The 143,425-nt window shown below is 48.8% G+C and overlaps 1 protein-coding gene, 1 long non-coding RNA gene and 1 pseudogene across 2 annotated transcripts; all 3 read left to right on the top strand.

Annotated features, from left to right (window-relative positions):
• The first annotated feature begins 82,212 nt into the window (after positions 1–82,212).
• On the top strand, positions 82,213–96,976 carry LOC118662939. The gene is made up of 3 exons (XR_004969941.1): positions 82,213–82,520; positions 84,938–85,026; positions 93,488–96,976. It is a non-coding gene; the product is annotated as an uncharacterized LOC118662939 (long non-coding RNA).
• A 15,412-nt stretch (positions 96,977–112,388) lies between these two features.
• MAFB (MAF bZIP transcription factor B) lies at positions 112,389–115,703 on the top strand. The gene has a single exon (XM_036322041.1). It carries the CDS (start codon positions 112,784–112,786, stop codon positions 113,753–113,755), a length of 972 nt encoding a protein of 323 aa, XP_036177934.1. The 5' UTR covers positions 112,389–112,783; the 3' UTR covers positions 113,756–115,703.
• Positions 115,704–117,575: 1,872 nt separating this feature from the next.
• LOC118663224 lies at positions 117,576–119,294 on the top strand (annotated as a pseudogene).
• Positions 119,295–143,425: the final 24,131 nt, after the last annotated feature.

Genomic DNA, 143,425 nt, shown 5'->3' with positions numbered 1-143,425 from the left:
GAGAGAGAGAGAGAGAGAGAGAGAGAGAGAGAGAGAGAGAGAGATAGTAGGTGTTCTTGTCAAGAGTCCTTGTAGGGAGGGAAGGAGAATGCATCAAAGGAGCGCTCTCTGGACTCTTCCAGATCTCACCTCTTCCTGGCCTTTAGGAGCAGCGAGAGGCTGGGTCAAGTCAACAAGCATCTGCCCTGTTCTGTGCCAGGTGCTGTGCTAGACTCTGAAGGTAACATGCTGACTTGACCTTGGATCTTGGCTACCTCTGACTTGGTAGTGACTTTGAGGTCTTCCTGGGGTTTCAGTATCTTTATCTGTAACAGGGTTAATGTCCCCAGAGAGTCCTGAGATTCTGTGGTCCTCTGAGTGGGGAAACCTGGGTTTCTTAGCCTTGGCACTGTTGGTATTTTGGGCTGGATAGCTCTTTGTTGTGGACCGTCCAGTGTATTGTGGGAAATTTAACAGCATCATTGGTCTCCACTCACTAGATGCCAGAGAACCCTACCTCCCCTAATTTTGATAATCAAAAATGTCTCTAGACCTTGCCAAGTGTCTCCTAGGGGGCAACATTGTCCTGGCTGAGAATTTGTGGTCTGGAATGGTGATTGAAGCTCATATGTGCCTGGCCAGGGATTTCCCAGGCCTCTCTTAGTGAACAAACTTGGACTTGGTCTTAGGTCTTATAATGCTCATTCCGAGGTGTGGGGCCTAGGCCAGCACCACCCTGGCCTCATGAGGCAGTGGAATCTTGTCCTTTCAGCCTTTCCTTCAGGGGCTGAGGGCTCATGTATTCAATGATCAGGTAAGTCTGAACCTAATAGCTGGAAGCCCAGTCTGTGGGGTGAGAGAGGCCCAAGGGAGGGGTAGGCAAGAACGAGGCCTGTGTGTGGAGGGTCCCAAGGGATGTGGGTGGAAGTAACTGGGCCTTTGGTGACAGGGAGTGGTCACCTCATGGTGTGCCCTTGGCCAAGTTACTAAACTCTTTGTATCTCAGTTTTCTCACCTTCAAAGTGGGAAGATAATGGTAACCTGCCTCATAGGATTCATAGTCAGGATCCCGGAGGGACTTAAGTAGTGCACTCAAAAGGATTCCTCAGAAGGACACGCTGCAGGGGTTATTCACACGGTGTGGGCTGGATTAGGAATGGTGAGGCCACTGGGCTAGCCAGAGCAGAAGACAATTACCCGCCTCCCTCAGCACGCTGCAGGGCAGGTGAGGGAGAGCTGGAGGAGCCTTGGAACCCTCATCCTCCCCCGACTAAATCTGCAGCCTTAGAGGATGCAGCCCCGGCTAGAATCCCCATGTCCCTCTGAAATCTTACCCGTGCTGCCCATTGTCAGACCAGCCCGCAGCTGGAGGGCCAGGGAGTGGGCGATACTGCAGGAGAGGGCAGCCTCCTGAGGCGCTGAACATGTCGGAGAAGGCTAGAGATTGGATCAGGATGGTGGGTGAGTGTGGAGAGCCAGCCGGCAGCACATTCGTCAGGAACATGAACGTGTGGATATTTGTAAGACACTTAGAACAGTGCCCAGCACACAGTAAGTGTTTGCTCAGCGAAGCCCTGTGCTAGCCTCCCGGGGCACAGCACACATTAAATAAACCTCTGCTGCCCTCCTGGGCCCCAGGGCAGGGCTCCTTCTGGAAAGGTGCCAGGATCCTCCTTTTGGAGTTGGTAGGACTAGCCTGGACTGGCTGTGGTGTGCCCCCACCTCACCCCTTGGAAGATGTTAGCCCAGGCTGCCATCCCCCTCCCCAAACCCTCCCTGTCCTCCCCCCACCCCTGCTAGACACATCAGTGAAGCTTACCTGGGCCTTTCATCCCTTGCCTGACATGCCATCTGGCTTTGCCGTGCGTTCCTCAGCCTTGCTTGTCCCATGCCTCCCCTGGTTCCCTTTGGCTCTCACCCTACAAGTGGGCTAGAAGTTGGGAGGCCTTGAAGGCCCGGTCTGGGGGAGGCGGTGGCCTAGCCTCTGTCGTACCCTCAGAGTCCCCTTGGCACTGGAGTGTCATGATGCCAGGTGGGATTTTCCTTTGCTTGTGTAAGTGCCTTTGTGCAGCTCTGCACCTATTGGACAGTGAGCCCCAAAGGGGTGCCCATGGTGCCTGTGCTCCTAGCTGTATACTGGGGTGCCCCATTAGGGGCACCTCCTGGCTGGGGAGGTATCTGAGGACCCTTTAGGAGCAGCGAAAGGCTGGGTCAAGTTAACAGACATCTGCCCTGTGCTGTGCCAGGTGCTGTGCTAGACTCTGAAGGTAAAATGCTGACTTGACCTTGGATCTGACTTGACCTTAGTGGGTGTGGGGCATGGGGGTGCTGCAGAGGGAGAAACAGTCCGAGGGAGACAAGGAGGCAACATGCTGCCTTGCAGGTGAAAGATGGGCTCCCCTCAGTCCCAGGGCCCATTCTTCTGAGGGGATCTGGTGGTGCTGGGAGCTGGGCCAGAATTATTTTCCACTCAGCTCCAACAGAGGTGCTGTGGGTGAGCCTGGGTTTAGCTCCTGGGGCTGGCACAGGGTTCCTAGTCCTCTCCCTGGCCCACCCCTACCTCATCCATGGCTCAAGGGTGCCCTGGACACTCTCCCAGCTCCAGCTTGTCCTGACTCTCCACCCAGAGCTTCCAGATAAAATAAAGGATGCCCAGTTAAATCTTTCAGATAAACAATGCAGCATCCCAGATGTTACGCGGGGCACTTGTGCTGGACAATGACTCCTTATTTATCTGAAATTCAAATTTAACTGGGTATCTTGTTTTATTTTATTGTTTGTTTGCTAAATCTGGTAACCCTGCCCCTGCACTATCTCTGGCCTATGCCCCTCCCTCCACTGGCCCCCGGAGTAGGGGTTTCACTGTGTCTTCCCCTTCCTCCATGGTTCTCTAGCAGGTGAGGTCAGGATCTGAGCTGACCAGCTCTGAAATGGGGCCCACAGTGCAGGTGGGCTGAGTCCTGGCACCTGCTGACCTTTGTCTGGGTTAGGGGGTGACAGAAGTGTAGGGATACCGCATGCTGTGGAGCTGTGGCAGCATGCTGACCCCCACACTGCAGCCTGCTCTGGAGGTCTGACCATGCAGACTTTGACGTGCCTTATTTCATTCCACCCTCCCACAGCTCTGCGAGGCTGTGCCCATAGTATCTGAAAATTAGAAAACCAAGGCACAGAGAGAGTAAAGGCTGGCCCAAGGGCACGCAGCAGACACATGGTAAGGCTAGGCTTGAATTCAGGTGTGACCCCAGGGCTAAGCTCTCAGTTGCCAGACCGCACTGCTTCCCTTTGCAGGTCCTGGCCTTCTTGCTTCGGAGGGTGTCATCAGGCCTGGGGTCGCTGTGTGGAGGGGGCTGCAGCTCAGGAAGGAGGCTGGCTTGGGAACGTTTTCCACCCCCCGCCCTGTGCAGCTGTGTAATGAGCCCACATCTGTTACCACCACATGTTGCTCAGCGCTACGCAGATGTAAAGTCTCAATTTTTCTAATTAGCAGCAACACAAAGTCTATCTTAATTTTCTCCTCCCCTCCCTCTAATAAACGTGATATTAACAAGGTTACACATCTGAGTTTTGCTGGGTAAATTGAATCAGGTTGCAGATTTGATTAGTGGGTGTGGGGCATGGGGGTCTGGTCAGGCTGAAGGGCTGGGGGAAGAAAGGGCTGGGTCCCAGCGATGGGTGGGCCTCAGGATGGAGAGAAAGAAGGAGAAAGAAAACAGGGGGAGAAAGATGGAGGGAAAGAGACAAGTGGAGAGTGGGAAAAAGAGATAAAGACAGAGAAGCAAAGATGGATGGTAGGTAGAGAAAAAAATAGAGGAAGGGAAAGCGAGAGAGAGGTAATAGAGAAGGGAAAGGCAGAGAGTGGGAGAGCCACAAAGACACAGTGAGATGGGGGGGGGGGCGTGAAGACAGAGAGGGAGAGGGAGAGAAACACACACACACACACACACACACACACACACACACACACACACACACGGCATATGAGTGAGTGATAGACAAAGAAAGAGGAGTGGAGAGGCAGTCAATGGCTGCCCCTGCTCAGAACTTTCTGCAGAGGCACCTGGGCAGAGCCCCACCCACAGGGCTGGTGTGTGTGTGTGTATTGGATTGAGGAGGGACAGACACACAGAACCACCCCTACCCCTGCCCAGCCTGCCTTGCTACCACTGAGCTTGGGAGCTGCAGGCCCTAGTCCTGGTCCTGGCTGTGGGTGGCCGAGGATCAGTAAGCTCCCCCTCCCTGCATCTCACTTTCTCCATCTGTAAAAAGTGGTCCTTGCTCTGAAAGTCTAAGAGTCTCTGGAGCCCCCCCGCCCCCCCGCCCCCCAAACACACACACTCCACTGGGAAACCTTGGAGGGTAAATGGCAAAAGCTCTGCCACTTGCAAAAGCCTCATGACTCATGACTGCAGCTGAGATGATCCCTAGCACATCCCTTGCCGTGGGGCGCCCTGGACAGAATGGGGTGTGTTTGTGTCTGGAGTGGGACCCTCTTGCCTCCAGGGGACCTCTAAGCCCTCTGCACTGTGTGATGCTCATTCTGGCAACGGTGTCCCTCTGGGCACCCCCACACTTCCAGTGGTTTCCACTGGTAACCCCAAGTTTCTGGTCTTCCAGTCTGTTCACTGCTCCATCCTTCTTCACCATCCTCTCACATTTCTATACCCTGGATCACTAGGTTGTCTGAGCACCTCCACCTTCTGCTTCTGCAGTTCCCTCAGCCTGGAATGCCATTCCCGCCCCTCTCTGCCTTGTCTTCTGTCAAATCTTAATGCTGATGGACTGAGGAACTGGCTGCTTCCCGGGTGTGATCACACTCTTCTTGGTGTCAGATGTATATCTGTGTGTTTATGGGACTGTCTCACTCACTGTTTCTGCTGTTGTACCTGGTTGGCACCTCACGGGTGCTTTGTGTGTGTGTGAGGGAGTGTGATCAGTGCGTGCAGGAGGAGGGCCATGAGGCTGCAGTGGCAGTGTGGAGGGGCCGCATTCCTGCTGTGACAATTTCTCCGCAGATGACTCAGTCCCCAGGGCTTTGGGAGGTGCTGAGAGCTTCTGTCAAGGGGCAGTGGCTTTTCCCCCCTCGCTTAAATGAGATATGAATAATTGATTCATCTCCTGAATAATTAATCAGATATTCAATAAGGAAAGTAATTGTTTGGCACATCCCCCATGGATGGCCTGGATCAGCCGCTGCCCCACTCAGACTAGGAGGCTGGTGGGGGTTATGGGCCCATAAGGAACCCAGTGCCAGTGGGGGAGGTCACCTTGCCCAGCACTGGCAATCCTGTCTGGCTCACCATCCCCTGGAGGCCCTTGCCTGCCTCCCTGTGCCAGCCAAGATTTGGGCTTACTGTCCTCTTACCCCACTTGTCTCTTGTCTTGGCCTCTTCCCAGCCCCTCCCAGCTCTTCCTCTGATGCTGGCATCTCCTGGATACCACCCCTCCAAAGGATGCTCTGGCCCAGGTGTCAGCAGAGGCGACGGTGGGCAGGCTGCACTTCCCCATCGTGTCCCCTCCTTCCCCTTCTTACTAGTCCAAGCCTGGGTGGTGGTGTCCACTTCCTGAGTTGTGGGGCCAGGCTCCTCAGAGCAATTACCACGAGGAGGGCGCACCTGGATGATTAACCAAGTACAGCTGTGTGCCAAGCCCAGGAAAACCCTGACAAAGCCACCATTGTGGGCCTCCGTGGGCTTGCCCCTCTCCCAGAGAGCCCTCTCCTTCTGGGTTCCCTCTGTGACTCCCCACGGCCTTCCAGGGACCCTCACCTGCTTTCCATCTGGAGGACCCACCCCTCTCCCCAGGAGTGAGTTTCCCCGAGTCTGAGTTTCAGGGAACAGCTCCCCTGGGGGCTTCAGTCCAGAGTGACCGGCTTCGATGCTCCAGTTCTCACTGAACAATTTGGGGGTGTCTTGGGGCCCCAGTTCCGTCCTTGGCAGGGTGGACTTTCCTAGTGGAGTCCCCTTGTGATTCTCTCTATGAGTTGCAGGTACTTCTGTGCATTGGGCCAAACACATGTACATACCACACAAACACACACACCAAACAGACACAGGCAGATACACGTCATACACACCACATACACATCATACAAACATATGCACAAACACACACACCAGATACACACACCACATACACAAACATACCACTCATGCCTATGGCTTCTTCTATGGAATCAGTTCATCTCAAGTTTGGTGTTCTCTTTCTGCTGCCTTCTATTTTCCCAGCATCACTGTCTTTTCCAAAGAACCTGCCTTCTCATGATGGGCCTGAGGTAGGACATCTTCACTTTTGTCATCTTGCCTCCAGCGATGTTTCAGGCTTTCTTTGGTCTAGGACCCACTTGTCTGTCTTTCTGGTGGTCCAGGGTTTCCACAGAGCTCACCGCCAACAGTGTGTTTCAAATGGATCAGTTTTTACTGTCAGCCTCCTTCACTGGCCAGCTCTCTCAGTGGGAGTGTGAGAGGGTGGATGATGCTAGCCTGGTCCCCAGTGACACATTTTTGCTCTTGGGGGTCTTCCCTAACTCTTCTATTGCTCTGTTTCTGGGTCTCAGCCTTCTCTTGATTTCTTGGCTGCAGTCTCCATTTGAATTAATGACTGAACCAAGGTAAGCAACCTTCAGGGTACCCCCATTTAAGTACCATAAGTGTCCCCGCCTCAAATAAATGTCCCCAAACCTGCCACCATGGGACAGTCATGAACAAAGGATCTGCCTGGGCATATGCTTGGCGACAGTCCCGAGGGGACATTTTAGCTCTAATTCTGGATGCACCTGGCGCCTTCCATGGTGATGGCAGCCGGCACCGTGAACGGAGCAGTGGTTTTCTGAGGTGCTTGGTTCTTCTGCAGGAAAGGCATGGGGCAGGGGTCAGGCAGGTCTACGGCTGCGGAGGCCAGAGCCTACAGAAGACGCTCCTGTATCTCCTGGGCCTGCGAGAGTCCCCCTGCCGCTACACATGATTCCCTTGGTCTCCCCAGCTCTGTGTCTCTCTGTTCGATGCTGAAGGCTCTCTTTGGTACCAGAGGGACTTGCTCAGCCTCCCACAGAAACCACTTTAAAGTGTGGGGAGACGCCTGGGCACGACCCTCAACCTGCCCTTCTCCTAGTCGGTGACTCTCAGGCATGTTCCACATGGTTTCTGGAGGCCCCAGTGGGACGGTAGCACAGTAACCTGTGACATGCCAGGGGCAGGTTTTTCTCCCTCACTGTTGATTTTTTGGTTCCCCTCCCTGATAAATGGCCTCTTTCCAAGTCCTTGTCTAAGGCTGGGGCTCTGTTTAGGGCAGTGGTTCTCAACCTTCCTAATGCCGCGACCCTTTAATACAGTTCCTCATGTTGTGGTGACCCCCAACCATAAAATGATTTTTGTTGCTACTTCATAGCTGTAATTTTGCTACTGTTATGAATCGTAATGTAAATATCTGATATGCAGGATGTATTTAGGCGACCCTGTGAAAGGGTCGTTCGCCCTCCACAGGGGTCGCGACCCACAGGCTGGTTTAGGGGAACCCAACCTAAGACAGGCCCTGTCTGGGAGACAGAGGGGTCTAGAGCTTGCCCGCTCCTTGACCCGAGTCCAGAGCCAGAGACAATCGCAGTGCTCCAGAGAGAAGAACATGTTTGCACCCACGCTTTGTCCCCAGCAGGAGGACGAAGTTGCTCTGCTAGACCTCGAGCCTGCAAAGACTCTGGTCAGTGTAGCTGCAGCTCCGCCTGCATTCCCCGAGGGGGCTGTTCTCAGTCTTTTTCTCCTCTGAGTGTCAGCAGAAACACTTCTCGGTGCTCCAGGTTCCTCGGGTCTTTTGAAACCCTCCCAACCGTGTAGACCCCTGCTTAGCAGCCTGGTTACCCCCTCTGATTCCAGGTTGAATCCCCTGGAAGGGCTCAGTGTTCCCTCCTGTGGGTGACTGTGCCCCCCTTGATCATGGAGGTGCTGCCTGTTAGGCCTGCTGCACCTGCCTGTGAAGTTTGCAGGCTGCACAGCTGCAGAGGGTGCCGTTTACACAGATCGTGACATGAAGGGCATCCTGAGACGCGTGCGGTGGACAGCCTGAAGGACAGAGCACAGCGGTCCTGCTGTAGAGAGCAGCAGGCTGTCCTGCTGTGCTCTCCGGCATCTCTGTCTGCCCCGGCTCCTGTTTTGCCCCGGATACTGGTCGTTGACAGGGTACAACAGCAGCCTGCATCCTGACAGATGGGCTTGGTCAGAAGTCCTCCCACCACCTTGGCATGTAAAGCTTTGCTCTTAGTAAGGACAGGAGGGGGGAGGGTTGGAGGCAGCAGGGACCGCAGAGTGATCGGGAAGAGCATCCAGAAGGCATCCCCCAGCCAGTGATGGCGAACCTTTTGAGCTCGGCGTGTCAGCATTTTGAAAAACCCTAACTTAATGCTGGTGCCATGTCACATATAGAAATTTTTTGATATTTGCAACCATAGTAAAACAAAGACTTATATTTTTGATATTTATTTTATATATTTAAATGCCATTTAACAAAGAAAAATCAACCAAAAAAATGAGTTTGCGAGTCACCTCTGACACGCGTGTCATAGGTTCGCCATCACTGCCTTAGACCCCAAGCTCAGGGAAGGCTTCCTCTGGGCTTACCTTTCAGAGGCCCCTCACCTGCCTGAGTGCTGCCCCAGACCCATGGCCCCTTTTTTTGGGGTCTGGGCTCATTCCTGGATCGCTGACTGTCCTTGGATCTGAGGGTCTTTTTTAAAAATATATTTTTATTGATTTCAGAGAGGAAGGGAGAGGAAGATAGAGATAGAAACATCAGTGATGAGAGAGGATCATTGACCAGCTGCCTCCTGTACTCCCCCCACTGGGGACAAAGCCCACAACCCGGGCATGTGCCCTTGACCAGAATTGAACCCGGGACCCTTAGTCCACAGGCTGATGCTCTATCCACTGAGTTAAACCTGCCAGGGCGGATCCAAGGATCTTGGTGCAGACCTACTTCCTGGCCCTTTTCAGATTTGTCAATAATAGCCAGACCAGGAGGCCCTTGGAAAGATTGAGGGGAAACGTGGCTGCTGGAACCTTCCGGCAGTGAAGGATGCAGGGAAAGGAGGGTGGCAGCATTTAAACCAGAGGGAGGAACTGCCACCCAACCCACGCTCTGGGTTATTTATGCACGTTCAGAAATGGCTTCTGCATCCAGGCGCAATCCAATGATTTGTCAATGAGGCCTCCTCGCGCCCCCTGCCTCCACCCTGCCTCTGATAACATTTACAGTAAATCTATTGCACTGACCATTAAATCTGAGACCGCCTCCAGCGATCGCTTCAATGGGGTGCTGACAGGCCGAGAGTTAATAATGACGCAGACGCTAACCTGTTTATTGATTTGCTTTTTGTTCCCTTCATCCTCGCTCACTCCTTCTTTCTCTCGGAGGAGAAATCTTGGAATTAGTAATCAGGTGACAGCCTCGCCCCTCCTGTTCCCAACCATGTCATCCTGCTTAAATTCTCCGAGATAAATTACTCCTACCTCCCAGCTCCTGCCAGCCATCCCTCTCCAGTTACTCAGCGCAAGATGCCGCTGCCTCTGGAGCCAGCAGACAGGAAAAAAACATTAACACAGACATGAAAAGCTTTTAACTTTTACAAGAGGATCAAGCGAAGTTGTATATTTAGCCCCACCCCCAGCAGAGGCCACAGTCAGTCCATTAAGGTGGCTCGTCAGACTCAGGGTGAGGTGGGAGAGGATGGGTCCACGGGCTGGTCGGGCAGGGGCATGGCCATGGGCCCAGGATGTCTGCTGCCCTATCCTCTTCTGACAGCTGGAGAGTTAAGTCATTAGGTGCTGAGGAAAGGACCCAAATGGGAGTCTCTGTTTCTGGGTTAAAATTGAGATTTAAACTTTCATTTTAAGATTTGAAGTTGTGGTGTAGCATAAAGCTGACCTGTGTTATGGTCGTGGTGTTGTCAATATACACAAATAACATGAATCTTTTTATGGAAGCCTGAAAAAACAGCAAATGGAAGGCTTGTTTCACAAGTGGCAAAACTTAAAACTCACAGGGGAGATGAGTAAGTCTCATTTTCTCTCCAGCAGCCAATCATTTCAGGCTGAGAGTGGCCCCCAACTTCCCTCCTCTTCTGTTCTGTTCTCTTCTGTCCTCTCCTCTCCTCTCCTCTCCTCTCCTCTCCTCTCCTCTCCTCTCCTCTCCTCTCCTCTCCTCTCTTCCCCTCTTTTCCCTCTCCCTCCTCCCCCCTTCCCCTCTCTCCTTCCTCCTCCTCCTCCTTATTCATCTCTCTCCCCCTCCTTTCCTCCCTCCTTCTCCCTCTTTCCACACCTCTCCCAACTCTCTCAAACTGAGCCCTTGCTGGCTCTAGCCACTTCTCGCCCTCTCCTTTCTCTTCCTCGAGAAAGGATTTCAGAAGTAAAGAAATCATGTTTCTCAGCATTTTTCAATCCCACCCCCCTATGCCTTTTTTCAATGTACACAACAGGGTCTGGGACCCAGTTGGCACAGAGAGAGTTCTTTGCAAGCAGGGAAGGAGGAAAGGCAATGAATGCGCACGCACATGCACACACTCCTGCATTACTGCTCCAGGACAACTGTGGCCACAGTGGCTTCATGGAACAGACAACTCAAATTTGCCTTGGTGGAAGTAAAGAATTCTTTTGAGCAGCATTTGGGAGTGGCATGGGGAGGTTGGGATAGAGGCTCCAGGCTTGATCCACTGCATGGGCCATGCTTGAGGCAGCACCCTTAGCATGTTTGAGGAGGAGGATGTAGCCAACCGGGGCAGAGGGCTCCTGGGGGGTGTGGTCTAATCAGGAACTGGTGGGTGAGGACCAGAACATGGCCATGGCTGTGAATGCTGCTTTAGGCTGGGCTCGTCCCAAAGCTGCTCTTGAAAGGAGTGAAAGTGGTGAATGTGGGCAGTGGTCCCAGGAAGCACTGGCCAGCCATTGTGAGGGAGCCAGGGAAGGAAAGGAAGTCAGTACAGGATGCGGTAATGAGCAGGTTGTTGCTTTGGGCACTTTGGGGAGACCATATGGAACACACCTCTAAGTTTATTGTAGTGCCTATTTGACAGCGTCTGGCTCATAGTAGGTGCTCAAAAACATGCTCAACACTACCTCCTCACTGTCATTATCTTTATGCTTATCTCCTTTATGAGTTTAAGGGCTTGTGGAGGGCAGAGAGGGGCTGCTGGTCAATGTTTACCTTCAGAGCTGAGCACGGGGCTGTGGACAAATCAGGCATTCAGAGTAGATTTTGTCAAAGGAGTGAAGGAAGAACATCCAGGATTTTCCGGGGGACTGTGGGTTCTGGCTGTGCGTATAAAAAGGAGGACGTCTCAGCCCCAGGTGAGCTGAGGTCCTTTCTCAAGCTGTGGGGGAAGGACACAGGTGAGGACACAGGGGAAGGGTAGAGTATCTGAGTGCAGAGGGTCCAGGGCAGAGGTGACCCAGACACAACCTCTGCACTGTTCAGGGAGCCCGGCAGTAGGAACCAGAATCCCAGCCCCAGGTTGAGATGGAGTCCCAGGGCGGGAGGTCAGCTTTGGACAGATGATACCCAGTGGCACCTGTTTCATACCTGTCTCCCCGATTTCCTACCCCCTTTCATCCAGCCTCAGGGTCCTAACCAGGCTTGGGAGGGTCCAGGAGGGTTCGGGTCAGCTCTGACTGGAGCCTTGCATTTTTAATATTGGCACGAGAATTCCAAGTTTGGAGCCAGCACCTCCCTCCCCAAGGCAGCCATTCTCTTCCAACTTGCTCAGCCACCTCCTTCTCAGCAGCTGCTCAAACTCCCCAGGGGCTTCTTCAGGAGGAAAGGAAGGAGCCAGAGGAAAAGGCCCCCCCTCCCCTTCTTAAAGCTCAGGCGAGCCTGGAGGGGGCCCCTGTCACAGCCTTCCCTGTGGGGTCTAAACCTCGCTCAATTTCTGGAAGGGCCTTGGTTCTCTGGCAGTCTGGATGCCCAGGAAGGGGTCTGTCCTGGCTGGGAGCAGCTTTCCTGGGCAGGGCAGTGAGGCTCCCAGCAATGTGAGTGTTGGGGGAAGGAGGCGTCTGGCCACCCTGGAGGCTGGGGTATCATTTCACCAACTCCAGACGAGGTGGGTCCTTGGCCGCCGGACAGGGCATAATAGCTCCTGCTTTGCATGGTGATAAAGGCCGGGAGAAATTAAGCCGGTGCAGATCTGTGTCTCCTGTAGCAGCCGCAGTTGCTGAATCTGCTGTTTCTGAGAAAGTGAAATTTCAGTCCCTCCACTCGCCTTTCAGGCTGGCGGAGCGGTCAGGGCACGTGGACAGGTGCCCGCCAACCTCCCAGGCTTCTTAGGAGAAAGTGGACTTCCCTGTGGGGGCAAACCTGCATTTCCACTGATATGGCCAATCTAGTGACGTGGTCTAGACACATCTGGACCTGGTGTCAGGGAAGCTGCAGACAACCTCCCATGTGCCCAGCCTCTGGCTTGGCGGCATTGGGTGCAAAGGGCCAGAGTGGGCATTCTTCATGCCCTGTCCTGATGGAAAATGATGCCACCACCCCCTCCCTGCCCTCCCACTTTGATTCTAAAGAGAAGATCAGATTTGCATGGGGAAGAGTCAAGATGCAGAGAAAATGGGCTGGAGGCCTGAAGAGAAGGGGGCAGGGGAGGAAAGAGTCCACTCAGGTGATACATTGAAGAGGCTTTTGATGAAGTTCAAAGACTTAGGTGTTGATAGGAAACCTTGGGGCCCTACCAGAGTCTGCTGCGTGCCTCCTAAACCCATGTCCTTGACCTCACAGCTTTCCCTGCGGTCAGGCGGGCCGGTCTGATTCCGGCTGATGGAATATGGACAGCAGGGCTGTGCCACCTGGAAACATCCTGTGAGGTTTTCCTCTCTCTCCATCTGCTGGCTGGGGAATATACACCAACATAATAATAGTGATTGTTCCTGAAGGTGATGTAATGGGGCATCAGCACCCACAATATTATATATATCTTATTCCCATTTGATAGCAGAGGCAACTGAAGCTCCGAGAGGTTGTACAACTTGTCCAAAGTCATGTTTACATTTCTTTTTTTACAATGAGCATATGTTACTTTTGAAATCAGAAATGAAATAAAGTCAAAAAGATGAAAAGAAATAGCATGCTTGAATTTGCCTAGTATAGTGCCTGGCACATAGTAGGTCTCAATAATTTTGTTTCTCGGACGCAGACTCTTCTTTTCTCCAGGGAGGGAGAGGATGAGGAGAACCTCCCTCTGAGCACAGAAAGCCACAGCCAGACAGAGGGAGGAAGACGTTCGAGTGCTGGTACATAGAGTGTACTTTCAGTAAATAGTAGCTGTTATAATTTTATGTAATAATTTTTGTGCCTCCCATCTTACTCCCTTCCCCACACTCCCAATCCTGAACTCCTCATGGGCTTGGCCATGTTTTGTCTTTGTCTCCTATATCCCAGCAGCCAGCACAGGGACTCTTACTAAACAGGTGCTCAGTTTTAAATTTTTTGTTCATTTCTTTAATCTCTTTTATGGTGCAAATGTTTGTGTCCCCTTACACATTCATATGTTGAAATCTTAACTCCCCAAATGATGGCATTAGGAGGTGCTTAAGTCATGAGAGAACAGTCCTCATGAATGGGATTAGTACCTTAAAGCAGAGGCTCCAGAGAGCTCCCTCACCCCTTCCACCGTGTGAGAACACAGAGAAAAGGTGCAGCCTATGAACCTGGAAGAGGGCAGCTCGCCCACACTGCCACCTTGACCTTGGACCTCCAGCATCCAGAACTATGGGAAAGATAGAAACTGCAGTTGTTTTTAAATGACCCCATCTGTGATATTTTGTTATGGGAGCCCAAATGGACTAAGACATCCTCTGCTTTGTTACAGAAGTGGTGTGGAGGAGGAGGTAAATAGAATGATGAGAGAGAAGGCTGGTAGAAACAGGAGAACCAGGCTGATTTTTTAGAGGCTTAAAAGAGCCATATATCTGGGCGGGGAGAGAAAGCACTGCCTACCTGGAAGGAGCAGAGAAGTATGAATGGGCAGGGAGGCAAGGGTAGAGGTGGCCACAGAGAGGGGCAATGGTGTGAACCCTTCTGCACTCCTCCTAGCTTGTAGGAAGGGAGGGTGCCTGGGGGCTGGCTCCCTGCCATTTGGAATGGAAGCCTGGACAGCGTTAAAGACAACACCCTCTGGGGTCCAGTTTTTCTCTGGCCTTTGTCCAGGGAGGTGACAACTGCTGGGTTTGCTCCATCCCTTACTAGGGTGACCAACTTGTCCTGATTTGTCTGAGACTTCCTCAGTTCTAGCACTGAGTGTCCCCCTCCCAGGACTCTGCATGCCAGGCCGACTGGCACGGCTGGTCACCCTGTGTGCAGCTGTGTGTGGGATTAGAAGTAGAGAAGACACCAAATTCTACCAAGAGTCCAGAAAGACAGGTCACAGATTTCGTGAATCTTAGCAGAAAACCAGAGTAACAGATGACAGAGGCTCTATGGCATTGTCTCCTGTTGTACGGAGCCTTATGCTTTTCAGAACATCCTCCCACGTTTACTTCACTCGATCCTAACAGGTTTTTAATTATAAAAATATTATATGTAAGTAAGTATTTATGAAAACGTGTAAATGTTACGTCTACTTATTGAGTATTGGGTAATATACATATGTATGCTTAATTACGTAGAGATTGATACTTAAGTTTCTTTTCCCACCACCATGCCAACAAGACTGCCACAAAAACGGCATATAAGTGTTTATAATGGTAAGGAAAATTGGTTTTAACTTAGAAGCCAACCATGATTGATAGGTAGAAGCTGCCTATAATCCTATGTAGAGATGGTGGCTCTATAATGTGAGAGCCATAGTTGATTAGAAATGTCTTCCATGGGTATCAGTAGGTTTACTACATACTTGGTATTCCTGGTCTAATGACAGGGCACACTTAAATTTTCATCACTGTCTCTCACCTCTTTAACCAGCTTCTTTCCACAGTGTACTGTGTCTTCTGGCCAGATCTTATGATTTTTTTTAATTTTTTTCAATTACATTTGACATTTAATATTATTTTCATTTCAGGTGTCAAGATTCTTTATCTCATTCGGAAGTGTGGGTTTCTATTTTCCGTGAAGGACTTTATCCCAAAGTTACAATTCTCTCTGCTTTCCGTTTTCCTATAAATGAGCACCCTACACCTTCATCTTCTTTATGGGAGTCACAGCTTCTTAACTCATCTTCTCTGTACGAGCTTGGCTGGCTGGCTGGCAGCAGCAGACTGTTGCTGTGATATGTTCAGAAACTTTGAGATCTCTTTAGTGTGGCCGTGCTTCCTTCTTACCCTGTTCTAACAGGGCTCTTTCTCCCAATAAAACTTTTAAAGTGACTGGTTCATCTGAACATAACAAATGTTCATTAGCCATTCAGTTTGTGCTCTTTGCATTTAATCTCTACTTTGTCCATTTTTTTTTTCTTGTTTTCTGTAGCTTTAAAATATCCTTCTAGAGATTTTTGCTCTGGTCATGATCTGACTGAATTTATCCTCTTGTCTTAAATAATTAAACATTCAAGTAAATGAAGTTTTCCAACTTTGGAGGGTGCAGTACAGCATCCCTTAGAGAAGGGAAGCAAATGAGGTGAGCCTTAGATTCCTCCAGCTCACTTCCTGGAGAGCTCCCAGCTGGTGGGGAGAGACAAAATCAAACTGCGCCAGTGGGCTTGCTGAGTTGAGAAGACAGATGGCAGAGAGTTCAGGGAGGCCATGTTTGCTAGAATTTTCAGGGAAAAATACCAGAGAAGGGAGAGCTAGAGAGAGAGAGAGAAACAGAGAGAGAGAGAGAGACAGAGAGAGAGAGAGAGAGAGAGATTGTGCACTTGATTGTAGAAGGAGCCCCTTGAATCTTTGATTGAGTAATAATCTATAATAATAAAAGCGTAATATGCTAATTAGACTGGATGTCCTTCCGGACGACCTTCTGGACGAAGCTGCGGTGGTGGGGGCTGAGGCAGAGTGCATCAGGCCTCTAGTCAGCAAATAAGCATGAAGAAACTACCTGTGGCTGGGGAAGAAACCCTGGAAGCAAGTACAGTAGTATTAAATCCTTATAGCGTATACAAGGTTGGGAATAGAAAGAATTCCTATGATACAGGGTATTGAGTAGACCTTTCAAAAAGGTTTTTATCTCATTTGAGTTGTTCACCTTGATCTGGCATATGAAATAATGTTTCTTAAAACAAGGACTAAAATTGTTGTAAAGACTTACTATGTATCAGCATGGATGGGCAGGGGGGCTGAGAAGTTTATGTATATTTATCTAATTTAATGCCATCTCCTGTGCTTTCACATGAGGGTTTCAATTTTGAGTTTTTTTTTTTTTTAAATAAAATATGTAAGCATTTTCTAAACAACTTCTATTCAGAGGAGCTGTCCTTTTACCCGTCTACATTCATGGGCTATGGGATTAGAGGATTTCCCCTTAAACATGACCCATGTTTGCTTTCTTATCCTTGAAACACTAAATAAAAAATTATGGTTTAGTAGATAAACCATTTGAGCACTTACTATGTTTTAGGTCCTGTGCTAAGTACTTTATGTGTAATACCTTGTTGAATTTTCATTACCGATGAGGAAACTGAGGCTGAGACAGATGAATGATTTGCCATGGTCATCCGATAGAAATGGCAAATTACCCCAAAAGTCTCCCTTGGCCCAGGAATGTACTCGCATGGCCTTTTTCTTTATCCTTACCTTCTCCAATGCTCCCATGCTATTCACAACACAAGTCTTCCCAGATCTATTAATGCCACTCCCCTCCCCCATGGTGTCCTGCAAACACACACACCACACATTTGATTTACAGCATTTGACAATTTTCATGGTGTAAATACTCTCACTCTGGTTGATTTTAAGTTACCAGTATGATGCCTAAAGTGGAGTTGGAAAGAGAAACACATATTGGCTCTCTCTGTGGTCCTAGCTGGCAGCGGCTCACCACCGTTTTGCCCACTTGAAATGCTTCTGTTCATTTTGTAGGATCAGTGCCTTTGTCATTTGCTCTGGGAAACCTTCCCAAATCCCTCCTGGTTGGCTCAGAACAGGCTTTAATCAGCACTTACCACTGAGCCCTCCAGTGATGTTTCTCTGCCTCCTCCTCTGGCCGGGCAGCTCTGAGCGCAGCACCTAGCACAGCGTGTACACCAGCCAGTGTTTACGGAATGCGTATGTGAACCTGGGGTTTGAGTCTACATCTTTGTTCTGACCTGCCTCCTGGGGCTCAGCTCATTAACTCAAAGCTGTTAACAGTTTTGCTCCAGCTTTTACCTTATTTGCTAGTTGGATATTGAGCAGATGGAGGTAGTTTCACTTGTTTTTCCCTTAGGAGCTACTATCTTCCTTCCTTTTGTTCAATGTAACATAGGATACATACACATGAATATATATTATATGCAAGCCATAAAACACAAGGATATACGCACACCTACCTTAAAAACTAGATCTAAAGATCTTTTTTTTTCATCTTGTTTTCTCTCTAACACCCAAAACAGAAGCAGGTTTACCCAAATGTGATCAAATTCTTTTGCCCTATACCTTTTTTTCTGTACCCTTTTTAGGTCTTAAAAGCCCATACAGCTGAATACCACCGTTTTTAGCATTTGAGTTCAATTGTTAGCAAAGCATGATTAGAAAGGGGTACATTCTCTATTTTATAGATGGCAATGGCTATTTGGGCTTACTCTGGAATCGGGCCAGCTCTGTCTTGGTGGTTCAAGACGCTCAAGTTGGACAGGGATTCCAGCCAACAAGTGACTTTCCTCCTTGCGTTCTTACACATCAGGCTGAGTGTGTTGGAGGCTTCCAGCCACTTCTCTTTTCTTGGGATGGAGTGAATTGTCTCAACTAAAGTCAGAAGACCAGGAGAGCAACTGGAGATTAGTGTCTTAGGAGGAAGGACTGTGTTTAGGACTTTTGTGCTGATCCAGTTTGAATGGGGGCCAGCGGAATATGGAGCTTACATCATGTCCTATTGTTCCAAATTCAGCAACTTCTCTCCACCGAACATGGCCAAGCCAGCATCACCTCTTGCCTTGATGATTGCAGTGGTAGGCTAATGCGCCACTCACCTCACGGAAGCCAGTGATCGCTTTCAAGAGTAAATCAGATCTTGTCACTCTGTTGCTCAAATCCCTCCCAAGGCTCCCTGTGGCCTTCAGCACAAAATCTAAACTCCTTACTTTGACAAGGCCTTGCATGACGGAGCCTCTGCTTCTCTCTCCAGCCTCATCCCAAGTCCCTTTTTCCTTCTTGCCTCCACGGTTACGTTGTAGTTCCAGACACGCCAAGCTCTTTACTGCCTTGAAAATGTCACACGTCTTTTCTGTGTACCTGGGATTCGGTGTGCTTAGGATTCCTTCCCCACCCCCCACCCTGGTTTCCATATCTGGCTCCTTCTCATCCTGCAGGGTGTTATCGTTTCTAAAACTTCAACTAAATGGTCCATCCCTTCCTACCATCACAACGCTGTGTTCATCCTCACCACATCTTTCTCATTTTGTAATTTCATATATATTTGTCTGTCTCTCTTATATTAGCTGCCCTGAGGGCAGAGACTGGGTTTGCTTCCACTGCTCCTTGCACCTCGAAGTACCTTAATACGTGTTTGTCAATAGAATGATGTGTTTATCTGAAAGGCCAATCTGGTGATGAGCAAACATATACATTGGGGAAGGAAAGTTATTCATTCATTCACACACTTAAAATGTATTGTCTGTTAATCATGTTAGGATCTAAGCTGTGTGTTCAGGGCCACAGAGGAAAATTCGAGATTGTGTTTCTATTCTGAAGAGGCTTATAGCAACAACAACAACAACAACAACAACAACAACAGACTCATAGCAATACAATAAGGGCTTAATGGAAGAATGTAAAAGGTGCAGGGGGAGCATTGGAGAAAGAACGCTTAAATCGATTAGGGGAGCCAACAAAGTCTTCACATGGTTCACTTTTAAGTTAGGTTTTGAAGGATGAATAGGAGTTTGCTGTTTGGGCAGGTTGAGAGAAGCTGTTCTGTGTAGATTGGTGAGAAAACATGGAGTGTCTCGGGGAAATGAAAGTAGTGTAGAACTTCTGGGGTTTAACCTGTAAGGGAAGTGATAGGAGATGAAGCTCAAGAGAGAAGCAGGAGTGGCTCATGAAGGGCTTTGTGTGTTGTTACTGGTGAATTGAAGGGTAGTGAACTGGGGGATGAATATATCTGTTAGAAAGACCACTTTGGCAGCTTTATTGAGTGGGTAATTTGAAGGGGCTAAGGGAAAAGGGGGAGATTGAAGGTTAGGAGACCACTGAAAAGGCTTTCGTAAGCCAAGTTGCTTTCCTGCCTAAAGCAGACATTACTAATAGAATACTCTACTCTTTGCTACTGAGCCTAGATCCTACCTCAGAATCTTTCTCAACAAGCCCTCAGCCCAGTAGGACTTGGTTCACTAGATGTACCCTGTATGCTCTTCTTGGACTAGATCATTCTGAGGACTCTTTCTAGTTCTGGTAGTATGAATTTAAAAAATACGTTATCCAGGAGTCTTTTCATTTTGACATGGGATAATGCCTTAATTCAGAAACGTGTAGCTCTAATGGTAAAGTTCCTGGCACTTCAAGCCGTGAGAGGAGGTGCTTTGAAGGGTCTTGCCAGCTCCTTGTCAGATGCACACTCTTTATGGTGTTGATTTTCTTCATGCAGAGCATTGTTCCTTTATCCCACGTATATGCAGGAGGGCCAGCTCTGCACTTCCTTAAGGAAACTGGCTTCGGGGAGACTGATAAGGAGGCAGTTTCTGCAGGGGAGGAAGCATGGGTCTGAGAGGCAGCCTGGCGTGGCTTCGAATCCCTGACTCCAGGAAGGAAGCTGACATTTCCTGAACACCAGCTTGGTACGGATGGGGAAACTGAGGCTCAGAGAAATTAATTAGCAACTTCCTGGCTGTGAGGGTTTGAAGAAGTTATTTAACCTTTCTAATTTTCCACTCGTTCGTTTGTAAAGCCTACCTCCTGGCGTGGGTCCAAGGATTAAAGGCGACAGGAATTGCGAAAGCACCTGGTAGCTGGTAGATGCCCCCTCGAATCAGCTCTTCCCTCCCTTCCTTTGGCAGAAAGTCTGGCAGCGCTTTCAGCAAAGAGAGCCTCATTTTAATGTCCACAGGGAGAAACACATCTTTGCTTGGGGCTTTGAAATCCCTGGTGCCTACAACTTAATAGACTTGCAGTTGGTTAATTTTCTCTTGACATTGATCAGCCTTGGGTCTCCTCTGGTCCCCGCTGGCCTGGCCCTGAGGGGCGAGCGGAGAGCTGCCTGGCCTGGGCCTCCCTAACCAGAAATTCAATAACTTTTTCATATAAATTGTCCGTAAGAGAAAACTTCTTGTTTTCGGCAGTTGTCGCTGTTTCAGCACTTTTCTGTACAAGATGAAAAACTTTTGCATTGAGCAAAATACAGATTTATGGTCAATAAAGTGAAGTTTAACAGTTTATAGGGGCCATACTTTCTTTTTTAAAAACTGATATTAAAAGCCATTTTTCCTAGTCTTTGTAAAAATGACTCTTCTATCAATCAGGACCCCAGTGTGTTTAAATGATGGGAGAATTAGGAAAAACTCTCTCATCAGAGGGCCTCCAAACACATGCCCGTCATCCTCTCCTGTCCCAGAGCGTTGGAGAGAATAGGGGTTATTTCTGAAAACCCAAGGTGGTCAGGCTGCAAGTCAGAAGTTTCTTGGAGGCAGACGTGAGTTGAGCCTCAGATGGGGCTTGACGAGTGGGTGAGTAGAGGCTGTTTCTTTGTATCCCAGATCTGGCTAGTACTATTTATGTATCCCACAAATGTTCACTGAGCACCTACTGTGTGTGAGAGCCTGAGCTGGGCTCTGGGATGACAAAGATAAATCACCTCAGCTTCCTGCCCTGAATGTGCCCACTGTTGAGGAATTGAGTCAAATAGACAGGTGGCAACCTTGGAGTCATGAATGGGTGTTACTGAGGAAGAACAGAGCACCCAGACTGAGGGCAATCTATGAAGACTTCCTGGAGGAGGTGATGCCTAAATTCAGTCCTGAAGACAAGTGGGGGAGGCAATGACCAGGGAGAGAAGAAGGGGAAGTAGGATGGGGTAAGAGCAAGTCTCCCATCCAGGATCATCTTCCTTCAGGGTGGACCGGGAAAGCAGGGGCGTGTCACAGCTGCTCCTGAGTCTCCCATCAATTTTCAGCTCCCTGCTCAGTGCTCTTCCTGGCTGCTCCCAGCACCACCATGGCTCCCTGCTCATCACCAGAATCCTGGGAGGTCTGGCCCCATCAACGTGAGGCTGCTCCTTGGGGCATCATGACAGGTGGACCACATTCCCTTTCCTGCTTCCCTCTTCTCATTCCTACCATGGGGATCTATTAGAGTGTGGCAGACATTGCTGCAGTGTTGACGGTACCTGGTGGGAATGACAGAGCAGGAAAAAATATTCAAAACTCTGTAAGGGAGGACTGCTCAGTGTCCCAGCAAGAATGCCATCAATGAAAGGAACTCGGAAGGGGTTTCTGAGCCTTGTTCCCTTTCTTAAGGTCCATACTTCCTTTTCTCTTGGAGGAGGAGCCATTCCATCCTTTCTGGGGCCCAGTATTGGCTACTCCACACATCTGGACAACCCCATCCCTCTGACCTGTGGGGGTTGATCCTCTTCCCCCCAGTGCAATCTGAACCCACACCCACATAGCACTCATCTACCTGAACAAATTCTCAGAGACAGAACCAGCTGGGTTTGTCCTTGTGTGGCACACTCTGCACAGCTTCCCGGCTCCCCTTGGAGACAGGCCTTCGCTTTTTATGCAGAACTCTGCAGAGCTCTTGGTTCTTCTGCCTCTAGCTGGCTCAGGGCTTACCAGAACCTGGAAAACAGAGGCCTCGCTGGGGGCTACCTCTTAACTACCTCTCACAGACAGAGGCTAAACTCTGAAATGGTAAATTTCTTCACTCTAGGTTTAAATTCTTAGGGCATGCTCCCTGACCTGTGACCTCTCTTGGAAACCAGCTTTAACACCTGCATTGGTGGGTGGGGTGGGGAGGGTGTCCATCTATCCCGAGGGGCCAGAGCAGCTCTATCTAATGGAAACAGAATGCAGGCCACGTGTGTAATTTAAAATTTTCTAGTAGCCACATTGAAAAAGTAAAAAGAAACAGGCAAAGCCAATTCATTAACCAAATAATAATGCCAGCGAACCAAAATATTATCATTTGAATATGTAATCAATACAAACTTATCAGTGAGATATTTTACATTCTTCTCATACTAAGAGTTCAAAATCCAGTGTATGTTTTACACTTACAGCACCTCTCCATTTGGATTAGGGTTGTTCCAAAGTGTCCAGTATGTGTGGCTAATGGCTGTTGCATTGGGTAGCACAGATGCGGAGTGTAAATGCATGTGTAGGTGTGTGTGAGCAGCGGGGAGAGAGGAGATGAATGTGAATATGAATCTAGAGATGTGGCTTCAGAGAAGCACAGGAGCTACAGACGTTTCCATTGTAGGAAGACATGTAGACTTTATCCTGAAGACCAGGGGGCAGATATAGGAGGGTTTTAGTGGAGAAGAGCTGTGATCAGACTCACATTTTATTTTTTTAAATAAATATTTTATTGATTTCAGAGAGGAAGGGAGTGGGAGATAGAGATAGAAACATCAATGATGAGAGAGAATCATCATTGATTGGCTGCCTCTTGCACACCCCCCACTGGGGACAAAGCTCGCAACCCAGGCTTGTGCCCTTGACCAGAATTGAACCTGGGACCCTTCAGTCCACAGGCCAACACTCTATTCACAGAGCCAAACCGGCTAGGGCTCAGATTCACGTTTTAGAAAGACCCTGTGTATGTACAGAGAGAAGGTATTGGACTGGCAAGTAAGTTTGGAGGCAGCAAGACTTAAAGAGAATAGCTTCCTGAGGTAAGGGGGCTTAAAGTAAGGTGGAGTAGTGGGCAGTGAGGTGGATGATTCTAGATTTATGAAGGAGGCAGAGCCCACAGGATGGGAGGGTGCAATAGGGAGGCAGGGGTCAAGGAGGACATGCCCTGCCTGATCAACAGGGTGGATGCTGTGTCTTGAACTGAAATGCCGAGCAGAAGAGGACACCCAGCTGTGAGGGTGGGAGACAAGGGCAGTTTAGGATACGTGATTTGGGTGTCCTATGGATATCCAAGCAGAGGTGTCCATCAGGGAAATCGCCTGTGGATCTGAAGCTCAGGAGAAAGGCATGGGGTTGGAGGTGGAGGGTTTTGGATTCACTGATTATGGGGGAGCCCATCGATGCCACTGACTGAAGTTGCTCCCTTTGAGTCTCTAGCTCCTAAGCTCGTCTTGGAGGTCGATGGGGATAGCTCACTACAATGTTCGGCACGGAGCCCCGCATGTGCCAGGTGCTCTGCAAATGTGAGCAGTCAGATGATCATGCTGGCTGTGTGGGGTCCCTCCTGCTCAGGCATCTGCCTGCCCGACTTTTGCTTTCACTCAGCTTGGCCATTTGGCAAAGGTCTGACAAATGGTTGTTTTGGGGCCCTAGGGCTTGAAATTGAGGGATCTAACCTGAGGATGTCTCTGTCTTGGAAACCAACTTTAACACCTGCCTCCTGGCCCGCAACTGATTCTTTCTCACCTCAGGATAGTCGCTGGCTTTCCCCTGGTTTTCGTCCTCGTTCCTCTCAAAGTCTTCACTCAGTATTGGTGATGCTGTGCTGTATTGCCCAGACCCCTACTCAGGACTGTAGGAGTGATACCCCCACTGCTGGGGAGGTGGTCAGCCGCCAGTTCCCAGCTGTCAGCCCTCCTCAGGAATGACCCTGGTGGAAGAGAGCTGCGTCATTCAAGGTCACACCCCTTCCCAGGACAGTCTATCTCCAGTGACTGGTCAGTGCAGGGTATAAAGGCATGACCCCTTTGCCCCAACTTGGAACAGTTCTCATGGCTTGTCCTAGCTTAAGAACTCCCTCAGGGTCAGCCGAGGCCACAAAATAAGGTGCATTGCAGCCCATTGCTCCCTCTGCCCTCCTGCTGCCTTCCCTTCTCCGCAGGCATTGGTGCCAAGAGCGCTACCTAATATACCACCGCACGCTCATCTCTACCTCAGTGTCTGCCTCCCAGGAACTCAGCCTGAGACACCTGGCTTTGTCTTTAGCTCCAGCCATGAAATCGCTGCCCAGGTCACATGTTGCTGTTGTCTCTTTGTCTCTCTGTCTCTCTCTTCCTCTCTCTCATTGCCTGGCATCCTATCCTACTGCTTTAGTCTTAAATATGTTAACTTAAAAATAAAAAGGCCTTTCAAAGTGAGAGGCAACAAGCATTTATTGAGATCAATAAGAATAGCTATTCAGGATGCACTGATTCAGGCAGAAGCCCAAATGGTGTTCTGATTTGGAGACAGAGGCAACGGCTACTTATGAGAAAGGGGAGGGGAACAATTGCATCAACAGGAGGAAGGCGTTTCTATTGGTGCTGATGACATACGTGTGATATTAATTCTGAGCGATGTTTCAAATTTTTAGTGCGGTAGACATCAGTCCAGTAGTCATAATAACTGCTTTCTTATTTTGTAGATAATACTTTGGGACAGTGTTATCCTAGGCCCAGTCCAAAGGTCATTTTGCCCTGTTTTAACATTCCAAAGATTTCAGGTGTGTGATAGGGCATGGAAGCTCCGGCTCCATTTTACAGTGGCTCTATTTATAACACTTTGACAAGATCATCAGCATTTTTATTTTATTTTATTTTTTATATATAATTTATTTTTTCTTTATTGATTAAGGTATTACATATGTGTCCTTATTCCCCCATTGCCCTCCCCCCCAAGTCCCCACTCATGCCCTCACCCCCCTGGTGTCTGTGTCCATTGGTTGGGCTTATATGCATGCATACAAGTCCTTTAGTTGATCTCTCCTCTCCCCCTTACCCCGACCCTCACCTACCTTCCCTCTGAGGTGTGAAGGTCTGATCAATGCTTCTCTGTCAAGATCATCGACATTTGTCTCCTGTGTGTTGTAGCTCCTTTGAGGCACCCTGAGCCAGTGAGGTGGAGAGGGCATTTAAGGGCTGTGTCCCTGTAGCCCCTTGAGCTGGGCCTCAGGGTGGGGGGGCTGAGATTTCTGCAAGGATCTCAAATCGGAAGAGCCCGAGTCTTAGCTCACGTCCCTACTGAACAATGAGGCTTGATGAACGGGGTGTGGTTTGCAATTTCTGATGAATATCCAGCTGATTCCCTATGACTCTCCATGTGCCAGAGCAAAGCTGTGTTGTTCCGGGAGGGCTCCAGAGGGGATCCAGGTTTCCCAACTTCCTGGCCTCAAAATTCATGTGTACAGAGGAAAAAAGGGGAGAAGCAAAACCCACAAAGCAACATGTTCCAAGGCAAAGCCTGACATGGTAACTGTCTCTTTAAGCACTTGCACTGCACACAGACACAGGCACACACATATTTATTTTTCTCAACTGCATCTTCTAACTGACAAAGCTCTTTCTTGCCAAAAGCGACCATTATAAAATTATGACTTGTGCATAGATAATGTTTGTGTTCAACAAGAAAACAGAAATGCCACCTTATTTTGTGGTTACAGCTGCACAATTCACATCCGCAAGATTGATCACATTAAGGTTATGCAATCATCTAATTGCAGAAACGAGCCTTGAGTAATAACTCCAAATGCTCCCACTTCAATTGGTACCGCAAAGTCATTGCCGAGTCCTGATGAGCGCCTGGCAGCGTTTGGGCCCCCTTATCCGCACCGGCATTGTCTAAATCTCCATCTCCAACCGAAGCAATCTACCCACTAACTGATCTATGACAAACAGGCCCATAATGGCAGAGCTGTTGGGGTTGCCGACACATACGGAACAAAACACGGCTCTTTGGGCTGGTTCCAGCTCTTTGCAGCAAAGTTTCTCCTTTTCCCGAGAGGAAACCACCCCCACTCACTTCCCTTCCTCCCTTCTTGTTGTGGGGAGGCTGTAGATGACTGGAGAAGGAATCTGTAAAATCTTCACCAAATTAACTCCCACTCCGACCTCCCATCTTGGCTCCAAGTCCACTTTTGTAGAGAGGCAGCCCCTGCCAACTCCCCAGTGACACACACCCCTGTGCTTTCTCTCCATAGCACTTAGAATAGTTTGCCACTGTGCCTGAAAATCCTGTGGGCTCCTGCTTCAGGCTACATACAGAAGGCAGTCACTTTTCACCACCCCCATCCCCTGGGCTCCAGCCACCACATCTCTCCCCTAGATTACTGCATGCCTCCCCTCACTGGTCTCCTGGCTTCAGCTCTCTTGTTCCCCATGCCTCCCAACCTCTCACAATCTAGCCTCAAGTAAGCAAAGTGCTTTTGGAAAATGTCAGTCAGATAATTTCTTCCTTCTACTCACACCCCTGCAGTGGTTCTCCATCTCATTCAGAATAAAAGCCAAAGTCCTTGTCGTGACTTTATAAGGCCCTACGTGCCCTTGCAGAGTCGCCTCTGTGCTCTCACCTTCGGTCTCTTTCTAACCATCTTACTCTACTCCAGCCAGATCAGTCTCCTTGCTCTTTCTTGAACACGCCAGGCACACTATGACCGCAGGGCCTTTGCACTTCTTGTTTCCTTTGCCTTGATGCATCTTTCCTCAGGTGATCTACATGGTTTACTTCTTCTCTTCCTGTTTGTCACTTATCCAAATGGCAGACCCTCTTTACCCGCTTTTACTCTGCTTTATCTTTTTATCTGGCTTGTATCACCCTCTAACATTTGACTTACTGATTTCATGAATTGTCTTTTGTCCTCTCTATGATCTAGAGCAGGGCTGTCCAATAGAAGGTTCTGCAGTAGTGGAAATGTTCTCTGTCTGTGCTGTCCAGCACGGTCCCACCAACACATGTGGTTGTCAGCACTTGAATGTGGCTAGTGAGACTGAGGAACTGGATTTTGAGTTGGGTTGAATTTTAATTAATTTAAATGTAAGTAGTTGCTTAAGGCTAATGGCCACCATATTAAATAGCACAGGACAATTTTGAAGCATGATCATAAACCCTAGAAATATTTATATCATTTGAATCAGTAATCTTGCTTTCAGAAATTTATCCTGAGGAAGAGGTTTTTTTTGTTGAAGAATGTTCACTGCATGGTATAGAGAAGAGTGAAAAATTGGAAATAATCTAAATGTCCAGCAATAGGAGATTGAGCAGATCAAATATAGTGCCCACGTAATGGAAACTGTGCGACTACTACATCAACCTAGATTCATAATTAATGACATGAATAAAGTGTTTGTGACATATTGTTAAATGGCAAAGGAAGCCAATAAAACGGTGTCTGTGTCATAATCCCAATTTTAGGGAAAATTTATATGTTAAATATAGTGATTAGAAAAAGAATAGAAGGAAATCTGGTGGAGTTACAAATGGTTTTTATTTCCTTTGATGTGTTTTCTGTATATTCCAAATCTTTCACATAGAATATGCATCACTTCGTTGTCAGAAAAATAAAGTCAGTGTGTTATTTAAAAAAATTAGTATCTCCCTGTACTTCTAATTTGATTTTGCCAGTTATCGATACAGAATTTGGGAACAAAGCTGCCCTGGGCCTTTGCTCTCATTTTCAGTGATTTGAAGTGCTGGTTTCCTCCTTTAAGAGATTCTATTTCTTTTGTCCTTATGTTTTATTGGTCCTTAGATCCTTTGTGAGCATTGGGTGACCATGAAATGGTTCTAATTTGCCCGCTCTCCTTCTGTGATGTGGCTCTCCAGGCGGTGTGTGCACCCCTGTGCCTGCAGTGGTCAATGGTCACAGATGTTTCTGGCTTTGGTCTTGTCATCTGCTCAGGATTCCAGCACCGTGTCTCTTCTAAGCTTTGGTGACTTTTTTTCTGGCCAGAAGCATCCTCTCCCACCCAAGGTGCTAATGGCTCATCTGGGCCTGTTGAAGCTTTTGGTGAAGTTCTCTGTGTGTTTTATGTCAATGCCATTCCTTGGCCTGGACGTCAGCATGGTTTGGCCCCGGATCAATGCTCCAGCTTTTTCTCTCACCCTCCCCCACTTGCACATAACACAGCTATCTGAGGTTCCCTCAAAACCTACCTTCACGCCTTTGCACAACGGTTTCCTTCCACCTGGAATGCTCTTTCTGCATTGATTGACTGCTGCTTTCCTCCTCATGTGCTAGGAGCCAGGCTGACTCTTCCTTTGGTATGAACACGGAGCACGATTTTGTTTCTAGAGTTACTCTGTTGCTCAGTGCAATTCAGTAAAGCATTTGTGTGTCTCATGCAGTGCCAACTTTGGGTGGTGCAAGGTTGAAGGGAGCATGGGCCACTTTACCTATGGCTCTCAGAGTATCAGAAGAGATAGGTCAAGGGGCGTCACAATGCAGCGTGACAATTGTCCAAACTGAAGTGTAGACCCGATGTTATGGGAACAGTGATTTCTGCTGTGATGGGGTAAGCAGTGGACATTTTTAAGGAGAAGGTCAGTTCAAGTTGGATCCTAGAAGATAATTACTTTTCATTTTAAAGTAGTTGCCTAGTGATGTGATAGTGGACTATACTCTTTGCCTCTCTGAGCCCCAGTGACCTTACTTCTAAGATGAACAAAATAACTGATATCCTGGCCACCTTGAGAGGTGGTTTCACAGATGGCTTGAGGGTGGAATTAATGCCTGAGGAGGGACCCTCAGCCAGTGATAGATGGGAGCTGGGTGTAAGTTCTTGGATCCCTTATTCCTAGGTGCAGTGACTTCGAGGTGCGTGTTCTATTCTGGCCCCCAGAGTTCCCACAGTGGCAACTTTCCTCCCCGCGCACCTTTAACAGCCTCTCCTCCTCTGCAGAGCTTCCTGGGATCACCTAAGTACACTGCTTGCCCCCCAATCCCTGTCGTAGGGTCTGATTCTGGGCGATCCCAACCATGACATCTGGTTTCCCATGGAGACGTGGGCATCCTTCCCCAGCGTCTGCCTCTGACATCTCTTCTTACACTTCCTCCCTCTGCCTCCACCATGGCGATTCCACACAGCCTTTGGTTCATGATTATGACAAAAAATGCTTCTAGAGCATAAAACCCATAGACAACGGGCACCCGGAGAACACCTAGGCTCAGCAAAATGCAGAGAATGGCTGGGTTTGATTGTACAGTGTGTGTGGGAGCGATTCTCAAGGGGCTGCCACCTAACGCCAATCCATCACCTCCTGAGGTCTCCAGCCCCGAGGCGTTTGAAGTCAGCTGCAAAGTGGGCGGGTGGGAGGGTGTGGGGTATGATGGGATCCAAGTCTGTGGTCCTTTGTCATCTCCCCCAATCATTTCAGGCTGGGATGAAAGGAAGGTCTGTGCGACTGGCCCTGCCCTTCCCAACACCCTCCTACCTCCCAGGCCAGGGTCCCCTCCTGGGGTGGGGCCTTTGGGACAATCTGTGGCCCTCACTCTTTGGCGTGGGAAAAGTGCCAGCTCAGCCACCCACTTCAGCTTCTCCCATGCAGCCGGCTGCCCCAGCCAATCATTCCCCGCTGCTCCCTGGGCCTGGATCTTAGGAGTCAATTAGAATCAGCAAATAGGCACGGAGCATTTCCATGGTGCTGGGAGCGCTGACTTGCATCAGCTTCAGATGGGGAAACAGAGGTTGGAAAAGAGGCTGGAGAGGTCCTGGTTGGCAGAGTGAGCCCCCCAAAACAGCATCCCCAAACCAGGAGGGAGCTGGCAGGCCTAACCTGGCGTCCCCTTCCAGCGCCTATTTGTCGAACCTCATTTGCACGGTGAGACCACACAGCAGAATGTGTGGTCTCCCACCAGCAGCATCTGGGGCAGGGGCGGGGGTGGGGTGGGGTCTTAATTAAAATGCAGTGACTCCATTGGCACCAAAATAAACGTGACATTTATCAGAACCTGCTAAATCTATTCAGCGCTTGCTTCCTTCGGAAGTGCAGGGTTTGTGCCGTGGGCCCAGAGAGAAAAGGTCTTTGCTTGTGAGAAAAATGGGGCAGCAAGATGGGAAGGAGGGGAAAAAGAGGGAAGGCTGGAAAGGGCAGGCCGAGAGGGGTGAGCCACAGCCTCGAGTCGCTCTCGAATGCCTGGGAGTCCTCTGGCAAGGGAAGGTAACTATTTTAAGGCAAAAATCAGTCATGTTGAGGTGGTTATCCAGCAAGGAGTGGGTTTCTGCCCTCTGATAAGGAAATAAAACAAAGTAACCCCCAAACCTAAGCCAGATTAATGGCACCTCTATATTGATTGTTATTTCTCACAATAACCTGATAAGTTCAGTTTCATCCCCACTCTAAAGATGGGAAACTGAGGCAGAGAGAGGGTATGTAAGACCACGCAGCTAGTGCATGGCAGCTTGTGACCCAAACCACAGTGGGTTGACAGTGACCTCATGTGTGTGGCTTGGAGGCGGGAGTGCTGGGAAAAAGCAGACTGAGACTTGAGTCTCGATTTACCACTTGGCATTGGAATGTCTCTGCTCTTGCTGGGCCCTCATTTCCCCATTTCCCTAAGGCCCCCTTGGTTCTGATCTCGTGCATATATTCATGTGCTCTTGGTCTTCCGAGGAAAAATCCCAACACCTCTGGCCAGGGCTTAGGTCTCTGGAGAGTAATAGGAAGCCAATGATTGGGCACTTAACATGTGGAAGCGGCATAGAGTGGTGGCACTCTGGGTGCCTGGGTTCGAATCCTAGCTTTGCTGCTTACCATCTCTGTGTCTTTAGGCAAGTTACTTAACCTCTCTGAGCCCTTAGCTGCACATTATTTTTGCTGTTGTGAGAATTATGAATAATAATCACATCAAACAAGCATTTATCAAGTGATTATTAAATGTCAGGCTTTGTGTAAAGGCCTTTACCTGAGTGATCTCATTTAATCTTCCTAACGACCCTATGAGAAAGTTACATTCATTCTTCCCATGTTACAGATGAGGAAACTGAGGCTTAGCTGCTGTGATCTTAGAGGTGCTCTATCATGATTCGTGGAAAACAGTAGAAACTCAAAAGAGTCTTATTCCTTGCTCCTTCCTGGCATAATGAGTTGGTAGTTCCCAAAGACCTTCCAAACAGGCAGGACCATGAGAGTAGCCAGGAAATGTGAATAAAGAAAATAAAGTCACTTCGTCTCAGGGACAAAGTTATTTATTTTTCTTTTTAAAGAACTGATATACTGCCAGACCCAGAGTTGGCTAAAGCTGCTATTTTGAAGGGGTTCTTTTCCAGAGTCCTTTTGGGAACCTCTTTTTCTTAAGCTGTCGGGGGGTCTTCGGTGGGTGGATGAGTCCACAGTTTGCCCAAAGAATAGTTACTTGGTCCCATAAGCCTTGGTGTAAAGCTGGGCACCCCGGAGGCAGACAGTTCATGGAGAGGAGTTGATGATTCCTGTTGGAACCCAAACCACCAATGTTGTGGGCTTCTCCGTGCCTCGCACTGTGCTAGAAGTGATTGCTTAGATGGCCTCACTATCTTCTGAGCAGTGTGCATTCCTCTCCAGTTTTTCAGAGGAGGAGACTGAGGCTTGACCCCACCATCTGCATTGGGCTGAGAGACACGAATGCAACCTAAGGTCTTGACCTCTGCAACCTACTCTCTTTCTTTCCTGTCCAGTTTCTTTTCTTATGCTAAATAGTTAACAGTGAGGACTTTAAAAACAAGTGCTCAGTGCAATTATCATAGACAGTTAATATACATAATTGCATATTTTTGTAAACAAGCTTAGAGGCTTTTTCAGCGACCCCTCTATGGCTTTGTGGTTTTACAGATGAATTCTCTTCCCTTTTATACTCTGATTTTAATTGGGAGCAACAGCTTTGCTGCTATTGGTTTGGCAGCTCTCAGCACTGTTTCTCTCTCTCTCTCTCTCTCTCTCTCTCTCTCTCTCTCTCTCTCTCTCTCTCTCTTCTTATGTGCCTCTCTGTGGTCATGGCAGAGTTGATGACACTGTAGATGTCATGATGGATTTTACTGAGCACTCCTGGCTGAGGGGTGGGGATGCCCTTAAATGTAAGAAAGAGCTTATATGGAAGAATCTGGAGTTTCCAGACACTGATATGACCGTGAAGATCTCCATGGAAATTGTTCATTCATTAACTCATTCATTTATTCTGAAAATATTTATTGAGGCCATTCATGTGCCAAGTTCCCTGGGGAAATAGCCCTGAACAAGGCAGGTCCAGCGACAGACCAGCCAGGAAGTGTTCTCAAACTCTATTTATATTTCAACAAGCTGCCATCAGGCCACCCAAGTTACCTAAAACACTGGGCCACCCTGTTGACCAAAGAACTCTGGATGGTTATGTCTAGTCAAAACTGGAAATGAATGAATTATCACTTAAAATATTTAGGGCATTGTTAGCCAAACTCTTGAAATATGGGTAGCAATGGGTCCAGTTGTCACTATAGGGCAGCAGTTCTCACACTGTGGGTTGTGACCCCTTTGGGGGTCAAATGACCCTTTCACAGGGGTCGCCTAAGACCATCCTGCATATCAGATATTTACATTACGATTCAAAACAGTAGCAAAATTCCAGTTATGAAGTAGCAACGAAAATAATTTTATGGTTGGGTCACAACATGGGGAACTGTATTTAAAGGGCCAGAAGGTTGAGAACCACTGCCATAGGGGGTCCTGGTTGTCACCATCACCTCCTTCTCCCCTCATCTCTACTATTTGCTTCCCTGCAGATCTTTGCGGGGCTGGGTCTCCCAAGATGTCCCTGCTGCTGCTGTTAGCAGCAGGCATGATGGGCAGGGGGGACTTGGCCTCAAACTGCTCCACGTTCAGAAGCCTGTGCCACGGCCCTATTCCTATTCTCTGGCACCCTTTGCTTCATCCTGCTCTCCAGCTGCCGGTTTTCTTGCCCTGTCCTCCCAGGTTGCTGGATCCAGACGTATTGAAGTCCCTGTATGCCCTCCTGACTTGTATTTGGGGTCTTTGCTATGTTGCAAAAGAGGTCCTTAGTTGGAAGCACAGTGAGGTGGGTACCCTCCCTGTAGCCCATCTCCCAGCAGCCCTGCCCATCTTCATCCTCATAGCCTTGCAAACTCCTCAGGCACTGTGGCAGGAAGATGCCACTCTCCCTGCTCTGCCTCTAACCCGCTGACTGCTGAAGCAAGCAGAAACCTGCTCCAGAAGACCACGGCTGCAGTGTGCTGGGTGCCAGCTGGGCGCTGGCAGGTGGAAAATTGAAGACTTGGGTAGTGGGGGCTTGGGTCAGGGATCTCAGGTATTAAGAAATCAGAAAGTGGCTGGGTTACATGGCTTCCAGCTGCATCCACAAGACCATCCCACGATATGGGCAGCAAGGCCCCAGCATGAGCTCTGGATCTGGAATCTACAGGCCAGTGTTAAGAGTCCCAGCTCTGATGCCCACAGGTCTTTGCATCTCAATGTGCTCTTCTGTAAAGAGGGAGTTAGTTACCCCACACCTACTACCTCATAGGATCATGGATGTGAACTTTGGGGAGTGAACTGTATAGGGCTGTGTACACATGAAGGAGTGTAATTATGGTGATGTGGTAGACTAGGAGAGCTCTGGAGTCAGACATCCTGAGTGAAAATCCTGGGTCCACCACTAGCTCCTGTGTGACTATGGGCAAGTGACCTAACCTCTCTGTGCCACTGTTTCTCCTTTGTATAAGAAGGATAATAATAGTTGCCTTAAATGTAAGGAAGAGCTTATATCTTAATTCATAGGGTAGTTGTGAGGATGGAAAGACTTGAGCTGATTCATATAAAGTGCTTAACACAATGTCTGGCACATAGTAAGTACTTAATAAGCAATGATGATGATGCGGAGATAGTGGTTAAGAGGAAGGTGTGTGGACCCTGGCATTGTCTTCATTCATGATGAAAGGACATTTAACCAGTCCAGATCTCCTCCAGAGTCGCCTGGCTCTCCCTGGGTGGGCAGCTCATTGTGAAGTGGATGCTGAGTCCAGCCAGTGGGGTAGAGGTGCCAGGCAGGCCTCAGCCAGGAGGTGTGGAGCAGAGCTGCCCCTGTGGGGTCTGTTTTTCCTGGGTTCCCTTGCAGGGCATTCATGGGTGCTGAACCTGTGACCTGTGCCAAGACCCTCAGATGAGTCACTTTGCCTTTCAGAACAGGCAGGAGGCCCCCAGGATGGTTACCAGGCTGGGAGAACTGAGGTGTCACAGAGCCAATGGGAAGAAACCGGCTCAATAGAGAATTATTCTGCCTTCTTCACAATAAAGAGCAGATCTGGGCTGATATCTGGGGACGCATTCAGAGTGCTTTTGATTATGAAGTGTATTAAGTGGCAGAGAAAAAGAGCCTCTGGGGCCACGAAGCCAATACTCCATGCTGTGCCCTGGTTTCCATGGGGCCTGGTTTCCTGAGGAAGTGCCCCCAAGCTCTGCCTCCGGCTAGGGAGTGGCTGCCAGATTCCCAGGCTTGGGAGGTGTGGACAAGACAGAAGGAAGGGGGCGGGGTGGGGAGTCTGCACGGAGGTGGGAAGGACATCCATGAGGTCCCAGGGCCCACAGAGCTGACCACCTACGCTCTGGCTTGCTCTTGTCCCTGGCAGCTTGCGGGGGGGGGGGGGGGGGGGGGGGGGGGGGAGGGAGCTCATAATTTCCTTGGGTGTAGGCTTCTGCCACTCCCTACAAACAATGAGTAATAGTGAGAGCGGTGCTTAAGCTCTGTGTCCCAGACTCTGTGAATGTCGTCTTTTAATTGACAAGTGGCTCATCCCTCAACCTTCTGCCACTTTGGTTTGAGTCGTCAGAAGGTACTGATTACTCTGGGGTGTGGAGGCCAGAATTCTGCACCTGCTGAGCTGAGGGCTTGGCTGGGACTGGGATGACCAGCCTACGTCCCTCTGCCCCTCGCCTGTGCGCCTCACGCCTGCAGCTCTCCTCACAACCTCTCTTCTCCATGAAGCCCTGCTCGGCCTCTGTGTCTCTCCCTTCTGATGTCTCTCCCTGTCTGGGGGCTCTCTGTCCTCTGCCCTCTCTGACCTCGGCCTGTGAGCCCTTCCGCTCCCAGGGTTGGCTCCTGCCAGCTCCTGCCCTGGGTTCTGGATGGACAGGAGGCACTCAGCCTGCTGACTCTGTCCACAAACTACTTTTTTTCCTCCTCTCTCCCTCCCTGGAGGCCTCCAGTCTCATGCCAATTCCTGAGTCCCTGGCCCATCCAGGTTTCCTGAGAAAGTTGGTGTTGGGTGGTCCTGGCTGGAGGACTGGGCAGTGGCTGGGCTGGATTCCCATGGGAAAGCGTGTGCGTGTGCCTGTGTGTTTGTGCATTCCCAGCCTGTGGTGACACAGCCCCCACCTTGCGTGGGCCCCTCTGCTGGCTCAGCCTTGCTGGCCACAGACCACCTGGGTTGCCCCACGTGGAGAGGAGAAGTGGGGACCTCAGAGCTACGGGAGGTTGAGGGCTGTGGTCCATGGCAGGGCCCGGGGGCGAAAACCATGAGTTTCCTGTGGTGCATCCAGGCTCCCAGCTTGGCCCAGGACTTGGGGAGGGGTGAGAATCAGCGAGCTCCTGCTCCTCCACGGGGCCCGGGGCAGGGAGAGCAGGATGTGGTGCTGGTTGTATGCCTAGGCTGGGTGTCCTTTGGCCAGTTACTTCACCACACTGATGCTCCTGCTTTCGACTATAACAATGGTAATGGAAACGCTGGAAATGTGAAGCTTTTCAGTGGTAGTAAAAATACTGGAAACGTGAGGCTGCAGGTGTGGCACCAGGTAGGTTGGCAGGAAAGGGCAGCTTCCATTTCTCACCTTGCTCTTCTTCCCTCCTGCTTCCCACAAATCACTGTAGAGAAACTCTCAGGCCTCTCCTCTGACATAGATAACATGGGGGACTGTGCATCTCTGTCTCTAAGTCTCAGTTAATAAAACACTACAACAACAGAGGTAATGACAACAATGCAGAATCTCAGGCCTCACCCCAGAGCCACTGAACCCAAGCCTGAATTTCAACAAGCTCCCTGGGTGATTCAGATGAACATTAAAGTACTGGGCTAGGGAGCTGGTTCCAGTCCTAGGTTCATCCTGGCTCCACTGCTTAGCAGCTGGGTGATTCTGGGCATATGAATGAGCTTCCCTGGGTCTTGGTTTCTTAATCTGTAAAATGAAAAGAATAATAAAAATTGCTCCCTGAGGTCCTCGTGAGCATTAAAGAAGATAACATGCCCTGAGAATGCAATGTGAATGTGGGGGGTTGTGGCTGCCTATGTCTCCTGGTCCTCTGGCCTATGGATTTCTTTTGATATTTAAATAAGAAAAGCTGGGTCTCCCTTTTGCACACAGTAGAGATTCCAGGAGTGAAGTTCATGGGCCCAGGAGCCAGACATTCTGGGTTCAAATCCAGCCTCTGCCTTTTGCTAATTGGGTGACCATAGGTAGCGGCTCCTAGCCTTTGTGTGCCCCCCCCCCCCCGCCCCGCTCCGGTGAAATGGGGTAGTTGTGAGGATTAATGGAGCTAGTACAGGTGCCAAGATGCCAAACCTAGCGAGTGATTAGTAACAGATTTTTCTAACCTGGAATGGGCACATGGTCATTTCCAACACATTCTGTTGATTGAAACAAGTTCCAAGACTAGCTCAGATTCAAGGGGAGGGACAGTGGATGCCCCTTCTTGATGGGAGGAGCAGCAGGTGCATGCAGGGATGGGAGGAGTTTTGGCACCATGTTGGCAGACTGACAACCACAGAGGAATTCTGCCACCGGCTTTTGAACTAAAGGTCTTTCCCTTCTTCCCAGAGTAAGTACTGCTATTAGTAGTAGGATGAGTTGTAGTGTCGGGACTATAGCAATGGCAGAAATTGCTAACTCTATGTGGGGAAGGGAAGGAAAGCTCCACTGACCAGGTAAAATGAGAAGCAAATGTGGGTGGGAACAAAATCCAGGCAGAGGGACCAGTAGGAGCAAAGGCTTAGAGAAATTATCTGCATCTAAAAGGTCACCCAAGCAGGCCTGCTGGGCTTCCCCGGGGTCCACAGGCCTGGGGCTCCAAGGGTGATTAGAGAGCATGCCAGCGTCCCACCCCCATCACTGCACCCCAGCACAAGTGGAGAGAGAAACCTGAGGCCTCCCCACACAGGGGAGCCCAATGGGTAGGGGTCTAAGGCATGGTGTGGGGGGAGACCAACTGAGCCATCACTCTTGAACTGTTCAGGGGCAAGGTGGCTTCATTTTCAACTGTGTTCTCCCCACTTTCATTTGAGAGAACAATTACGGAGCATTTTGCACCACAATTTCCGGCTGATGAATTTTAGTAGTAATTGAACAGAGGAAGCCATCACATAGGAGATTGTCCAATTGAATCTGCCCATGTGCTGAACTGTGACTTCCAGCCCTCTGGAAGTGGACACGGGGGCCCCCGGGGGCTGCCTGCTTCCCTCCCACAGGGGCTTGCCCAGGCCCATGTGAAAGACCAGCTACTTGTGGAAGGGTGATGGGTGATACCTCCAGCTAGGGGCAGCCAGTTCTTAGGGTCTGGCATGGACAGAGAGCTTGCAGGGCTGGGAACATGTAACTTCTGATGTTTCAGAGCTAGGCGCTGTACTAGATCCATGCCTTCATTTATTATTATTTTTCCATTTATTATTAATTTGACAAATATTTCTATAGCATTTACTGTATGCTGGCCACTATTCTAAATACACTACAAATAGTAACTCCTTTAAATCCTCGTAGCAACTCCAGAGTTAGGCATATTCTTTTTATTGGCATCTGATGGATGAGGAAACGAAAGCACAGAGAGGTTAATTAAGTTTCTCAAGGTCACACAGCTAGTAAGTGGTTGAGCAGTGCTCCAGAGCCTCTCTTCTTATTCTCTTGTGGTGTCCTCCCTTGGTGTTTAGGAAAGCCTTATAAGAATTCCTAAGTATGTTGGGGAAGCTGAGTGAGTGGTCTGGTTGCTCCAGACTGACAAAGGAGAGTGGGAGCCTGCTTGGTGGTGGGAGGAGGGATCTGAGTGAAATCCCTAAGGAGGGCCAGAGCCTCAGGGGACAGAGCCAGAGCTGAGTGGTCCAGAGTCACTCCTCACCTGGAGGTCGGTATTCACACCCAAAGCACAGGGTTCGGATTCTGTGTTGAGCAGAGGAGCCATGTTCTCTCACCTGTGCCCTGTCTGGATCCCCTCCCCCAGCAGATGCTCTGGGCTCTGCAGTGAGGAGGAAGGATAGACCCCCCTCTCCCCCTGGCCTTCATAGATTCCGATTCCTTTGTAGATTCAGGGTTAGATCAGTCTGGGTGCCTTGGACATTTGCAGATGAGGAATCCGAGGCTCAATTAGGAAATGCCATTTGACCAAGATCATGTGGCCAATGTGTGGCTGAGTCAGGCTTCAAACTCAGTTTGACTCCTAAATCTCTGCTCCATCCATGGCACTCCACTGCCTGTCTATCGGGAACAGAAGCAAACCATTTTCACACCACATGGAATGCGCCCTCTCTCAGAGATTCCCACTCACGATGTCTGGGGAGGCCTGAGAATGTGCATTTCTGACAGCCTCCTAGGTGACGCTATCACTGCTGGTTCAGGGACCAGACTCTTAGCTTTGACCAGAAAGATGACTTTGGACATTTCTCCCTTGAATCCTCCTTTGGGGTGTGCTCCCAGCTGGCACTGGGATGTGCTCCTATTCTACAGTGGTGTTGAGGGGGTACAGGGGGACAGCCAGGGCCAGGGCATCTCAGGCAGGAGCAGCAAGCTGACGAGGTCTTTGCAGGAAGGACCCTGAGGCAGGGCACCAATGGCCATGGGAGGCAGCCATCATGCTCACTACTCAGAAGTGACCACATCAGAGACGGGGCCCCACAGAGAGCTCTAAAAAACCCTTCTGATGCAAAGCTGGGAGGTCGTGGCTCTGTGTGTGTGTCTATGATTTTTGAACAAAAGCCTTTCCTGTCTGCCTCAGTTTCTTCATCTGTAAAGTGGGGCTAATAATATTTCCCATGGTTGGTGTCAGGATATAATTGAGATTATAAATGAGAGAGCTCCTAGCTAGATGCTGCCATTAAATGTAGGTTCCCGCTCCATTTTTTCCCTCCACCCCAGAAATTTCATTAGCTCAGGGTAGCTTGGCTCCCCTCTCTCTTCTGGCTTCTTCCTATTCTCTCCAGCCACTGGACCATCAGCCTACATTATCATAAAAAAGAATCTGGATTTTAATTTGTGGAATGCTTCTTTTTTCTCTTCCTCTTTATTTTTTATTTTAAAGAAAAGCCTAATTAGGAAGCCCGTTAAATGCCTGCAATTCCAATATAATTCTATTAAATTCTCCCTGTAAAGTTAATGTTACAGACTTTTTAACAGATGTTTTAATTAGGCATTGTTATTAAAGAGAACACTGTAGAAATTAAAACCAGACCCTAAATGGGGGAAGAAAGGCGGTTTTCTTGTGCTGGGTAAACGGTGGCAGCCGCCCAGCAAAGAGATGTTGGCAGCAGGTCATGAAAACATGCACAAAAGGAGAGGAAGTGTTCAGCACGATCCGCAGTGCTCAGCACCTTGTCCGCTCAGCCAGCACAACCTCTGGCCCAACCAACGCAGAAAGCAGGGAGAGAAGCCGGGAGGGGCCGAGGCTTGCTGCTTGGACTGACAAGTTCTGGGGGTCTCTTACTATTGGGGTCATCCTATTTAGATCCATCTCATCTGGCTCTCATGGCAGCCACGACTCTCACCCATTTTACAGATAAGGAAACCGAGGCTCAGAGACATTGGGTCATCTGTGCCAGTGACCCAGGTGGGGGCTCGGGTTTCCTGATGGGTTGGATTCTCGGAAATGGTACTCTGGTTTCAGCTGTATAGTGCTGGCTCATTCCTCCAACAGCAATATAACCTAGTGGGTATGTGTGGCATGAGTTTGAGAGACAGAAAGACCTGAATTTAAGTTTGAGTTTTGTTACTCACTGGTTGTGTTCTTAGGCTATTTGCTTCATCTCTCTGAGCCTCAGTTTCCTCATCTGTAATATGGGGGAAATAATAGGATCTAATAATTCATAGGGTTAAAATGAGACATTGCAAACTAGGTACTAAGCACAGGGCCTGGGAGATGGCAAGTGCTCAGGCAGTGACAATGGATAGGATAAGGGCTTTCAGTAGTAAGTGGCAGGATCGGGGCTCCAGTCTATGTGGTTCAGAGTCCGTCCCCTCCCTGGCACTGTGCTTCCTCATACCTAATGGCTGGGGTTGGCAGAGAGTGTGGCTGGGTCATGTAAACCACCCTGCTACTGGGGACAGGAGTCCCTGGTTGTCATGGAGACCCCAAGTGAGCCATTTAGCTCCCTCAGAGATGGGCCACCCAACTCCACACTGCTCCTCTAAGGAGGGAGGGAGGAAAGAAGTTGGAGAGACCTGGATTCAAATCCTGTCTCCTTTGGTGACAATAGTGAAGCCACTGGCACGTTGGCCTGTGGCTATACTCCTCTGAGTCTGCATCTTGCTATCTCCTTTTCCTGGGCGTCCAGCCGAGGGCCTGGTGACAGTGAACACTCCCAGGAGGCACTGAGGTGACTGACACACCTTCTGGGTGCAGCCGATGACATGCCTAGCTTTACCTTTTCCAGGGGGTAATTTTCCTGTCCAGCCTCCAAGGTTGTCAGGCTGAGATTATTCAAATCATGTTTATTTCGGTCCTGTGACCCAGATAGATCTGCCACACACACTTTCTCAAGAGCTTGAAAGACAGATATAACTGAAAGGGGACCCAGCACGTGGGCCTTGTCCCTTGGGCCCTCCTCCCAAGAAAGCTCTGCTGATTCTGACTTCCGTCCGCTGGAGCTGACACAAATTTCTCTCCCCTCTCACTGTCTCTGTCACCATTCAAGTCACACTTCTGGGTTGAAGGGGAGGTCCCATGGGTGACTCTTGCTCAGGATGGCCTCTTTGGGGGATGTTACCACGAGAGCCACGAGGTTTTGAGGACACACTGCCTGACACGCTGTAGGTATTTAATATCTTCTGGTTGTTGAAGGATGACTTCATTTTCCTAACCCCAGGCTTCCTGGGCCTTTTGTTCAAGGATGTAGAGCACTTCCTCTTGGTCACCTTTCTTTGTAGGCAGGAGCGTGCTGTGGAAAAGCATGGCCTGTGAAGTCAGTTGGCCTGGGTTCAAATTCTAGTCCTGCCTCTTATTAGCTGTTTGAGCCTGAGCAAGTAGCTCAGTCTCTCTGAGCCTCAATTTCTTCATCTGTAAAGTGGGATGGTAAGAACGTGTCCAAGTCCTTGGATACTTATAAGGACAATATGGGACAGTGTTCTTGAAAGCATCTGATACATAGAGGATTGTTATAAAAGGGACTGGGCAGACAGTTATAATGTATGTGCATGCAGACATGTGTACACACACATAGAATACATAGAAATGTACACAATGAACCCAAAATTGGTCACACAAGTTATCTTTAGAGCTGATGGTTTCAATTTTTCTCTCCAGTGTGAATAGTTTTTGAACCATGAACCTGTATTATTTTTTCATTAAGAAAAGAAAATCAGCAACAACTCAACACTGAAACTGATGGTGGTTTGGAGAACTCTTTGGGGGGGCGGGGTGTCAGTTGATTCACAAGCAACAATGTAGTCATTTAGCTAACAGGGGAGCTGGCTGTGCCACCCCTTCAGTGGGGGCAGTTGACTTAGCTTTCGGGTTTTGAGCACCTGGGTTTGAACTCTGGTTCTGTGACTTCTTAGCCACAAGACTTCAGATGATGACTCTGAGCCTCAGTTTCATTGTCCATAAAATAGGAATAACAGAACCTACTTGCAGAACTGTTTCAGGGGAAATGAGAATGAGTGTGAGGCATTATAGGACAAAGGTACCTGCCAGACACATAGCAATTCAGATGGCTCTTGGGTTTTCATGTTGCTGCCTCTGCCCCAGGAAGCTAGGATCACTGGATGACCCTTGGTAGGAATGATGCAAGAGAGTGTAGGATGAGAGGAGAAGGGTCCAAGACCGTATTGACTCCCTTACATGTTGTCTTACTGCCAGGACATTTTGGTCACTGAAATGTGCAAATCTGGATTTTAAGACCTCCTCTATATCAGAGCCTGATTTGTAAACCTTTTGAAGTGACTTCTGAGTATCCTCCCCTGACCTCACTGGTGATTCCCAGCTTCCTGAGGTCAGATGAGGACACTTAGAAGTGATGCGGGGTCACTGCATTCAGTGGGCACTGGCTAGTCTTTGTCTTACTTGACATCGTAGCAGCATCCACAGTGCTGACCTCTATCTCTGATCCTGGAGACACCTCCTTCCCTTAGTTGTTGTGCTCTGTACTCTCCATGTAAGAAGAAAAGGAGATGGGAACTAGACTGACCTACGTGGACCCCATGGGGTTGGATTGTGGGTGTGGGAACTCCCTTCACCTTAAGAACCTGCATGTGTAAATCATCCAGGTCCATATTCATGTCCATCAAAAAGGATCTAGTTGAATAAGTCTTTGTACATCCATCCCCAGAGCCCCATGCAGCTATTACAAGTCAGTTAGACCATGTTTTTCTTCTAGACAGGTGAATGATTGATTCCATTACAGATTTATGGTATGATCTTATTTATATGGAAAAATAAGATTAAAAAATCCTTGGGGGAGCAGGAGAGAGGCTGGGCTCATGCACTTGGGGTCATTAGGAGAGCTGGTGGCAGGTGTAGGTCCCTTGGCTCACCCCTGAGGTTCCAGTTCTAGAGGTCTGGGATAGAGCCTGAGATTCTGCTTCTTAAACCAGCTCACCAGGTGATGCAGATGCAGATGTCTACATACTGCTCTTCAAGGTATACTAATATAGTGGTCATTGCAAGGACTTAGTACCACACATACTTGGGGCCAAATTCCATCGTATCGACTGTGCAGCCTCAGCTGTGTCCCTCCACCTTGCTGGGGTCCACTTTCTGTATCTGTAAAATGTCCTTTCTTTAAACCAACACGATGCAGTGCTTTCTAAGTGCCAGGCATAATGATAGCCCTTTACATCATTTCATCTGGTCTTCACAGTCATCAAGGTAGAAACTACAATTTTCAGCCTCAGTCAGGCCTACCTTCTGACCTTGTTTTTAACTGTGATGTTGAGTTGCAGTGAAGTTAAGTATTTGTAGAGTATTCAACATGGTGCTGGGCTTGTATTAGGCTGTTGATAAGCACTCACTGTCCCCACACCCAGAACACTACCCAGCATTGGGGGGTTAGGAGCTGTTGAGGATCTGGGACTGGGGCTTGCAGGTCCTAGAAGGGCTCAGAGCCCAGGGGTGGGCATCAAGCTATCCATGGGAATTCACCGAGGCTTATGAACACAGGTGGAGGAGAGAGTAAGGTGTGCATCCTGCGCTGGTTTTGTTGGGATAATTATCTGATTGAATAAAGAGATAGAGGAAGCCTTCCTGATGGGAAGCTCTACAAAGAAAAGATCAGCAGGGAGCTGGGGTGACTCCTTTAAAGTGGTGACTTTCAGGGTGGGTGATTCTCATGGACTCGTTGGAAGTCATCACCCCCTCCTTGTGGAGCCCTATTAATCCCATGAAGCCTCTTCCAGGGAAACACTGCATCATCCTGGTGGATAGATGGAGCTGGATTATTGACACAAATATAAAGCTAATTCACTGTATCAACAATAATGATACCATACCAAAAAGAGCAAAGAGGGAAAGTAAATGAATATGTAAGGTTATTGTTTTACTTTATCATTCTATAACAAGTTGAGTTTCACTTTCTCGCCCATAGACTTTCCCAGCTGAGTTTTAAATCATCTAAGTCCAATGGATCAGCCTGTGTTAGACATCCTCCATGGTTCTGTTAGGAACTTCAAGGTCAAAAGTCCAGTGATGCCTTCTCTATGGGCTGCTAGAATAGTCTTTTCACTCATCCGGCAAATAATATTTATTGAGCGTTTACTGTGAGTGAGGCAATGTTTTGGGCATTGGAGAAACATCAGTGAACAAACCAGACAAAAGTCCCAGCTCTCATGGAGCTTACTTTCTAACGGGAAAGAGAAAAAAAAAAACACCCAAAAACAAAACAAGAAACTAACCAGAACAAACATTCAGGAAACTGGATTAAATGTATATGGGAACGCTCCATACTATCTTTGCTACTTTTCTGTAAATCTAAAATGAAAAAAACCCCAATATGTATATATTAACATATTATAAGTGCTATGAAGAAAATAAATCAGGAAAGGAAATTAGGGAATATTCTGCGGCAGAAGGAAGAGTTGTAGTTTATAAAAGTCTGGTCTTTTTGAAAAAGTGACATTTGAGCAAAGATTTGAAGGAGAAAACAGAGCAAGCACAGACCATGGGTATATCTGGAGAAGGAATGTATGAATTAAAGAAAATGATAGACGCAAAATCTCTGCGGTACCCAGTCTCCAAGACAGTCTGCAATGACCCCATTATTCACACCCTGTGTAGTCCCCTCCCACCTTGAATAGGGCTGACCTGTGTAACATAAAGAAATTGAGAAAATGTGACTACCATGTTGGGTCATGAAAGAGATGGAAGCTTTAGCCTTGCTCTTACTTGGATCATTTGTCTAATGGGAAGCCAGACGCCATGTTGTGAGGACACTCAAGCAGCCCTGTAGCAAGGTCCACCTGGGGAGGAACTGAGGCCACAGCCAGCACTAGGTTGCCATACTGTAAGTAAGTCACCTTGGGAGCAGAACCTCCAGACTTTCCATGGCCCTGTTGATACCTTGATTACAAACTCATGAGACACTTTGAGGCAGAATCACCTAGCTAAGCCACTCCCAGATTTCTGACCCACAGAAACTCTGTGAGATTTTTAAAAAAAGTTTATTGTTCTTAACAGCTACAAATTGGGTGAATTTGTTAGACAGCAGTAAATAATCACTACAGGTCTTGAGGTCAGAGCATGCCTCCTTGCTGGAGGAACAGCAAGTGGGCAGTGTAGTTGGAGTAATGGGTGTAGGGAGTAATACAGATGCAAAGGTACAGATTTAGTAGAATAGTCTCAAGAATGTTGCTTCAGAAGGCTTCCTCTCTGTGGGCGTTGTTATTTTTTTCAGCAATTAGCCTCTCCTGAGTGTTTCTCAGGCCCAGGCCTTGGGAACGAGTTTGTGATGCCCACTTTTTGCACTCCTCTGGTCTTTCTGAGATGGATTTAAATCTCCTTTCCCCAGGAAGTCTGTAGTGGTATCATCCTTCCTGAAGTGGTTTCAATGAGACCTCATGCTGAACCTGAGCCAATGCCTCTTTGGACTTTTTTTTTTTTTTAAGGCTATGTTTCTTTTGACACAGATTTGAACATAAGAAAAAAGAGAAAGGGCATTAATTAATTAAAAACAAGTTGTTGTTCAGAGAGGAGTTCACAGAGGAGGTGAGATTTGAGGGAGGCTGAAAAGATGATTAAGGGTAGTTGGGAAAAGATGGTGGGTAAGGGACAGTGGAAACAGAAATAGTGGAGATGAAGGGATATGTGCAGGCTCACTGCTCTCTGGGAATTTGACAGTGTTGGTGTGGAGACTGGAAAGAGCTCATGGGGGAATATGGGAGTGAAGTGGAGAGGGAGAAGGTACTGGGAAAAGAGCTGGGTCCAAATTGCATCCTATAGGCCAGAGTTTCATCCTCTGGGGATTTCCAATCCTTCAGAGGTGAGCTCCAAATGGTGGCCATCTGAGTCCCTTACTTTGGATGTAATGGTCATGGAACCCATTTAATGTTGGAGTTAGGGAAAAGAGAATTTAATGATATAAATGGAAGACCATGGTCTGATGTAGTAAAGGCCCATTTGTGTGTATTCTCTCTCTCTCTCTTTCTCTCTCTCTCTCTTCCTGTCTTCTGCCATGTTGGCAACATCTTCCCTTATGCTCCCCCTTTGTGGTTGCAAGATGTTGCCAGCCTTTTTCTAGGGTTGAATCTCACAGAAAAGAGTAATTGTATTTGTCCCAACATACCCCCCCAAAATTATGATATTTATCTTGATTGGTGATTTGACTCAGGTAGGTCATGAGCCCATTCCTAGACCAATCACTGCCACCGGTGGATATTACACTTTGGCCAGGTTTAGGTCATGTGCTACCTCTGTCAGAATCCATAGACTGAAAGTTGGGGATAGCTTGGCTGCTCAGATAGAAATCATTGCCTGATGCTACCATAGGTGGATGGCTCATGTCACAAGATGCAAAGGTGCAAATTTAGTAGAATAGTCTCAAGAATGTTGCTTCAAAAGTATATAAAAAAGCATGTTCAGGGCACTAAGTCTATTCAAACTGATGTGTGGTACTGAAATATCCCCCATTAAATAGTCATATAGTTAGTGGCATTCACCTTTATAGATTCCATTCATGTTCCATTGGTGAGAAGTGGTCACTGGTCCCATTTTAGTGCAAGAGGAAAATGTCATCCTGGGGTGGACAACCATGGTCCAACAACCCCATATGGTGGAACAGGAGCATGCACCTTTGGGGGGCAGCTAGCCAACCTTGCTATCCCTCTAAGTATGCTGCCCACTGAAGGGTTTTAGGCAGGGGAGTGACATATTAGGTCAATCTGTGCTCCATGGACATGAAAGAGATGGTGCTAGTGAAATGGAAAGGAAGGAGGAGATTTTGTGAAAATGTCAGGCAGGCCAGGGCCTTGTTGTCCGCACCTGTGCCCCATTTTTAAATGGAACAATACCCTGAGGTGCCTTGTATTTATATTTCTACCATGTACTGAGGACTCAACATGAGCTTTTTAAAAATAGTATCTATTGACAGCTTAGCAATGTTATGAGGCAGGTATTATTACCTACAATTTAAAAATAAGAGAATGAAAGACCACGAAAGGGGAGTGACTTGTCTAAAGTGTGTTGGTCCTTTGGTGGGTTGTTACTGAAGGTGCTGATCTGCATTGGTAAATTTGGGAGGACTCTATAGTGCCAACCATGCATTTGCCCTGTGACATGGTGTCCTCTTTCATAGGGAACAAAGGGGTCTGAATGGTCCATGGTGGTGGGACCTGGCTGTCAGGTAGAGTAGATAGCCCTTTGTACCTGTACCTTCCTTAGGGGCAAAGCTTCAAGTACTGCTCTCCCTGTCTCCTGTCCATCTCAGAGGTGCTCTCAGGAATCTGCTCTGTGGCTCCTGGCCCTGGGGGAGGGGGACCACAGACTTCCTCCCAGGGCTGGAGGAGCCAGTTCTGCTGACTGGGCAGATGGGGCCCACGCGCCGGGACCTGGGGAGATTGAGAGGAGAAAGTGGCTGAGCACAGCTCTGTGAGGCCTGGTGATTTACGAGGAGCAGCTTCCGTAGGCCATCTGGACCAGGAGCTTCAGGAAGCACATCCTGTGTGGAGGCACAGGCAGCATGGGAGCCCTGCCAGGGAGGAGGAGGGCTGTGAGGGAGCAGGAGGAGGGAGGAATAGGGAGGCCGAATGGGGCAGCCGAATCAGACAGACATGGGCTCTCTCACTTACAGAAGCTTTGGGCAGGACCTGCTCAGTGCTTCAGTTTTATCAACTTTAACATGGAATGAAATCACACCTGCTGTGCTGTTTAGTTTAAATAGACTATTGCTTCTCAAGGTAGCCAACCCAGTGCCTTGAAGGAAGAAAGTAGACATTGAACACCTTCCATGTACCAAGTGTTCAGTTAGGTGCTGGGAATACAAAGATTCTCAAGACTTTGCAGTCTAGTGAGGGAGACTATTTTGTAATGTGTGAAGTATTTACAACAAACTCTGGGAGAACAGAGGTGAGAACAACTAACTCTGCTGGATGTGAAATGTGGGCTGGGCCTTGAAGAAGAAATAGGAGCGCAGTGGCCAGTGAACAGGCGGCAGAGGGAAGAGCCTGAGCAAAGACATGCCACACTAAGGTCAAATTCTGGTTTATTCATTTACAACTCCAGGCCTGATTGATCTACTGAGCCCCAAACCTATCTATCCAACTCTCTACTTGACATCTCTCTTTGGATGCCTAATGGACAGTGTAAACTTAGTATGGCCAAGGCAGAGCTACTGGTCTCCCCGCTTTCTGTCTGGAACACACTGTTTCCCCTCACATAGTGGGCTCCTTCTTGCCATCAGGTCTCAGATGAAATCACACCTCCACCTACGGGGCTTGTTAAAGATGCAGATATCGGGGCTCCATCCCCCGAGATTCTCCAAAGTCAGGTCTAGGGATGGATCTCAGGAGTCAGTTTCTAACAAGATACCCACAGTTGTTATCAATGCTGATGTTCCATGGACACATTCTGAGAAACACTGCTGTGTATAAGAAGCACGCAAGGAATGCTGGGAAAGACGTGGAAGGCCCATGTCTATTGGGGTTCAAGGAAAGCTTGAGAAGAGGCAGCATTTGAGAGCTAAGGCTTGAAGGATGTGGAGGAGGCTGCCAGGCAGATAAGACTATAGGCTTTGGGGTTATCTCATGACTCTGTGAGCTTCCTGGGTGCGAGCTTCCAAGTTACTGTCCCTGGATCACTCACCCCATTCAACCCAGGCCCTGGTGGCACTGCCTCCCATTGGGTGCTAGACCTGATGGCTTTATATATATGATCATCCTCCATGCTTCTTGAGACAACCAATTCCACAGGAAGTCTTAGGAAGCTTTTTCTCACTAAATGATCTTCTTTAGTGTCTGTCACCCAGAGTTGTAGAGATTTAAATCATCTATGAAATCCTATTAAGATTTTATTTCCTTATTTTGCTTTTATGATGACTGGGATTTCCTTCCTGAGAGAAGGCCTCAGGAAATGGGTGTGCCTTGGTGGGAGTCAGGCCCTGGGGAGGGTGGGTTACTGGGGCAGCCTCAGCAGTAAAACAGGCATTATGAGCTGGCAGCATCCTTCAAGGTCCTGCGGCCCATTTTCCACTGAAGGTATCTTCTCTAGAGCATCCTATGACTCAGGAGAGACAGCCGTGGGGCTGTGGAGGCTGGAGAAATGATCTAGGAGTCAGAGGATCTGGATAAAGACATAGTACTTTTTGGAGGGTTGGCCTTTATTTAGGTGACTTCAGGAAAGCTATTTGCCTTCTCTGAACCTTATTTGTACATGTATGTACATATGTTATGGTGAAGATAAGATGCGATGAGTGCTTTGTAGACGGGGACTGTATATAAGGACTGCGTATCTATTCTACAGGTCCTGTGTGGGGAACACATTACTTTAAAAATGTATAGTTGGTTAGTTCTGGATGTCATTAGCCAGAACCAAACACAAGATGTGGAAGCCAAATTTATCTAGGTCACCCCAGGCTGAACGTATTGGTGATCTCTTCTGACTTCAGGTTGTTTAACATATGAAGTCCAAACCTTGAGAGCCTTATCAAAGCCGTTGACTTCATATTGAGCAAGAAAGAATCAAGGACAGAGGCCTATGGCCTCTGCTGGGGACTTCCTTTTAGGACAGTGGTTCTCAACCTTCTGGCCCTTTAAATACAGTTCCTCATGTTGTGACCCAACCATAAAATTATTTTCGTTGCTCCTTCATAACTGTAATGTTGCTAGTGTTATGAATTGTAATGTAAATATCTGATATGCAGGATGGTCTTAGGCGACCCCTGTGAAAGGGTCGTTCGACCGCCAAAGGGGTCGCGACCCACAGGTTGAGAACCCCTGGAGTTATTGAAGTTCTCTAGAGTTCTCAAGGTTGAAGTTCTCAACCTTGGCTGCACATTAGAATCACCAGGGAATCTTTTAAAAATCCTGATTTCTGGGCCTCATCCTCTGGAAATTCTGTTTCTTTGTTATGGGGTGGGGCCACAACATTAGATTTTAAAATCTTTTTAAAATCCTGATTTCTGGGCCTCATCCTCCAGAAATTCTGTTTCTTTGTTACTAATGTTGTGGCCCTACCCAATAACAAAGAAACAGAATTTCTGGAGGATAAGGCCCAGAAATTAGGATTTTAGAAAGATTCCCAGGTGATTCTAATGTGCAGCCAAGGTTGAGAACCACTGCTCTAGAGGATTCTAATTATGCAGCTAGGGTCCATTCAGTCAGTCATGCATCCACCTCAGAGCACTAGCACCAGCTCACATTTTTCCTCTTGTCCACCAGGAGGGCTTGAAAGCATTTGTGGAATGGATGCCTGCTTCTTTCCAAACACAAGTTGTGGAAGCCAAATTTATCTAGGTCACCCCAGGTTGAAAGTAAACCTGGGCTACATTAACAAAACTCACCCATGTTTTACGGGCTCTGGCCCGACTTCAGGGGGCCTCTGAAAAGTCCTTCCAATTATTTTGGGAGTCCCTTATATGTTTAGGAATAGGTCTCACTCCCTACATAATGGGGTTTGCTAAGTTCCTTCTCTCCTATTCCTACTTTCTTGCTGATACCTGCTGTCCATGGGTAGGGCATCTCTCTACCTCCATTTCTGCTGGTACTCCCTGCAAGAATGCAAATACCCATATCCAGTGTGCAGTATCCCAGTCATTGGTACAATTCCTTGGCATTCCCATTGATGAAGCCGCAGCAGTGAGGAGTAGTCTAGCCTTCCCCTCCTGGAGTCGCACTTTGTCACATGGATCCCACAGTAGGGCTGTTGGTGCACTGGCCAACAAGTCTCTATTGATTTCAGCCTCACGAGCCTCTTTCTGAAGCCTTAAGAATCTGGACATGAGTTTCTGGTCCAGGTCCAGGACCTGAATAGCCCATCATGCCTCTCTAGTGTATGTTTTTTCTCCTTTCACTCCAAACCAGAAAGATAACTGATTCCAACCCAGTTTGGCTTGTACAAATCACCTCTTGGCTGGTCGACCCAAAAATTTGCCTTATGAGCTCAGTTTACTCAGGAGTCTGTTGTAAAAACTCAGGTCCAGCTCAATCCTGATGTGGACTCAACCTAGGTAAAAGCTGGGGCTGCAAATTCCAAATATGTTTCATTTCTCTCAATTTAGCTCCACCATCTGAGAAAATAATATTAACAGCTGTTGTTTATTTAGTGCTTAGTCTTGGCTAGCATGGTACTAAGTGCTTTCCATGATTTATCTCATTTAATTTTTATAAAAGTATTGTAGAGTAGATGTTACTATGACCCATTTCAGATTTGGAAACAAAGGTCAGAAAGGTTAAGTAAATATCCCATTGTCACTTAGCATTGTAGTTGGAGGAGCTGGAATTTGAATCTAGATCTGTCTAACTCAGATGCTCCAACTCATGGTCTGGCTGGACTATTCCTACAGAACTCATGTGGATTCCTGTTGAACCTTTCCCAAGGGCTCATGGATTAACCAGAAAATTAAGCAGCTCTTCAGACTTAGAAGGAGTGCAGGATTAATGATTATGGCTCCATGTTTTTATTATACAGTTGGGTGGCATTTGTCCATCTCTTATCTTTCAGTGTCCTAATTTGCCACACTCCCTCAAGAGTCCATTTAGACCAAGGACTCATTGTTGAATGTCAGAATGTCAGAGATAGCAGTACCCTTAGAAACAGACCATCAAGGCCACCCCCTTCATGATATAGGGGAAATGGACTTGTCTAAGGTCACACAAAGAGTCCACAGCAAGCTGAGTCCAGGAACCAGGTCCTTCTCCCATAGCCTTGGACTCATTGGGTGACCTTGCATAAGTCACCCCTCTCTGAAGAATGAGTCATACAGATATCCATAGAAGCAGTCCCCGCACTGAGCTAAGCTTTCAGACAGTGGAACCCTTTGACAAAAGAGGAACTGAACTGGAAATTTACTCTAATTGCTCAAAGCCAAGGTGGTCTATTAAATCAGGGGTGTGGATTTGAAAGGTCTGTTTTTATCCTTGCTCTCTTTCCCTGCCTTGGGCATTTCTGAGAATGCTAATACTTGCTGATGCCAGTTATAAAATCAGGGGCTTAAATAATTTGGGGACAGACCGGCCGGCATGGCTCAGTGGTTGAGCATCGACCTATGAACCAGGGTGTCACAGTTCGATTCCTGGTCAGGGCACATGCCTGGGTTGCGGGCTCGGTCCCCCATGGAGGGGAGTGCAGGAGGCAGCTGATCCATGATTCTGTCACATCATTGATGTTTCTCTCTTTCTCTCTCTCTCTCCCTCTTTCTTCTCTGAAAGCAATAAAAATATTTTAAAAAATAGTTTGGGGACACTGATAGCGATCTTGATTAAGCTAAATCTAGTTCATCATACTGAATGATTGCAGAAGATGAGTCCAATGGTGTTTGTAAATGTTTAACAACCTGCTCTCTGGAAAGAAAATTGCCCTGATTACAGAGCATGCCCATTCCCATGGTGTCAGTATTCCTATGACGGTCACTTTTAAGTTACCAACATGATGTCACCAACTTGCAAATTTCCTGAAAAGTAAATATTTGGCCCTTGTGAGCTGGCACAAGTTGACTGCAGCATACTCTTGTTTCTACAGCTTCTAATTCTTCACTAGATTTGGATTATTAAGTTTTGGATTTGGATTATTAATCAGGCTTCCATTGTTATGGGTATATGATGAAACAAATGGTGGGTGTGGGTTTGCAGATAACTGGGCGTCTCATTGATAATTCTTTTCCTGTGATATCACTGCCCCTGTTTCATATCTTGATGAAAGTGTTGCAATTTCTACCCTGTTGTAGAACAAACAGAAGTGTGACTTACTGATTTCATATAATTTTGACAGTTTTATCACATTTCTCACAGTTACATTCCCCCTCAACCCCACTCCCACCCCCAGGAACTGCTTTTCCCTGATCCTTTCTGTCTGGTACCTAACTCTTTCTGGGTTTACACTTAGCCTAAGTTCAAGGCTTCACTGCACCCACCTTGTAAAATTTCCCTGCCCCAGCCTGGTGCATCTGGAGGAGGGAGATGGGACTTCGTGGTTCTAAATCTCTCTTTGGCACATATTCTCAGGCATGAGTGAAGAATCAGTGCTTCAGTTTGAACAGAGAAACTACAGACAGATGTGCTGTTTTCACATCTGGCTTCTTGGAAATACAGCTGCATTTGGCTACCCAACTCTTTTTGCACCTGTCGGGGGAAGGGATCAGTGCCTTTATTGTGCTGGTGGTTTTATCTTCTTGTGGGGAGAATGCTTAGGTCACATTCTCAGAGATGCCAGGCTACTTTGGGGGTTGGACAGCTATTAAATCTGGGTGAGCTGGCAGAGAGGTAGTAGGGTTGAGCATAGGAGGCATCCCTGTGTTCCTGGTCGGCTCCATATACTGCTGACAATTCGTGAGAGAAAGCACAGACCTATTTTTATTCCAGTGACTCCAATGGCACCTCTGCTGGGGTTAGGCAAACCCATTCCCCGCGTGGCACTGAGCCAGAAAATTAGCAATGATCAATGAAAGGGGAAGGATGATGAAATAAAAGTGGAGTCTCAATTATGCTATAAATGAGAAAGGCAATGTTAAGTCTTTAAGAGAGGAGGGGTTGGGAACAGGAGGCAGGAAAAAGCGATTACTTGGAAGAATTCAGTGCCCCAGTCTGGACTTAGCCATTGATTTCCTATTCCAGTTCCACAGATGGACTATAAAGGCCCGTGGAGTGCACCTCTCCCCCTGCTCTGTTTCTCCACAATCTGCATAAAGGAAATGTAAGTTGCTTTGCCCTGTTTTTTCTGTCCACCAACATCAGATCCTGGGTGGGTCCTGGGGAACAAATGTCTGTGGGCATTACGTTAGGGATTCAAACTCACCAAGCTGCTGGGAAGTTGGGTCTGTGGTTTGAAGGCACAGGATATTTCAGTGTGAACCATGGTTAAAGTTGCTTTTGTAAAATTGTAAAAGTAGTTTGTTGTGTTTGTATGAAATACAAATGTTCCTATGAAACCTCAGCGATCTTTTCAAAGGAAACCCAACTATTTTTTTTTTTCTTAAACTCTGCTAAAAAGCAAAGTAATTGATGTTGAATTTGGTGATTTGCCCTGAAAAATGCAATCCCTGGGACAGCCTGTATCAGTCATTTAGAAGAGAAACCAAATGCTTTCTTCCGCATGTATCCATAACGTAAGGCTTATCCCCCATCTGGCAAAACCTCTTTTTGCTGAAATGTTGAGAGTGGAATTGCATTAATAAGTAGACATCAAGCGAAATTTACTATGTATGCACTTTCCATGGTCTCTGTAAACCGAGTTGCATGGAGGGCTTGTATCAATAAACATCTCTACCTGCGGGTTTTCAAGACAGATTAACTGAGAAGAGCCATTATGGGATAAAAGAAGAGGGCATGCTGGGAGAAAAATGAAATCAAATGTTCACCCGTACAAACACTTCCTTCCTGGATACTACTTGGATTTTAGTTTCTTCTTTAAAAAATATAAAATAAAGTACAAGACGTTGGTGCTGTTTGGAGATAGCCCCCATCTGTACTGTAATGAGACAATTTCCCAGGTGCCGCTCTCAGTGGGGCATTTGTTTAATGCATATTGGTTTTGGACCACAGCCTATAATGAGGAAAGATATGGTAGAGGCAGGAGATGGCAGTTGAAAGGCTGTGTCTTTTCGAACATGAAAGTACAGAAGGGTCATGCCTGTGTTTAGGTTTTAGTGAAAATTCAATAACTTTAGCTGTAGTCACTTTGCTCCGGAACACTAATAAAGATGGGAGAGTGAATAAAGGGCCCGAATGCGAGAGTCTTGGAGATGAAGCTGGAGCAGTGCCAGGTGCAGCTGCCCGGTGTTGGAGAATGCCCTGGGATGTTCCTGCACGCCTGCCGGTTGAGGGCGAGGTTGATTTTAAGGCATCTTCTAACAGCATGTGAGCCCCAGCGCCCTACAGACATCAAACAGGTTCTCTGCAATGGGATTCGCTGGAGGGGCTTCAGGAATGCTGGAGTTTCCAGCTGGCAAATGTCCTGCCAGCCAGGCCAGAGTTAAAACCTGGAGGGTCCTTCCCCAAACCAGACCATCCCCTGCCAGATGTTTTTGTCCCTCTGCAAGGCTGTGGGGTGAGAATTTCACTGATAGGCTCGAGTTTGAGTCAAAGGCAGGAAAAGAGCCACCAGCTAGCAAGGAGCGGTGGGTGGGAAGCTGCAGGATTGGCCTCGGGAAATGGAGGGCTCTCCCTGAATTGTCGGATTTCATCCCCATCACCACCAGCCACTGTTACTTCTTCCGATGCTCACACGTTCACAGTCACACCCTTGCAATTGGCAGAATCAGTACTGGAACCTAAGCTGGAGGCATGGATAGCATGGTCTTAGACTCTGATCCTCCAGGCTTGGGAGGAAATCAGAGGTGAGGTCCAAGCTAGTGACTTGCTTTGATCCTGGGCTTGCCTATGTTTTCCTGTTGAGAACCATCTTGAAATCACTAGGCTGGATGCCCTCGGCATACGCCAGAGTGGATGTTTCTGTGATGGATTTGCTCACATTTGCAGAAGGTGCCGGAGGACCATCTGTTCCTGAAGCTTGGCCTTGACCATCTCAGGCTGGAGATTCTCAGCCTGCACCAGCTCTGCCCGAGGACTCATTAGTGTGGTTATAGTTAGACTGACTATCGCCGCAGAGCCAGGCACAGTACATGGACATTATACCTGGGTTGCTAGTTGTGACAACTCCAGGAGGCTAGGGCACCATTATTCTCATTTCATAGATGAAGAGAGGGATTTGGTCTAAGGTCTGTCTAAATGCCAAGCTCATGTGCTAATGATTACCTGGGAGTCTGTGACTGGGGTCCTTTTGGGAGGAATCTGGAGGATGCTTTTGGCATTTTTGCCAGACTCATTGCTATGAGCTGAGATACACATGTACAGAGTTGGACAACCTGCTCCCAGAGGGTGCCACCTGCACCCAGCTCTTCCTCCTGGCCCACTCCTGCATCCCGAGCTTTGCCTGGGCCCTTTGTGTCTGCCCGAGTTGCCTTCCCCTTCCCTGTGAAGTCCTGGAGCCTCTCACCCACTGAGCTGACCTGCCAGTGATAAATACCATTTAATTACAGAACAAGCTTTTCTGCCATTTCTCTCAGCACGGCTTCTATTGCCCAAGATTAAACTTCATTCCGATACCACTGAATTACCTTTTTAAACCTATTATTTCAATGTGATTAACTTCACTTCTTTTCATTTAGCTGTAAGCAAAATCTTGTTTACAAGGCAAAAAAAGTCTTTGCCTTAATATCGGCAATAATAATACAAACGAACATTGCAAGAAAATAATATATGTGAAAAACAGGAAAAAATGGCATTGATACATGAGGCTCCTCTTCAATTAATAAAAAGGAGGAAATATTTAAAAACAATTTATCAAAGAAATGTATACAGTTCATACATCATGCATTTGCAAAGAATGTACTAATATTCATTCCACAAATAGCCATGTAACCCCGGAATTCTAATTCCTTTGTGTGTGATGGAATCTGGGTTGTGGTTAAAATCCAGAGCTGGGTTTGGTTAATGAAGTGCCCGAACATGTGAGGCTACTGATGGAGAAAGAGGCTTATGTTCTTGAGACACCTGCCAGGCATCAGACCATGTTCTCTCTTCTGGATGTGGCCGAATGCATTTGAGGTTTTAGAGAAGGTTGTTAACTGCAAGCCTGGGTGGCCACCCCAGCTCCTAGAATAGTTTTTAAGGCACGCCTCCACCACTCCATTTCATTTGTGCCTCTTCTTTTCAGGACTGAAATCCAAAGTACTAAAAAAACCCCCCATAATTGCATGAAGCATTGAAAAAGGGAGATACGCTTGGTGATTTTAAAAAAATTGTTTTCCTTTGAAGCAAACCCTGGCAGACTGTTTCCCCAAAGTTGTCAAGGCCGGGTGGCCACTGGGAAGCGGTGGTATCTGTCACTGCAGTTCTGCGAATCCTGTCTCTGGATGGAGAGGGGACACAGGGCTGTGTGTTGGCAAACAGACACCGCCTGCCACCACCTGCATTTCTCTCTAGTTATTTTGACCATTTTCTTTTAGGGCCGTGGTTCTCAACCTTCTGGCCCTTTAAATACAGTTCCTCATGTTATGACCCAACCATAACATTATTTTCGTTGCTACTTCATAACTGTAATGTTGCTACTGTTATGAATCGTAATGTAAATATCTGATATGCAGGATGGTCTTAGGCGACCCCTGTGAAAGGGTCGTTCCACCGCCAAAGGGGTCGCGACCCACAGGTTGAGAACCGCTGTTTTAGGGCCTTCCACAACACACACTTCCCAGGGAGTTCCTTTACAATGCGAGCCAGGGAGATTAGCATTTAGATCAGATGTAACAGTTTACAGTGAGTTCTCCTGCCCACACATAAAACAACGTGCTTTTGTAAGGAAATCACTGATATCAGAATGAATATTTCCACATAGGGTGTCCGCGTTTAGCTGATGTTTAGACTCCTTAGTATCCATGAAGTTTCAAGAGGAAAAATGGAGAGTTGGTAAAGGGCTTTTCAGCTCCAGCCAGGGTGCCCAGCCCACTGTATTAAGCCACTCAGTTGCCACTGGGAGAAGGAGGCAGATCGGAGATGCAGATGTACAGACCCAGGGCCCAGACAGCAGGGGGCAGCTACTCTGGCCCCCTCTTCTCCCTCAGATGCTCTGTGTCCTTGGTGCTCACAGTTGGCCCTGACCAGATTTTCTTGAAATCTCTCTGCCTCCCTCCTTTCTCCCCTCTGTCCTTCACCTGTTTGATTAAGCACTTTCGCTGAGCACCTATGCCAGGTATGGCTCTGACTTGGAGGTTGGCATGGCAGAGAAGAATGAGACACCCTAAGATTTTCTAATCCATGGAGGTTGTATATGCATCTAATATACACACAGACATGCACAACCAGCCTGACCAACTTTTCCCTGTAACATACATAATGCTGAAATCATTTAGGAACTGCCAATGATGGGGACTCACTCGTGCTGGCAAGGAGAAGGGGCGACAGACCTGACCCAGAGTGGAGCCCGATCTCACATGGCTAATGGAGCCTCTGTTTTCCCTGGTCGCACTCTGTCTTGTTTTACCCAGAAACTGAGGAATTCTGATGGTCAGGAACTTTATTTACATATTCTCATCTCATCCTCAAAACAACTCAGAATTTAGAAGAGAAAACAGAGGTGGAAGCAGATGTGTGTATTGGTCATGTAGGCACCTGGTCCTGGTCCTGTTCCCTGTGGGGGTTCGCAGGACTGGAGCCCTTGGGGCCCCCTGAGAGCTGTTTGATGTGTCTGTGGGACATTTGCCATCTCAGAGGGGTGCTTGTCAGAGGGATGGGCATCGGCAGAATAGCAGAACAGGCAGAGCAGTCACCTCCGGGGGTGCCCTAGGACCCCCTTCAGTGGGGGCCAGGAACTGGTGGACCCAGAGCATGCCCACTTCTTCTAGGGTGGGGGCCCAGGCTCCAATGGCTGGGAAAGTGCCAGAAACCATCAGGGTGGGTTGACAGATGTGTTTTTAGCATCTGCCTCGCTCCTGGTGCTTGGCAGATGGGATGTAGAGACCAGGCAGCTGAAAACCTGGATCAGTTTCAAACAGCTCCATTTCTCAAACTCAGAGCAGAGCATTTCTGGAGGGCAGCTGCGGGGCTGAGCCCCAGGGTTCTCCAGGCCCCAGTAAGTCCCACCGGAACCTTGCACAAAGCCTGGCTTTGTTGACTCAGGGAACTGTGGGTCCGAGTGAACATTCCCTGGCTTATGAAATCCCTTATTCTGCACCTATTCTTGCAGCCTTGATGCTTTGACGCTTTCAGACAGCTGATAACCTTGAGATATGCCCACTTGCCAGACGGGACTGTCAGATGAAGACTCACCTGACCTTCTGGAGCTCTGCTCTTCTCCATGTAGTGGCCACTAGCCAACCTGTGCTTAAAATGTGGCTGGTCCAAACTGGGATATATTGGAAATGCAAAATACTCATTACATGTCAAAAAGGGGTAAAATAAATCAGTCATATTTTTTTATATTGGTTACATGCTGAAATGATAATATTTTGGATTTATTGGGTGAAATATGATACTTTTTAAAATAAATTTCACCTGTTTCTTTTCACCCTTTAAAACAGTGGTTCTCAACCTTCTGGCCCTTTAAATACAGTTCCTCATGTTATGACCCAACCATAAAATTATTTTCGTTGCTACTTCATAACTGTAATGTTGCTACTGTTGTGAATCGTAATGTAAATATCTGATATGCAGGATGGTCTTAGGCGACCCCTGTGAAAGGGTCGTTCCACCGCCAAAGGGGTCGCGACCCACAGGTTGAGAGCCGCTGCTTTAAAAGATGTGGCTACTACAACATTTAAAATGATACCTGGGGCTTGTGTTCTCTTTATTTTGGACAGTGGTGCCCTTGAGGGCAGACCTTGTTGCACGTCCTCAGTGACGCTGTGCCTTGTCCTCAGAAAAATGTGCCAAAGTAGCCCTTATTGCTGAGGACTGCCAGGCTCTGGAGGCAAGAGCCATCCCTTCCTCTCTTGAGCAGAATAGGAGTCAAATTGGGTCCTCAGGGACCCAGGCCAGCTGTTTCTGAAGAGCGGTGTCTGCAGATGCTGTTTTGGTTACTCCGAGCAGTTTCTGCTGAATGGCTGCCACACAGCCCTGTGCTGGGACCCGAGGCTCGTGGTTTCTCCCTCTGGACCCACAGGCAGGCTCCAGAGGGGCCTTTTGGGGCACCCAGTAGTTTCTCTTTCTGCTCCCCATGGTGGCCGGGTTCATCCCTGCTGACCCACAAGATGGACACCTTCTCCTGCCTCGTACCTTCTCTACCTGGTTGGGCTGCCAGGTTCCAAGCAGGCCCCTGCAAGCTGGAGCAACCTTGGGAAGGAGGCAGGAGGGGCATGTTGCTGTGGCCACCCCATCCTGGGTCACCCCATTCACATCCCCCCACCACATGGGGCAATAGGAGACACTCATCCCGAGGGTTGGGGGGCAGTGGGGACAGGGTGCTATCTCTGCTCTGTGTCTCAGCCACATCCACCCTGAAGCCCACGCAGCAAAGCCACCTGATCCCTTTGCTCAGAGGTACATCCTCTTTGCGCCCCCCCCCCCCGAAGGGCAGCGGGAATCCCCCATCTTCAGAGCCGCTCTCTCTTGGGGGTGGGCGAGATTGTGCTTGATCTGCATTCCTCCATCATGGAGTAGATATTTATTGAGCCCTGAGCTCTGGCAAAATAGTTGCAAACAAAAGCACTCAAGGCCCTGGCTCCTCAGAGCTCACTCTATGGCGGGGGGAGGAAGGGGGGCGAGGGATGAGGGGGGGCACTATTCAAGAAATCACACAGACAGCAACTCTGAGAGCTATTTGGCAAAGGATGCCCGAAACTGATCTGGTCTTCGGTGGAGGTGGCTGGGACCAGAGAAGGCTTCTCTGAGGACAGGGATGTTTGAGCTGAAATAGTTGTATTTCAAAAGCTTTGCCTTTGTCCCTATTCAGCTCCCATTAAAGGGCTAGGGTCCAACTCCCAGGAGAGGGTATGTCTTGAGGATCAGGTGAGACTGGAAAACATTTACCAGTGTGGCCTGAGGCAGAATTGTCTGGAGGGAAAATTTTAATGAGAATAGAGAAGTGAGCCAGAAAATCAGCAGGCCTGGCATTCCATTTTAAGAGTAGACAGGCTGCAAGTGGGGCAAGGCAAGAAGTTCAAGGTGCCGGGGGATAAAAAGTGACAGGGTGTGTGCCTCCCTCCTGTGTAAGAGTCCCACTGCTGCACAGCGATGACCTGACCTTGCAGATCTGTGCAGGTGCATGTTGCATAGCTGGTGTTTGGATGGGCCTTGTGTTTCACTGGTCCTCAGAAAACCACCAAATGCTAGAGTGTGCTTGATGGTGCAACCCATGTCAGAAAGAGTCCTGAACCAGGAAACTGGATTCCACTCCGATGTTGCCCCCCCGACCCACTGTGTGACCTTGGGCCAGCCCCTTGCCCTCTCTGGAATGTAGCCTCCTCATCTGTAAAATGAGGGGGCCGGCATGGGTGACCTCCAAGCCCACATGCACATCTCAGGTTCCAGGACCCCGGGAGTCAATGACGTGCTTGACTGAGCCGTTCCCAGCTGGAGCCGAGAGGTCGGGGTTCAAGCCTGTTATGAAGCTACCACTCAGATGCTGCCACTTCTGATATTAATTTCTTTTCTTCCCACGAGGCATGGAGGGCTTTACGAATGACTCCAAGAATTGCCTCCAGCTTTGGGGTGGTGGCTGGCCCTGAAAGTAAATGGAGCTAAAACCCTAGAGTACTTCCAGCCCAGGTTTCAGTGAAATGACCCAAATCATCCCTTCCGTGAGCAAGCTGTGGCTGCACTCACGAGAACAGGGAGCTGGTGACAGACTCATTCTGCTTGTTCTCAGACCCATGCTCTGCTCCATTTGAATCCTGAATGAGCGGGCCTCAGAGCAGAGAAAGCCCTGCTTTCATCACAAGTGCAAAGTCATAGTCAGGGTGTTGCTCAGTTGTGAGCTAGAATCCCGAAAGTAGTGAAGTAATTCCACGTTACCTCCATGTGCCTCTTTCTTCAACCATAAAATGGGAAAATGACAGTCACCCACCCTCATCAAATTAGTATTAGGAGGATTAGAATGAGCTCCCATTGCATTATATGTAAGCAGCTGGCTCTGTAGATTGTTATTATAAAACTAGGGGCCCAGTGCACGAATTCGTGCATCTTGAAAGCAACTGTGGGCCGTGAGGCTGAGGTGGGCACAGGGGCGGGTCTCGGCCCATCCTCCGCGCCCCTTCTACCACGGCCCCCTATCTCCTGTCTGCTGGAGGTACGAGTGGGGATGATGCCATAAGCAGGTGCGAGTGACGGCTGCTGCCCTGATAGCCCCTCAGGATCAGGGGGAGGTGAAGAAGCCCTCAGGGGCGATCAGGGCCAGCAGCCGCTCACACCTGCTGATGGCACTGAGTGATTGGAACTGATGCCGAGTGCTGGAAGCAGGTGTGAGCGGTGGCTCCGGTGCCAGCTGAGGGTGCAAGAGGGGCCAGTGCCGGCAGAAGGTGCAAGTAGTGGCTCTGGTGCCCGCAACAGGTGTGAGTGGGGCTGTCACCAGCAGTGGGTACGAGAGGCAGCTGCGGCCCTGATCGCCCCTTAGGAGCAGGGGGAGGTGGAGAAGCCCTCAGGGGAGATCAGCTTGACAGCGCCGAGTGATAGGGGCTGGTGCCGGGTGCTGGCAGTGGGTGTGAGTGGTGGCTCCAGGGCCGGCAGTGGGTACGAGAGGGGCTGGCACCAGCAGCAGGTGTGAGTGCAGGGCAGGACCGCGGTGCAAGGGAGCAAAGAATTTTCAGTAACCACCAGAGGCTCACCCCAATGACAGTGACTGGCACCCTGCCTTGGTCTGGCACTCCTGCTCACCTGCTCCTCCACTATCCCGCCGTGGCTGATGCATGCCATGTTCCGTGCACGACCTTGGTGATTAGCTCATGTCATAGCAACCGGTTGTTCGGTTGTTCTGCCGTTAGGTCTATTTGCATATTAGCCTTTTATTATATAGGATAATAAAAATGTATATTCCTTCCAGATGAAAAAAAAAATAGAGCTTAGAGGTGTTATTGCTAATAAATGTACCCTTCATTTGTACAGTGCTTTAACTTCCAAAACACCTCTCTGTGATTATTATCTCATTTTATTCTCCCTGAGACTTCTGAGGCAGGTATCATTACTCTTATATTTTCTCTGGGGCAGTGGTTCATAAAGGATAAGTGGAATGCCCAAGGTTACAGCTACTACCCAAAGGGACAGAAACCCCAATCTGATTGCTTCTAAGTGGGGCTGTTCCCATCATCTTACACTGTTTGGACTGGACACACAGCTCTTCGATCCTTTCTCCCTTGCAATTCATGGGATGACCACTGTCTCTGGTAGCTGTTGGTCACTCAGAACTGTGTCCGCTTTGCTAGAAGGGCCTTTGAGAGTGGGCATGTACCTACCCTTCTCCTACTATGTGACTGGCAGGAGGGGAGTGGGCTTAGAATAGCTCTGCGGGTGACACCTTGGCCAGATAGCAAGAACCTCAATCTCAGGTGAGTGGGGCCTGGACTCGGGATGAACTTGCCCGAGTCCTAGATAATAGGTGGGAGTGGAGAGGGGCAGGCAGCCTGCAGAGGACAGATTCTCCAGGAGCTCTGAACACAGGCCCAGTGACACCTCACAAGTACTGGCTCATGCTTCTTCTGGCCCCTCGCTCCCAGGGGCCCTACAGGAATTCCTTCTAAAACTTTTTTCCTGCCCTTGAGATCCTCATAGTCAAGGCCTGGAAAGGCTGTTTGGGCGGCCACCAGGTATATCAACCGGCACAAAAGTTTCTGATTCCTTTCCAGCTAAGAAGGAAAAGGCCTTTTCAGGGGGAAAATAAATAAGTAAAGTAAGCCCCCGGAAACAATACCTTAGCTGAATAATAAAATTAAATTATAACAGGGTTGTCAGTGACACAAAATCTGAGGGTGACAAGATGTAATCTCAGTAAAAACATCGGATCTGTCTGTTTATGGATCTAATAAATTATGTTGGAATTGCACTCTTATAAATCCAGGCTGTCGAGGAAACCCAACAACTAATTCATCAGTTGCTCGTCGAGAGGTCTGCTTCTCCGTTCCAATTGCTCACCATGTAGATAACAAGGAGCCTTACAGACCGGCTGGTTAAATGTCATTTGTTTCAGAGCTGTAACACGGCATGGATCATTGCTCACACATAGTCACCCAATTATATTAACCTGTGCAGCTGCATGCTGTAATGACATGACATTAAGGGAGCCACTTCAGAGGGGCGCCCGCTTCCTTCCTCTCTGCCAGGGGACAGCCAGCCAAGGCTTCCCCCCAGCAGCGCCCTTGTCGTTTAAATGTAAAACAAAAGCTCTTGAACAGAAGGAGCAGGGAGTCACTTTTCTCTGGCAGCCTCTGAAATCTAAAATATTCTTGGCTTCATCCTCGGTCAGCTCTGAGGGGCTTGCTGGCTGAGTATTTTTTTTAATGTAGCAAAAGCCAAAGGACCAGGTTTTTCCCCACGCCTTCCTGAAATTTATAATTTCTTGTCTTTGAGGGTGGTTCTGGGGTTGTCCCCCAAAACAGGGAACGCTGAGCTGAGCTGAGCTGGGAGATGAGAGGCCCAGAGAGAGATCCTTGTCCACAGAGGAAATGACAGGGTAAAGCCCTTCTGGGTAATTATGGCATTTGGGGATACCTAGTTTCCTTTGTCTTGTCAGATATATAAAGAGAAGGTGAACAGATCAAGTGGATCCCAAAGCTTTGTGTCTCCCAGTCTATGCACTATCGACATCTGGGGCCGAATAATTCTTTGTTGGGGGGAGGAATGTTTCTTGGTATCTTGAATCTTTAGCAGCATCCCAGCCCTCTACCCAGTGGATGCTAGTAGCACCCCTCCAATCCCCCCGCCCTGTGCCAATGTCTCCAGACATTTCAAATATCCCAGGAGGGGGGAATCACCCCCAGTTGGTTATCACTGATCTAGGGCAATAATTTCACTCTATAAATATTTAGCAAATATTCCCAGAGCACTGGACCTGTGCTTAGTTTTGGGTCCTTTAAGTTGTTCTGGATCATTCTTGAAAAAGGAGGGGCTTATCTGTGAACTCCCAAAGTCTGTCTCCTCTTCCTGCAGAGAGATGATTCTGCCTTCCAGGCATTCAGGCTTGAATCCAGCTCCGCTGTTTAATAGCAGAGAAACCTCTTGGCCTCGGCTGATTCATCTGTGCAACAGCGCCAGCCTCACTGGGCTGTTGTGAGGAATAAATGATTTATGCAGGTAGAGTGCCGAAGGCCAGCACACAGGAAGCCTTTGGCACTAGGGCACTTGGTGTTTTTTCATTAAAGCCTATTCATGAAGGATCCTGGGGATCCTGGGGGTAAGGAGTTGGCGCCAACCTCAGGGACAGAACCTGGCCAGGGGTCAGGGCCAGGCAAAGCAGGTGTGCCTGAGCAGAGCTTCAGTCTGAGCAAAAGAAATCAAGGAAGCAGCCCATGAGGATGGGACTATTCATAATCAGAGGGGCTCATTAGTTACCATTGCTGGCCCCTATCTATCTATCTATCTATCTATCTATCTATCTATCTATCTATCTATCTTCTATCATCTATCATCTATCATCTATCTATCATCAACAGATTAATAGCATTTTCTTATGTGCCAGGTGCTGTTGTGCTTTCCAGATATTACATCACTTACTCCTCATAATAACCCTGTGAGAAAGAGAGGGAGTCTATCATTACCTCAATTTTACAGGTGGCAAAATAAAGGCACAAAATTTCCCTCCCTCCCTCCCTTCCTCCTTCCCTCCCTCCCTTCCTTCTTTTCTGTAATTTACCCAGTGTAATTTATTTATTACTAGTGGCCCAGTGCACGAATTTGTGTGCATTGAAAGGAAATTAATTAGGAGAAATATTTTCATATCACTCTTCGCCCTTTCTTTATAATAGAAGTGTCAGAGATGAAAGAAAATTAGTAATATGTACATGAAAATAATATATAAATTGATTAATAAAAAACAATAACAACATGATATAACTTCGAATATTTTCCATGAAATCTTTACTGTCAGAATCTTCATTTATCATTAATTTTTAAAAATATGCTGGGTATTCTGGAAAATTCATATCATTTGGACAAACTTTGCCTTTGCTACAACATCGAGTAAATTTTCCATCAGATGGTTTTTCATCAGAGAAATTTAGGGATAAGCAACATTGACATGTAACAGTCATTCTACCACAACTGTATGATAATTGCATCCTCATTTACCTCATTTTTGCTATGAAGGCAGTTCCTACCAGTATTGGTAGTACTTGTCAATGACTGTTCTTCAGACATATTCTGTTGACAATATCGCTTTCTTTTGGCTTCAAAGGCATGTTGTGCCAATAGTTGTTCTTCAGACATAGTCTGTTGACTACATTGCTTTCTTTCAGCCTCAGAGGTACATTGTGCCAATAGTTGGTCTTCAGATAACATTCTGTCGACGATGCCAGCTTCTTTCAACTTCAGAGGTATGTTGTGGCAATAGTTGGTTTTCAGACATATTCTGTCATCAATTTCAGCTTCAGAATGTCAACAAAAACGTGACGTCATTACCCGGTGCCCACAGCCACCATTTGCAGGCTGGGCTGGGCTGTGGGCTGCATTTTGCGCCATGGTAGCATCGGCTGTGATTTGGTGGGCTGTCGCTTTGGGGTGGTGGTGGAGCCTGTGTCCCATTTGGGGGAAGCCGAGTATTGCTTTGTCGGCACCAGGTCGTGGTGTCATTTCTCTGTGCGCATCAGGACAGCTTCAGCGTTGAGCATCTGCTCCCTGGTGGTCAGTGTGCGTCATAGCAACCGGTTGGACAGTGGGAAGGACACTTAGCATATTAGCCTTTTATATATATAGAAGTGGTGGTTCACACCCTCAATTATTATGTTTTGCTGCTAACTCCAGCTCTTCTCACTGATAGGGATAAGGTATGCCTTGCTCTGCTCAGGGTTGATGTGGGGATAAAGCAAGGCCAGAGGTCTGGAGGAGGCCAGGGCAGAGAACTGCCCATCTCCCATACTGAGCTTGCTTCCCTGTTTTTAAGTTGGTCACACCTGTTTCATTTCCCCCCTGTACCATTGAAATGCTTATGTTTACAGCACAGAATCCTGGAGTATTAATCAGTGATAGGTACATAATTTCCACAAGCTAAAACTCAGATAAGGTCTTGAGGCAGAAAGTGGGACCATGTGGAGAAAAGGTGGGGGGCAGTCTCAATCTCCCCATCCCTATTCTATGGGAATTATGTTCTGGGGAGGTCAGAGCTCTCAATTCCCTCACTCACCCAGCAACACTCTTCCACCAGTGCAGCTACTGGCACTGTAATGCTACTGGGGTGGAAGTGCATAAAGGTAAATGATGGACATCCTGGGATGTGCTGTTTTCTTTGGGAGGGGTTGACCCTGGGACAGACATGATGGTTCATGGGTTGGAGTTTGAATTTACACTTTACACAGATTCTTATAGTAACATGAACAGTTGGCTGGCTCATGAGATAGCCTCATTCCCTGTGAGCCAGCAGATTCACAGTAAATATGAAACTGAAAAACAATGAAAAGTTGGAGAGAGGATTAGAGGATGTCCTATGAGCCAGCTCTCTGGCATATGTTATGGCTCCATGAATTCAAATAGCAGCCAGATGGAGAGTAAAGAGGAACCAGAGAACTCTCATTTTGTTTACTAGAAAAAAATTGTCTGGACAGACATTTTTCTTCTTTCCTTCCTTCTTTCCTTCCTTTTTTCCTTCCTTCCTCCCTTCTTTCCTTCCTTCTGTTTTTTCTTTCTGATCAAGGATGAATAAATAGAAAATCAGAGAAAATCTTTACCACAAAGCAGAGAACTTAGTACTCAAAATGCAGAGAAAGAACTTACTTTAGAAAAAGTCTGATTATAGTAAACTGAAGAACATTTTAGAATGTAGCCAAATTTCTCTTTTCAGCAAAATTCAGGGAAACAATAATTTATGATACAAGAAATTAAAAATGAGCTGATGATACACCAATATAAGATATGAAGGGAGCAAGTTGAGAAGAGTTAGAAATAAAAGAGAAACAAAATTCAAAAGACTAAATATAAAGAAACAAAATTAATATCAACATCAGATGCAGTGCACATCATTGACTTTATTTTCTCTCTTTGACAGAGAAAATAGAGTCAATAATCACTTTATCTCTATTTGCCACAGTATTATGATCTGTTCAATGGACATAACAATAGTTACTGCTTCAAGGAGTTGATTTGAGCAGTGAATAAAATAAAGTATATAAAACACTTGGGAGATGATCTGGGATGGGGTATGCCTTTAATAAATATTAGCCATTATCTTTATAATTAAAAACTTATATAAAACATTATATGATTACAAAAGAAATGGTTTTAATTGTGAATTTGAACTAATAATAGATGAGGCAGACATTGGACTTGGAATCATAAACCTTGGATAAACTTGAAAAGCTCTAGCAAAATATAAGAGGAAAAAGCAGAGATTAAATAAAGAAGACAGAAAGTGGTGCTTCAAAATAGAGATCATGGCTTTTCCTAAAGAAGAGACCATTGAGTATATTCTTTCATACATATGAAAAACTAAAATATTTTCCCCAAAATTCAAAATATAAAGTTTTAAAAGAGATCAGAACAACAAATAAAGTAACTATTGCAGATGAACTAGAAGAAAACTTTTTAAACCTTAAGAAAAATATAATCATTTTGAAGGGATTCCATAGACAATTTAATTTGGAAAACTGCTTATCACATCTCCCTCTTGGAGAGTAGAAATGCCCAGTGCATATTTTTCTTGGAATCCCAGCTTGGTAAGGTGTGACCTGTGCATGACAAGGTTAACTAGACCCTGTGTGATCTGGCTGTACATTAAAACTCTAATCTCATCAGCTTCTACTCTCTCCCTTGCTCTTTCTACTCCAGGCACAGTGCCCTTTCTATTATTCATTGAATATACCATGCATGCTCTTTGTCTGCAGTGCCCCTCACCAAGTAGCCACATGACCTGCTCCCTCACTTCCTTCAGTTTTTTACCTAAATGTCACCCTACTAAAGGGTTTTCTATGACCCTATTGAAACTGTCATGTGTCCAATTCCCTATGCCCTTACTCAGCTTTACCTCCCTCAAGTATTTCATCAACAAAAATGCTATATATTTTAGTTATTCATTTTTATTTATTGTCTCCCTCACTAGAATGTCAGCACCACAATGACAGAGATTTCTGTTTGTTCCATTCCCTGCTATGCTTTACACACAGTAGGTACTCATGTTGAATACATGGATTTAAAAAAAAAAATCAAGGAGTTGATTTGAGCAGTGAATAAAACAAAGTATATAAAACACTTGGGTATACAGGAGAAAAACAACTCTGAAAATTACAAGACAATGGAACATTCATTATCTATGGAATATTGAGAGGAAAAGTTGTGACTCAAAATCACACTATTCTAAGCCTAGTTGTTCATTAGTGAAGACATCAGAAAATGTATATGCAAAGTGTATCATTTATGAGCCCATCCTAAAGTGCAAAAACAAAGCAAATACAATCCTTGAAGGTATACTCCACATCAAAGTTGGAGACATAGGAGTGGGAAAATCAGGATGTAAAGTCAGAGCCTGGCGATTGTGGCTCAGTGGATTGAGTGTTGTTCCATGCACCAAGAGGTCACTGGTTCAATTCCCAGCCAGGGCACATGCCCGGGTTTTGGGCTCAGTCCCCAATAGGGGGCGTGAAGAAGGCAGCCAACCAATGTTTCTCTCTCATGGATGTTTCTATCTTTCTCTTCCTCTCCCTTCCTCTCTCTCTAAAAAAAATCAATAAAAACATATTTACAAAAAAAGGTATAAAGTCAGAGTAGTTAATATTAAAACAAGTTAAACATAGAACTGAGTCTTTTATGTTATTTTAAAACCATAAATATGGTTACTTAGCAATGCAAGTCTGAAAACAATTCTTGGAAAAGATGAGAATATTATAAACAGACAAAAACAATAATGTGGGTCTAAAAATTCTAGATTATATCAATAAAAACATGATAGTGGGTTAGGAAGGAATTGGGGGTACATTTTAAAATGTGTATTTACTTCTCTCATAGAGGGTGAGTCAACAACAATGATTTAATTTATTAAATCGATGAACAAATATAGTTGCAGGTACAGCTTTCTTTTAAAATATATTTTTATTGATTTCAGAGAGGAAGGGAGAGGGAGAGATAGATACATCAATGATGAGAGAGAATCATTGATTGGCTGCCTCCTGCACGCCCCCTACTGGGAGTCGAGCCTGTAACCCAGTCATGTGCCCTTAATTGGAATCCAACCCATGACCCTTCAGTCCGCAGGCTGACGCTCTATCCACTGAGCCATACTGGCTAGGGCGAAGGTATAGTTTTTACAAGGAAAAAAGGAATATAAGAAAGTGCCCTGTTAGATAAGTGCCTATGTTCTCTGTGATGCACACCCAAAGGGGAGACCATATTCTAGACTAGAGAAAATGTGTTTTTTTTCCCCAAGAACTCTTAGAATAGTAAGATAAATTAATCATGTATCAGTAATTTGGAAGAAAAACATCAATACTTTCCCTAAAACAAAATTTATATAAGCCAAATTCTCTGAATACAATATAATAAAAGTAGGAAACAATAAGAAAAGAGTTGAATTAATGGAAAGGGGAATAAAATTTTAGAGTTAGAATCTAAAGTAGCCGTCAAGGATACTTAGATGAAAAGAATGGGAACCCTACTTAGCAAACTTAAAGGCTGTGGCTAAAACTGTACTCAAAGGTAAATGCATTTCCTTAAGTGAATTCACTGTTGAAATAAGAAAGAATACAATTATCAGAGAAGCATGTTATTCAAGAAATTAGCGGCAAATATGCATTTTGGGAAAACAGGTAGAGAGTAATATTCAACGGCTTAAGCAGAAACTAGTAATTTAGAAAGTAGAAACATAAAATTGATAACTAACCCCAGGGGAAGTTTCATGATATCAATAAAATCTCTTTTATAACTAATAAAAAATCAAAATATGGGTACAAAGCTTTCAAAGTGAATTCAATTTAATATCACAAAGATGGTTTTTAAGAATTAGCCAATAACCTAACCCAGGTGGTTTTATAGGTACATATTTTCTAATTTACAATCTAATGTTTAAACCATTTCAGCCCATAAAAAGTAAAGCGAGTTTAGCAAAATTTCACACCAAAATGATATAAAGACAGAAAGTTCAAGATCAATTTTACTATTGAATATATTTACCAAAAAAAATATAAAACACCAACTCTAATATTAAGAAATAATGCATTCTGAGCACATAAGGATAATTTAAGAGCTGTAAGAATAGCTTCATATTAGGAAATCTGTATTAAAAATTGAATTTCTACCTGTCTGTTACTGCATCATGTGAAAATGCCTGATGCATTTTCCCCAAATGTTAAGAGTATGTTTGAGTTTGTCTGCCCCGATATTGTCTGTCTCTGTGGTGTGTGAAAAATTCACTGTGTGGGACTGAGACTCATGAGATGACCTCAAAGAGGTTAGCAGTCATCCTTTAGAGGAGCTGAGGGCAACAAGGCTCATGGCATTCACATTTAGCCACTATAAACCAGAGAGTGAACAGCGGCTTCATGTGTATTTCCCCATTGAAAGCCACAAGGGCAGACCTTCCAAAGGACTGGCATTGCTTTGTAACCACGCTGCTTCTCACATGGGCAACTCCTTACAGTGTGCCTGCCACAGGGGAGAAGCCGCAGGGACTTGCTTATGGTCAATGGTCTGATTTTCTAGACTAATGTCAGTGGAGCCATTATTATAATGTAAAAACAAGTCAAATGTAAAAGAATCATTATTATAGAATAATTTGGTAAGACTCAATATCTATTTCTGATTTTTTTAAAAAAAGTTAGTTAACATAGATTTAAAGACTCCTTTAAATTTTGGTTTTGAACTCATAGTCAAATCATACATAATAGTGAAACACAAAAGGCATTTTTAGTGAAATCAAGACTAAGATAAGAATGTGCCTCTAACCAATAGAGATCAGAAGCCTCTCCCTAATTGTGCTAATCATAAATGTCTCTAGGCTTTGCCAAATGTGCCTTAAGCGGCAGAATCATCTTGAGTTGAGAATCACTGTTCTAAAAGTTCTAGTAAATGCAGTAATATAAGGAAGAAAAAAATACTTTGGAAAGAATTGTCATATCAAATATTGTTTTAGGCGGTCTAATAAATGCAACGAGACAGTATAATTTTTTTTTTTTTTTTTTTTTTTTTTTTTAAATATATTTTATTGATTTTTCACAGAGAGGAAGAGAGAGAGATAGAGAGCTAGAAACATCAATGAGAGAGAAACATCGATCAGCCGCCTCCTGCACATCTCCTACTGGGGATGTGCCCGCAACCCAGGTACATGCCCTTGACCGGAATCGAACCTGGGACCTTTCAGTCCGCAGGCCGACGCTCTATCCACTGAGCCAAACCGGTTTCAGCTAATTTTTAATATTATAAATGGTAACTATTGAAAGAGAGAATTGTCATTGATTACAGAAGATGTGTTTATCATCCTCAAAAATTTAGAATTAACCAGAATATTATTTTGGGAAGTAATAAATAGAGTTCATTAAGGCAGCTGGATATGGAATAAGTGTACAAAAAAAATCTATCCAAAATTCCAACAACAACCAGTTAGAAAATATAATGGATAAAAACATTTTATTCTGGTAGCAACAATAATAGAAAACCTTGAGTAATGAACTCACCAGGATGTGTTTTGGAATCTCTATGGAGGAAACATACTATTTTATTAGGTGTTCTTGGACTCACCTCCAGAGTGATCTGATAAAATTGGAAACACATTACTGATTGATTAATATTCTTAATGGCTTCCCATTGCCTTCAAGATAAAGACCTAAGTCTAGAGCATGCCCACTCTGGCCCTTGCTGATCTATGCAGAGGTTTGCTCCTGCTCACTCCCTGGGTTCCAGGAGGACCTGGGATATTTGAATAGTTTCATGTGCTATTCAGACTTGCTCTTCTTCAGCTTGTCTACCCCTAAACTTTTATCTTATACTAGAGGCCCGGTACATGAAATTCATGCACTTAGAGGGGGGTCCCTCAGCCCGGCCTGTGCCCTTTTGTAGTCTGGGAGCCCTTGGGGAATGTCCAACTGATGGCTTAGACCCACTCCCCACGGGGAGCGGGCCTAAGCCACAGTCTGGCCTCCCTCTGTGGGAGGTGACCAGCGGGCTGATTGGGGGATGGTGCCAGCCAGTGAGTGGCTGCCCCACCCCCCATTGCCTCACTGCTGCCACTAGTCACCACCACTCCCCGAATGCCATCCACTACCTCTGCCCACTGGCACCCACCTTGGCTGGCCTGGCACCACCCGCTTGCCAGCCCAGCCCCCTGCAAACCTGTTGTTCCTCTGTTCAGTCGATTTGCATATTAGGCTTTTATTATATAGGAGGATAACACTAGAGGCCCGGGGCATGGGTCCCTCGGCCTGGCCTGTGGGGATCAGGCCAAAATTGGCTCTCTGACATCCCCCGAGGGGTCCTGGATTGTGAGAGGGCGGTTCTCAGGTGACGCACCCTGGAATTGGCTCCCTCCTCTTTGCTTCTGGGTGCATCACCAAGAATTGCAGCTGCCAAGTCACCGCAGCTTGGCAGCTCCTGTGTTGAGCATCTGCCCCCTGGTGGTCATTGCGTGTCATAGCTACCAATTGAATGGTCAAAAGGTCAGATAGTTACTTAGGCTTTTATATATATACTAGAGGCCCGGTGCACAAAAATTTGTGCACTCGGGGGGGAGGGGGGGGTCCCTCAGCCTGGCCTGTGCCCTCTTGCAGTCTGGGACCCCTTGGGAGATAACGACCTGCTGGCTTAGGCCCGCTCCCGGGTGGCAGAGGGCAAGCCCAATTCCTAGGTGCAGCCCCTAGTCGGGCTCAGAGCAGGGCCGATTGGGGAGTTGGGGCACCGACCCCTGTCATGCACAGAGCAGGGAGATTGGGAGGTTGTGATGCCACCCTCAGTCACGCTCAGGGTAGGGCCAATTGGGGGGTTGGGGCACCGTCCCCTGTCACACTCAAGGCAGGGTTGATGGGGAGGTTGCGGCGCCACCCCCTATCATGCACAGAGCAGGGCCAATCAGGGGGTTGGAGCGCTGCCCCCGTCACACACAGAACAGGGCCCATCAGGGGGTTGGGGCACCGCCACTCTCACACTCAGGGCAGGGCCGATGGGGAGGTTATGGCTCTACCCCATCACACACAGAGCAGGGCCCGTGGGGGGGGGGGGTTGGGGAGCTCCCCCCTATCAGGCACAGAGCAGGGCTGCTCAGGGGGTTGGGGCCCCGCCCCCTGTCACACACAGAGCCGCAGGACGATCAGGGGGTTTGGGCGCTGCCCCCTGTCACGCTGATCCCGGTGCCAGGAGGCATATTACCCTTTTACTATATAGGGTAGAGGCCTGGTACATGGGTGGGGCCGGCTGGTTTGCCCTGAAGGGTGTCCTGGATCAGGGTGGGGGTCCCCACTGGGGTGCCTGGCCAGGCTGGGTGAGTGGATGATGGCTGTTTGCAGCTGGTCACACATCCTTCAGGGTGGGGGTCCCCACTGGGGTGCCTGGCCAGCCTGGGTGAGGGGATGATGGCTGTTTGCAGCTGGTCACACATCCTTTAGGGTGGGGGTCCCCACTGGGGTGCCTGGCCAGTCTGGGTGAGGGGCTGAGGGCTGTTTTCAGGCTGGAGTGACTGAAGTTCCCAACCGCTCCTTTTTCTCTCTTTTTTTTTATTCTGGGCCATCTTTACCTTGAGGCTTGGCTCCAGCTCTTAGGCCTCCGTGGCTGAAAGTAGGTTTCTGGCCTTTGCTTACAATGTTGTGAGTCTGCTGGCTGAAGTCCGGCAGTATTTGTTACAATGTTTCTTAAACTACCCGCTCAGAGGCCTGTAGCCGCAGGCGGGGAACGTTGGTTTCCTCCAATGATCCTCCGTCACTGAGGCAAGCAAGCCTCATGTTAGTTTCAAGCTGCCTGGCTGCCGGCCGCCATCTTGGCTGACAGTTAATTTGCATATCTCGCTGATTAGCCAATGAAAAGGGTAGCGGTCGTACGCCAATTACCATGTTTCTCTTTTATTAGTGTAGATAGAAAGCTTTCAGCCCCTTGACCAATTTCATCACTCTTCTCTGTATATATCCCATTAGTCAAACAAAGTCTCTCCTTAAAATGTGAAGTCTATAATTGAATGCAATACCCTAAGTGTGGTCTGACTACACAAAAGGCAAGTATTGTCCCCTCCCTTGCCTTAATATTTTGCTTAATCTATTCATTAACATTTCTGGAATGCAGCAGGACCTGCAATTAATTCCTGGCTCTACCTATATTGGCAAGACACAACCTTTTTGGGCCTCAGTTTCCCTTTTAATAAGATGGGAATGACAGTGCTTCCTCACAGTGCTGTGATAATAGTACATAGCTCTTGTTCTTTTCCCCTTTCTGTGTTCCAGTTGGTCATATCCTAAGTCTCCCACCATCCTTTGCCCTTTACCCCATGGTCACTGTCCATGCCAACATGAAGTCTTTGCTGGGCTGCTGTTGAAATTGGTTGGACCCCATACCTTTATTTGTTCCCCCTCAATGCCTCTTTGCAGAGGCGTCTTTGTAAAACACAGGTTACAAAGGCTTCTCTTTCAGTACTTTTGGTGGCTATCCACTGCCTCCCAAAGTTCAAAATTTGCAGGTCTACCTTTGTCGATTATCTCCCACTCTTTCCCTCTGGGCATTCCACACCCTCATCTGGCTCAGAAGGCATTTGGCTTGCCAAGCCATGCCCTGAGAGAAGAAATATTTCCACAGGTGCCTTCCTGCTAAATACCCTCCTGTAGAAGGATTTTTAATCAAGAGAGAAAAGATCATAATAGAATGACTTCCATCGGAGTTGCACCAAACTGCTTCTTACCAAAGAGAGGCACCAAGGTGAGGCTGGTGCACTGGTTGGGAGCAGCGAGGATTCTGGGAGGATTTCTCTCCCTGAGCCAGAAAACCAGCCCTGGGGCTCTGGAGGCCCCATTTCTGAGCAAAACCGTCTCCCCCAAGCCAACACCTCATTGGTCATGGACACTTCCATTTCACGGTCAATTGGCCATAATTTCAATTATGTAGGAAGCTTTTATTGTACATGCAAATTCCAAAACGACCCAGAAATCTATGAAGAGGCCTAGGTATAAAGAATCAGAAGTTTAAGCTTGGGAGGTAGGAATCTCCCCACATTCTACGTAACTATTCCTACTGGCTCAGCATACTCAGAGAGTGTTGTGAGCAATGATTAGTGAGAGAATATGGACAGGAAAGTGTCTGGAACATAATAGATACTAAATACTATGTGGTCAATCTTTTTTTAGCAAGTCAATTTGCTAAATATATATTGAAGATGTCAGGTTTTTATCTTAAAACATCTTTCTATCAATATGGTCAGAAATAAAAAAAATATATATGTTTTTTGTCAGGCTAAGTAAGAGTCTTGAGCTTTGATATGGAAATCCAGACTCTGATTCAAGGGAGAGGGTTTTAGCCTCAAATGGGACGAGCTTCTCCCTCCTCCTCTCTGCCTGGGCTTAAACTGACAAAGAAGATGCCAGGCAGAGTGGCTGCAAAGCAGGCTGCCTAAGGTCTGGCTGCCTGAGGAACTCAATGAATGGCAGTGAGAAACTACAGGAGAGAGGTTCTCAACCCTGCCCATCAGGATCACCCAGGAGGCTTTGAAAAGCCCTGATTCCCAGCTATATGCCAGGCCAATTGAATCAGAACCTCTGGGGGCAGGGCCCAGACTTCAGGGATTTTTCTAGCTCCCCAGGGTCTCCAATGTTCAGCTGAGGATGAGAATCATCATCCTTCTCTCCCCAGAGGAGGAATCTGTGAACACTGCAGTGATGATATCTGCAGTGAGAAAGGAGAAAGAAGGGACCTCATATATGCTAAGTGCCTCCTATGCTTCAGACACTATGCTGGGAACTTCCCTCATACTGAAACTTCATAAAATGCTGTGAGGGATTATCATCTTCATTTCCAGGTGAGGAATCAGCAGCTCACAGAGCACAGTAACTTGCCCAGAATCACTTAAACCCAAGGAAGCGATGGGGTCAGGAGATAAAGCAGGCCTTTCTGACTTCAAAGCCTGTGGTCTTTCAGTTTCCTGCACTAGGAGAACGGACTCAACAATGCCATGCCCAGGTGGGTATTTGGCCATGACCACCCTGTCCAGAACTGATTTGAACAGTGTTGATGCTCTTCCTTGTCCCCAGAGGAAAAAACCTGAGATGAAATAAGAGCTGAGGTACGGGAAGTAAACATGCATTCTCTTTCCTGATCTTACCGAATCTTCTCCAATAACTTTAGGACTCAAGACATCTGCACTACATGCGGTTCTGCATGACACTCACATGCACAGACACTCACACACACAGGCATACAGGTTTGCACTGGGCATTAAACAAGTGCTTACAGGGAACCTCTATGCCATATTATGCTTGATTGTATAGGGAGACCGCTTACTGAAGAAGAGGTAAAGTGTGTCAGCTCTGAAGATAGATAACTGGATTTTGAACCCAGTTTCCCAGCTGTGTAAACTTAGCCAAGTCAGTTAAGTTGAAAATTTTTCTTTCCCTGCCATTACTATTCGATACAAGAATTTCTACACACATCTCTCCCGGTGTGGAGCTGGGAGAGGAAGTTGAGGGACAGCTCGCAGGCCAGTGTCCTCTGAGTCTCTCCCTAAAGTCGCCTGAGGCTCTGGTGGCGGCAGCTGTGTCTGTCCTGATCCCTCTGATGCTGAGGTGTCAGCTTCCACGGGGATCAGGTATCAAGCCAGGACTGGCCAAGGCCAGCCAGAGGAGACCTGGAGCCAGGGTGTCATGCGGGCATGTAGCAGGTGTGGGCATAAGCTCGAGGTGTCCCCGCCTTGACTCTTCCTAATGCCTTGAGCAGTGGGGGGAGGTGTGGGCATCCTTTCTCTCTCCTGGAATTTGCCTGGCTGCTCTGAGGGCTTGAGGCCTTGCCTGTACCTTCTCAGACAGACAGATGGACATCCCAGGGAGGCAGTCTAGTGCTGGGGTTAAGAGCATGGGCTCTGGCCTTGGACCCATCTGGGTGACTCTCAGCCGCCCTCTATCCTTAGCCCACAGCCTGGTGTACAATTACAGATCTCAGAGGTCCAGTGGTAGGCATGAATCTATTCCTGTTAATACTCAGGCCTGGTCAATTTTTCTTGCTTTAGTCGTTTAAAAAGAAACACCCTGATTTAGAGAATGTTTGGGCCTATTAGAAAGTCATTTCCGCCTTGCGAGGCCCTGCAGTGTCACAGTGGAAACAAAGTGTGCTAAGTTGGACATAGGCCGTTAGGGAACCACTTTGGCAGATCAGCTGCGTCAATGGGCCTGGATTTGAGTCTGGATTCCACTGCTGTGCAAACCTGGCTAAGTTGCTTGACCAATCTGAGTCTCTGCTTCCTCCTCTCTGCTTTGACAAATGGTTTCAGATCAAGAATGTTATAAGATGTCTTTGATTTTTAAGGTGTCTACTTTTTTTCTGACACTCTAAACAAGGTCAAATTCCCCTGTTAGAGATGTTCACAGCATAATGATCCCTTCTCTATAAGCCTCTATAAGCCCTGTATCATTGAATATTTATTTGGGGGATGATTTTATCTACTCCACATGAATATGGGCTCCGTGAAATAGGAACCTGGTCTGACTTGCTCATTGCTGTAAGTCTAGGTTATCCCAGAGCCTGGCACATAATAGGTGCTCAGCAAATTTTTGTTGAATGATGAACTCAGGGCTGGCCAAGCTCACACAGCCAGACTTACTGATTTAAAAAAGTGGTCTGTGCCAAGAGCTCTTGGGGCAGCATGTCAACAGCCATCCCAGTGAATGAACCCATTTCACAGATTAGGTAACAGGCTTCCCTCCTTGCCTCCAGACTGAGCTGCTTCATACCGAGGAAGTCAGGCTTCTTTCTACCCTACAGGCCCCCTCACATGGGGCTTGGGAGGGAGGTTGGAAAATCAGGGCTTGGTAACACTATGTGGACTCCTATCTCCACAGCAAGAACATCGAACCGAAAGGGTGCTGCAGGGACAGGCTGGGCTGAGAGTCAGGAAGCAGAGCCCTGCAGATGCAGATGCAGGACCGAAGGTGAAAATCTGGATGTCTCTGATAATATCACCCAGTTGTCATGAGGATGAAATGCGATCATGCGATTCAAGCATCAAATAACAATAACAACGGATTAGAACACATTAAATAAGAGTCCCTGAGTCCATCCAGTCAGAAAACCATAAATGAATACATAGCTAGATGGGGAGAAGGGAAAGCTCTTGTGATGGTGTTCTTACAGTATGTTGCCAGCTGGCAAGTGTAGGAGACACGTGGAAAATCACCATTTGCCCACCATCACAGTAGTAATTGATGCAGATGAAAACGAGTGACTGCAAGGATAGTTCCATATCTCTAAGTATCCCTCCAAAAATTACTTTTGGATAGCAAAGGGAAAATAATATCTTTACAGTGGAGAAACCCGGGATCACCACATTAACCAAGGATCAAGATCAACATCACCAATAATGGGACAGATGCGAGGCCAGGAGGACACATCACTTTTGTGTTATTTCAGCCCCAAAATCACAACCTGAATCTTATTATGAGGCCACAAACTGACAGACTGTCTACAACATAACTGTTTTGAACACTTCAAAAAAAATTCAAGGTCACAAAAGACAAAGAGAGGTGAACTGTCCTAGATTGAAGGAGTCTGAAGAGACGTGACAAGTAAATGCAGTATGTGATCTTGAACCAGACCCTGACATAAAATAAATGACCATCAATAGCATGAGTGGGAGAACTGGCCAAATTTGAATATGGGCCAGGAAGTAGGCAAAAGTATTGCTATCTGTGGACTTCCTGATCTTGGCCATTGTGCAGTGGTTATGTCAGAGAATGTCCTTGTTATTAGGGGACAAGGGGGAAGTGAGATAATATGTTGGAGGCCTTGGCTCCAGGCATAACCGGAGGCTGGATACAAGGCTACTTTCTTGGGTGATCCTAGGTAAAGTTCCCTGCCTAGCGATGCCATGCCCTGCGAACAGATCTGAGCTGCCTAGAATTTACCCTCAGAGCTATGTCACCCACCCACAGTGACTGGGACATGGGGGTTCAAGTTCCTCACAGTCCCCAGATCTTCCCTCCCCCATGCCATCAGCTCCCTATTACTCAGGGAGTATACTTCTGTTTATGTACTATCTATGCTCCCCGTCAAATCTCGCTAGAAAATACATCGAAACAAAATTAACTTGACAGGGAAATGGATATTTGAATGAAGCTTCTGCTTAAAACAATAATTTATCATGTTTCATCGCACGTCTCCACAAAACCAGGATCTCGGGTGGTTTAGCTGAAATGAGGGAATTCATTACTCCCCGAAATATCTCTGGGACTCATTTCTCTGGGGTTGGGATGGTGGGGAATGAAGGCGGGAATAGACATCGACCAAGTCCCCCAGATGTGTTGGGAGTTGTGGGGCCCTTTTCCTGCACAGTCCCATTGAGTCCTCACAGCTACCCTGGAGGTAATGATCAGTGCCTGGCTTTGGGAATGAGGAACTGGGCCTCTTGGAGTCTAAGGGCCAAGCCTGAGGTCACCCCGCTAGGAAGTGATGGGCCAGTTTTTTGAGGTGGAAAGAATCACCTTTATCCTCACCAAGGTTGGAATGGGCTACCACACTCCCTGCATAGCTTCCTGATCTCCTAGGTGAGCCAGGTCTGCTTCTGTGAGTGTGAGAAGCCACCAATCCTATCTTGCAGTTGGGAGCCCACAGCCTGATCCCAGGACATGTACTCCTCCTGGGCACTCTTACAGATGTCTGGCAGATGTTGGGTAATCACAGATGAAGTGTAGTAGAGTGAGGAGCCCCAGTTAGAGGCCTCGAGCAGGCAGTTCACATAATTGACTCACTCACTCATTCATTCTGCAAACAGAAGTTGTGCACCTATTTATTATGTACTGGATGCCTGAGAGATAACATGCATCTTAAACTCTAGAGTGTCAAAATCTGGTCCCTGGATCAGCAGTATTACTTGAGAACTTGTTAGAAATGCAAATTCTTGGGCCCCACCCCAGACCTATTGAGTCAGAAGGCCCAGCAGTCTGTGTCTCAGCAAGCCCTCACTGTGACTGAGGCATACTAAGTTCTTAGAACTATACTTGAGGGTGTGTAAAACAATGACAGTGGTAACAGCTGCCAGGGACAGAGGTACTTGATAACTTCTGAACATTATAAGCAGAGCAAGTCTGGTCTCTCCTTGCCCCCATGGAACAGCTTTGCGGAGTACCCAGCAAATGAACCAGGGCCTGCCTAGTTCAGCCTGGGCACACTAGTCCTACTGGGAGAATCAGGATTGCCCTGAGGGACTTAGGGTGGGACTTAGGGTGGGGGCAATTGATGGGAAGGGAGCCACCTGGGCCTCAAGATAGTGAACACCTTGTTAGGTTGCTTCTTCTTCATAAAGTGAGGGATGTGAATGAGTCAACCAGAATTTGCAGCAATCAATGATTCAGTCTGATGGCATAGAAAACTAGGCAGAGAGTTTGGGAAATATTCGGGACCATAGTTCACAAATTTTAGCATGCAAAGAAAAATCATATAGGGATTTTATCAAACATTCGTTTGCCAGGCCACACTTCCTGGTGGTTCTCCACTGGTGTGGTGGGGGCAGAATTTACATACTTTACAGGCCTAAGGGTAATCTCAGTGCAAGTGGTTTGAGGAACACCCTTTGAGAAAGACTATACTCTTTTGAGATGTGCTTGCTCACTGGGGCGGCTCTCAGCTCTGATCACAAGCCCAGGCTTATAACCCAACCATCCCTGGCTTCTGGGCACCTGGAGGCAGGTTTGTGATTTGAGGCAGGTTTCTCAGAGGAGCATGAGTAACTACTCTCCTTTGTTGGGTGATGGCAGGGATTAGCAGGCCTTTGGCCTGGCTGGGGAGTAGCTAATGGCACTATAAGCAACAGAGACATAATGAAAGCTTTCTCATTTTATGAAAGTTGCTTTGAAATCTAATTATAAAATGAAAGTTGAGACCTCGGTCTATTTTTAAACAAAGTATGAGTTGAGCAAAAATAATCAATATTGGAGTTGTGAGCTGCCTGTTAGCCTTCACCGGGGCAGGCAATGAGCTTCCTTTGGGAAGAGTTTGCGATTATGGGACAAGTGGAGGGATGAGGAGGGGACCAGAGTTAGAGACAGATGGGTCTCTACTGGTGGGGGGGACAGAAGGGGGTGAGACGGGGGAGGTCATGAAATTACCTGACCCTCTCAGATGTCCCCTCTGACACCTCTAGGTAAAGAGTGGGGGGCTGCAGTGTGGATGGTATGTGGCCTCCCCCATTAGATTAGAGTAGTGGTCAGCAAACTGTGGCTCGAGAGCCATGCGGCTCTTTGGCTCCTTGAGTGTGGCCACGAAGTTTCAATCGCACTGTACGTGTGCGCCCACACGTGGTATTTTGTGGAAGAGCCACACTCAAGGGGCCCCAGTTTGCCGACCACTGGATTAGAGGAAGCAAACATACCTTAGTTTGACTGTTGAGGACAAGGTGGTTTAGCTTGAAAATGCATGAATGTTTGGAGCCAGACCGAAATTGAAGATTGGTCCTGCTCACTACTCACTGTGTGATTTGACAAATTTGGCAACCTTTCTAAGCCTCAGTTTCCCCCTCTGCAAAGTGGTGATAAGAATATTGACCTTGAGAACGTTTAAATGAGATTAAAGTAGCAGTAACAGCTGTCATGTAAGGAGCATTTGCTGTAAGCTTTATGTGTGTGTGTGTGATTTCAGTAGGTCTTACAACAGTCCTATGAAGTTCAGGGAAAGGGAGGGACTTAATGCAAATGAAGCATGCAGGGTAGTGTCTGGTACAGAGTACTGCTCAATTAATATTTGCTTCCTGCTCCTCCAAGCGAGGGCGGCTGAGTGCAGTAGGGAGGCTGGTTTCAGAGACCTGAGCCCTCCCAGCTGCTGCACTTCCCCAGCAGGCAGTGATGTGGACTGTTGAAGTCTCCTGAGCCAGAGCGAGGCTTCCAGAACCACCACGGGGGCATTTCAGATCCTGAGGCTGCCAATGGCAGAGCAGGCCGATCGGGTAGCTCTGGCATGAGGCAGCGTGCACAGAACCCGGAGACACTCACGTGACAACTGTGGGGCTCCTTCCCAGGATCATCCCACCCCGATTTGCCTTCCTTGAAGAAAAGTAACGCAAAAGGTCATTTTTCACTTTTAAATAGCTTTCATTCTATGTCTTAATAAATGCACGTTTGTTGATTTGTGTAAGCATGATGTGGGAAGTCTGCAAATGGATGTAATCTGCACGGAGGGCACATGTAAGCACCAGTGAGCACTTTTGAATAATGAATCCCTCCCGTAAAAGACGAACGCTATTCATAATAATTCCTTGCTTTTCTCATTTTGCAGCGTACAGTAGCGATTAATCAATTTGCAATGTTATGTCACCCGCAACAAATTGCTAGCACCAAGACAAATTTATTGCTTTATGATAAAAGAACTTGTTTAGGTAGAAATAAATTAAATTTGGGGGGCTCTTCTTTGGGGTTGATGCTCACATAGGTGACCCATAGAGAGTGGACTGAGAGGTGAGGGGCCTGGGGACTCCTGCATTGCCCCGGCACCTGGGGAGGAGTACCGAAGCCACAGGGTGTCTGCTCAGTTACTGATGGGGACAGGAACGCTGAAGGCTCACGGTGCTTCTCGGAACACTGCCGGGCTCTCCGAGTCAGTGTGTAGTTTAGAGTTTTCACAGCGAGGTTTGGACAATCAGCAAAGCTCCAGGGAAACATACCTGCTTCTCTTTCACCTGAATGATGAGATCTTGATTTACCCTGAATTGGCAGAAGTGAACCTATTCGAGGAACTCGAGAGCAAAGGAAACCTACATGATAAGAACTGGGAATGGGGTTCAGAAATCAGAGGGTGACTGAGGCCCCGATGTTTTCATTTATGGGAGATGCTGGTGTGTTACAATATCGGGGGAAAAAGGAGGCCCAAGTGGTGTCATCAAAATTGCGTGTAGTGAATGCTGCATTCAGCAAATGAATGCTTTCATCACATGCAAAATTTAATTGCATAGAAGGGTGATGTTAATGCAGACACTGTCAAACGCTTCGATTTGAGGCCCCTCATAGAATAAGGCCAGGCTGAAGGGGAGCACGCTACAATGAGGGTGACATGGGGACATGCAGTCCTGTTCCTCTATATCACTCAGAACAGCAGCTCAGGGAGGGGAAGCATTTTGCCCGAGGACAGAGGGGGTGGGGGTACGGAGAAGCATCCGACTTTCAGGACATCACACACGTTTGTCATTAATTTATACTCCATTAATTTGGAATCTGAAATGGAATCAGAGGCTGATGCATTAATTCTGTCCTCCCCCAACACACACACACTCTCTCTCTCTCTCTCTCTCTCTCTCTCTCTCTCTCTCGCTCTCTCTCTCTCTCTCTCTCTCTCTCTCCCTCTCCCCTCACCCCCGCCCCCCACCCTCTCTCTCTCGGGACAGGTTTTTTCGTAAGCAATCTGATAGTCTAACATGATTTGTGAAAAGCAGGTTTCAATTAGGAAGAATGTCAGTTCCATTGCCCATGAAAGTGGATTTCTCTGCCCCAGCTCATCAAAATCCAGTCCTCTCTGCTCTGAAAACAGGCAGGGGACCACCTCCTGGAATACCTGAATACACCCAGTTGGCTGCCAGGGAGAGCATTGCCGTGACTTTCCTGGGCCCTGGTCTCTGTCATCCTCATCTCATTTCAACTTCTAGGGAGGGGGCATGAAGGCCTCCGCCTGCCCAGGCTTCTGCAGCCTTTCTGCAGTATCTCAGCAGCCACTTGGCAGCCCCCCAACCTCAGTGCCCACATCCAGAGCCCCGTGAACAACAGGGAGCAGAGCTCTCCAGGCTTTGGCCAGGACCCTTTCCACTACCTTGCGGCTGGAGGAGCCCACGGGGTGCACGGCAGCTCCAGGGGGTGCTGGACTCACCTGGCGATGGCTTCTTTGTCTTCCACTGTGCCTGCTCGCTGGGCTCCAGTCCGCCCAGGTCCTGGCTGGGCAGGCAGCACCCGTCATGAGCCAAGCCAGGCCTGTCCACTCCCTGGCTGCCTCCCCAGCTTAGGGTCCTAGAGGGCCTTCCTATCCTCCGTGAGGCTGGGTTGCCCCTGCTCCTGCTACCCGCCCGCTGGCTAATTCTGATTATTTCTCTTTCTCCTTGCTCTCTTGGGCGCCTTTATTCCTGACCGTGCATTTTCTCTGGGCTCAGGATTAAAAAAAAAATCCACACTGCTAATATCCTTGTCAGCCTTTTCCTGAATCATTGCCGTGCAGCAATGGAGCCACGGGCCAGTGCCTTCTGGCCAGCAGACTCCATCCCGGGCCTTCCTGTCCTTGGGGCCCCGGAACACCCTATCTGGGTCCTCTTACCCTGAAGGCAACACCCAGGGGCCCATATCTTCTGAGAAATGCCCAGCCATGGGTGGCAGATGGGGCCAAGAGCTGAGAACCGGCTGAGCTTTTCCATCTCATAGGTAACTTCTTTCAAATGCTATTTAAAAAAATAATTAAAGTGCTTTCCTCTGCATGATCTCATTTGCTGTTATTATCCTTGTTTTACAGATGAACAAACAGAGCCTTGGGAACTTGGTGATGCTCAGGTTGCACAGCTACTAAGGATCAGGACTGCAGTCTCCACATGCATGACTCAGGTAAGGGAGGAATCATATCCCCATTTGGCAGATGAGGAAACTGAGGTTCAGCTTGCTGGATGGGCTTTGTTTCAAAGCAGTGAGAGGTGGTGGTGCTGAAAGTGGGATTCAGGGACCCCAGCGTGCAGGCCAGAGCCACATAGCTGAGCTCTGCTGCCCACACCAGTTCAGCTCATAGGGACAGGGCCCAGCGTTGGGCAGGGGTTTGGCTTTCTTTTGTTCATGAAAAGCCAGGTCAGTCCAGGCTGTGAAATACCTGGTAACTGCCTTGGCTCCTCATGCTGTGTGGCCTGAGCAGTGCCCTCATCTCAGTCTGCTCTGGGGCAATAAACCACACATGACTATGATTGGTAATATAGATTTCCACCAATTCAGGTTCAGGCTTGTCTGATTAGAGGCTCAGGAAGATGATACTACTGAGCAAATGACCCCTCCTCCAGGCAGCTCTCCCCAATTCTTCAAAACAAAGCAGGCCTTCTCTCCTAGGTCCCATAGCTTATAATTCTCTGAATGGTCACATTGCTGATGGGGCCAACTGTTCTCCTACCATTCCTGACCTCAGCTGGTGACCATGAAACCACTCATGGAGGCCATAACCCCTTCACAGGTCCATAGATGCAGACAGTCACTTGGACATCACTGTGCCCAGTCACAGTCACTAATACACACACCGTCCACTCTTGTCTTCTCTGGAGGACACCACCACACACAGAGGCACTGTCCTGCATACCATGTACGCTCAGACACACAGACACACACACACATACCCCTACAGACAAGCACAGGTTTGCTTACAGACAGAGAGTCTGTCTGTGATTTTCCAGGAAAATGACCTCTTCTGCCCCTGGTATTCTTTGTGTCCTGCCTAGAATGGAGGCTATGACTGTCTGGCCATGGGGATTAGAAATGTGACCTGCTTAGGCCTGAAGCTTGTTGGGCGGCGAGCTCTCACACTGGGAACTCTCTGGACAAATAGCCTATTCTATCTAGAGCCTCTTTGTCCTCCTTCCCAGATAGATCAGCCTTAACTATCTCCAGGGAGCATCTGCCCGCATCACACTCCCAATCAGATAGGCATCCTTCCTGTGGGCCCCCGGGGCCCTGTCACCACCTGGACTTGCCACCTTGGCATTTTCTCAATAACTCACCAAGGTGAACTGTTGCTCACTCAGTGATTTTTCACCTCCTTCATATCTGAAGCTCTGTTTTCTCTCTGGACAAATGCCTTCCTGCCTCTTGCCTGCCCCTGGGCTGTTGGCTTAATGGAATAGTGGGCAAGAAAGGGAAGGAGAAGCTGAGGTCTCTGCTGAGCTCTGGCTTGTCTCCTGCCACAAAGATACCGTGAGTCCTAAGCGTGGGGCACAGTGACAGAATATGCATCCCCAAGGCTAATGGGCTTGGGCTTAAACCCCAGCTCTGTCCCTTCCTAGCTGTGTCACTGTGGCCTCTGCAAGCCTCAGTTTCTGCTTCTGTAAAGTGGGCATAGCCATTTGAGCCTCACAATGTTGTTGGGAGGTTTGGATGAGGTTAAATGTATGTACAAAGCACTTGATAAATGAGAGTGCTCTGAAAATGTTAGCGAATTAGGTTGTTGTTTTAAGAATGACCTTACCCCGTTCTCACGGTCTCTTAGGCCCTTCTGAGATTCAGGCAGGGTCTGCATAGAGACTCAAAGAAGGCTCAGCCTCCAGCCTTCAGCAGGGAGGGGAGGGAGGTGAGAGGGAACACAGGGTCTTGGCCTTTCTGACAAAGCAGGAGACAGCTGGGTAGCTAAGCAGTTCCCTTCCCTGGCATGGCCTATCCCCAGCTACCTGTTCTCGATCAGTTAGTGCTTGTAAGGCCCAGGGGATCACCCCTTTCCTAGGAAACCAGAATGGGGGGAACTTATGGGTAAGGAGCCCTACATGGGTAAGGACCAGAGCCGTGCTGTGCTGGTCATTGCCACACATAGTATCCCACTGAATCCCAAAACAATTGGCAAGGGAGGGGTTATTATAAATGAGGACACTGAGGCTCAGAGAGATAGCATGTCCCCTATGTGACTGAGCTGGGACATGAGCTCACACGAGGGGCTGCCTTTGGCGCGTGCCCGGCAGAAAATGCGCACTGAATTGCAATGAGGAAACCAGCTCCCTGTCCTGGGAGTCACAATGCTGAACAAACCCATCCTGTAAGCAGTACTTACAGCGACTCTTACTCCACAGGACAATCCAGACAAAGACCTAGTTTATGCAGCTGAATATGAAATATGGCTTGTGTCTTAGGACATTTGTATAAAAAGGCTGTTTCTTTGCAGTCGCAGCCTCAAAGCCACCTTTTAGGGGAGAGCTGCCTGCCTCTTGGAGGCTGTTCTGGAAGGCGGAAGACTGGGAAGCTTTTTCCATGAACCCCCTGGGGCCCTCTGTCAGTTTCACCTTTTCTCTGGGCCTCTGTGTCCCCATCTATAAAAGCACATGGTTTTCTGGGGTGATTTCTCTGGGTCACTTCTAATTCCCCCACACCACAATTATATTGTCCAATGTAGAACTCATTTAAGTCAACAAAGTATGTTTTTCCAACTTGTAAATTTACTTACTAGAAAATCGTTACAAAAGCAGACCACTTAAATGGCATTTGGTTAATGCCTCTAGAAAACCCAAGAATAAATTCACTTCGGGTATAGAAGCCTGGGTAGAGATGGCTGCCCAAATCTGACTCTATGATGTTCAAGAAGGTGTTCTTTGGCCTTGGAAGCCTGTGTCCTTGTCACTGATTTAGGTCCTGGCTCTCCCTCTTTTAGAGAAAGCAGCCAGGTTCCAGGCTCCAGGTGTACCGCTCACCTTTGCCCCTGACCTGGGGGTGAGGAGTGGGTAGCAGTTGGCCTCCTGGCTGTCAGGGGGGCTTCTCCTAAGGAACACACAGCCCTGGAGTGTACTCCCCTGGCATGTCCTTTAGCGGGTGGGGCCGGGGAGGCACCCGCCTCGGGTGCTGCCACCAACAGATCAATATGTTGACAGAGCCCCTCTCCTCAAGTGTCCATTTAAACACCCATCCCCGCGTGGGATTCAGGCTGGCCGTCTTCGTTTGCCAAATGCAAATGCATTAACCTTACAATTGGATAATCTAATAAAAAGGATCAATGGTCTGATACGGTGCTTATGGAGTCATTTACGGCAAGTGAGAGCAATTTAGCCAGGACCCAGACTTGCGGCTGGGGAAAGCGGGAGAATGGCTCGCGCCGGTGTCCTTGCTGACTTCCCAAGGCGAGGCTCACTCTGCCTGGAGACGCTGGGCCACGGGGGCAGGGGAACCAGGAGGGTGTTATTCATTCATTACTGCCACTTTAATCACTTAGAGGTTCAATTAAGTATAAATCATTAGTGGTATTTCAAGTTACTTTATCCAGGCCCGCGCATAACACACTTGACTGGCGGTGGGGAGCTTTCTGCTACGAGATTTAGCGTGTGAGTGAACAAGGCAGCCATATGGGTTTTTCTGCTATGAAATTGATAAATGAAGCGGGCGTTCGAGGTACAGCAGTAATTTCTGTGGCGCAGCCAAGTGCTCGGTCCCTTGTCTCCTCCAGCGATGAGGGCATGGGCCCCTTTAATGCGGCGGCTTTCCCCTGGGGGCCCAAAGGCCAGGCTGGGCTGCCGGCCTGGGTTTATTTCCTTGCAGAAGTTCCCAGAGCGAGCCCCGGTTCATTAGCAGGCATGAATATACCTGGGGAGGGAAAGAGAGAAGGAGAAAGGGGGGGTGGGGGATAAAAGGTTCCTCCACCCTCACTCACCGGCACTGAGTCTGTCATTAATTTCTTCAGAGTAGCAAGCCAGCAGGTGAGGACAGAGTCGGCTGTCTGGCCGCCCCGGCCCCTCTCCCACAGACACGGTTGTCCCGGGTTGACCGCATCCCTGTCGGGAAAGCATATTTTCTCCTAATCGGTTTCACCGCTCTTTTAAAGTAATATGTCAGATCATTTTCCCCATGTACATAGTTAATGAAAGTAACCCTACAAATTCATTTTAAGTAGATGGAAGTTGTTATAACCCTGATCCAGAATTTATTACGTTCATTACAATCTTGCTGAAGTAGGTAATGTAATGGACTATTACTTTTATTATCTTTTTAATCCCTCAAAATTATTAGGAACTGACTAATATTTGGCATCACCCTGTTAATGTTTAAACAGAAATTGATACTTTAGTTTGTCTAATAAATGACAGGGGCACTCTGAGTGGAAACAAAAGCCTGCTGGGGTTTATCTTGATCAGTCCTAAGGACTTTTAAGTGGGACTCAGGGGTCTGAAGGCAATTATTTGCAGGCAGGGTATCTTCCTCAAGTGCTCAGGAAGGACAGAAGAGCCGAGATGGAGACCGTGACAGGGGCACCAGACGGACGGCGACAAAAACCAGGCAGCAAAGGGAGAAATTCCACTCACACATCCAAGTTCTAATTCCGATGCACAAAAAGCTCTGATTTGGTCTGATAACAACACTCGTGAGCTCTGTCTTTTCCTTCCTGCTTTCACCCTCTCTCACCGCCTTCCCCGATGAAAGAGATTTCTCTCTCCCTCCACTCCTGTGTTAGTAATCAGCTTTATGGCTAAGAATTCTCAAGTGCTCTAGAGTCTTCACGTTGCCGGGACAAATGATTGGCTCACATTCTCCTAGGGAGGAGTGGAGACCCTGCTTGCTCCTCGGAAAATAATGATGGCTGCTCAATTTGCAAATTACCAAATCTCACCGTGAAATGGGAGGGGGCCAGAGCGGGCATATGGCTGTTTCTCTTCCGGAAGCAGCGGCTGGACGATGCGTTTACCCTCCAGGGCTTCCCTGACCGTTACCTGGCCAGAGAGTGACAGGTGAGATTTAGGAGAAATTGATCTATTGCACTTTCTGTTTTTTACGAGGCAAAATGCAATGCTAATCACTTAAATTAAAAAAATCTGTTAGTTCTAAAGGGGCGAGAGGAACAAAGTACTCCCCTTTCTGGCTTGACAATAAAAGACGAAGGAAGGTACATTTGAGAGAGGAAAGGCTCACATTTTGCTCACTCCAAGGCAAGGGTGTGCTTTGGAACAAAGAAAGCTCCCAGTTAGCAAAGTCACTAATTAGCACAGAGAAGCTCATTAGAATTTAAAGCTGTTTTACTGCATATCATAGCTTTGCTCTCTTGAAATGCCCCGAGTTTCCAAAGCAAGCAAAGTATTGATTAAATTGACTCAGCATGAAACGCGTCTCATTTGTGCAGACCCATAAAGAGGTGGTTTCTCAGCTTTCCTGGCAGAAGAGCTTCCCAGGTGCCAGGGGGGTGGGCTGGGGACAGCGCCCTGCCTGCTTGGCTGCCCATCATTGTGCTAAAACCTGTTTTGATCAATGGAGGGGAAGCCTGCCCTTAACTGAGTTTGTTCCTGACGCCTTATAAATCGTGCTGATTGCTTTCGTCAATGCCGAGTCCACACAGGCTACACGTCGTTTGGGGCTTGATAAAGAGACGGAAAGGCAGCTTCTCAGCATGTTTATTTTTAATAGACGTAAAAAATGAAAGCGAACGCATCCTCACTCCTCCAAACCCCGTTGATAGAAAAACACCGAGTGCACAGAAGTGTGATGTCCAGTCGGGGAGCCTGGAGCAGGAGGCTTTGTCTTGGCTTTTAACGGAAATATCCTTGTGAACAGGGAGGGTGTGTTCAGAGCTGAGAAAGACTGGGCTCCAGAAAGCGCCACAGTTTCCTTCCGGGACGTGAAGTGGCAGGTGCTCGGGCATCAACTGCTTCGGAGCTGTGCTTCCCAGCTCCCGCTCTGCTTTGTGGGGACAGTAACCCCGTCTGTATTAGGAGTGCAGCACCACAAACTGTAGTCGTGTCTTCTGAGGTGCAGCCCTGAAAATCAAACCCCATCCTGTTTCTACACCTGAGCTTAATAGAAACGAACTCCTCCCGGCAGCTTTATTAGAAGAGGGACACCGAAATAATTGTAAAATAGTCACAACAAATGTGACGAAGGGCTAATGTTCTTCATGTAAAAAAAATTGATAAGATATCAAGATTCTAAGTGAAAAAGTACATTTACAAAAGAAGAAATTCAGAGAGCTCATCTTTATTGAACGCTTACTCCATAGCCGGTATAATTTACATGGGATCTCTCATTCATGCTTTACAAAGACCCTAGGAGGTAGTGTTAATATGCTCACCAATTATTAAAAGAAGAAAAGGGGAGCTTTGAAACATTAAATAGTCAGCTCCCAAATCATACATATTGTAAGTGGGGACCCAGAGTTCAAAACCAGGCAACTTGATCTACATGTGTTCTTTTTTAAATTATCACTCGAGGAGTAAGGATGTTTTTTTCCATTGATTTTTAAAGTGAGTGGAAGGGAGGGGAGAGGGTGAGAGAGAGAGAGAGAAACATTGATTGGTTGCTTCCTGCTTGCATCTTGACTGGGGCCAGGAATTGAACCTGCAACTCAGGTACAGTATGCCCTTGACTGGGAATTGAACCCATGACCCTTTAGTCCTTGGGCCAATGCTCTAACCACTGAGCAACTGGCCACGGCTTTACAGGTGTTCTTAACTGCTCTGCAGCAGCCCCATGAATTCACAGGTTTCATCAGGTAATAAAGTTCATGTTTACTAGTAAACACAACATGTCCATTCAAAACAGAAAATTTTCACTTATCAAAAATTACAGAGAATTTTTAGAATGTTAATATTCAGTGCTGGCAAGGATGTTTTGAAACAGACATTTTCAAATCTGAATTGCAATTTGACAGTCTCTAGCAAGAGTCTTAAAAATGTGCATGTCATTTGACCCAGTAATGCTAATGTAAATCATTTAATCCAAGGAAATAAAAATGTGGGCAAAGCTTGAGGCACAGGTCTGCCCTAGAGCATTGGGAACTGGCTAAATGCCCCACTTTAGAGGAAGGGTTAAGTGATTATGGCCTCTCCATTCAATGAGACAGTGCAAACAACTAAAATGACCTCAGAGTTTCTTAATGACGTAGCGAAATGCCGATGCTGAGTCAAAAATAAAGCCGGGTATAAAATTGCATGGATAATGTTAATCGTGTAAGATATGGATAGAAATAAGAAGGGAAAGAAACATAGAATGTGAACCAGGGGATGTTCTCTGTGTAATGGGATTTTGTGTGGTCATATATTTTTGTTACAAAGTATTTTCCAAGTTTTTTTTTTGTAGTAAACATGTTTTACTTATAATTGGGGGTTGTAGGGCATCCTTTATGACTTTTGAAAGTCAGCTTACCTTAAATCTCATATCTAATGGGTGAATCGCTGGACCCCAGCTCCAAAGAAACTTAAGACACTGGGTGTATTGCTCCCTGCATAGGCCTGGGATACCTACAAGTAGCACTGTGTGTCTTCAACTCTCTGCATCTCCCTATCATCTGTAACCTGCCCACTGAGGGGATTATTGCGGGGGTCAAATGTGTGTAAGGGTTTAGGACAATGCTAGCGCAGTGTGGGCACTCAATAAACATAAATAATAACAGTGATAAATTAATGATAGGGCTGTTGTTTTGTTAGTAGGAAGGGAGGGCTGAGCATTGGGCAGGCATCTAGAAGTGTGTACAGACTGGCTTGTCCTAAGATAGTACCCACCATTCCAGCCCTAGATCTTGGCTTCTGGTGCTGCCCAAGTCTTTAGTCAGCTGTGCACAGGCTAAGGGGTTGTTCTTGGATGTGCCATGGACCTAAATGCTGACCCTCATTCAACCCCCACTCTTGGGGCTGGGCATTATGTTGAACCTTTTCACATAAGATTTTCTCCCCTACAACTTTGAGAAGCAGATTTCTTAGCTTCTTTGCTTTATTGGTCAGAAACTTGAAGTCACTCTCTTGGGTCACAAAGCCAGTCAGTGGCAACACTGGCATTTGAACTATGTTGATCTGGTTCTGGAGATGTTTGAAAAGAATGGCAATATTGGCTGGGAAGATAGGCTCTGGAATCAGAAAGATCTGGAGGTTTTTACTTTCTGTGTGGCCTCAAGCAAGTAATGATAGTGCCTAGTCCTTAGTTTGCTCATCTGTTAGATGGGACAGTACTATATCTCACTTAGTCCAAGAAGCCAGTGATTGTATATTGCGCCATTATTTTATGTCATGCTAAGAAAAATAGAATTATAGCTAATTAAACTATGATATGAGACTTTCTTACCCCTTAGAATTTTAAACTTATGGAAATAATTCTTATGTTTATTTAGATATATATTTTATCATAAGGCCTTTGTAGATAAATATAGAGGAAAATCAAAGTGAAATAATGAGTTTAAGATATTCCTAAAACTTTTTCATATTCAGAGATTGACTCAGGATTGTTGGTGTCCTTGTTTTTCTACATACTAGTATCTTCTGTACAATTGTAAACATTAGTAATAGCACTTCTTTAAAGACCACTCCTCTCTTTTCCTTGGGATCTTAAGCTGCAGATACCCATTTAAAGACTTTTTATTTATTTTTAGGGAGAGAAGAAAGGGGAAGGAGCATGCGAGAGAAACATTGATGAGCGAGTGAAACATTGATCAGCTGCCTCCTGCACGCTTCCTACTGGAGAGTCGAGCTTGCAACCTGGGTATGTGCCCTGACTGGGCATCGAACCAGCTACCTTTTTGTGCCCGGGATGATGCTCAACGAACTGAGCCACACCGGCCAGCGCCCATTCTGAACATTTTGATGTGTGTTCCCAGATATGACAGTGACATCAAGACTGTTGTCAGGCTGACAGGGATTGTAAAAAGCATCTCAGTTTTAGAGGTGTTAAAATGGGAAAAAGAAAGTGTACGTTTCAGGATCAGCGAATGCTGTAGCTACCGAATAGGGTTGTGAAGAGGATTAAGTGAGTTTGTGTTTGTAAAGGACTTAACCACAGGAACAGGCACGAAGTATGTACTCAATGTCATCATCATCATTGCTGTTACATTCTGTTCTCGGAGAAGTATTGCATGGATGTGTGATTCCCTCGACTCTTCCTCCAGAAGTGCAGTGCTGATGGACATCTGTGTGCCCTGTGTGGGAGAAAGCCGGCCCCATTTCCCTTTCCATCTTCCTCTACCTGCTTTCCGAACTCTGTGCCTCTCCTTCCTGTCCCTTTTCCTTCTCCTCCTTCTTCCTGCCTCTCCTTTCCTCTCCTCCCCAGCTCCTCTGCAAATAAATGGCCCTGTCACTCCAGATCTCTTGACAGTTTAGAGTGAAAGGAAGTGTCTTTTTGAAAAGCTGGTCTGTCTGACATTCCTGCCCCGCTCAGGAGCAGGGGCCTTTGCACTCCTCTCTCTTGGCTCAAAGGCCTGCTCATTTGGTTAATGAGTTACAGGACTGCCACTGGGTGCTGATCACTCCACCCACAGCAGAGGCGGCTGGGCTGTGCCTCTGGAGGAGGGGAGGAGGCCAGTGGCAGGTTCGGAGGGGTGTGTCGGTCCTGCCTCTGGTGGCCATAGGCAGACTGGCTGAGGGCCTGCCTAAAAAGAAACCATTTATTCTCAATTAGGATTCTTTAAAAAGAAGTTCACAGCTTTTATGATGAGCCTTGTACATGCATTTAATGACATTATAGTATTCGATTATGTGCATTAAGAAGAGGTCTGAGAGCTCCCTGGTGTCCTTAGTTTTAGTGTATTTTAACTGCCTACAATGAAAAGAACAAGACAAAAAATGAGCCGTGGCAGCATCTTCATAAATTCTGAGCTATAATTGATACACCGTTGCTGGCACTCTGAATGGTCCAGTCAGGTGGGCATAAGGAAGAGGAAGCGGCAGTTTCTGATTGCTTATGGGCCTGGGCACCAAAGGAAAGCAAAGCCAGCCATCCCAGGGTACTTTCTCTCTAGCAGGTGTCCAGGCCAGGAATGAGCGCAGGCAGGAATGGGACTACTGTCAACCCTGACAGTTGAGTTGAGGGTCCACTTTGAGTCCAGCACTGTGCTAGGCTCTTTTACACACAGTGCTGTGTCCAATCGCAGTAGGTAAGGTGTTATTAGCCCCATTTTCCAGATGAGGAAACTGAACCTCAGCAAAGGAAGGTGACAGCCGTGCTCCCAGTTTGCAGATATCAGAGCCATTACCTAAAAGCAAGTCTTTCTGATTCAAAGTCTTTGCACAGCCATCGGGTACAGAGCTCAGAGTGGCTCTCGTCAGGGGGATAGTTCATGGAGAAGGAGGAGGGGATAGTTGCTGAGGCCAAGGACGCCTAGGCCTTCTGGGAGAAGCTACTTCCTCCCGCTATCTGGGTCCCCAGCCCCTTGGAGGCACGCATTGCAGTAGAAACAGAATCAGAACAGAAGGAGCCACTTGAAATGAACTGTGCCCAGACAGGCCGCCATGGTGGCGTGATTGATACTGGAGCATGTAGGTGTAATGAAACTGATGCCGGCTCCTCTGCACCTGTGATTTATTGAGGACAAATTTAAGATGAGAAAGGGCCCCATACCAGGAGCTGCATCTTCCCCTCCAAGGGAGGGTGGTCATCCATCACCAGCCATTGCAAGGGCCCATTGCAAGCGGCTCATCAGATGAGCCAATAGTCTCTTTGTTGGGGTTCCTAACAAGTGTTGGATCAGCAAAAGTCTATTTATGCTGGTGGACCTTTCAGGACCAATTTGTAGTGGGTCACTGATTCTGCTGGGGTATTATCTTCTTTACTACTCGGGCCAGTTGGGGAACGCGGCAAAGATTAATGGTTTTGGCTGCTGACTTGCTGCCGCAATCTACTGCTTCTGGACCAAAGATTAAGTTTTTTTGTGTTTTACCAGAAAGGGCCCACCTAGTGTATGAGATGCGCTTTGATTTACTGACTTGCTTATGGGGAAAGGAGTCGTGGAAATGTACTGGTCGTGGTGAGGATTTGGCAGATGGCTATTAGGCTTGGCACCCACGCTCTCCACCTTAAGGCCCTGGGCAGGCGCCATGGTGTGGGTTTTGGGGCCCAGGGGAGCTCTCCTGGAGCTCACAGGATAGCAAGGCACTATCTGGCACTGAGGAGCTGGCTCTTGAGTTCAGAGAGGCAGGCGGTGCCCTAAACTGTATTATTTAAATCTATGTTTCTAAACAAAATTAGTTACGGCCTTTCCTTATCATTTGGAAAATTGTACATGTTCCTTCAATACATTTTGGAAAAAATTAAAGCAGCAGATAAAACCGCATATAAGCCAATTGCACAGTGATATGACTGTTAATATTTTGGTTTACATTTTCATCCAGGAGGTTTGCTATGCATGTTATTTTATGTGATTAAAACCATGCTGGATTTATGTGGCCTTCTTTTGTTATATGGGTTTGTGGTCTGCTTTTTACAATGAACATTTTACTCTAAGCATTTCCCTGTCTCCATATCATTTGATAAACCATCTTTTTTTTTTCTTTCTCAAGATGGGTTAGCTGCAGTGTTTCCAGTGCCAGTGGTCCATTCTTTAATTCAGCAAACACGTGCTGTGTGCCTTCTTGGGCCAGATCCTGTGCTAGGATCCCAGTGCTGAGTCAGACACGGTGGTCCTGAGTGGAGCGGCTGGAATCATTCACAGGAGCTGCTTCCCCCATCTCTCATGATGGCCAGCAAGCCATAGATGGTGGGAGGCAGGGGACTGCCACTCACGACCCCTAGAAGGTCCCCGTAGAATTGCAGCTCCAGAGGAGGGGTGAGCACCTGCTTCTGCAGGAGAGGAGGCTGCTGTTAGCTTTGGATACTCCAGCTTGGTGTGTGTGTTTTTAGGGTAAATTGGGAACTGGGAGCCCCATCTTTCTCAATGGGCGATAGTGGTCCAGTCTTGGAAAACTGCAGCCTCCAAGGGACCAGCCACCCTAGGTGGCTGCAGGAATTGCCAGGAAGTCAGTAAGATATGACAAAAAAGAGTATGGCCTTTGCCTGGCCAGTGTGTCTCAGTGGTTGAGCGTTGACTTATGAACCAGGAGGTCATGGTTCGATTCCTGGTGGGGGCACATGCCCGGGTTGTGGGCTCGATTCCCAGTGTGGAGCATGCAGGAGGCAGCTGATCAATGATTTTCTTTCATCATTGATGTTTCTGTCTCCCTTTTCCTCTTCCTTCCTCTCTGACATCAATAAAAATATATTTTTTAAAAAAGAGTATGGCCTTTGATCAAACTCAAAGGGACCTGAGTTTGGTTCTCTGAGCTGGTGACCCTGAACAAGTCATCTTTTGGGGCTTCATTTTCCTCGTCTGAGAAATGGGGCTCATATCCATTAGCTCCTGGCTTTGTGGAAAGTCGTATGTGAAGAGCTGGTGCTCAGCCTGTGCCAATCTTGTTTCAGGCCCATTTTCCGGATACTATACTGACTCAAATAGATGGATGGGCTTTAATTGTTCCAATAACACGTCTGTGTTTCACAGGGCCTTTCCTTGGGAGCCTTTGTCTCAGGGCCATAAATCACTGGGTGACTGTCCCCATGGTTGGCTGGGACTTCCTTCCCCTGGCTGGGCTGGCTGGAGGAGGGTGGGGCTGCGCAGGGCACCGGCCTGCTTTTCAACGTGGGTCTTACAATCTCTAACTGGGAGTCTTCCTTACTCAGCGATTCCACTGATTTCCTTTGTAGTGGCTTCTTCTCTGCCACAGGGCAGGCTCCCTCCCTTCCTCTCCACCCTGCTTCCAGATTCCCATTCTTTCAGTAAGTGGAGCATTTTCACTAGACAACACGTACACAAACTTTCCCAATACTTGTCTTGATAACTTGCAGGAGCATTTGTCAGCTGGCCCAAAGCCCACATCTCTACATGATGAGTTCTGTTTATGGGGGGAAATTTTTCCTTGGTTCAAGAACAGCAGTTGTCCAACTTACAGAGTCTTACAGAGTCTCCTTGCTCCCTCACTTTGCTCTAGCAACCCTCCTGGACTTACCCTTCCTGACAGTCCCTGCTGCCCCAGGAGGCTCCTTCCTGTCCCAGCACATTTGCTCTTTCTTGCTCTTCTCTGAGCCTGAATGCCCTTCCCTGGGCTTTTCACGTGGCCATCTCCTCATCGTTCAAGTCTCAGCTTAAGTGTTACAGAGTACTTCCCTGACCATCCTTCTCCCCATACCAAGTCATGTCCCCACGTGTTAAACTCCCCAGTGGCACTCAGTCGACTTCATTCCTCAGACTTTTCATGGTTTGTGAAGGTATATTTGTGTGATGGGAGATTGATCAAGTCGAATCCCTTCCCCACTCCTGCCTCTCGGCACCAGGAGGACAGAGATGATTACTTTTGGTGTCTGGCACATTGGAGGCTCTCAACAAATAGGTGTGTTGACTGAATAAACAAATGGATGGAAGGAAGGATGGAAGGATGGATGAATTATAGAGTGTCTGAGTTAATGGATGAATGAATGAGTCAAGTGAATGAATGAACTGTAAAGTGAGTTAGTAAATGAATGAGTATGCAAAACTTGTTTTCCCTCAGGTGGCCCGAGAATGGATGAGAGACATGCCACTTTTTGATGGCCAAGGGGTTGGAGGTCTGGTCTCCACGGGGCCAAACCTTGTTCACAACCAATGTTTCTGAAACCTGTACTTGTAACTCTTCCTACCTAGTAATCGGCCTCCATCCTCTGCCCCTCATTTTTTTAAACCTTTCATTATGAAAATTTTCAAACAGACTTAAAATTAGAGAATCATAATAAACCTTTGGGCACTTCTTATTCCACCCCCTCACTAGAGATTTAAAATAAATCCCAGACATAATCTCATTTCATGCATAAATATTTTAGAGGGTACTGCTGATAGAGAAGGACTTTTAAAATGTTAAAATAGCCCTGACTGAGTGGCGCAGTTGGTTGGAGTGTGGTCCATATAACAAAAGGTTGTGGGTTCCATCCCCAGTTAGGGTGCTCGTGGAGGCAACCAGTCAATGTTTCTCTCTTATATTGATGTTTGTCTCTCTCTTTCTCTCTCTCTCTCTCTCTCTCTCTCTCGCTCTCGCTCTCGCTCTCTCTCTCAAATCAATAAACATATCATCAGGTGAGGGTAAAAAAAACACATAAGCATAATACTATAATCACACCTAACCAAAAAGTCCAGTTCCTTTAATATCTAATATTTGGTTCATGTTTAAACATTCCCATTGTCTCAAAAATACCTTTTTACATTTAAGTTGTTCAAATTAGGCCACAAACATTGCTGTTGGTTGATATGTCTCTTAAGTTTCTTTTAATTTACAATAACAGCCCCCCCTTCTCCCCACATTTTAAAATGTCATTTCTCTTTTTTAAAATGCCATTTGTTTTTGATGAATCTGGGTCATTTATCCTGCAGACCGTTTCATGTTCTGGCTGATTGCCTCCTTGTGGTGTCATCTAACGTGTCCCTCTGTCCCCCGTGTTTCCTGGAAACCAGCAGTCAGATCCAGAGGCCTGATCAGTCACCTTTGATTTTTAGCCAAAAGCCTTCATGGAGGGTGTGTGCGCACCTTGTTGCATCACATCCTAACGTCTAATCGCCTCTCCTCTGACGATGTTAGGATTGATCAGTGGCTCACCCTGCCCTTCTTAATGAACTCCCTACTCCCTTCTCTATTTCCATTGCTGTAAGAACTTGTTTTGCAAAACAAGTCAGTTGAGAACATTGATCTTATCGAACAGCAAGGTCTGATGGCAAAGGCACTGATTTAAAGCACTGGGCCCAGATCAGAGATTTCATTTCTCTGCATCTCAGTTTCCTTGTGTGATGGGGCTAATAGCGGCTTTGAGAACTGACCTATGGGGAACGTATTTGGTCGTCAACACACAACACTAAGTGCTTAGTGTGGATTAGCTCACTTAATCTTCCCAACAATCCTATGAGGTAAATGTGCTATTAGCCTCATTACACATGTGAGGGAGACACAGAGTGGTTGGGCAACTTGCCCAAGGATGGCACAGCTCGTATCTGAACCCAGGTAGTTGGACTCCATAGCCTGTGTTCTTCAACACAGCGCCGTGTAACACACACCAAGTCAGTGGGAGCTCCCCTGCTTTCCTCCGTGCCAGATGCTGCTGAATCACTGCAGGGAGTGGGCACCTGTTAGTTCTGCACTAAGGTGAGGGTGGAGTAAGGCAGCCCCCAGTGGCCAAAAAGGGTTTGTTCTTTGAGCTTTACAAAGTCATACTTTCTGCCTTTTACTGCTGTGAGATGTGCCAGAATCAGCTTGACAAACTCACATACTAGAGAGGAATCTGGGGACATAAGGTCCCAGTCTCCTTTGGGTGGGGTTTGCTCTTCCCAGAAAAACACTTCTGAAGCCCAGTGATGTTGAATGACTTGACCAAGATCACACATACATTTTCCACTAAGCTAGGATTAGAACTCCAGAATCTCTCACGCCTTGGGCTATTGTGTCTAGATCCCCAGGTCCTTCCATGCTCAGGTAAAGGGGACCATCCCTCTACCCACCCACCCCCAAACCCTTGAGTCATGTTCATTTTGGGAAGAATTCCTAGGGGACGAAAATGGACAAACATGCCTGCCAAAGTCACTGTAGCTTTTTAGGGTTTGCCTGGCATATCACAGACATTCCCTTCTTGGTTACCATTTTAGTCTAGACCTGCTAACCTCATCCTTCTAAAGGCATTCTGGGAACCGACCTTTGCTTCCCTTGGCCTCAATCTTAAAGCAAATAAGGCTGCAGCACTAGGATTTGAACCCAGCTCTTCTGACTTCAAGTTCAGAAGGGCTAGAAGTGATGCCAGCACATTTGCCCTGACTGTAGCCCAGCTTCCAGATAAGGGAAGCGAGGCTCGGAGAGGGGCATCCACTCAATGAGCTCACATAGCCTCATAGGCTACAGAGTGGGGCAGACTGTTCCTCCTGCGACTGGGGAGGCTCACACAGTGGTGAATGGTAAGCTCAGGGGGTCAGGGCTGGTGGCTGGGGGACTTTCTGAGTCGAGTGAGCCAGTCCACTGTCTGTGAGTCCAGTTTGTCTGATTACAAAGTCCAAGACAATAATTGAAGGTGGCTTTGGGCTCCCTGAGTGGAATCTGGCGCCGATGCTGGTGGCTTCGTTGGCGCCTTGGGCCCTGGGCATTCGCTAATGGACTGTGGCTGATCCCAGGGCTGATTGGCAGCCGGCCCCAAGGTCCTCAGGGGAAACCTGGAAATTGTGGCCTCCAGCCTGGAGACATTGTCCCTTCTGGGAGGCACAGGGTGGGGGCTTCTAGTTGGCCTAAGGCAGGAGTGCCTCGAGCCCATGGGGTGAGGGGAGATGAATTGTGTCCCCCATAACCACAGAGATGGAACACTAGGTGAGCCCTCCAGACTCTAAGAGACAGCTGTCAAAACGCTGGCTCTTCACTTCCTCTCCCTCCCGCCTCCCTGCCCTGCTCTCCTGGGCTGGCTGGCATAGTAGTCGTCACCCCTGCCACGGTGGCAGTGGGACCAATGAGAGCATTCCCAGGTATTCTCAGATACCACATTGGGAGGAGTGTGATCCCAAAGTAAGCCAGGCCACCGTCACTCCCAGGAAAGAGGAGCGAGAAAGTAACCCAGGCACAACGCAGGCAAAGGCACAGAGCACAAGCGTGCAGGGAACAGCACAGGGGAGCGGAAAGGCAGAGTGTGAGGGAGGTGAGGCTAGAGGAACAGGCCTTGAGAGCAGTGTAAAAATTTCAGACTTGACTGGTGGTAATAGGGAGGGCAGAAGAGAGGCACGTGGGGTCTGCCCAGAGTGCGGGTCTTTCTTAAGTGCATTAGGCAGAGTCAAAGGCAAATACACAACTGAAGCATCTGACCTTTTCCTAGGGCACCCAATATTTATGCATTTTGCTCTTCACCCAAATTCTATTCATTTACCCAAAGAGTGTGAAAAAGGCACTTTAGGAAACTGCTATAAATCCAGTGCAAGTCACCATGGTAACCTGATTAGCAGCTAAATTAAGTTCATGATTAAGAAGAAATAAATAAAAATAACTCTCCTCCTTGGCTGGGACTACCCACCGGGCCACTGACAGCTGAGCAGATGCTGAGGCCTTGGAAAGCCTGGGCCTGGCCCCAGCGGAGATGCTGGGGCTGGGAAGGGAGGCACTGATTGGCTCAGAGAAAGAAGCAGCCCAGCCTGGTGTTAACACTGCCTGGGGCCCCTGGTGGCCAGGCTGGGGAGTGCAGGCTATGTTTCTGAAGGCCAAAGTTCTTGTTTTCACAAGGGAGCCAGGCTCTCCAAGGCTATCTTCCTGATGTCCTGGACCAGCCTTCATTGGTTCAAGTATCCCTCCTATGTATTGCCACCTCTTCAGAGCCAGGCGCCATATGTTGGGTGCTAGGGACTCCAACGTGACTCAGATCTAGTTTTGGGCCTGGAGGCCCAGTCTAGTGGTGGAAACAGATGTAACAGATACTTCTGGGCACAGTGTGATAAACGCATTGGTGAAGGTCAGAATAAGGTGCTATGGAAACATGGATCAGCCAGGGGGGCTTCCCGGAGGAGGTGATGCCTGAGAAAAGGACAGATGTTGGCTGCTGGAGACTGCCTACTTCAGGTGGGCTTTCTGTTTGGACCTGACTGGCAGGCTCTTGGTGCCCCACAGTCAGCCTGGAATGGGCTGGCATCAGCCCCGATGAGGCCTGAGGGGTCTTCTTGAAGTTTGTGCTGTCAATCATAGGGATCAGCAGCAAGAGAGATGGGTGCAAAGAGAGAAATGAGGCTCCCACTTAGCCATTCCAAAGCAGTCTAGTGCAGTGATTGGAGTCAAACAGGCTTCAATGCCGTCTGTCATCTGCTAGCTGGGGCCCCTGGCAAGTGACTTAAATCATTTGAGCCTCAGCCTCCCTGTCTATAGAACACGGGTGATGATAATGCCTCCTATCTGGCAAGGTTATCTTGGAGGACTCAGTGAGCTGATGTAAGCTAAACGAGGCTCAGTCCCTCACATGTAGAGAATGCTCGGTGAGGTGCTTGCTGCTGTTAATTTCGCTACATGGGGAAGTGTGCCATGACTGGGCGGGAGAAGGAGGGCGTGGTGGCCCTGGAAATTCATCCTTAAGCCCAGTCATGACTGATCTCGGGGGTGGGAGGGTGGTGCTAGTGCAGGCCCATTCCTCCAAAATTCGGGGCTCCCAACAGGTGACCAAAACTTTCCTGGGACAGCGCTGTCGTCTGAGTCTCAGTCCCATCCCCTTCTTCCTCCCTCTCCTCTCAGAGGCATCAGGCCTGCACTGTGGTCTGAAGGCTCTCCTTGCCTCCTCCTGCTCCCTCCTCCTTGATCCTTCACGGTGTTTCCCCAGTAAACCTCTTGCGTGCTTAACCTTGTTCTGGCATTTGCTTCTCAGAAGACCCAAAGTGACACAGAGGGAAGAGTCCCAGAGTTGTGGCAGTGGAGGTCTAAATGAGACCCAGCAGTAGTCACAGGGGGGCCTGTAGGTGGGAGGTCAAGGCCTGCAAGACTACGGTCTCTCCCCACGTCCTGTCTTCAAGTGTGTGTGCCCCCGTGCATGTGTGTACGTGCGTGCGCAGCCCCGGGCATGCCTCCGTCACTGCATTGGCCACAGTGTAGTGAAAAAGTCTGTTTCCAACACAAGAAGATGAGCCTCTCGGTTTGTTCCCAGCACTTAGCTCTGCAGACGGCCTCGTGTATAGTAGATGCTCAGTCAAAATACCTGAGTGCCACTGGGATCTGCAGCTATCTTAAATTTTTCTTTGAACCAATTTTGTTTTCATTTTATGGTATTTCGAATTGCTTCGCATTAGGTTACTTAAGCTTTTTAGTCCTTTGTTTTTATGACAGAGACATATACGCAAAGATGTGTAATCTTTACACCCACACAGAAGAGCTTCATAGAGGCCACACCTGCGGGCAGACCCTGTAGCCTGCCCCCCACCCCCATCTCTCCACCATCCCCTTTCTAAAAAGGAACTTGGAGTCTCAGCTCAGCTGGCTGGATGAATCTTCGTTGGGTCCTCTCCTCCTGTCCTCCCACCTCCGCTTTCCCCCCACCCCCATCTCTCCCTCCCAGCTCGGCAAGATCGGGGAAGCTGCAAACCCAACCCTTACATCAAAAGGGAACTTGAAAAATACTTGGAGCAAAAACTGCTAACTGTGCATCCTTGCTCCGTGCTGCTCTGATATTAAATCAGGAAATGGCACTGAACAGCCGCTCCAAACACAGAAACAGGGGTTGTCAACACAGAAACCAAAAGCAATCTCTAACAGGCAGAGGTGAAAGGGACCTGGCACAAGGCCGGGATGGGGCTGAGACCCGGGACCGGATTCCTCAGCCTGGCTTGTCTGTGCCGTATTTCCAGCGTCCAGCATGGAGCCAGGCTCACAGTCCCTGATGCTGAGTGTACCTTGTCTCCCTGAGAAGCAGAAGAGAATTAAGCATGTTGCATAAAGGCCTTTGGGATGCTCCTTTTGATGCGCACAGATATTTATTGAGCATCTACTATGTGCTTGACAGTGAACCAAAAAAGATACCATGTGGAGATGATCTAGTTCTCAAGACAAGAGTCCCATTCTTTGGCACGGCATTCGAAGCCTTTCAAGTGTTGGCTTCTGCTGAAGCCTGCGCTCTATGGCCAGCCTCTCTGAAATAGCTCCCCAAGAGCCTGAGATGGTGCCTCTGCTTTGTGCCTTTGTCTGGGCTGGGCTTACAGCTGGGTCTTCCTACACTTCTCTGTTTGACAAACTTCTGCTCAGCCTTCAAAGCCTTAGTTAAGTGTCACCTCTGCTCGTCAGCCTTATCAGCCAACTCCTCCTCCCCGCCTCCCCCCATAGAACCAAGGGTTCACTTGCTGGGGACCTGCCAGCAAGGTGGATGCATCATCCTCACACCGCCTCTCCAGTGGCAGTGGGAAAGTTTGTAGTTCCCTGGAGGGGAGGACAGAAGCCATGCCCATCCCTGTGCCCTTCTCGCCCAGTACTGGCCATAGAGTGGACATAAATAGATGCACAAATGAGTTACCTGATAAAATCCATTGTGTGGCTGTAGGTCACCTTCATATATTTCGGATGGGAAATTAAATAGAGACAATCTTCTTAGATGCTCATTTGACAGTATTAACATTACAAATGTGTTCATCTTTCAATCCAGGGATTCCATTTCTTTCTGTCTATTCCAGAGAAATACTTGCACACATGCAAAAAAGAGCATGTACAAAGCTATTCGTTGCAGCATTGTTTGCAATAGTGAAAGATTGGGAATGGCTTAAATGTCCATAAATACAAGACAGAGTAAAAAACTACAGCGCATCCACTGGATGAATTGCCATGCATTAGTTAAAAAGAAAGAAGCAGAGTTGGATGTATTGACACAGAACTTGCTGAGTAAAAATAAAAAGCAAGCTGTAGCTCTAGACATAGATGTTAAAACTACATTGTTGCATTTTTTTACAATGATAAAGTAGGCTTGTATAATTCATTTTTAAAAGAAGAAAGGGAAGAAAGAGATTGAGTGACCACAGCAGCTCCTGGCTGAAATGAACCTGGGCTCCGGGCACAGCCAAACTGCATTATCCCCTCCATCAGCCCCAGGCAGCCGGTCCCAGCAGTGGGACGGTGCCACCCACTTCCCCTGTACTCAGAAGCTTACTCCCCTAGCTGTGAGGAGCATGTGGCAGGAAGCTGGAGCCCTAGGGCCCTGAAGAGCATCCAGAGAGGAGAAGGAAAGACAGGAGGCCAGTGGGATGGGATCACCCAGTCCTGATTTACTCTGAGCTGATCTTTGGTCTGAGGAGGATGGAGAGGTTTGGGAACAATTGCTAACTAAGGGGAAGGAGAGAGCTGGAGGGCATGCAGGAAAGGCCTGAGGGTTCTAAGATATCATGCTGCAAGGAAGCATCACTGTTTCCTAGTTATTAACTTCATTCACTCATTCATTCTTCCACCACTGTAATTGAGTTCCTCCTGGTGTGGGCATTGCTTGGCACTGGGGACACAGAGACAATTCCATCACACTGTTTTCCTCTAGGACAGCGTTTCTCAACCTGTGGGTCGAGACCCCTTTGGGGGTCGAACGACCCTTTCACAGGGGTCACCTAAAACCATCGGAAAACACATATATAATTACATATTGTTTTTGTGATTAATCACTATGCTTTAATTATGCTCAATTTGTAACAATGAAAATACATCCTGCATATCAGATATTTACATTGTAATTCATAACAGCAAAATTACAGTTATGAAGTAGCAATGAAAATAATTTTATGGTTGGGGGTCACCACAACATGAGGAACTGTTTTAAAGGGTCGCGGCATTAGGAAGGTTGAGAACCATTGCTCTAGGAGCTCCCAGTCACGTTCCATCTAGTTTCTCAAAGTGTGTTTCTTGGACCTCAAACGTCAGAATTACCTAGGGAACTTATTAAAATGCAAATTCCTGGGCTCTAACACGTCAGATTGTGGCTCAGGAATTTGTATTTGTAATACATTTTCTCAAGTGGAAAACATTTGGACCAGCTGACCAAAGCATTTCCTTGACCTTCCCTGTGTCATCTCATATGGCCTCTCTGAAATGTGAGGTCTACCTGGATCCAACTTGGAGAGGAGACAGATATCCGTGCAAACCCTGCCATGTGATTCCAGGGTGTGTGATTTCCCAGGACCTGGCGCTCTTCTCTCCACCTCCATTTCCTGGTGCATCCCAGTCCCTCTGAGGCCTGGGAAGAGCCACAGACAACCTCCTCTAAGTCCTTGAGACCAAGAGACTGACTGATTCTAGGCAGAGGGGATGGTATGTGCAAAGCCTTGGGGAAGAACACAGCATGGGCTGTGGAAGAACTTACAGAGGGCAGTGTGTGTGGAGCAGTGGGAGGGGGATGCAGTGAAAGATGAGGTGGGTAGGTTGGCAGGAGCAGATCATTCAGGACCTGAAAGCCTTGCTAAGGAGTTTGGCTCTTTGTCCAAGTATCCAAGGAATTTGTAGTTAAGCCAGGGAGGGGGGGTAAAGGTAGAATGATCAAGTTCATATGACATGAACACTGGCTCCATTGCCCTATGGAGATGAGAAGAGGCCCAGCCAAGGCCCCTGTAGTTATCTAAGGAAATATGGGGGTGGCTTGGGTGAGGGTGAAGGCAGTGGATGGAGAGACTGAGGTTGAGGGATTGACCGGTGATGGGAGGTGAGGGCCTCAGTCCTGGGGAACAGTGATGGGGTTTCAGAGTCTTGAACACTGGCCCTGGGGTCCTGGGGAGGTAATGGTGGGAAGGGAGCTCTGCTAGTCCTGCTGGTCATCCCTCACTGGCTTTGAATGGCAGTGACCTTCTCATCAGCATTGAGCCATCTCATGCTGCCTCCCCCCCCACCCCCCAATATTTAAGAGATGAGTGAATGGGGGCTGAAGGTCAAACTCAGGCCAGAGGCAGGACCAAGGATCAAGGCTGAGATTAGAGGTCAAGGGTAAAGGATAGAATGAGAGGACTGCAAATTCTCTCTCCTTCACCTTGCCTCCTGCCTTGGTTTCTCTCTCACCCTCCAGCCCCAGGGTCAGGGAAGAGGAAAGAGAATGAGGGGAAGCCCAGGATGTTTGACTGCCATGGACAAGAAGGCACGCTAATCACTGCCCTTATCCCTGAGCCTCAGCAGACACTTGGCACTTGGCAGAGGCTCAGCCGTGACCTGAACAGAACAGCCATGTCTGTGGAGAGTTGGAAACCCTGACCCAGAGAGCAGCTGGGGATCTGTGCCGACACCTGGGTGCTCAGAATGCCACCCTGTCCAGATAGAGATCACAAACCTCGTAGTATTCAGAGCACTGGACTTGGGGCCAGAAGCTCCAGCTTATGGCCACTGTGTAACTAAAAAGATTACTTAACATCTCAGAACCTCCTTCTCCATGTAAGATGGGGACAGTCCTACTCACTCAGAGGGCAAACATAAAAACTGGATTAATTGATAAAACTCTCAGGACATGGTTATACATCTGTATTTACCTACCTGCCTGCCTACCTGTCTTCATAAAATAAGGATAATAATAGTTGCTACCTATTAGAGTCATGAGAATTCAGGGGAAAATGAATGATAAATGCTTTGCTAGTCCCTGTACCTATGGGAATGAATATTATTATAAAATGTCCCCTCTGTATTGGAGGCAGCACTGCCCAGTGGCTGTCTAACACAGCACTATCCAATAGGAATAGAATGTAAGCCAATGTATGTAATTTAAAAATGTCTAGTCTTCACATTAGAACAAAGTAAAAAGAGGCAGGTGAAATGGTTGCAGTAATAGATTCCCACTCCAAGGATATCTGTGTGTATGTACCTGTGAGCAGGAGGTCCCTGATCCCTGGGGAGCGAGCCCCGAAAAGGGTTCTGCAGTCAGGTAACTCTGGCTCCCTACTGCATGCAGGAGCCCAAGAATACCCTTTTGAAGCACTGGGCTGACTCTAATGGCCATTGTGTGGGGCAGGGAGCAGTGGAAGTGACAGCTGCCTTTGGGAAAGAGGAAGAGGAAGAGGAAAAGAGAAAAATATCCTGCCACTTCTTGCAGACCACAGACCTTGGGACGCTCAGATGTAGTGGGAGCAACAGAATCACCCCACCCCCACTGGGCCTGAGGAAAAGAGGCAGAGACCTCCAGGCTCTGTGGAGATGACAGGGGATCCCACATCTGGGTGGTGCTAAGGCAGTAGGTGGGTTCCCGGGGGACCCCTGACTCAGGCTCTTCTCTGGTTGAACACCCTGGAACCCTTGGCCAGCCGGATAGTCCAACCTTGCAACCCATCAGGTGCTGAGGCCCTGGAGTTGTGGGTTCTGTGATTCAAAGCTTTCCCTGTGCCCTGTGTCCTCTCCTCACACACACCCCTTCCACATCTCTCCCACCACACCCACGCACGCAGACGCCCACTCCCACACCAAACACCTGCCGCCCTCAGGAAAGGACGATATACGGGGCACCTCAGGGCTGAACCGCCTGCGGGAGCGCAGTGCTGGTCTGGAGTTGCCCGGGAGTGCAAGCACAAGTGGGGTACGGGGGTGGGGGGTGGAGGGGGGTGGGGTGGGGTGGGGAGTGCAAGCACAAGTGGGGTATGGGGGGAGTCCAAGCACAAGTGGGGTATGGGGCGGAGGGGGGAGTGCAAGCACAAGTGGGGTACGGGGCGGAGGGGGGAGTGCAAGCACAAGTGGTGGGAGGGGGGTCTCTGGGGTTAGTTAGCTAGTTGGCTTTGCAAGGGCCGGCGGAGGGGCGCAAACCTGGAACCAGCTGGCAGCGGGTCCTTTGCCCCGTGTAGGAATAACTTCTCTGTCTACCCCCACCCTAGTGTCTGGAGCCCCCGTGGGGACTCTGACCCCGCAGAGCCTCCTCGTCACCAGCAGTAGCTCAAGAATGCCAAGGTGGTGCGCCCAGGACGCCTGGTAGCTGGCCCAACCTGGAGAGGGGCTCCCTTTAGGGTCAAAACGTCACATTGGAGTTTTGAGGACTAGAGATAACAAAATCTTCCCTAGAGGGCTCTGGCTACTACGAATCCTCCTCGGCTTCCCTTCTAAGGGGGTTTGGGAGTGCGTGCACCCCTCCTGTGTCTCCCGGCCTGCACTGGGCGTATCCTCCAGACTCTCCACTTCTCCCACCATCCCTTCTCTTTTCTTCCCTACTTCCCTGCACCCCACCCCACCCCGCTTGTCTTTTAGGGATGGGGTGTAGTCTCTGGGTACAGCTGTATACCCTCCGATGGGGAGCCAAGCACTCTGATCCCCTTAGACCCTAGGCACCGGGAGGTGGTTGACCATGGTGTCGGGAGGTGGCCTTAAGGTTTGGGGTGCGCCACGGGACCCAGCGGCAGAGCGCAGCAGGAGCCCCGGTGAGGGAGGCAAGGCAGTGACTTGAGATCCAGGGCCCTGCAGCAACCTTCACTCCGGAGCAAATTGCTGTCTTTGTCACCCATTTCCAACAGTTTTTGGTGGAGGTGTTTGGGGGTGGGGTGGGAGAGGAGGGTCTGGGAGAGCGACCAGGAAACAGATTTGGGGAGGGGAGGTGGACCTAGGGATGGACTGAGATACCTCAGTCAGAGCCCAGGGTATAGGACTGACTGCAACGGAGACAGGCACAGGGACAAAGAGAAGGCTCCTGCCCAGACAAAGCCCGAGTTCTAGACCAGCCCTGAGACGGCGCAGGACGCCCGCAGAAAGCAGAACGTTCGCAACTGCGGAGCTGGGGCAGAGGATGGCCGCACTCTGAGACGCGGGCTTCATTCCTCGACAGCGAGGATCAGGGCGACCCAGGGACACGGCGCGAACACAGACTGGCTCTGCCTCCGCGGCGCGTACACACAAGTCCACGGCATCAGGCGCGCTCTCCTAGCCGCGGGTCTCTCGCAGCCGGGAAGGGCGCTCCAGGCTGGAGTTCGGTGGCACAGAGAGAGCCCAGTGCGTTTATCCGCCCGGGCGCCTGGAGACGGAGCCATCCTCTGCACAGACCAAGACGGCCAACCCAGGATGGCCTCGAAAAGTCCCCCCACGGAGCCGCGGGTCCGAGTGTGCTGTCACTGCGTGCAAACGCGACGGGGACTGGGAAGGTGCTTGTCCCGAGTGCCCACCTTCGGGCAGGGCGGGGCAGCGGCTTGGCCCAGACCCAGCCTAACCATTTCTGCGGAGAGCGGAGAGCGCACTCTCGCAGAGGGCTGAAGTCAGTCTCTTACAGCTTTTACAGTTGCCCTTGCCGAACCCAACCTTTCAGTTCAAGTCTTAGTTAAAAGATATTCATTTTATTTAAAACAGGCGGTCTAAGACCACATCCCACCTCCGCCTCACTGAGGGCGCAAGATAATAGTTTTCAGATTAATTGAAGGTAAATATTTTATCTTCTAACGCTAAAAAAAAATCTGCTTGCATCCACATTGGTGAGGCCCACCTGACGACACTTAAGCGCGGCGTCGTGCTGGTCCTGCACAAGCAGTAGCTCGGACACACTCACCCAGTGCGCGCTGCTCCTGCCTTTCGCTGTGCGCACTCAACGCTGAAGCGCAGAAGGCGACGCGGGAGGCGGGTCGGGTCTCCCGGTACAGCGAATTTAAGATTTATCCGGTTTCCTAGCCCGGGCTGGGGTCTCGGGAAGAGCCTCTGATTTCAGGCCATCCTGGACCCGGATAGGGAGGGTGCACGGTGCCCGAGACCTGTGTGTATGCGTAGTGCGGTATGCTCCCGGCTTCCCGTCTGAGCTCCGGGAGTTGTCTTCGGACAACCCTGGACCCCCTCGCTGCAGCGTTTACGCTTTCCGCCACAGGCTTAACTCGGCTTAGGACCTTCCCGCGTTAGGAACGGCCCATCGGCATCCGCCCCTGCGCCCACCCATCCCTAGAGCTGGGAGCAGAGATTCACGGGGGATGATCGGCGGGGAACTCGCGGCTGAGTCCAAAGTCCGGATTCGACGACCTTTGCGTAACTCTAGGGGAAACCGTCCTGGGCTCCGGTGCACACTCAGCCTACTTTCTGGGCTGGTTTGGGTCGGGCAGCTTAGGAGGACTCAGCTGGGTCCCAGACGTCGTCCAAGCTTTCCGGCTGCGGGCCAGGCGGTTCGGTGCGCCTTTGCGCACAGTGGCCACTTGGGGTCGCACTTTATGCCTGTTTGAGCCTCTCGGTCGCCGGCTGACGCCGGGGATCTGCTTAATCGTTACAAAACGTTCAAACAAAAACAGGCTGGTTCCCCAGCAGCCAAGAGCCACCCGGAGCATCGTCCTGGTCTGGTCTGGTCTGAGCCCCATGCCTCGGGAAGCTCAGGGTTCCGTGCATCTGGCTGGGGAAAGATTTTCCGCGCTGTTTGTCCGATTCTTTCCCCGCTCCCTTCATTTTGTGTCATTTGTGGGAGGGTTGGGCGCAGTGAGCGGTGAGGCCAGTGGAGTCCTATCTCAGGGTTAGGCCAGCGCACCCCGTAGGAGGGGAGAGTGGCCCTTGGTTGACTGGAGGAGGGTCCCTTGAGGCTAAGAGTTGGATTTGAGCTCAACTCTTGGAAACCCAACTCACCCCTCAACACACAAATGTGTGCAGCCCTGCAGAAACACACGGCACACACACGGACCACAGCCGCGCAGCACACGGAGCGTCCCCCACTGGGCGGGGGCGCTTGGGAACAAAGGACCCGAGAGGTGTTGTCCCGGCGCTTGTTCTGAGCCTCCTTGGGGGTGACACAGACAGGGGGTGTGGAAACCAAAGGGGAAAAAGGGAGGAACTGGGGACGGGAACGGGGCGAAGTGGAGGACGCGGCTGCTTGGCCTAGAGGGGGAATGCGCACCAAAAGCGAGAGGGCGGGGGCCGGGACTTTGAGGGTGTGGGGGGCTGGGCCCTGGGCCACGGTCCTACTTGGCTCCAGCCCTCTGCTCAGCCTCCTCCCCGCGGCTCAGGCCTCCAGTCAGCTGACGCGGGGGGCGGAGGAGCTGTCAGGCGCGCCCCGCCCTGCGCCGTGGGGCTGCGGGGGCCGTGCAGCTATTGGCCAGCGCGCGGGGCCGCCTGGGCCCCCGCTCTCCAGTGACATCAGAAGGCGATAAAAGGCAACGGCGGCGCCAGATTCAGCACAGCTGCACCGCCGGGCTGTGAGCGGCTGCAATTGAGAACCCAAGACCGAGGGAGCTCGGGAGCGAGCGGCAGTCGCTTGCCCCGCGCCTCCCCTTCGCACAGCTGCGCGCCCCGCTCTCTTCTCTACCCCTCCCCGCTCGCCCAGGCTCCGGCTTTGCCATAGTCCCGAGCTCTGGGGTGGCGCAGGCAGCTTCGGGACTCTTCGGCGCGCCACCGCGTCTCCAGACAAAGGCTTGGCCGGCGGCCCCGGCCCGCTGCGCCCTCGGCTCACCGCCTCCCGGGCTCGCCGCTCTTCGCCCCAGCTCTCGGCTCGGCGCGCCCCGGCCGGCTGCAAAGTTTCCCGGCGGCTGCTGCGCCTCGCGTCAGCGATGGCCGCGGAGCTGAGCATGGGGCCCGAGCTGCCCACCAGCCCGCTGGCCATGGAGTATGTTAACGACTTCGACCTGCTCAAGTTCGATGTAAAGAAGGAGCCTCTGGGGCGCGCGGAGCGCCCGGGCCGGCCCTGCACGCGCCTGCAGCCCGCTGGCTCGGTGTCGTCCACCCCGCTCAGCACGCCCTGCAGCTCGGTGCCCTCGTCGCCCAGCTTCAGCCCGACCGAACAGAAGACCCACCTGGAGGACCTGTACTGGATGGCGAGCACCTACCAGCAGATGAACCCGGAGGCGCTCAACCTGACGCCCGAGGACGCGGTGGAGGCGCTCATCGGCTCGCACCCTGTGCCACAGCCCTTGCAGAGTTTCGACGGCTTCCGCGGTGCGCACCACCACCATCATCACCACCACCCACACCCACATCACGGGTACCCGGGCGCCGGCGTGACCCACGAAGAGCTGGGCCCACACGCTCACCAGCACCATCACCACCATCACCAAGCGTCGCCGCCGCCGTCCAATGCTGCTAGCCCCACGCAGCAGCTGCCCACCAGCCACCCCGGGCCTGGGCCGCACGCGGCAGCCGCAGCGACGGCGTCTGGTGGTAGCGGCAGCGTGGAGGACCGCTTCTCCGACGACCAGCTCGTGTCCATGTCCGTGCGCGAGCTGAACCGCCACCTGCGGGGCTTCACCAAGGACGAGGTGATCCGCCTGAAACAGAAGCGGCGGACCCTGAAGAACCGGGGCTACGCCCAGTCGTGCAGGTATAAACGCGTCCAGCAGAAACACCACCTGGAGAATGAGAAGACGCAGCTCATTCAGCAGGTGGAGCAGCTTAAGCAGGAGGTGTCCCGGCTGGCCCGCGAAAGAGACGCCTACAAGGTCAAGTGCGAGAAACTCGCCAACTCCGGCTTCAGGGAGGCGGGCTCCACCAGCGACAGCCCCTCCTCTCCCGAGTTCTTTCTGTGAGTCGTGGCCATCCCGGCCCCTGCCCTTGCCCTGGCCCGGACTCCCCGTCCCCAGTTCCCAGCCCCAGACTCCCCTGGACCCTGTCCCTGACACAGCCCCAGCCTTGACCTGTTTGACTTGAGGGAGAGGGAGGAAGGGCGCGCGGGACGCGGGCGACGGGAGGGCTCGCGGGCAGGCAGGGGACCTTGGCCAAGGCTAGAACGGCGCGCGCCAGCGCAGCCTCCTAGACTGGAGCAGAGCCAGAGAGACGAGGGGGTGGGGAGTCCCGGAGCAACTTTTCTTCAGGCTGCAGGGCGACGAGGCATAGTCCTGAGGAGTCGCCATGGGCCGTCAGGAGACTCGTGGCTTTCTGAACTTTGTGCGCTAAGCCGGCCGCTACCTCACGGCCAGGAAGAGAGCAGCGAGGAGAGAGGGACCCTGGCTTCCTGGCAGGCGCGAGGCGAGGAAGGAAAGACAGACGGACCTGTCTGCCCAGGGTCCGGAGAACACTGGCTCTCAGCCCCTGGACGCGGGCCTCAGTTAGAACATTCTGCGCGCAAAGATCATCAGTTTTATTGCCTGCTCGATTATATAGAAAAATACGAAAATCTGCATTAAAAATATTAATCCTGCATGCTGGACATGTATGGTAATAATTTCTATTTTGTACCATTTTCTTGTTTAACTTTAGCATGTTGTTGATCATGGATCATAACCCCTTGTTTCTTTGAGTGAGAAGGGAACGCAGTTTGGAAACTCCGGTGGCTGCTTGCCGGGTGTCAGTCCCGGCTGTCGGCTTGTAAATACCCGCCTGCCAAACCGCTTAGAGAACGTGGCAGCAAACTGAGTGTCGTCTTTGTTTGGGTTTATTATTATGGCATTTTTTTTGTAAGTAAAAAAAAAAAGTTGTGGGCATTTGTGCATCAGAAAACAACTCTGTCTTGGGCACTTTTGAAAGTTGCTTGTTTTCTCCGCTCCCCTGCCCGCAGTGGGTCCTCTTTTCCCTTCCGCTTTAGTTTTCCATTTTGTTGGTTTTGAGAGAAAGAGGACTGGGGTCCCAGAACCCCAGGACCAGGACAGGGCAGCTGCAGAGTTTCAAACCCCAACGGCTCCAAGTGCAGGGTCTGTGCTTCCACTTTGTATTTTATGGCTAAAGGGACACCCCTAACATGAAGGAAAGGAAAACATCGTGTTTGCTTTTTTAATTGCAATCAGAATCACCCTGGGGTCCCTTCACAACCCTCCAGGCCGCTACTAATTGCTGGAGCCGCAGTGCCCCTAGGGAGACTGGCTTCACCAGCTGGACACTGCCCAATGGTGACCTGAACTTGTGTTAAACCAACGTCCACACTCAGAAAGTACTGGAAACCCAAACACTGGCAAGTAATTTTGCAACTTTCACACATAATGTGTGTTTCTTTCCCTGCTTTTGAGCTATCAGGAGAGTTATTGGTGGTGTTTCCCCCACCCCCTTCAGTTGTATAGTAGTTATAGGGAAGATCTGGGTGTTTTTCTTTATTATTACATTTTTTCCTGCAGGTCAGTAAAAGGATTTAAGTTGCACTGACAAAAATACCAAAACGAAAGTGTATTTTTTAGTTCCCATTTGAAATTGCTGGCGCTGCTGGCCAGATGCATTTTTGAGTTTGTATTAGTTGATAAATTAACAGTAATAACAAGATTGTATGAACCGCATGGTGCTTGCAGTTTTAAATATTGTGGATATTCGTCCTGCATCAGAAACGAGCTTCGGTTTTTACAGATTCAACTGTGTTGAAATCAAATTTGCCGCAACTGAAATTGTTTTTATTTCATGTAAAATAAGGGATCAATTTCAAACCCTGCTTATGATATGAAAATATTAAAACCTAGTCTATTGTAGTTTTATTCAGACTGGTTTCTGTTTTTTGGTTATTAAAATGGTTTCCTATTTTGCTTATTAAAAGCACGGAAATGGTGTTTATTTAGAGGACTCCCGTGTTTGCCTGACTTTGACTTTCTTCTCTTGCCTCTTCAAGCATCGCACCAGCTTCGGAGGCACTCTCAATGCCCCTGGCCAATGGAGAAACAGACCAAGTGCAGGCAAATCTCTCCCTGGAGTGTATGTGTGTGTGTGTGTGTGTGTGTGTGTGTGTGTGTATGGCTTCAAACGTGTTTTCTGCTTCTCACTCTTGGTATAGACCCGACCCCAATCAGGAGCCGATTTGTGAGCAGAAGGGGGCATAAGGCACTTTTTCAAGGCTTTCAGGCTTGGGCATTGAGCCAGCCTGCTAGCCTGCCCACTCTGAAGTAGAGATTAGCAGAGCCCAGGACTCTGGGGGCTGCCACCCTGATGGGGAAGCAGGGTCCCTCTGGCAGTAGGGCTCAGTCTAGCCCTGCCACTCTGGCCACTCTGGCCATCCTGCCTGAGCTGAAGGTTCTCAGCTCTGTCCTGCCCAGTGCATCGCTCTGGGACCAACTGCTAGAGTACCCAGAGCTAAAGTGCCTCGCTCAGGGAGGAGGCCTTATGGAAGCAGGTGGAATCCAGCACCAGGTGGAAGACCCTTCAGACAGGAAGTCCCTCTGTGCCCAGGATGCACCTGTGAGTCCAGCCTTGAGCCCTCAGCCTCATAGAAGAGCATGCATGGCCGGATCAGGACTTCAGAGACTCCCCAAAGCCAGCTTCAGAGGGGGTTTGGAGCATCATTCTGGTGCAGCAGCCCCAACAGCTCCAACCTCCGCCTGGCAGTCCCAGAACCTTCCCTTTTCCAGATTCTTAGAAGAACAGTGCTTGCCTAGGTAGCCCCCAACCCCCCTCTCAGCCTCTTGGCAACCCCATTTATAACTCAGGGTTGGCCTTAAACACCTCTGAGAGTCCCAGTAGGACTCCCTCCCCAAACCTGAGAAGAGTCCTCTGACTCTTTGGCAGTGGCTGATTCTGAGGGACCTCTGGTCTCTGGACCCAGTGTCTGCAGTCTGGGAGACTCAGCCTTCCAGCCCTGCAGCTCTCTGGCCTGGAGTCTCTAATGTGGTTTCAGGATCGGAGGGGAAGTTGCAGAGATCCAGGCAGCAGCGCCGAAGAGCCTTGGAAGTGGAAGGGGAGAAGAGGTTTTGACCAAGGTCCCTGGAGGCCTGGGGGTGGTGGTGGCCAGGTCTGGAAAAGGGGAGGGGGGCTCCCAAAAAGTTAGGATGCAAATAATATCAGCAGTAATTTACATGTATATGGCTCATTGGAATTGTTTAGTAGGAGAGAAGGCAGAGATTCCAGTTTGAGTTAAATTCCAAGTTTATTTCACCAACCCAAAGAGGTCTGTGGAGGGAAGAAGGTGCTGGCTGTGATCTGGTCGGGAAGGAGGCTGAGTCTGGCTGAGAGGTACCTGCTGCTTTCCTGCGGAGGAAGGAGCAAGGGGGTCTGATTAGTTGGTAATTGCTGTGCCAGTGAACATGCACACATCTTGATGAGAGTATGCTCACATGTCCAAGCGTCCCCCCTTTGGGGCGAAAGAGGTCTTGCCAGGGGAGCGCTGGGAGAAACCTCGCTGCTGTGAGGCTCGGAGTCCCAGGTGATGACCGCAGCTCCCAGCGGTGGGGGCTTGACTCACCCTGGAATCATCTCAAGGGGACTGACGTCCTCCACCTCTAGAGTCACCTGGGGTCTGTGAGAACGGCCTCTGGGTGGGGAGGGTCGCAGACGCCAAAGCTGGTTTTCCTTTCTCAGAGCACAGAGACCCAGGCTGACCCAGTAACAGACACATGACGCTGCATCCAGAGGACGTGGGGGCTCAGGCCGGTGGGGAGTGACGAATTGCGACTCTGAGAAGCTGACAATCAATCCCACAACATAGCCCGGGTGACACACTGACACACAGTTGCAAAAACATGCACACCTTGCACCCACAGCGATGCCCTCGCAGGTACCAAGCCACCATTTGAGCACCAACCGGCCCTTGGTACTGGCAGGCGAGAGGCAGGCGGTGAAGGCAGCGCCCAGGAGGAGGCCGAACCCTCCAAAGCCTCTAGGGCGGCTCCAGCAGCAGGCAAGCCCTGGCCATGTCTAGGCCCGCAGCCTGCCGTCCAGCCGCGCGGAAGACTGAAGACTAGGTACCCATAAGCTCAGGACAAAGCGATCAGCGTCCACAGAACCCCAGCCTCGTCCCATCCCGGTGGCGCCTGGCAGCCCGGCAGCCGGTGTTCCGCTGCTCCCCACGGCTCACGGCCTCCTTGCAATCCTCCAGGACCCCAGGGAAAATCTCCCTGCACCGGAGTCTGCCAGGCTAGCACTGGTCCCACGTAGACAGGCTGGCGCCTGCACTTGGGGACGCGCACGCAGAGACAGACACTCATAGACACCGGACGCACGCAGGCCAGAGACCATGGCTGCACTCCAGGCTGCGCCGGGGCACCCCGGTCCCTTTGGATGAGAAGGCCACTTCCTGCGACCCCCAGCCTCTTGCAGGTGTGCACGAAGCTGTGCGGGCCGGATGGGCTGCGCCACCCTCAGAGGGGCGGGTTGGGATGGCGCTGGGCACAGCTCCCAGGAGCCCGGGTCCTCGCCGTCGCGGAGGGGCAGAGGGGCGGAGGCATCAGCTCTCTTCTTTTCTCCTGGAGTCCTTACTTTGCCAGTTCCCTTTCCTTCGTGAACTCTTCATTTCAGAAAACTGCTTCCCTCAGTTTTCCCTTCCCCTCCCCTGCCCTGTTCTTTGCCTTTTATCCGGGTGCTGCCTCGCGGGAAAGGCTGTGGGAGGGGTTCTGAGGTGGCTGGCAGGTGTGGGGTGCAGTGACGGGAGGAAGACGAGGGTCTGGTGCTCCCGGAACCACTGGAACCACTGCCAGCTCCGGCGCCGGAGCCAGGGCTGGTCCAGCTATCCAGCCTTTTCCTCCATCCTTCGCTAGCATGCCTGTGGCAGGGCTGGCTGGGGATTGACGGGAGTGAGGTCCCCGCTGAGAGAGAGGGGGCAAATCCCGGTTCTCTGAAAAGGGCCCTGGGGGAAACTGGGGATGGGTCCTGGACCCAGATCCCTCTGTCACTCGCTCACAGCCAGCCTTTCTTCAGCCCAGGGTTGCTGGGCATTTCTGTGGCAGGACCACCACTCTCCTTGTCAGAGGTGCCCACCACCCTGCACCGGGGCGCTGTGCCTGTCCCAGGCCTCCTCCAATCAGCCTCATGATGGGAGCTGCAGGAAACCACACCAGCTACACTGGGACCCTCTTCTGACTCCTGTGACGGAGAGCTACAGATTCCGCCATGCCTGGCAACCCCCTACTCCCTCAGCTACCCACCCTACGCCTCAAGTTCTTTCTCTCCAGGGGCCTGGAAACAGCTGGGTTTACAGATCCAGCTTGTTCTCTCGCAGGCTTTCAGATGCAAAATCCACTTCTGCGTCCTTTCGTTTTCAGAAAGAAAACCCCTGAACTGCTTTCTTGCACAACCCTTCGCTCCACAGCCTGCTCTCTGGTGGCCTGGCCTCCCATCCCAGAGATAGTAGTATTTGGATTTGTTGTGTAAGGAAGGGAGGATTAGAGGTTTGCTTTGTCTCTCCTCCCCCCCCCCCCCACCAAAATAAAAGTCCCCAAACGGCGAGTCTTGTAGGCATGGTCTTTTTCAACAGCCGCCCTCCTAAAAGGAGTCAGTCATATAGAAGAGCTGCTCCCAACACAGGAGTCTCGGGAGACATGCCAACTTCCAGTGGGAGAGCCCCGTGTCCAGAGGGTACCTGGTTCTCAGAAGCAGCCACCATGAGGCTTCCCAGGGTGGCGCCTACCTGGCTCAGAGGACAGGCTTCTGTGGGAGAAGGCAGCTGTCGCCCTATGCTGCAATTTCATCCTTTCGATATAGTTCCTCCCCCTGCGAGCAGGTGTCTAGACCACAGAGAGCACAGCCTTCTGCTGGGGAGCACGTTCTCCGACTGCCCAGCTTCGCCACGTGCTGCACGCATTTCCATGCCTTACACATCTTCTTAATAACTCATTACCCTTCTCCATTGTCCTACACATATTATCTTAAAAGACACATTTAGATAAGAAAATCAGAGCTAACTGTTCTCACTTGGAAGAACTTAAATATATGAGGTAAGTTGCCACTCCAATTTGGAAAACCACCTAAATTATTAATAAGGATTTGTTCCGAAGCAACTCAGTTCTAGCTGCCGCTCTGCATTCTTTGCATGTGAAGTGACTTTCATGTAAAACAGCAGCCGCTCATTACACATTCCTTTTTACTTGTATCAAAAAGGGATGATGTCCTCGGGCTGGGGAGGGGGTGGGGGGCGTCGGGCAGCCACAGAAGCAGTGGGAGGAGGCCGTACTTTCTGGAAGAAGCCAGATGTGGTGTGAGCAAGGAGCTGAGGTCCACAAATCCAATATTTATATTGTTGTGTGTTCCTCTTGGAGCTGTGCATTTGATCAGGGCTTGCATTTTTTCTCGGAAATGGACAGTGGAGTGAACAGCTAGAGGCTGCCCATTTCAGAGCTGGGGAGGGTGAGATAGGCCTTAAGTGTGGCCTGTGATGCCATCTGAAATCAGGAGCCCAGGCTGCCTTGAGCTCATTCACATTCCCCTGGTTGCTTCTGATTTGTCACTTTCACTGCCTTGACTCTGTAGGGTTACATGTACCTGTGTCCTTCTGAGGAGAGGCCATGGACTGGGGACTCAGCTCTGCCTGTCCTGAGTGGGCATCAAAGGGCTTCACTTCCCAGCACAGGGCTCCGCATCGCCCTCCTTTGTGTCCTGGAGCCTGAGCCCGAGCCTGGTATGTGTCCTTTTCCACAGACAAGGGGCAAACAGGTCACAGAGCATAGGAGGTGCAGCCAGTGTGACATTTCACTTAACGTTCTGAAGTGTGGGCTACTCTTATCCACACAGGTCAGAGTTGGAGAAAGAAGGCCCAGAATGGTCATCTCCTGCACAGTGTCACCCAGTGGAGAATCTAAACTTTAAACCTGTATCTGAAGCCAGAATTTGCATTTTGCCCCCAAACTTCACAAGCCTGCTATCATTATTTGAAATACTTGGTGGGGGGGAGAGCTTGAGGGAAAGTATGGAGGGGTGAAACATAGCCCTTTTGGGGGATGGTTTCCTTTTTAATTCCCTTTGCAGAGGGTAGTCACTCTCTTCGGGGTACACTTAATTCCCGCTGCCCCCAGCCACAGGGTTTCCTGCCCAGGCACAGAGATGGATGATGTGGCCTTGTGTTTGTTTCTGTGCACTCGTGTGTGTGTATGTGTGTAAAGAGGTGGGGGGAGGCCCACTTGGGCATTGTTGGCTTGGGACATAGGTGCTGTTTGTAATTAATCAATAGTCCTCTCACCTTTCATCTGCTCTCAATTGATCTTTCCAATAAATGTACCATAATCACCAGAGCAAGAGTTTACAGAAGACGCAGCCTTTAGGTGAGGCAATTTTGATGGGATTACCCATAGCGTAACCAAAGCTGTTTCTGGTGTGCTATTGAAGCCTTGGACCTGCACAGAGATGCGCTTACAGTCTGAGGGCAGGTGCATGCATGTGTGTAACACTTGCTCAAATACATGCAATGCACACACATTTACATGCAAAATTCATATGCACATATTTGCAATATACAGGGTGGGGCAAAAGCAGGTTTACAGTTGCACATATGGAAAATAATACAATAGTTAATAAATAATAATACAAGAGTAAACTCTTGTGTTTTTCATTCTCACAACTGCAAACCTACTTTTGCTCCACCCTGTATGCACTTTCATAGTCATATGCACACACACACACATACATTACCTATGTACCCACATGCATATATTTATGCCCATGTGTATGGATCCAAATGCTCATGCACATACATTTACACAAAAATGCAATGTGCACAATTATGCACACACCTGTATGGACTGATACTCACATCGAAACAATTGACTACATATCTATACACTCACAAAATGCACATGGGTCCATGCACATCTTCATGTGCTCACATGTACAAACATACACGCATTGTATACTGAGCACTGCTTTTCACATTCATTCACACAAGCACCAGGTGACAAGTGGAATCTGGCAGTGGTGGGGTTAATGGAGGCCCAGACTCCCATACATATTTATAGGAAGCACTCAAGTTCTCAAAGCAGAGACAAACCTCTCCCAACCAGTCCCTGTGAATCACACAACCACGGCTGTGCGATCCCGGACTTGCTCCATGAGGGCAGCCACATACATGCGGGAGCACACGGCCCTCTCTAGCCCTAGCCAAGCTTCCCAGCAAATGTGCCAAGGTTGGTCCCCACTCCTAGGATACTTTTGCCAGTAATAGGGAGCATTTCAGTGCTGCTGCCAGTGCAAGGTTGCAGGGGAACGGGGAGGAGGGGGGTCGTCGGGTGGGGGGCAGCAGGGGCAGAGCAAAGTCTTTTTGTGAATATCTGAGACTTGGCTTCTCCTTGAAGACAGAAGTTATCCTGGAGGGCCTGGGTGAGGAGGTGGGTTCCAGAGAGGGCTGGGGGTCCTGGGCTGTTACAGGTTCATTGCATCATGGACTCCAGCTTCTGAACTACTCCCATCTACCACATTTTGGGTCCCAGGAGCCTCTTGAATTGCAGCTGCTATAACCCAGTGCTCAGTGAAGATTCTGCTTCCAGTCCTGTCACTCAATCACTGACAGATATTTTTTTGTGTGTCTTCCATATGCCTGGCACTCTGCTAGGTGCTGGCAATACAACAATGAGCAAAACCAAATACATTCCACATACACAAATTCTCATGGAGTTTACAATCTTAGATTATGAGACAGCAGTTAGATAGCATATGAATCAGTGTACACTTTCAAAAGGAGTTAACTGCTATGGAGAAAAGCAACCTGGCCCTCTGAGAGCATCTCTACTACAATGAAGCTGACATAGACAGGGAAAGAGTGGTCAGGGAGGGCTTCCTGGAAGAAGTGACATTTGAGCTAAGATCTGAAGGCTGAATAGGAATTGTCCAAGTCAAACAGGTAGGGGAAGAACATTCTAGGTCTAAATATATTTTAGGCTTAATTAATTGTATAATAAGTGATCAGGATCTCTGTGTCCTTCTGATTTTCTCCCCCTCTACTTTCTTACCTCACTCACTCTATTCCCACCACCACTGACTGCCTTACTGTTTCTGAAACATGTGTAGGGCCTTTGAGCTGTTCCCTCTGCCTGACCATTGTTATCCCAGGGAAAGCTGTGGCAAACTCTCTCATCTCCTTCAAGTCCTTGCTCAGACCTCACTGCTTTGACAAGGCTCATCCATATCTGATCTGGCAAACTGGCCTCTCTCCCTCCTTGAACACTCACTCCTGACCTGCCTTATTCTGCTCTAATATTTCTTTTCTTTTTCATCTTTCCTCTCACAGCACCCATCACCCTAGAACACTGTATCATTTATTAATGTATTGCATATTTTCTGCCTCTTCTTGCCAGCATATAAGCTTTGAGAGGTTAATGTCTGATGACTGTTTTGTGCACTGATATTCCTAAGTACCACGAATGCTGCTAGGCACTTAGTAGGACCTCAATAAGCCAGTAATTGGTTGAATGAATGTGTTGAGTAAAATATAGTTAAAGAGGAAAAGGGGTAATGTCTGTGAAAGCATGTATTTGAGGTCCTGGCTTGCTTACTCTATCTATCTATCTATCTATCTATCTATCTATCTATCTATCTATCTATCTATCATCATCTATTATGTGTCATCTACCACCTATCAATAATCTATCATCTATCTATCTAGATTTCTGATACTCCTTAAAAATATACTGCTAAGAATTTTTTTAAGAAGGGTGTTTGTGTATCATTCCAAAATTGTGTACTAGTATACCTCAGTGGTGAACTTCCAGACACATTTAGGCAGGTGGGGAGCACTGGGGTGGGACAGCAGAGGAGAGGAGAGGGGGCAGAGTAGGGCTCAGTCTCATTGCTTCTCCCTAGATTCTTGGTGGGTCTTAGAAGAAGAAAAAGGTGGGAAGGCGGTGTTGGTGGGTGAGTAGAGAGGAGTCTTGTTGGGATTCTGAGGGCAGGGAAAGAACCAGCTTCCCGCCTGTTTCTGACCGTCCTCCCTGTCCCTTCTCTAATCTCATGCAGGAAAAAAAGCTCCTCCCTGTTGCTTTCTGAGCTGAGAAAGCCTCCTAAATACTTTGCCCCACTGACAAGTTATTTAAAAATAATGTCTCTAACTCCAACATTTGTGATGATTTTTTTTTTTTTAAAGGAAAACACTTCACAAATCAACAGCTCTCTTGTTTTAAGCAATTGCTAGGGTTTGGAGAGCAGGCTGCTTGGTAAACACTTTATAAACATCCTGAAAAGATTGTATTCAGTGTCCTCAAGTCAAAATCAGCCTTCTCCAGACTCCTGTGTTCTGTTTCATTGGTTCAGGAAGAGGCATTCTAACAGCTGAATGCAACCAGAGGACATTTCTTGTGTGTGATTGGGGCTGGGATACCAAAGCCCATCTGTGAGCAGCCCTCCACCCCACCCAGCCTCCTTGCCTTTCCTCATTGGCTCTTTCCCTCACGCTGGAAGGGATCAGGTTAATGTCACTAGGTCCATTTTAGAGCTGGGTAAACAGAGTTGGGGACTCCTATCTCCAAGCAGGGCTGGGGAGAATGTGTGCTTGCTAATATCACCGCGCCAGTCAACTCCTCAAAGTCCTTGTTGTTCCAATTCTTGGGAAATATGCTTATTTCTTTGGGGGCACATTCTACTTTCATATCCTCTCTCGGATGCACCCTCCTGCTGCTTTTCCAACACCAGTCCTCTAAACTCCTCTTCTAGGCCCCACACTACCAGGACCCTCTTTAAAAAAAAAAAAAACCGCCGAAACCGGTTTGGCTCAGTGGATGGAGCATTGGTCTGCGGACTGAAAGGTCCCAGGTTCGATTCCGGTCGGGGGCATGTACCTTGGTTGCGGGCACATCCCCAGTGGGGAGTGTGCAGGAGGCAGCTGGTCGATTTTTCTCTCTCATCGATGTTTCTGGCTCTCTGTCTCTTTCCTTTCCTCTCTGTAAAAACTCAATAAAATATATTAAAAAAAAGAAAAAGAAAAAGAAAAGATTAAAAAAAACATAAAAAAAACACCCGTATCTCTGATTGTCACTGTCTTGTTTGCAAAAGCAACAAGTCCTTGGTTTGTCTTTGCTCAGAAGAGAGCAGTGCTCCAAATTTCAGTTCCGCCTGCACTGTGGCTTCGGCTGACCAAGATGCTGAGCTCAGATTCTGAGGCAATTTGGGGAAGGTCAAAAGGCAGGAGTGAAGTGCAGAGGCCGCTGGAAGAGTCCACCCGGGCCTTCAGATGATATCTGAAGGGAACCCATATTTGCCTGTCTGTCGGCCTGCCCAGCTTCTGTCTCCTTCAAGGTCAATGGACAGTGACCTTTCTCTGGGTTTTAGAATTTGATATAGTAGGGAAGTCACATATCAATTGGATTATAGGCGTCATAGATCTAAAAAACCTTTCCTTTGCCGAGTCTCTAAAAACGGATGGCTCTGTTGTGTTCTCTTGGGTGGCCACCTTCCTCTCTCTGTCTGCACGAGGGAGGAGAGTACACCAGAGATCAAGAAGGGCCAGAAGGTTCTGTTCTCAAAAAGCAGAACATTAGGTTGAAACTTAGGAAATTGTTGCTATGCAGTCGATTCATTCTGCAGATTGTAGATCTGGGAGCCTGAAGTTGGTTCTTGGGACTCTCCCAGGGCATATTACTAAAGGGATGGTTTGTGGGTAGCAAAGGCATGGTGATTACTAGGATCCAGAATAGGATTGCTAAGAACAGGCCAGGGCGGACTCATCCTATTTTCATTTTTGATAGATTGATCAGGGATTGTGGCCTCGAAGGTCCTTATTTGACAAACACATTCACAGTGCCTGGCACCGTGGAATTACAAGTTTTACAACTATTAACTTATGTAACCCTCACAATAACCCTGTGAGGCAGGGGGGTGGGGGGTGTTATCTCCATTTTCTGGATGAAGAAATGGAATCACAGCGAAGTTAAATAACTTGCTCAAGGATGCACAACCAGTAAGTGGCAATACTGGGATTCAAACCCAGGCAGTCTAAATCTGGAGTTTATGTTTTCAACTTTACTCTCTTTTGAGGCTGTAGGATAGGTGAGGCAAAATTTATAACTGGCTAAAAAATTCTTTTGGGATTTTATTCAGTGGAGAAAAGCACCCCCTCCCCACCCCTGACTGCCCTGTACCTCCTCTTGAGCCATCTGTGCTCTGTAGGGGACATTGCTTTTAAATTAATTTTCTGAGGTATTGGTAACTGGTTCTGCTCAGAGACCATCCATGGCTCCCTATTGCCTCCAGGGTACATTATGAATTTTTAGCCTGGCCTCGAGGACCCTGCACCTCTCTATTCCTCCCTCCCCATCCTGTGCTCTGACCAGACTTTGGTTCTCCAGCCTCCACACCTGGGCCTGAGCTGCTTCCTGTGATGTTCTCTGTCACCCACAGTCCACCCTCTTCAAATAACCTCCTCATGCAATTGCTATGAGGACACAGATGCCAGAAGGAAGGCATTTTCCTTTCCCCGAAACACTCCCTGGAGCTGGAGTGGGGGCCTAAAAGGAATTCAGGTTGTGGAGTCAGGAAACCTGGGTGTAAGTCACCTCACCTCCCTGGCATCAATTGCCTTTGGTAAAATGGGGAGCATCTTGCCCACCTCTGCTGGCTTCAGGAGGATCTGTTAAACAGAGCCGGTCAGTGATGCCTGGTGGCTGGTGGGGTGCAGTACATGGTGGTGTGATTAGGGCCTTCCTAGCTGGGCCGGTGGTGGTGTCTCCCCAGGAAGATGAGAGTGCTGCAGAGAGGGCTGGATCTGAGTCATCGCTGGGCTCCTGCAGTTGTAGGGCCAGGCGTTGCAGAAAGGAGGCAGGAACTCAGGAAATGCTCCTGGAAGCAACGTGGAAGGGTTAGCCTGCCGCAAGCCCAGACTCCTGCATTGCAGCTGGGAGACAGTCAAGCAGGTCTAACCGGTTCTGTCCTCTGGCCGGGATCTCTGGCTCATTTGTGCTGAACTTGATTGGCGGGGAGGCCCTGGAAGACTTGTGCAATCCCAGCAGGAGGCCCGGGAAGTGGGACTTACAGCTGTGAGAAAGGAGCTGGAGCTGCAGCCCTGTGTGTGAATATTCTCACCCCCACTGGCTTTTTCCAGATGCTCAGAGCCCAGGGAGCCTTGGCTGCCAGGGCTTGCCAGCCTTCTCTGGCATGGTTGCAATGCAAACTTGCCCCCCACCTTGGGAAACACTTTTTAGAGAGAACCTCTTAGACTGAGTGCTTGGGTCCCTAACTTGCTGAGAACACAGCTGGTTTTGGGTGAGTTTGTATGAGGTGAGGGTGTCCTGATATGCATGCGTGCATGTGCACATGGGCTCAGGGAAGAGTGTGTGTGCACTTGTGTACACAGCCACAGAAAAAGTGTCCTCCTTGGTTAAAGGGGGCACAGAGGAGTAAGGCTGTCTAGGTGTGCCGGTCCCCTCTGCACTTACTGGCCCAGTGATATCAGACAGATTACTTTCAATTTAAGGTTTCAGATTTTGTATCCGCTGAATGAAATGAAATGCTGAGGAGTTAAAGCTCTTGTGAGAATTACTAGTAAGTTAGCTAATGCATGCAAAGGGCTCAGCGCAGCCCCTGAAGTGTAACGGGTGCTTAATAAATATTGACTATGATTTTCATTGTATTATGTCTAACGGGGGTAATTTTGCAGGTAGGAATGTAGACTGAAATCAGAGTGCCAGTTCCAACATGTTCCAACTGTGTGATTTTGGATAAGTTAATTCACGGCTCCCTATCTTGGTTTCTTCATCTGTAAAATGGGTTCAGTGATATTTGTACCATGTCTCGCAGGCTGGTTGTGTCGCAAAGTGCTTAGAACAGTGTCTGGTACATACATAGTGTGCTGTGTGGGAGCTGTTACTGTTGTTATCATCATAGTCGCCATGATCACCATCATCATCTTCATCTTCACTCCCATGGTCATTACTTTGTCAGCCATTGTGGGTGCCCACCTCATCCTCTATAGGAAGATCTGCTGGTGAAGGGACCTTGAGGGCACTCGTCCATGCTCAGATCTTAGGAAAGGGTCCTGTGAAGTTCCCACCTGCCTTGGTGCCTTTGTTCACAAAGCGCTCTCAGCTGCCCTCTGTCCCTCCCGAGGAGCTCTGGCCTTCTGGTGATGACACCTGGCTCCTCCCCAGCCTGGAAGTATGAACAGCTGGCCTCTGTCCACTCTTGCCTCCTTGCAAAGGGTCTCCTATCCAGCCCTTAGGAGGGCAGGGGCCAGCCTTGTTCCTCTGACCCAGGCAGGGGCTTCTCACTGGGGCTGGGGTGGGGTCCTCACCCTGCTGCATTGGCTGGACCCCAGCTTCTGCAGACTGGCAGTCCTGGTCTGAAACTCTGGCTCCACCACCTGGGTGGCCTGGGGAGGCCAGGAAATCTTTCTGAGCCTCACTTCCCTCATTTGCAACATGGGTATAATCATATTAATCTGGCCAGGTGCTAAAGGGGAAATGAGGAGTGAATGAGAAAATGCACATAAAGCAGGAAGTGCAGTGACTGGCCCAGAGCAGGTGATTGCCAGCAAATATGGCCCCTTCTGCCTTCCCTCCAATACCCTACCCATCCTGGGGCATTCCAGGGATAGGAGGTGGTCAGAAGCTGGAAGGGGGTATAAGGGCTCAGATCTGCTCCCAGACAGGGCCTTCTGAAAGCAGAGGCAGTAAGGGTTCCTCTGGGGGAGAAGCTGAGGGTGGGTGGGGCCTGAGCGCAGGGTCTACAGAGGCTTGTCCCCTGTGCTGTGTGTGAGCTCACCACCTCTGCCCCCTGAAAACAGGTCACGGAGTCAGAGGGCAGGGGCTGCTGACCACGCTCTTCCTGGTGTCCCTGGAACTAGATGGTCATGAGCAGCACATGCGCCACCGCCAGCAGTTGGGAGTGGAGTGTGTCTGTGTGCATGAGTGAAAACATCATCTTCAGGCACAAATCGCTCACTCACTCCACAAACACTGGGGACGTGCTCTGTACTCCACACTTCTGCACCCACTACCGCCCCGATTCCCACAGAGTCCCACAGTCACTCTGAGTGACTGTGTGTCCACATTCCCAGGTGGCAGCTCGTGAGAGCCATGTCTCCGCTAAGTGGCTGAATTGGGATTTGAACTGAGGTCTGTCTGTCCCCAAGACATCTTGCTTTGGCTCCTTGCTCCAAAGTCTCTGCCTTCTGAGAGTCTGGCATCTTGTGGGTGAATCAGGGCCAATGGAACCCCGTGGAAGAGGTGCAGAGGTGGCAAGGATGACACAGTACAAGAGGGAAGCCTGTGGTGAATGGGAGAGAGAGGAGCAGGACTGGTGGGCAGGAGGGGCGAGCTTAGGAAAGGGAGGGGACTGCAGTGGGTTTGGTCATCAGCATAGACCGACAGAGCTGGGGAGGAATCAGCCTGGGGGAATCTCAGAGGTGGTACCTGGAAAGTTTCCAGAGCAGGAGTGGCTGGAGACTGAGGTGCAGGAGTCTGCTCACAGGTCCTAAGGGGCTCAAATGACAGGGTGAGGGGGTTGGGTATTATCTGGTGGGGATGGATTCATTTGCCATATTAGGGCTGTGTGACCCGGCCCATGGCTACAGCTGCTTGAACTAGGAGTGGACACCTGACCCAAGCTGGGCCAATGAGCATCCATATTCCAGGAAATTAGAGTTTGGACCCAGGGGCGCTGGTCAGGGTGTGGTAGGAGCTGGAATGGAGAAAAGGTGAGAATGGAGAGGTGGGGCAGCCTCACCTGAATCTTGCTCACGAGGAACAGAGACAGGCTCTCTGCAGGGAGAGGAGGATGGAACAGACACGGAGAGAATGCTGAGGAGGTTAAACTCGGCTTAACGAGGCTGGGTACAATAGAGTGAGCCAAGTCCTACTGCAAGTTAGTGAAAACGGGAGGCGGGAAACGAAAAGCAGGGTAAGAGTGATATTGAACCAGAAGTAAAATCTGGTTCACATGTGACATAAGGTCCGCATTGAGCCGGGCCACAGCCTTGAGTCTGGGCTTCCTAGTAGCCAATGGGAAGAGGGAAAAAAGATAAACTTTAAGACCCACAGTGCTTTTCAAACAAACACAAAAATGCAGCTCAGGTCAGGAAAAACACAAGCCTTGCTGGTTTTGGGCTTGGAGGGAGATCTCTCTGGTGGATTATCAGTCCCTGGACATACTTTTGGTGGGAGAGGTGAGTGGAGACAGTGGAGTCTGCTTTGGAAGTGAGGAAACTGGGTTCTATTCCTAACTTCATGCATGACCTTGGGCAGTTGCTTAGCCGTGTCTGAGACTTAGTGCCTTCTGCTGTAACGTGAGACACCTGCCTTAGATGGCTCTGAAGGTGGACTGACATGTGATGGAACACCAGACACACAGTGGCTGGTCAGTAAGGCTAGCCTCCCTCCTCCCTCCCCCTGGAAGCTGTCTCCCTTTAATTAAGCTTTTTATTGCTCTCCTGCCCTCTCTCTGGTGTGGTCCAGCTCCTCTCAAGGTACCCACTGCCCCTACGACCAGGGCACAGCCAGATGGCTGCTGGCATGGTGCCTCCTGGAATCATCAGGGCCCACAGCTTCTTGCTGGTCCTGTGCCCTAAGTTGAACAAAATGCAGAGCAAGGCTCCACCAGCCCGCATTCTCCCAGGGTCTCCTCCTGGTTGGCCCTGGATGGGGCTGAGAACTCTGCCCCCCAGCCCAACCCAGCTCCCATGATGTGCTTTTGAGCACCCTGTACATCTTCTTCCCCACACAAATCCCAGGAACAGATAAATAATTGTCTGTGTAATATGTTGTTTTAACATCCATCTCCCACCTAGGACACACGAGTCATAAGGTGTGGCATATTTTGTCTTTCACTGTTACATCGGTTCGAAGCATCTGCGTGGTGCCTGCCACATATAGGTGCTCAAGATGTATTGGCTGAATGATTGAATGAATGAATGGAATGAATAACTTGAATGACACCTTGTCATGGTTAGTCCAGTGGGTCAGAATCACTCTCCCCATTTTACAGTTAGGAAACTGAGTCTTCATCTCATCTCTCCACCTTTTTACCAGTTTCTACTTCTTCAGGCCTCAGCCAAAAAGTTATTCCCTTAGGAAGGTCACACTAAAGCTCTAGACTGGATCAGGCACGCATTACCCACTACCATTAACCCCACCTCTCCAAAGTTTGCTCAAATTCCCTTCCCCATACATTTGTCTACTGGGAACTTGTTATTTGGTTTCAGGACCCTTTTAACTCCATCAGCTACATATTTTAAATGAAGGTGAAGCTCCTCTTGTTTAAAAATGAGTGACAAGTTCAAGATGGCAGTATCAGAGCATTAAACCAGTCATTGATCCTTCTAATTGGTGGTGGTGGTCCTGTGTGACTTCACAGGTTACACACCCTGATTCTGATTCTGTGACATAACGAGCACTGTAGTGTGGTTTGCTGCTCATTCCTCCTCCCCTGAGCCTGAAACAGTGCCTGGTCCTCACTAGCACCTCATGTAAACATCAAGTGAATGAATGAATGAATGCAGGTGCACGAATAGAAGTTACAAGACCTTCCTGAGCCTTAGTTTTCCCACCTGCAACATGGGAGTGTTCTTTTGCTTCCCTCCCAGGCAGGCAGTGAGGGTTCTCTGGGCCGTGGGGCCATGGGTTCATGTGGCACATGTCCTGGGAGTAGTCAGGCAAAGGTGGTCAGAGGACAGAGGCCAGCCCTGCTTGGGGCAAGTGAGGCCGGCCTGATAAGTCCAGTGGACTCTGCTCTCTGCAGGTGGCCAGCCCGCCTCTGATGATGTACTCCTACCTGGCCAGAGTCCAGGGACTAGGGAGAGCCTGTGGGCTTCACCTCTTTAGAAACCCTACTTACCGAGCACCTAGCACACATCAGGCCCTGCACCGGGCAGTTGGCAGGCATCCTGTTTGATCCTCATTTAGTAGATGGAAAATCATAGGTCCAAGAGTAAAAATGGCTTGTCCAAGGTGACACAGTGGCCAGGGGCAGCCAGCCACGGCAGCTGGATCCGTCACTCTCCTAGACTGACACCTGCTAAGAACTCAAAACCCCCATTCCGAGGGGGATGCGTGTGCGCAGGGCTTGGACATCCCGTGCCTTGGCTGTAGCCACGGCGACCTTCCCTGAGACTGGAGCAGTGACTCTCCAGGCAGTCCTGGGGCAGCAGGACTTCCTGACTGGCTGTGGCCAGTTGCACAGCCTGGTGTACCCAGGGCTACTCATACCTGTGTGAACCACCATCGCCCATTTTCCTGGGGTACCATTTCACACAAATATTTGATTATATCTTTGCCTCTTTATTTCATATGATTAGAGAAATACAAGTTTTTGAGCTTAAAACTGCTAAGGCATTTGGGATACCTGGATAAGCTTGTTTTAAAAAATTAAGAAAATGTACAATATAACGGAAAAAAAGTGAGCTGGAGGCCCCCACCTCCCAACACATCTTTCCACTGGCCACAGAGGCTGGAGACCGCCTGCCCACTTAGAAGACAAGCATCAGAATGTTTTTACGTGGAGCTTACACGGAGCTGTGTCACACAGGCCTGGCTTCTCCCAGAGTCACACGTCGTCCACTTTCCGCCTTGCGCCTTGAAAGCATTTGTGTGTCTGAAACTTGGCAAGATGGACGCGTTTTTGTTTTTTGTTTTTTAATACAAAAACTGGGTCCAACCTATACCCAGTGTTATGAAACTCACTTCTTTTGCTTAACAGATTGTTTTGGACATCTTGTCAGTACAAAGTCTGACCTTCACAGCTGCTCCGTGTTCCAAAGGTTTGGAGCTTGAAACATTGTTCTTTATAATAAAGCAGCAAGATATGACCCCTGGAACAGAATGTAAAACAGGAGACTAGCAAGAAATATCCTGCAGTTCACTGTGGCCAGGCTCCCAGAACCATGGGGTTTATAGGTACTGGCTTTGGCCCTCAGAGGAAGGTGGGGGTGGCTCGGGGCCCTGGGAAGGAGCACAGGCCACAGTTCTTCACACACATTTCCACACTCATTCTCACACATTCACACAGGTTCACACACACACACACACACACACACACACACACACACACACACCAAGCGCTGTTGCAAACATGAACCTGACCTCCGTGTGGGGTGGGCATGTTCAAGCACTGATTGAGCCCTTACTGTATACCCACCGCTGTCCCAGGAAGTTCATGTGTCATTGTGTGTGGTCCTCAGAATGCTTCACAAGTGAGCGAACTTGGAGGCTCAGACTGGGAGCACTGTCCCCACAGATACACAGTGGGTCAGGGGCGGATCCTAATCCACACCTCACCGTTCTTTCAGGCCTGAGAGGAGTTACCCAGACTGGCCACCTGTGGGACCTGGGACCTTTAACTGGGATGCTCTTGTCCTGATATCCAGGAACGATATTCATGCATGGTTCATGTCATGGAGACTGCAGCTTGTCCATTGCCAGTTGGGCTGCCTCCAGCACCTTAACCTGCCCAGAGCTCCGGGAGAGACACAGAAGAGAGATGCTCGCTGATACGATTCAACTGCAACACATTTAGGGCCAGGGGGGCCTTTTCCCATTTGTGGGAGGCGGGATAATGGCCTCCCAAGATGTGTGATCCCTGGAACTGGGGATGTGTTATCTTACTGTGGCAAAAGGACTGCAGATACCATTAGAGTTAATGATCTAGAGTTGGGGAAATTACCCTGGGTCATCGGGTGGGGCGAATGTCATCACAACAGTTGGTTCTTAAGCTGGAGAGCTTTTCAGGCCACTGGGGGCAGAGGGAGCTGGGAAGCAGGGTTAGAGGGTGCCACACGGCCAGCGTGGGAGATGGAGGGAAGGGGGCAGGAGCCAAGGCATGCAGTGGCCTCTCTGAAAGAAGGCAAGGAACACATTCTTCCTAGAGTCCCCTGCAGACACCTTGATTTTAGCCCCATGAGACCCAAGTCGAAAGTCCAATCTACAAAACTGTAATTAAAACTGTAATCTATCAACGCCATTCAGCCAGGAAGATCCATTTATTCATCCATGGGGTTCTCCCTTGGCCACACACATACATATACATGCACATGCACACACATGCACTCACAATCAATGCTACTTGGGAATAGATGGTTCCAGGCATGGTTCTCAGTCATAGTAATAGTAATGCGAATACTATTAATACTAATACTAGTGGTGGTAATGATAGGAAACACTAAGTCGCACCTGCCATGTGTACTCTACTAAGTGCTTTACATTTATAAATTCCTTCCGTCCTCACAACAACTGGGGAGGCAAGTTTACCATTTGCAGGTAGGGAAACAGAGACGCAGAGAGGTTAAATCACTTGCCCAGGTCGCACAGCTAAGAAGAGGTGGAGCTGGAATTTGAACCCAGAACATCTGGCTCACATTTATTTGCTCACACACTTAGAGAATCATACACATCTCTTCACGTTCACACTCAAAGTCACACACACACTTCTCACTGCTCCCACCCGTCTCCCTGCCTCAGCTCTTTTTAAAATTTAATTTAATTTATTTTTAATCCTCACCTGAGGACATGTTTTTCATCCATTCTAGAGAGAGAGAGGAAGGGAGAGGGAGAGAGAGACAGAGAAACATTGATGTGAGAGAGAAACGTTATGCGTTTGGTTATGCATCCCCACCCAGGATCGAGCCTGCAACCTGGGCATGTGCCCTCACGGGGAACCAACCGGCCACTCTCTGCTGCGTGAGACCTGTTCCAACCAGCGGAGCCACACGGCCAGGGCTCCCTTCCTCAGCTCTTATCATTGGCCCAGGGGCAGGAGAGGACCTGGCAGAGAAAGCAGGGTCTGGAAACCCTGGCTTGGGAAGGGGTTTTCATGCGTGGTTCATGTCAAAGCTTCAAACAAAACATTGATAAGAAAAACAGGCTACCCCCCAATTTCTCCTCTCCTTTTATGAAACTTCCCTCCTTTCAGCCAGGTGATTGGTTCAATGTGGACTCTGACTTGGCAAAATCCTTCAGATTTGTCAGCTCCCAGAGGAGAAGGTGTCTTGGTGGCTCGTTCCTGGATATCAGGGCCTAGAAACAGGGTCTCCTGTCCAGGGTATTCCCCCCTGTTCCTCCTCTCCCCCAGTGCCCTGGAGCTGGGCTGGTTGGGCTGGCGGGGCTGGCCAGCAGACACAGACTGCAGAGATAATTGGTATTTTCAGGCTGCCAGCAGCTGGGGGTTTGCTGCTCCACCTCCTTACCTGCCTCTGGGGCAGGGCTGGGTCCGCTGGAACCTGTTGGGCTGGTTTGGAAGTTGTTATTACTGTGGGTCTCCTAGAGGGATGGAGACCCAGGAGGGAGGGAGTGGGAGGAGGGGGCTTGGAGGGCTAGGGGTGGGGAGCAGTGGGGGAGAGGTGGGGTTGGGACTGGGGACAGAGAAGAGGGGGCTGAGGAGGGGAAGGAGAGGGAGAGGGGATAGGAGTGGTGTTGGGGATGAGCTGGGGGAAGTGGAGGGGGAATGAGAGGAGGAGGGGTGAGGCTCTGTCTTTGCTCACTCCTGGCTTAACCTGCAGGTTTCCCCATTTTCCACCCCTCAGTCCCCCACTCCAAGTCCCAGGAGGAGAGCTAAACCTGATTCCCTGGCTCAGCACAGGGCCTGGTATGTAATGAGGAGGGAAAACCATTTTGAGAATCTCCTTCCTCCCAATTCTGGGAGCCCACCAGGTGGGAGTGTCGCCTGCCTCTGCTTCCTGAGCCCCACCCCTCAGTCCAGTGAGGGGCATTATGGCTTTAACTGAGTCTCAGGTGCCTTGTGGGAGGGTGTAGGTGGGGCATGGTGTCTACTCCAGGGGATTGTGAGAAATGATGGGGCAGTCTACACAGCTGACTTGTTAGGTAATCTGGCCCTCTGCAGGCCCTCTTCTTTCTGTTCCAGCCATTTTGGGCCTAATTACCAAAATAATTGAGGCTCAAGCGATTTTCCACTATTAACCTCCATCTTCCAGTCCCAGTCATCAACTCCCAACCACCTTCTTCTGACCTGTTTAACCCCTCCTCCCGTCTTTCCAACAATCATCACAGCATAGCTAGCCCTGTGTTTTGGGCTGGTTTCCAGAGGAGACTCAGACCCTCCCACAGCTCACTGCCCAGGAGGCAGAACTCTGCCTGCTTGTCTGAGGTAATCCTGGAAGGCATCTCAGAGGAGGTGATGTTTGAGCTAAGATTTAAAAGACAAACAGCCTGGCTGGCATGGCATAGCGGTTGAGTGTCAACTTATGAACCAGGAGGTCATGGTTTGATTCTCAGTCAGGACATATGCCCAGGTTGCAGGCTCCATCCCCAGTGTGGGGCGTGTAGGAGGCAGCTGATCAATGATTCTCTCTCATCACTGATGTTTCTGTCTCTCCCTCTCTCTGAAAACAACAACAACATAGAACAAACTTAAAAAAAAGATGAACAGATAGGGGTTAGGTAATAGTGATGGTGGGTCCAGCAGAGCGAGTACCCAGAGGACAGTGCCTACTTTGTGGAGTTGTTACAGGCGTTGGGTGAGGATAGTGGTTAACACAGAGCCTGGCATATCATCACGTTGAAAATCATTTGTGTTTTCTTTTACAAAGCTAACAACCCGGGCTGGTATGGGGGATTGTCAGGGAGCCTCAGGAAGGGTGGTTTTGATTTCCAGAAGAGAAGTTCTGGAGGCTGTGGGAAGCTGAGGTGGGGGCTCCCACAGCCTGGGGTGAGTGTGAGCAAGGCAGCTGTGGGAGCCTGGGCTAGGGGCAGTCCCCCACCCCAGTGTCCACTGTCCTTGCGCATGAGCTCCTGAGTGATTGGGGGTTGGGGGAGGAAGGGAAGACAGAGATCAGAGATGCCAAAGGTCACCGATGGGGCCCCAGCTCCTCCCAGGGAGAGAGCTCTAGGAAGCCCAGGGCAGAGGGCAGAGGGCAGAGGGCAGAGGGCAGAGGGCAGCCTGAGAATCTCTCCACCTGTAGGGCTGGGGGAAGGGCTGGGCTAGGGCTCCTGGCAGCTGGATTTTCCTGCTGCTTCTCTGTGTGCACAGAAATGGCCTAGACTGAGGCCCCGGTAACTGAGCCTTCCCTCTGACTGTCCAGCTGGAGGAGAAAAGGTCTGGGAGGAGAGTTTCATGGCCTGGGGGATGACGTCCTGGAGCGGTCTGGCATGTCCATGGGACTACCCCTTGACCCATCCAGGGGCTCCAAGGGCTACGCCTCAAAAGAGCAGCTTTGCTTAGTTTGAAAGGGGATTGACGGCTGTTGTAAGGATGGAGATCACACCCTGAGGCATCTCTGCCCAGGCCTGCTTCTCCAGCTCCTGCACTGGGCATCTGCCTACAACACATGATATTTCCGGGCATCCATGGAAGTGTTCTAATTTTTTTAGAGTCAGAGAAAAAAAGTGAAGATAATTCAGCCTGGAGTATATTTATCTTTATACCAATAGTCATATATAACAATTTTAAGTTTTTGGTTTTTTTTTATGGAAAAAGGGGTCCATTAAAGCAAAATTTCCTAGGTCCCATGAACACCATGATGCAACCTGGTCTTTGTACTTCCTTCTCTTGCAGGACAAAGTCCCAGAAGATAGAGCTTCGGTGCTGAACTCACATGGAACGGGGTGTGTGTGTGTGTGTGTGTGTGTGTGTCCCTGATTCTAGCACTTGCCAGCTTTGTGACCCTGGCTGAGCTGCTTAGCCACTCTGAACCTCAGTTTCCTCCTCTGTAAAATGAGATAATAATAATAAAGGAATGAAAGGCTTTTAGCAAAATTACCTCTGAGCACATAAAGACATCCAACCTATCAAAACTATTAAAACAAAGGCAATCAGCCTGGTATTCAAGACCATTAACTTAATAGATATTTGCTGAGCAGTGGCTGTGGATCAGCTCTGTGCTGGGCCTTTGCCTGCTTCTCAGCCTCTGTAAACCCTGGTCCCTATCCAGCCCAGGTGTGTATCCCCATCACCCCACTCCCCATTCCTGTCTTACAGAGACACTTATGGTTCCTGTCTAAGCCCCCTTTCCTTCATTCACCTCCACTTCCTTACTTTCCACCACATCCTTGGAATTCTCTTCCTGATTCTGCCAGGCAGCCCCACCTGGACCTGGGGGAGGTCAGCTGCCATCTCCTCACTTTTTGCTCATTGCAAAGGGAGCTGTCCCCACCTTTGTTCCACCTACCTCCCCATGCCTCAGTGGGTCCCATTTGGACACAGCCCCTGCCTGCCTCCTCTGCAGAGCCACATCCAAGTTCAGCCCTGATGTCTTCTGCTTTAAGTTTTTCCCAACAATCTGCAGAAACGTGGGTCAGGCAACCTCCCATTTGAAACGTTGACAACCTCCGCTTCCTAATAAAACAAAAGCCTGTTTTCTATCTTATTCCTGCCAAAGACATCACGGATGATTGATTGATTGATTTAAAGAAATTAAAACATGTCAGATATTTTATAAGCAACTTAACCACCCGCGCTGAGTCTGGGTACCTGACATGAACATTCCAGCTTCAAATGTGGAAATAAATATTTTTCAATACGGAAATCAATGTAAAATGCAAAAAGATGAAGAATGAGCAAAAATCATTTCTTTTCTCTTAAATGGCACTAAAAACTTCTGGAGTTCCAGATTTTTCATGGCGGTATCCATGGCTCAAGTGAGGAGAAAACCACATAAGCCAAGGATAAAAAATAACACTGATGCAGTCAAAGACACTAGGTCAATGAGTTAAGAAAACAAGAACACTTTTCCGTCCCCGTCTGCTCTCAGGCACTCAACCCTCTGGCCCTTGGCTCATTTCTCCAGTTTTGCCTGCCCAGCAACCCTTCACACCCATCCCACCCCAATGCACTCCATATACTGCATTCAAGACACACCTCCTTGCTCCTTACTTGTGTTCCCTTTGCCTGAGCTGTCCTCTTCCCCTGGTCCTCCTGAATCTAAGTCCCATGAGGGCAGAACTCTTATGTCCTTCATTGGTGGATCCCAGCTCCTAGAACGGTGCCAGGCACACAACCGATACTTATTAAATATTTGGGGAATGAATGGTCAGTTTAGAAAACTCGTACCCACACTTCAAAACCTCAATCAAATGTTCTTGCTCTTGGTGCCACTCCTCTTCCCCTGGTAGTGTCTGACATTGCAGTCTTGGCTCCACACGGCTTTGCATTGACTTCTCTTGGAGCGTTTTACATGTCTGCAAATCAAGGAGTGTCTGGCATTTGTGGCAGTTAGACCGGTGTTCGAATCTGGCCTCTGAACTTCATTCATTCACTCACTCATTCATTCAACAAAGATTTACTGGGGCCCAGCTGGCGTGGCTCAGTGGGTGAGCGTTGACCTGTGAACCAAGAGGCCACTGGTTCAATTCCTGGTCAGGGCACATGCCCGGGTTGTGGGCTCGATCCCCTGTAGGGGGCATGCAGGATGTAGCCAATCAGTGATTCTCTCTCATCATTGATGTTTCTATCTCTCCCTCTCCCTTCCTCTCTGAAATCAATAAAAATATATTAGACAAAAACAAAACAAAACAAAACAAGTAAAAACTCCAAGGATTTACTGCCTCTAATATGCCAATCATTGGGAAATCAATGGTGAGCAAGGGCATATTGGTGTCTGCTTCCCATGGGACTTCCTGTAGGCAGTTCATTAGCTTCCCTAGCCTCATTTTTCCTCAGCTGTAACATGGGTAAAACCCTCCCCCCTTCCTCAGGAAGTTGGTGGGCAGATGAAATTAGAGGGCATAGCAAGGCATTCCATGCATGGCAGACACTTCTAGATTTTGCCCAGGCCCCTGCTCCCTCCCTGGATTCTGAGCTCCTAGTTGGCAGGGGAGGCTCCCATTTCCTGTCTCTTCCCTTGGGCATAGAGGAGGTGATAGTGAATGTTGACTAGTATTGAGGGTGGCTGTGCTGCTCTTTGTGCCAGTCTCTGTGGTTCGCGGGCGCGCACACACACACACACACACACACACACACACACACACACACAGTTAGATCTGGCCTGGCTTGACCTCACAGGCTCATCAAGGCCCAGAACTGCCCTCTACTTCTGAGTGGGCCAGTGCTGGGGACAAGCAATGGTGCCAGGCAACCAGGATTCCCAGGTCCGGGGAGGTTGCAGGGTGGCCCTGGTGGCCCTGGAGTGGGGCGTTCCCAATCTCTGACCCCAGGTGGCCAAGGCCCAAGCCTTGGTACACTTTCACCCAATTTCTCAGAATCTCTGGGGACAGTGATGCAAGGCAGATTGTAGAGTCACCCCCATACCACCTCCACTCCTGTGCCTCTGTTCAACCGTTCACATTCCAATGCCCAACATGTGACCGGATGGTCATCGACCCGACCCTTGAACAAACAGCAGTGCATGTGAGCAGCGTTTGGTCTGGACACGGTCAGCTGGTCGCTCTGGACTTCTACCCCCATTCCACAGGGGTGGAGGGACAGATAGAGAAGTGGCTCCTGGGTTCTCTTCTCAACCCCAACCTCAAGGCAAGATACGGTGCCTATCCCTTCTTGTCTCTAGTCTTCAGTTTTCCTATGTGTCCCCGGGTCTGGGGGGGCTAGTAGGAGAAGCAAGGCAATGGGGCTTTTTTAGTCCTTTTATTTTTCTATCAAATTCTTGGGCTTGAGGGTGGAGAGGAACATACTGGTTTTTCAGATTTAGATTCTGCAAACATTTCTTGTGTACCCGCCATGTGCCACACTCAGAGATCTCTGGAATCACCTCCAAATTCTCATTTTATTCTGAGTTTTAATAGTTGAGGAAACTGAAGCACAGAGAGGTTAAGCAACTTGCCCAAGGCCACACAGTAATTGGTAGAGCTGAAACTTGAACCGGGGCCTCTGGCTCTGCTTGCTGTTGTCCTTGCTTAAGGATCTGACAGGGGCAAGATGCACCCTTGGAATCTGGCCAATGCTTGGAATAATGAAAGGTGTTCTAGGTTTCTCTTGTAGTTTTACCTCCTGGACCTTTAGGGGTCCCAGCCGGATAACCAAGGCTGCTGTGATAGGACCCCCGAATCATTGGTGGGCTTGAGGACCCACCCTACGTAGAACACAAGTTGGATTCGCCAAATGTGCATATGTGCCAAGTACTGTGCTGGGCCCTGGGAATAGAGCCATGGACAAAACATGATGCCTGCCCATATGAAGCTTGTGGATGAGAGGGCAAGAAAGAAGTGACTGTTGTGAGGGTGGCAAGGCGGTGGTCCCGGTGCTCAGTGCTCGTTGGCAGGCTAGGTAACTGATGCCCATCAGGAAGAGCCCCCAGATGGTGTCTGCTGGGGCTGGTGATTGATACCTGGGCTCCTTCCCCAGGCTGAGATGACTCAGCTGGGTGTGGATTCTATGCTGAAGCCCAGGGCTCCAGCCGAATTAACCCCCAGTTGTCCACAGTGGCAACTTGCCTGAAACACATACAACCTCCATTAGCTGCCTTCTTTTCTCTGTCTCACTATTTCTCTGCCAGCGTGTACTGGCATCACCTCCGAAATAAACTATCTGCACCTGAATCTTTGTTGGGGCATCTGCTTCTGCGGGGACCCTGGTAACTAAAACATGGGACAAACCTGGGGGACTCTGTGAGCCCAGAAGAGGGACACCTTGCCCAATGGGACAGATGTCCAGAAAAGATCTGTGAATAAAGAGAAATCTAAATTGAGACTCAGGGGTGATTGGGAGGTAGCCAGCTAAGGGTCTGTGTGTGTGTGTGTGTGTGTGTGTGTGTGTGTGTGTGTGTGCAGAGAGAGAGAAGGATGGTTAAGTGTTCCAGACAGAGGGACTAGTATGTGAGGAGGCTCAGAGGCAAGTGAGGGGAATGGTGAGGAGGTCATTGTGGTCACCCGTGGAGTGGCACAGGGGAGTTTTGGGAGGTGAGGCAGACCCTGGATGACTCAGAGACTTGGAGGCCACAGGGAGCAATTTGTACTTTGTTTTAAGAGCCGTGGGCAGCAGGTGAAGGGTTGTTGGGGGTGGTGCATGCTGATGGGGTCGGTTGGGGGGCCAGGAGCTGGGAGGGTGCTGCAGGTCTGCAGAGGCTGGGCACTGCCACTGACTGGGGCTGCTCTCCAACCCCCTCAGAGGGCTGCGGAGGAGAGAGTCCCTGCTGGGAAGAAGATCCCCCTGCCCCTTTCCAGGAACTTCCTCTTCCTGTCTGGTCCCCAGCTCCAGGAGCCCATAAAGCCAAGGTGCACTGCAGGTAATTACAGGCTGCCAGAGACCCAGGGCAGGGAGGCTGGGTATGCAGCGGGCGGGTGGGGTGCTGCTGGCCAACAGGAGCCATCATGCCAGCCTGGCTGCCAAGGAGGGAGGGTGCACACCAGGTGCCCCATAAAGTTGCCCTGAAGCAGGCAGCGTTTACGGGCATTCTGGGTGGGGCATGACATCACCAGGAGCCAATCAGGGGCCCGCCAGCCCTTTTTTCTTCTTTGGGGCCTGTCTCTGTGTCGGTGGAAGCACATTCTTTGTAGCGTAGATGCTTGGACCCAATGCGTTTTGCAGCCAGTGGCTGTGCTGCTCATCTTTCAAGCAGAGCCAGCCAACCCCTGAGTCCTACATTCCCTTGTGAGGCCTCCTGGGCAGACTGAATGGGCTGCCTTGAGTTCCCTTCAAGCCACAACTTCCAACTTCTTTTAATGAATCAGCTCCTTTTAAAATATAGCCATTTGAGAAACATAATCCACATGGATGGAGAAACATGACAGCAATGAAACAGAGACCGTGGTGCAGAGGGACCTGGATTTGAATGCCTGCCTCCACTCTACCACCTGTGCTGTTCTGGGTCAAATCTCCATCCTACCTGCGCCTCAGTTGTCCCATCTGGAAGATGGGGGCGATACTATCGGCGTGTGGGATTATTGTGGATGGGTAGTAAGTGCTCAACCACCATTAGTCAGTATTTGGGACAAAATCCTTCTTTCCAGCACTCGAGTCAAAGACTAACAAGCCTTCCCAGGTCTGTCTGCCTCCCACACGACATTTATGGAGCAGATGATCTTAAGGAAGGTGGAAATAAGGCCCAGACAGACCGAGGGTCTTGTGAAAGCAGCACTGTCTAATTAAGGGCTGTTTGTGGTTCTTTTGTGAAACATGACCATTTGTTAGCTCCAGTTAAAAGAAACTATAAAACCAATATACAACCCAACTGAAAATGTAGAAAACGAGGGAAAAACTCCCCCCATAAGGCTATCGGGCTAGCATTGCCAGGGCTGTGATTTTTTATGTTCATCCACAGGGTGCGTGTATTGGACTTGGTCATAAACTTGAAATGTGCACGCTGCTTTCCCACTTCACGTTACAGTCTAAAAGCCCCTTTGCCTGCTGCACCGTCTTAGAGATTATCCTATTAATGGCTACCCATTATTTCATCAAATTGATGCTGGGTACTGTTGTGTTTTACTTTCAAGTTTTCCTTATTCTAAATAATGCGTTAACGAAAACTTTCCTGTTTCCACAGAGTGTGTTTCTCTTTATTTGTCTCATTTCCTTAGGACAAATTCCCAGAAGCGGAATCCGTGGGTCTCAGGGTAGGAACATTTTTGTGGCTTGTGATACATATTTTCCAATTTACTTTCCATCAGGGCTGTTCTAATTTACTTTGCCTCCAGCAAAGTTTTCCTGTTTAGTGATTTCAGGGCAACCTCATCAGCATTAGGTATTACTGTTTATAATTTGGTTGGCTTTGAGATCAAGTGTTATTCCCTTTTATTTTAGTTGTCTGGATTAGTTTCGGATTCAAAGACATGTAT

The sequence above is a fragment of the Myotis myotis genome, unplaced genomic scaffold (genome assembly GCF_014108235.1).
Source record: "Myotis myotis isolate mMyoMyo1 unplaced genomic scaffold, mMyoMyo1.p scaffold_m19_p_9, whole genome shotgun sequence".
NCBI classification, from domain to species: Eukaryota; Metazoa; Chordata; class Mammalia; order Chiroptera; family Vespertilionidae; genus Myotis; species Myotis myotis.
Note: the sequence above shows the minus strand (reverse complement) of the source record. Positions and strands in the feature narration are given on the sequence as shown.

Bases quoted from the DNA above. Each gene is read 5' to 3' on its own strand.
- MAFB (XM_036322041.1), top strand. From the start codon at position 112,784: ATGGCCGCGGAGCTGAGCATGGGGCCCGAGCTGCCCACCAGCCCGCTG.